Source organism: Mesoplodon densirostris, chromosome 12 (genome assembly GCF_025265405.1).
Source record: "Mesoplodon densirostris isolate mMesDen1 chromosome 12, mMesDen1 primary haplotype, whole genome shotgun sequence".
NCBI lineage: Eukaryota > Metazoa > Chordata > Mammalia > Artiodactyla > Ziphiidae > Mesoplodon > Mesoplodon densirostris.
The window spans coordinates 44144338-44288516 of NC_082672.1; the positions used below are offsets into that span (position 1 = coordinate 44144338).

The 144179-nt window shown below is 37.3% G+C and overlaps 2 protein-coding genes across 2 annotated transcripts; one reads left to right on the forward strand and one right to left on the reverse strand.

Moving 5' to 3' along the window:
* Nucleotides 1-7420: 7420 nt before the first annotated feature.
* Nucleotides 7421-64150, reverse strand: RFX6 (regulatory factor X6). The gene is given in 20 exon segments (XM_060115256.1): nucleotides 7421-7596; nucleotides 10179-10391; nucleotides 11255-11767; nucleotides 12876-13082; nucleotides 13743-13865; nucleotides 15330-15447; nucleotides 16403-16512; nucleotides 17821-17965; nucleotides 18872-19031; nucleotides 21384-21433; nucleotides 23565-23678; nucleotides 23801-23878; nucleotides 27376-27483; nucleotides 44967-44994; nucleotides 46109-46186; nucleotides 58762-58823; nucleotides 60525-60648; nucleotides 63501-63657; nucleotides 63927-64029; nucleotides 64031-64150. Coding segments are annotated over 20 exon segments (2787 nt in total).
* A 34354-nt stretch (nucleotides 64151-98504) lies between these two features.
* GPRC6A (G protein-coupled receptor class C group 6 member A) lies at nucleotides 98505-119377 on the forward strand. The gene is given in 12 exon segments (XM_060115274.1): nucleotides 98505-98581; nucleotides 98583-98696; nucleotides 101369-101672; nucleotides 104080-104383; nucleotides 104386-104657; nucleotides 104660-104888; nucleotides 104891-104916; nucleotides 111365-111574; nucleotides 115657-115780; nucleotides 118266-118344; nucleotides 118346-118821; nucleotides 118824-119377. Coding segments are annotated over 12 exon segments (2769 nt in total).
* Nucleotides 119378-144179: the final 24802 nt, after the last annotated feature.

The window sequence follows — 144179 nt, forward strand, 5'->3', positions numbered from 1 at the left end:
TACTCAAGCAATAAGTAAATTTTAAGTCTTGAGAGTAAATGAAATATTTGTAAATAATGAGATAAAGTTTTTAATAGGAACAGGAATCTATGTTTTTAGTTGTGCTATTTAGAAATATAACAGTATTATGCTCTTCATGCTTCAATTTTCTTTGATTATTGAGTTTCTTTGTTATTATTTTACAGAGTAATAAATAATACAGTATCCACACACACACACACAAAAAGCTTCCCATGCTACTGAATGGGCAAAGAGGCTTTTACTAGAACCCCTGATGTTGATAAGTAAAAAGGTCAAACTACTGTTAATGAGTGGTGAATTTTATCTTCCTAAACATCTGCATGAATATCATTGAAATTATAGACATTAGAAGAGAAATTTGGGAAAAAATCAGAGATCTCTCCAACTGGATTAGATCCTACAAAAAAACTAAATTATTTTGCTCATTCTGGAAATAGACTGTTTTTAAAATGGGAAACATTTCTACCATAGTATTATGTAGCCAATATCAACAAAAATTAAACACTATTTATAAGATTTTGATATTAGAAAACTAATCAAAGACCTTTTTACCAATCAGAACAGAGATAAGACCTTATTTTGTAATCAGATATGTCAAAATTAGCGAATAGATTGTTCACTGGAGTCTACTTAAAACTATCAGTCTTTCCCAGCCATTGCTAATGCCTATAATCAAGGAGTAACTGAAATTTATTTTCTTTTCATTTAATCAGTGTGCTTTTGGAACAGACAGGTTGTGTTCTCTGCCATTTACAAACTCAAGGATTTAATTTAGAATTCAATAATTGAGTGAGATAGTATAATGACCTTTTATATAAATTCATCATTTCTTATCATTCCCAAAGCACAAAATGTCCCGTATGCCATAATCATTATTGTTTACTTTTCTGGAAGGTTTTTGTTTAAATTTCTATAACTCACCTAGGATTGTAAATCTGCCTTCAAAATACCGTATGAACAGTTTATTACTGCAGGCCTTATAAGAGCTCATAGCTGTTATTGTGAGACTTGTATGACAATTAATTTCACTCCCTTTTACTCAGGCTTATAAAGAAATCTGAGTACCTGTAATATCCTTTTCCAGGAAGTTTGAACATGCTCTCATTTGCCTCCTGCTTTTTTGAAAAGATGAATCTTTGGATTTGGGTTTCAGAATTCATTTATCTCAAAGTCTCTTTCTTTCTTTCTTTCTTTTTCTTTCTTCTCTCTTTTTTTAAGATTTTTTGATGTGGACCATTTTTAAAGTCTTTATTGAATTTGTTACAATATTCCTTCTGTTTTATGTTTTGTTTTTTTGGCTGAGAGGCATGTGGGATCTTAACTCCCCCACCAGGGATTGAACCCACACCCCATTTGAAGGTGAAGTCTTAACCACTGCACCGCCAAAGAATTCTTCCTTCCTTCCCTCCCTCCCTTCCTTCCTTCTTTCCTTCCTTCCTTTCCTCCCTCCCTCCCTCCTTCCTTCTTTTCTTTTCACCTTCCCTCCTTCCTTCCTTCCTTCTCTTTTTTCTTGGGGGTGAGAGGTGAGGGGAGAGATAATGCACCATGTGAGCTGATTTTCGAGGATTGGCAGTATTCTTTGTCCTATTTTTGTGGACTGCATTTGTATAAGCATAAATCAGTGATCCAAAAACATAATCAGTGAGCCTCTAATTTATTGCTTATCATGTTTTTCTGAAGAAGAGGAAACACATACTGTTGTGGACTTGGGGGTGTAGTCAGAGCAGCTATACTCTGGATGGCTAAATGGAGCCCATGTCCTTTAAGGGCTCCCAGGGCAAATCTGAATGGAAAGAGGAGCATTTGGCATTGTTCCTCACTGGTCAGGATGGCACAGGCACAGCTCTGGGGCTGTCTCAGCACCCCGTTAGAGGGGCCCACCCATTGCTGCCTGCTGGACCCCTCTCCCAACTCAGCTTCTTTCTAGCTCTCCTTTTCTTTCTCTCTGCTTCTGGCCCTACTCCTCTGCCTGTTTGTTTCTCTAGGTTGTGTGTGTGAGTTTCTCAGTCACAGTTCCTGAAGAGATGATCTGATTAGTTAAATAACATTTAATACAGATTGCCATTATTGGGCAAAGTTTTGAGGCAATCCCCTCACAGCCTAGTGGTCCACCTCTATTTCTCCATAGAGTGTTACTGGCTTTTGAAGTGGGACAGTTCTTCAGATCTCTCCCACACACTGCAGGATATTCACATCCCTGGTCCTGACACTAAATACCAGTGCACCTGCCCTCTTTAGGAACCATGTCAATGAAAAATATCCCCCTCCCCATTTCCAAAATAAGCTTTTTTTTTCTTTTTTCCAAAATAAGCTTTTGACCTGGGCAACCTTGAGAGTCCCATGGGCTCTTCTCTCTCAAAGCAGAAACAAAGAGAAAGATTTTACCTCACAACTGTAATTGAAATTTAGCTTAAATTATTTTTTTTAAAAAAAACCTTTCTTGGAAGAAAGGTAGGAAAAGCCCCCTCTTTTTAAACATACTGTAACATTTTGCTCACCAAGCTGAGCTATAAGAGGGTCAGGGTTTTTCTTTGTATTCTTTGCATTTCATGTTTCCCTCCAGTATTGGTTCATTCTCATTAATCATGGTTTTTGAAGATAGCTAGTTCATTTGTCTCCAGCAAATAATCATCAGTAGTTTGTATTGCTTTACCTGTACTGGCTTCTAGAGACGGAAACAAACTGAGGTGTCTCTCAGCAGGCTTCTTTTTTATTGGGGGTGGGGAAATCTACGCAAGGACTAAAATAAAACCATCCAAAATCAAAGCAGCAACAACACAGTTCAAATTAAAAAATCAAGGAAGGGCTTCCGTGGTGGCGCAGTGGTTGAGAGTCCACCTGCCGATCCAGGGGACACGGGTTCGTACACCCGTCTGGGAAGATCCCACGTGCCGCAGAGCGGCTGGGCCTGTGAGCCATGGCTGCTGAGCCTGCGCGTCCGGAGCCTGTGCTCCGCAACAGGAGAGGCCACAACAGTAAGAGGCCCGCGTACCGCAAAAAAAAAAAAAAAAAAAAATTAAAGAACATTTATTTTTTATCATTGCTCGTGGACATCTGTCCTTCCCATCAGTCATCGCGTTTCCCCTCCTTGTATCCACACCCCTTTTCCTTCATACATGTTTCCAGTCACTTCCTTTCTGTGAAAGGTTGCTTAGCTTTTTTTAAAAAAGTTTTAATTTTTGCTTTTGCTGTTCTTCGTATAAAAGTAGCAGATTGGATGGATGTGTACACTAGGTGTTTGAAATTCTCTGAAAATCCAGAGTGAAGAAACCAGGTGTGGAGGAGGCTCTCCAGCCTCTCTTGAGTACAGCTTTGAGCTGGCTGGAAGTGCTTAATCTGGATCACCATTTTCACAGTATTTTCAAAGGAGAGTTAAACACTGTGCTTATTGGGAAATCTCTGTCAGTTGGTGGTTGCTCCGATAGGTAGCCAAACAAGTTGATGACCTTTTGGATTTTAGCATAGAAATCAAAGTAGAACACATCAGCAAGAGCCTCCTCCATTCCGTCTTTAGAACCAAAACTTTCAGTAGTTGAAGCAAGAGCTCTCTCCCTGACTCAGTGGCAAAATGTCTATATTTTTAGATGCCACTGCTTTTTCCTCAGATGCTCATTTTGTGAATTTCATTTCCTATTTCATATCAGACCAGTGGTTGAGATTGGTAGGTGGGTCACTAGACATGTTTTTGTTTTGCAGACATTATTTCCATTTCGTTTCTCTCTGTACTGTACACTGCAGTAGTATGCAAACTGTGTGATACAAGAGGTTTCTGCCTTATTTCCACATGAAGAGTAGCTGGGTGTCCTCAGCCTGAGCATTTGGTTGTTCAAGCTCTGTCCACCTTCTAAACTGGCTACTGAGAAAATCAACTTCAGCCCTGTCAGAGAGTCTCTGGCAGCAGTTCCTAATAATTATTTATGCTTTTGGAATGTTTTTCAGCTCCTAAAACCTGTCTATTTCAGTTTGATTTTCTCAATTTGTACAATATATGCATATTTTTCCCTTTTGTCATCTCCCCACTCCCCAGTGTTTTGCTTTTTAATGTTCTGTAGTTTTGTATGAGATGAGACTTGGGTACTTCTTGCTCAAGCTTTAATGCTTTGTAAATAAAATTGGATATTTATTAAAAAACAAACAAACAAAAAATGCTTTCTGACCTGAAAGTGTACTTGGGAACATATAACTGAGGATAGCTCTAATTTTTCTTAGTGCAATTCTACCTGGAGAAAAGAAAATAAACTAGATCCATTCTGATCTGTGATTCTAGGTTAATGACGTAGCTGGGTTTTAGTTTTTCTTCAAGTTGTTACAAAATAGGCTCTTGGTCTCTGAATTGTATTAAGAATCCACCAAATTAATTGAAACATTCATTTTTCATGTCTTTTATATTTAGTAACCACCATATCATAAGATTTGAAAGATAGTACCCCAAGAATTGAGTTATAATAAACCTAGCATTTAAAAAATTTTAACCTTAATTTTGCAATTCACATAAGCATTAGCTTGAACAGGTCACTTCTTTATAACTGATACTCCACAACTTCTAACAGTTACTTGAAGAATGACTTATTTACTTTTAAAAACATAAAAACCTAGGCAAGATCCTCTTAACTATATCAAAGTTAACCTAAAGAATAACAGAAAATGCCTTAAGCAGCCAAGTTTTAGATTCATGAAGGAACCAATTCTTAAACAATGAGTGTAGCTGGTGGGCAGAAAGGTATTAAATGTCTCAAGCTCCTTTTGATAAAATTAAAGAGGCTGTCACTGTCAATTCGTGCTGGAATAGCACTGCCTCTCCAGGGGCATTTGGCTGCTGTGTCGGGAGTACATTGGCATCTAGTGTTGAGGCCAGGAATACTAAATCTTGTTCAATATGCAGAATAGTTCTGCAAAGCAAAGAACTGTCCTGCCTGAAAGCCAATGGTGCCTGCACTGAGAAATACTGTGCTACATCTGATAGCAATAAACTCAAGTTCACTACCTGGGGAAAAGAGCAAGTTAGTCTTTTTGTCGTCAAAATTTAGCACCTTGTTACAATGCACATGAAACCCAGACACTGCTCACTTGTCTTCTGAGCTTCTCCTTGCTCCAATCATTTTCCCTCACCCTAAAAGGGCTGGAGGGAGTACCAATATAGGGTCAGCTATTTACACTGAAATACTTTGCAAATAGTGTTAAGGAAAACTTTAGAGCCGCTAGTGACATATTCCTTTTTTTCCCCTTCTATCTAGTCAGTCGCCAATCCTTCAATGTAGTCTTTGAAATGATCCTCATGTTTCTTTAAAATGATGCTTGTGCTTCTTTCTCTCTCCCCTCCTCATTCTCTCTTCTTCCCCATAAGTCTCTGCACTTATCCGCTGAGCATCTGGATGAAAGAAACAGCCTTCAGAGTGGCCCATTCTTAGGCTAATTCCTTTCCTAACAAGCCCACCTCCTTCCTCCAACTGCTGCCTGATGTTCCCTAAACATCTTTTCCTCACCTTGTTTTTTACTCAAAAATCTTCAGTTGAGCTTCTACATCCTATCACCCCTTCATCATTACATCAAAACTTATTAAAGGTATTGGCACTTTTTCATCTTTGTGTTTTTTTCATCTTTTTCATCTTTGTATTTTCCATTGTGTCAGACATGAAACAGATGCTGAATATATACTTAATTACCATAAAATGGAGATTTGGTTCTCAATTTTTAAGATTTATGTGCAATCACTTTTTTTTTTTTTTTTGCGGCACACGAGCCTCTCAGTGTTGTGGCCTCTCCCGTTGCGGAGCACAGGCTCCAGACGCGCAGGCTCAGCGGCCATGGCTCATGGGCCCAGCCGCTCCACGGCATGTGGGATCTTCCCAGACTGGGGCACGAACCCGTGTCCCCCGCATCAGCAGGCGGACTCTCAACCACTGTGCCACCAGGGAAGCCCCCCAATCACTTCTTAAAGCTGTTTTGTTTTCTTCTTCAGTCCAAGCCCTTATTAATTTCTTTTCCTTTGCACTCTTTTGATATTACCATAGCAAAGAATAGAACACTTAGTTTTCTACTACTCATGATTTGTTATTGTTGCAAAATATTTCTGCTAATTAATTAGCTCATAAACTACATATTACTGAGCAAATGGCAGCAACACTCCAACAAGTCCACAGATAATTGTTTATTGCTTGCTGAATAACAATTCCACAGTTTGTCTCTACCAAATTACATCATGATGTAAAATGGGTGTTTGGGGCTTACAGATCCTTTTATAATGTACCCGGGGCTTACACTATAACCTAATCCTTAATACAAATAATAGAAGACCTGTCATAGACTAAAGGAGAAGCCTGTAAAGTTAATGGAAGTTTATAGGCCATGAGTCTTAACAACAGACCTTTCAGTTAAGACATATGAAAAAGAAAAAGAAACAGAGCTAGATAAATGGTGTATCAAATTGTATTAGTTCATATGTAATGAATCTTTCACTTCTGAGTTTGTTTTTGCATCCAGATGACCCTTGAACACTCATTCACTCTCAGTTTCTAAGCAAAGTTCTCGATTAAAGACTGCTTCCACATCTGCAGAAGTTCAAACAGTCTACAAATCACAATTTCTTTATATTTATATGCATGGATCTGTTATGCAGATGTTCTAGAATTATTGTTTTGACCAACCAACTTTACTCTTTAATTTGATATACAAAGGAGCTTTGCCTGCAAATCCCCAGGATTCTTTAGAAACAGAACCAGCCCTGAGAACAACCAAGCCTTTAAAAATATTTCCATACTTTATTTCTTCCTATCTTTTTTAAATAAAGAAGGAAAGCATTTTTAATCTCCATTCAGTTACATAGAATTGGAATACTGCTATGTAGCAGAAATCATCACACTAATGCACAGAAACTGAAAGTCAAGCAACTTTGGTCGAGGCTGAATTGAATTAAGTGTTGATCTTGTAAACATTTCCATAGGAGGTAGCCATACACATTTGACTTTTTGTCAAATAAGGGATAGTAAACAATGATTCTGAGATCCTAATAAATTAAAGGTATTTTAAAAGCATTAAATAAATGTTTCTCTTTTTTAAAAACCAAAAGTGAAACAGCACACAGATTTTCAATAAATTAAGAAGTGAAATATTAAATCTTCAGAGTTGAAATGTCTGCATCTTCAAAGCTCCACTGGTTCCATTTGATAATGTTTGAAACTATGATTAATAATGGAACCACATTCTAAACAACTTGTGTGCAAGGCAAACTCTGTGAATATTTCCATTCACTATGGTGTTGTCCATAGTTTTACACCAGTGGCCTGAAAAACAATACCGTGCCACTGGATATTCCATTTTCTTTCTCTGACAGCAGTCTGAGTAGATAGCATGTGAGTGCTAGAGACTTTTCCAGTTTCAACCCCTACCCAACAGTGCTGGTTTAAGTGCCTCCAGCTGCTGTTCCCATGAACACAGTGTTGATTGGTGGTAGAGAGGATGCCATTTCTCTACCATTTGCTCCATGGGAATCCAGGGTTTCTTGAGCTGGATATTGATTGGAAGTTCCATACATACACTGGGATGAGGAGGACGGAATTGGGGTTTGCAGGCTGGATGCTGTAAGGGAAAATATAATCAGCAATTGAAAATTGACTGACATTTTCTTTTTTCTGTGCCACTCACTTTACGACTTGTGCATTGAGCACATATATCTGTACTAAATTTGAGTGTGTATGGTTTCTCAGAGCAATGCTCATCTTCTCTTCCATTTCCCCCCCTGCTATTCTCCCACAAATTTTCCTTCAACACATTTCACAAAGAAAATTCAATTTCAAACATAAATTCAGACAACTGTATCACCAAAATATATCCCCAGTCTATGTCCTTTTTCCAGCTGCACCTCCACAACTGTAGTTCAAACCACCATCTTCTCTTACCTGGACCAACACAGCAGCCTCCTAACTAGTCTCATGACCCTCACCCTGCAGAGAGCAGCCAGGATAATCTTGCTGATGTGTATATTAAATTGTCCCTCTTCTCAGTTGCTACAATGACTTCCCATTACCCTTAGAACATAATCCTAGGTCCTTGCCGTGGTTCATAACACCCTAGATGAATTGGTCTCTGCCTTCTGATTTATTTTACTCCCCTCTTCATTCACCGTACTCAAAACACATGAGCCTTCTTTCTGCCCATTGAATTTTCCCAAAATGTTCCCATTTCAGAAACTATGCAACTTGCCCTTTCTTCTGCCTGGAACTCCATCATCAAATCTTCACATCATTGCCTCCTTCTTATCACTCAACTTGCAACTCAAATATTTCTGCCTCAGGAATCCTTTCCGAGCTACCTTACCTAAAGCAGCTCCTCCATTACTATTTGTCATTTTACCCTATTTAATTGACCTGAGAGTAACTGAAATTATCTTTTTTTTTTTTTTTTGCGGTACGCGGGCCTCTCACTGTTGTGGCCTCTCCCATTGCGGAGCACAGGCTCCGGATGCGCAGGCTCAGCGGCCATGGCTCACGGGCCCAGCCGCTCCGCGGCATGTGGGATCCTCCCGGACTGGGGCACGAACCCATGTCCCCTGCATCGGCAGGCGGACTCTCAACCACTGCGCCACCAGGGAAGCCCTGAACTTATCTTTTTAATGCATTTGTTTATATTTTCATTGCCTTATCTCTTCCTACTGGAATGTAAACTTCTTACAAGCAGGAACTCTGACCTGATTACCACCATAACCTCACACCTAAAACGAGGTTCAGCACATAATAGTAGGTCCTCAGAATGTTTTACTAACTGGCTCACTAGCACTACCTTTCCTGCATTTTTGGTTCCTGCCTTCTCAGTGCTGTTTTTCTTCTTTTTCTAAGTACCATCATCTCTGTCACTAAAAACCAGGCTTTATAATTAAGGAAATATAATTATAGGTCCTAACTCCCCTTGTGCCACTCATTCACTTACTCTATTCCCTCTTTTCTCCCTGAAGCCCTCTTTGCAAGTTACTTGTAAGCCAGCTCTGACAACTGAAGCTTAGAATCTGTCCTACACCCAAACTATGTTTCATCAAAGCATCCACTATCACTACAAGTAAACAGAACTAATAGTAACAATAGCAACTCCGTACATTTCAGTCTCACAGTGAGGAAACTTCCTGAAGTGGAATTTTCTGCTTCATTAGAGTAACCCAGAAGCAATGACCATCTACAGATAGCATAAGATGATAGCAGACTCTGCTCAGGGAGCGTCTGTGATGGTCATAGGAAGGGAAGAAGTGCTTCCTATTGAATTATTGGAAAAACACACTGAGTGAGGAGAGATGCAATTTATTTCATTTTCCCTTATGCTCTGTTTGGGTGTCAATGCCCTCTACTTTGCTAATCTGAAATCAGTTCCATTGGAAGATTTCAATCATCTCATATAAACATTAACACTCCACCTTGATACTTATGTGGATATAATACTTGCCCTCTGATACCTTATTAGCAGGTTTAGAAACGAAATCTATGCACTTGTTTCTGCCCCTTTTTTCAACTCAGTGATGTAATGAGTTCCTACTATGTGGCAGACTTTTTGCTGGGTGTCGGTGATGCATCTAGTACAAGTTGCTGTATTTTCTTAGGGACAGGAACCTGGCTGGAATAAGAAGCTAGGGGACTTCATGGCAAACATACAGTTTTGTTCATTTTTACTTAAAATGTATGTTATAGAATAAGAAAGCAACATTTTCTACAGAGGTATCTAATCACAACTGAGAAAGTTATAGTAACCGTCATCACAAGTCACCATTTTTTAAAACTTGGAGTGGTTTTAGGATACTGATGGAGATTATGGGGTCCAAAGACAGCTCTTGGCACTGGCCCTGCTTCCAACAGTGAACAAGAGAAAGTGAGAAAAAGATATCATTACTGCCCTTGTAAAACTTAACAGATTTTTGGACTGCATTTGACAGGTTACATGAATTTTTTGCATACATAATAGATTCCAGAGATTTGTTTTGGAAAGAATACCAGATCTAGCAGGTTGCATGGTGACATGTATATAGAAAAATGGCAAGGCTTTTACTAACAGATTCAGAAACATAACTTCAGATCCAAAGTGATAAACCAACTGTGGGAACGTGAGTGCCCAGTTAACACTGCATAGCTGAGGTTAACAACTTTTAAAGAACGTTTTCAAGAAATGTTAATATAATTTACCTACTACAGGAGTTCGACATGCAACTGCAGGTGGTGTGTCTGCATAAAACGAGCTGGTCTGCTTTCTACTACCATCATCTAAAATGTTGAGCGGGTCATGGATGTCACCATAGGGAGGCAGGGAGCGAACACTGCTGATGACAGAAACATGTTGATTCACCATCGATCCAAGTCTGTGAGACTCTGGGTAATTTATATTGCTTCCATAGTACCCTACAACAGAAAATGTTGAGAATGTAGAGTTAACTTATTACAAGTAATGTTCCAGGAAGATAATAAAAAAGAACAAGGTAATAGGATAGAGCCCTAGAGATATCATACTGTAAATATTACATTTACATCTACATTTACAATATGGTTGGATTTGTGCTTATGTATGGATATGGTTCATTATGTTGTTTTTTGTTTTAAAAAATACATAGGCATTATTGTATTATCAATTTTGAGATGTAAGACAACACCTCTCTCATATTTCCCTTATTTAAATTAACAAGATCTTACAATGCTTATGAAGAAAAAAAAAGACACTATCAGTCTCTCACAAAGATTACTTGTCAAATACCAATTTTATTTATAGATTCATGTTTCTGGGAGAAGGACTGGCCTACACTGAGGAGAGGAGCATCAGAGCAGCCTCTACACAAAGCTTACTTTGGTGGCTGACTAAGTCCACAGATTTTTCCAACTCAGTAACCTCAAGGTACTTCAACAGGAGGCACTGTTTGGGTCCTAATCTTTAAGATCTGCTGCTAGTTCTCCGGAAGAAACATTATTCACTAAATTTTCAAAGGACAGAACATTCTTCTTTTGGGCTATTAAGGTTGGTCTCAAACATATGGTTTGACATAATATTTTTGCATCATGCAGGATATTTAGAAGGGCAACTTTAATAAAGTCACAAGAATTAGGGATATGTTTGTATGTGGCAGAAATTGGCTCCAAATATCTAAGATTCCATGATTTTGAGAAAGCTCTACATGGGATGACATGCTGTTCACCAGAGGTAGAACTCAATGTCTGATTTTGCCTTACTGCCAACTCAAAAGCCAGGAAAAATTCTTTAAAAATTTCAATACCATTAGGTGAATTAGGAGGCAATGTTGCTCCTTGGCAGCTGGCAGCTCCTGCGTTGCTCAGGAAATTGAAGCTTCCTGTATTTAAAAACTGCATACTGTGTGAATCTTGGCCATGTGGGGATGGTCCATAGCCGGAAGATGGCCGAGAATTATATGGGGACCCAGCACAGCTGCCACTGAAGAAGTCTCTAGAAAGCTGCTGTTCACTCCAGACCATGCATCGACTGTGCTCGGGCCGATGAGGATAGAGTCCTGATGGGGTGTGAGGCTGTGCCCTAAACATAGTCTGATAGTTAGAGTTGGTCCCATAAAAGTCATGGTTGGCTTGAGGGAGAGTAGGATAAACAGGCTCTGAGTATGCTGAGCAGTGTGACGGGGCTGACAGTACTGGGCCCACACTCGGTGGTCTCCCTGCCATTGGCCCCTGATTAATGACGCTTCCTCGGCTCGCCATGGCTGGAGAAATGGGTGGTGTCATCAGATGACCAGAGCTCTGGGAAAGCTCCATTTGACCTGGAAAAAAGTTACCAGAGCATTCACTAGTGGCAAGTTAAAAATAGATGGCTTCACATCTTTTAAAATTATGCATGATTTATTACTATACCTTTTTTCCAACTTAGTTCATTTCTAACCTCCAAAAATAATGGAACTAGGGACCTATAAAACTCTAGGTTTAAAAAACAGCATCATAACAGTGTATTTCACAACAGTGGCAACTTTTGTAGTTAGTGACTATGGAGGAAAGCTTGGGATGGTTTCATCCTTCCGTGGGTATAAAGATGATTAGAGATCAAGCTTGGGAAGGGCAAGGGGTCTGCTGTTCACATTTCTCTGTAATTAAAAAACAAGCTGAAGGCTAAATGGTTTCAAGTTTAGGGTAAAAGAAAAGGGCAATAATGTCAAAATGACCATGGCTTCAAAGTGGCCCATTCAAAACTTCATACAAACCCCACTGATGAGCAATGAGTTATGAAAGCCACCAAATCCCTGGGTCTCCAATTTTCTGTTGGTGGAATTACACCCCTAAACTACCCATTCCAGGTTTAAAATTTTGTGTGTCCAATGAAGTAAAGTATATAGAAGGATTTCAAAGAAGACATAAGGCAATAAGCAGACAGAGTATTATCTAGTAGCTAGTTTAAGCCATAAACATTCAGCTTGACAGAAACGGGACCCTAAACCAAAGAGGAAAATTATTGTAATGGTTATCCTAAAATAGCTGAATCTACTTTTTAATGGAGGAGAAATAAAGTCTCCTCAAAATCCAAAAATAAATAAGAAGCTCATATTTTTTGACTTTCAAAGTATTTTAATGATTTTGTGAACACCTAATCTACTTTTTTCTTCCACTAAATGAAAATAACCAATTATTGGGACCTCTGATATAACTAAGAGAGTATGTTAAAATGTGATACCTATCTTAAAAATGGCATTGATAAAAATGTGAATGACAAATGTTGAAAATCACAAAAATATTATAAAGCTTTGTTATAAGTCAGTGAAGATAAGCCTTTTTATTCTTGAAATGCCTGGAGTTTACCAGCTTTAAGAAAACAAAGGAATAGTTTCCTGTGAGACATATTGAAGCCTATGTGGTTTTCTTGGTTGTTTCACAGCCTACCAGTGAGCGGCATGTTGTCTGTATTCCCAGCAGGGAATGGGTGCAGAGCAGAGGTTAAGCCTCCAGGTTGACTGGATGATAGAGGAAGATAGGTTGTTTCCACATGGCTTTCATTCTTCACGGTATCGCTGGGAACAGTGCTCCCTTTATTACGGTTGGCCAGAAAGCATGAACTCGGAGAAGCAGTGAAGGCAGCTTTACTTGCATCTGGAAAGATTTTTTTAAATAGGAAAGCTAATATCATTGCCACATTCCTAGTGGATAAGCCCAAGTTAAAAAAAAAAACTGAAAATGTTCTAGGGTTGTGTCATAAATCTGGAAATTCCTGAGAAGTGTTTAATGGAAATAAGACTGGCAGATCTTTGGTGTTGGCAGTGGTGCTGGTTTTTGTTAACTGTATATTTGTGGATGTAGGTGTGTTCTTCAGGGCACTAAATAATCCACTCTGTAGTGAACAGCCTTCAAAATGCAAGTCATCACATCCCAAATATATTGTGTCTCTCCTTATTTAAATTCCTATAGAACTCATCTCTACACCATTTATAAGGTGGTATACCACATGTGCTGTCTTAAATTCTAGTTATTTTTGTATTATCGTCACTTCTCCAATTTTATCTGAGTTCTCAGAAGTTAAGAATATTGATTTGTATTCTTCAGAGTTTCCAGTAAAGTACCTTGACTACTCTGCATACCAATGGAGGAAAGAAAAAATGGGGCTCTCTTAGTGTTAGTATCCTGTGTTAGTAGTGACATTTTGGGGGTAAAATCTGAGACTGTTATAAATCCATTTAACATGTGTGCTTACAAATTCTTGAACTTAGGTTTCAACAAAGAAATATGCAAAACAAGATACACATTTTAAATCACCTGAATTCTTCATATACTTGTCCAGTAAATTCTGTAACTCCTGCTCTTTGTCATTATTAAACTGGGTCTCCATGGCCAGCAGAATGTATTCATCAAGAAGCATTCGGATCAAATGGAAAGAACCTTGTTTATGGATAGGGAATGGGGAGAGGGCATTGTGAGATGAAATGAGGGAGAGAAAGAGAAGGAAAGAGAAAGAAAGAAGTCAAGTTATCTTTGTGACCATCTCGCAACACTTTACAAGGAGCAACTGAAATAAACAAATACTTGTTGGACTTTAAATGACCTGCTAAGACCAACATGCTTAACTTGGGTCTCTAATCTTTTTGTGTACCGCCTGCCCAGCTCACTGTGTGTACTGTCCTGCCAGCTCTTTGGCCACTAATTACATCAAAGGAAAATTCGGATGAAAGTGAGACATGCTTTATGCTTTAAGAGGGCACACATTGGAGTGTGATAAGCTTTAACCTGGGGAGAATGAGCTCTACTCTGCTCTATTTCTGTTTACTTTGTACTAAATAATTAGACAATAGCCAACATGGTCTGAGAAAAGTATCAAGTAAGAAGATGTCTTTCTAGCCTGAAACAAAATGCTCTTTCATTTGAAAAAAAAAGGAGAAAAGTAATTTTCATGTAGAAGATGTCCTGGAAAACCTTAAACTTCTTTGAACTATTCAACAGATTTTCCAACAAAAGTCTTTTTTCATAATAAGATCAGGTTTAAATATTGTATAATTCAAGAAACCTTAAATATAAGCAACATATTTCAAATAATAGACAATATATTTTGTTCATCCCTCAATACAAGTTCACTGATTTTATCTAATTCTGTTAAAAATTAAATGAACCAATTTAGTTAATTGTAACCTATTTTATAATGCGAGGATTTCTCAAAATGCAACTACTAAATGTGGAGGTACTGTCCAGGAGATAGCATTATAACTACAAACTAAGAATCTCAGAAATTTTAGGAAAAAGAAGGTATTCAATTTTTGACAAAGCTAACTTGACTCAATTTTTTCATAAGTTGTATAGATCAGGATAGATGGTTCAAAAACATATGACAGCATGTCTGCTAAGCTGGTCTTTGATTCTTGGAATACAACTATGAGGGCAGGTTCCTGGAAAAGATGCAAACATTTGCCATATTTCAATGAATAGTGGCTTTGGAAAATAATGTATTAATTATTGTTTATTTGCTTGTTTAACAAAGAAAATTTATCTAGGCACTGATGGAGTGTAATGGTTATAGCTGCTATTTATTGTGTTTACCAGGTTCTGGCAATGTATTTTTATACATATCACGTCACTCAAGTGCCTATATAACCCAATGAAAGAAATATTCTCCCATTTCTACAATGAGCAGCCTAACTTGGGTTAAGCCAAGCCAAAGAGAAGCAGTGTTAGGATTTAACTCTGCAAGTGGTCTGACTACAAAACCCAGGCTAAAACCGAACATTCTCTACTGGCTCAAGAGTCCAATTTGACAAATGACAGTGCCACATGCTTAAAAATTGATAGGAAATGTGACTGAGGAATGAATGATGTAATTCACCTACGAAGAGTTTTATAAAGCACATAAGATACCAAAGCTAGATGCATTGTTCAAGGTGAGATTATGCATTACTCGAGCACCAAAAAAGCTCCACTTTAGCAGAAAGTCTTGAGCCCTCTTCTTTAATGATCTTCCATTTTGTTTGCTGGTCTAAAAGTAAAGGAACAAAATGAAACTATAAAATCTGTCATTTCATTATTACATGCTTCCTACGTAAGATCAAGAGGTAGAAAAACTGACAAATGGACAGATTGACAGGGCATGCCATTTATTTTATCATATAAAATGATGTGTCTAGGGATTTTAATTTTCATCTGGCTTTGCCATCATTTTTCAGGTTAATAGATCTTTATTCTATATGGTTTTGTTACCTAATAAATTGGACAACGAAATGAAATAATTTACAAAATATTTTCTCTCTTAATTTTCCTTTGACAGAGCTTTAAAAAAAGCAGAAGGCGAAGTGTGAAGGAAGGGTTATATATTTCTGTGAATGATTAACTCTGACTTCTCTGGTCCTGAATGATAATCTGTTTTCCTTCCAGAAAAAAAGTCCCTACACTATAACTAGTTTCCTTGATATGGAATGGCTAACACCAACTGGTGATGGATATATTTGTTCTTATGGCCTTGTTTCATGATGGATGACTTGAAGGTTAACTGAAAGAGCTGAAGAAACCACATGAAAACACAAAATACTGAGCTCCTGGAATTAAAAAATGTAAATACTTAAAACCATATCTTCTGTCAGCTTTTATGAAAACGTGCTTTTTAAGAAAAGGGCCAGCTCTTTCCAGTTTCTAAGTTTATCTTTCACTACTGATGTTACACAGCTGAAACCTGATTGACTGATAGGGAAGGAATAGTGTCTTGTAGTCTGTCAAAAAACGATAAATAGAATTGCAACTGTGCCCAGTGCTCTCAAATCTGCCATATTTCTAATCTTGATATTTGACTTCCCTTATTGCTAGGGTTTCAAAAGCTTTTCAAATTGAGCATTATTACACACAGCCTATCACCATCCCCCACCATTCAAGAAATTACAGCCAGTTTAGCATTTATTATTAACAAAATTTTATTTTCTGAATATGTCATTGAAAAATACCTTAATAACCCTCTGCTCTACCACAGTATCCAACCATTCAATAAAAGCCTCCACAGTGGCATTCTTCTTAAGGAGATCTTTCAGTTCTTGGAACACTGTGATAGAGTCATCTACCATGTAAAAAGAAAAAAAAAAGCAGAATATTGCACACTACTTTGAACCCAAGAGGAAACCTAAAAGTAGAAATCATTAATAATTTTATAGAATAAAAGGGCAAGACAGGTAGATTAAATTAAATGTGTTAAAGAAATTATTTTCATATCCTGGAAACTAACAAAAAATCCTTAGTTCTTTACTCTTCAAAATTTTAATCATAAGTGTATATGTTTTGGTATATATTGAAATGCAGGTTTATATACTATATACTAGGGAAGAATTGTTATCAGTAGAGATGATTATTCATTTTGAATGCAATGCTTTCATTAAATGCAACAGATTAGTTGAAACCTAATGACTGAACTAAGCTAGACTTGTTGATTTCCTGCTTTCTGAAATATCCTTTATCTTTAGCAAAAATTAAATTCTGCCCTGCAGAATTGAGCCACTTAAATAAATAATCTTTTATCATGTAAAAGTTAAAGGGGCAGTTAAGGACTATCATTTTATTAAAGAGTTTGAGGTTTACTGAATCCCAAAGGGTAATATAATTTTATGTTAAGAAACAGAAAGCAGGACTGAGGTTGGACTGTCCCCAGAGAGCAGTGTGCTGTAGCCTATAGGAGGCTGCATTTTTTGGTGTTTTCAGAGAGGAATGATGGGAGAAATAGTGGGTTGTTATCCCTGGGAAATGGAACCTGGTTGTCCGGTCACACGTACTGGCTTGGTAAATTCTGTCAGATTGTCCAAACCTAAGCAGGGCGTTTTGGTTTTGAAAAACAGTATTGCATTGAGATATCATTTTGGTATGCATTATACACCATATGATGCCAAGAGTGCAAAACGCATGGAAATGCGTATGCAAGTAATATAAAACTGGAAGAAAACTCTCAAAACTGTTTTGATTATTCCCAGGTTTTTTCTATTTGGATTATTTCTAGGCAATGAGATTATAGATGACTTTTATTTTCCTCTTAATATTTTCTATATTTTCTAGGTTTTTCACAGTCAATAAGTACAACTGTTTTAAAAGAGAGACCAATTTCTAAACTTAAAAGTATTTCTCTAAACCAGAGTTTCTCAAACAGATATGATTTTGTAGTCCAAGGGGACATTTGGGAATGTCTGGAAACATATTTGGTTGTCACAACTCGGAGGAGACTGCTACTGGCATGTAGGGGATAGTGGCCAGGGATGCTGCTAAACATCCTTCAATACACAGGACAGCCCCACTGCCCTATCAAAGAGGTAGATATCCGGCCCAAGACATCGATAGTGCTGAGGTTGGGAGACCCTGCCCTAAACAAAAAGAGAAGACTTACATTCAGTGTAGATATCAGATTCAGTGTCTGTGCTGCCCGAAATGGTGAGAAGGGCCTGAGATCCAATACTATTCAAGTCAACCTTTTCAATGTCAGATACCATAGAATTCACGACATGCTGGTCAAAAAGAGCTGGTCTGGCAATCTCCATAAAGAAAGTAAAAAAGACACTAAATTATATCACTGATCCTCCATCGAAAGAAAATTTTAGCTTCTAGAGAAATAGTTCCTTGAGAGAAAAGTATCATAAATAACTCTTTTTATTTTAAAACTAAAAGCAGTAGCTGAGATTCATGATCATCTCTGTTAAAGGTTTGAAAACTATTTTCGGAACAAGAAAATAATTTTTTTTACCCGTGGTCATAAAATAAGAATTTCACCGTGTTAAGTTTCTTATCTGGAACTATCCCAAGCTAGTCTTTCAAAATTTAGGGGGCTAGAAACCTTCATAAAGCAAAGGATCATTTGAGGAGAGGGCAAATATATTTTAACAATATACAAACATGTAACTCTAATTTAAGAATTACTTTTTTCTCCCTATTTAAGAGAACTAAATTAGAGGTAGTTCTCTACCACGGGCTCATTCCCCATAACCTATTAATTTTATTAATTGGATTCATTTATTAATTGAATTCATCTGGCAAATAAGAGTTTTACATTTTACATTTCATTCAAAAGGTTTTTTTTCTTTTTTTTACTTTGTTTTGAAATAGTTTAAAATTTACAAAAAGGTTGCAAAAGTAGTGCAGAGTATTTTCACATACTCTCTATCCAGCTTCTCCTAATGTCATCATCTTACATAACCATTGTATATTATCAAAATCAGGTACAATAGTAGTAACGCTGGTACAATATTAGTAACTAAACTAACTAAACTACCGAATTTCATCAGTTTTCCCACTAATGTCCTTTTTCTGTTCCAGCATTCACTCTAGGATCTCATGTTGCATTTAATTGCTGTCTACTTAGTCTCCAATGTCTGAAAGTTCCCCAATCTTTGCTATCAGATTTTTTATTTGGTGACTCAAATACCCTCGGCTTACCAACATACCTGTGCAAGATGTAAGAAAGATGTTTGTCGTTTCAGAGATGATACAAATCTTCGCACAATAGGTATTTTCTTGTCAGTTAGAGCTTCTGGCAAATTTTCCAAGGATGAAACAACCCATTGTTCCCAATTTTTAGCAAAATTTCTTATGTCTGCTAATAAGCTACAAGAAAACCCCAAAGAACAAAAAACTCTGTATTAAATGCTAAGTTGTTCAAAATGCATTAAATAAATGCAGTTTAATGGAAGTATATTATTACTCTTTGATTCCAAGAACATGACTGAAGTCAGCCTAGGTCTGCCATTTATCATCTTGGTCAAAATACTCAGTCTCCTGAAGGTCCAATTTCCTCATCTGTTAATAGGAATAAGAATAGTATCCAGGGAATTCCCTGGCAGTCCAGGGGTTAAGACTTCACCTTCCAGTGCAGGGGGTGCGGGTTCAATCCCTGGTCGGGGAGCTAAGATCCCACATGCCTCGTGACCAAAAAACCAAAACATAAAACAGAAGCAATATTGTAACAAGTTCAATAAAGAATTTAAAAATGGTCCACATCAAAAAAAAATTTAAAAAAAGAAAGAATAGTATCCATGTCACAGGATTATTATGAGGATTACATGAAATAATTCATGGAAAGTGTTCAGGCTAAAACTTGGCAGGCAGAAAGTGATCAATAAGACATACTTTATTATTAATATTAATTCATAATTCAATCATTTTCTATAAAATATTTCTGGGAAAAGGTAAGTGTGCACTTGGTTTTGCATATTTTGGCTTACTGAGAGACACGCATAGGGATCATAATGCCATTTCAGGTATTTAATATTTGTTTCTAGTAACATATTCTTATAATCCAAATATAACTGTAGAACAAATTACCACAAACATACTAATTAGAGGACCCCATTTAGAAAATTGCAAACGTTGGTTGTGTATATATTATGAAAAGATACAAATATTTATAAATCTATCAACAATCTACATATTATATCTCAACAAAACAGATCTAAATATATTTAGGATGTTGGGGAGCAGTGACATAGTACAGGAAAAAATAGGCAGAATTTGGAGTTAAACAGACGTCAATTAAAATCTAGGTTCTGCTTCTTAAAAATAGCTGACTCTGGGCAAATAAATTAATTTCTTTGTACTCCCAGGTTCCTCTTTGTGAATTTGGATCATAACAGTTACTTTAGAATAGTCTGACAAGTTGTATTAAAAAATATCCAATTGTTCAATGATAAGGAATTGGTTAAATAAAGTATAGTATTTTTCAGATGCTGGATTTCTATGCAATCAATCATTTAAAAAATGCTAATCTATATTTGTTGATGTGGAAAGATTTTCATATTATACTGCAGTAGTATGTGTACTATAATTCCATTTTTAACATTCCTAGAAAAAATTCTGTGAGATACAATAATAAACTAAGACATTAAAAATGTGGTAAGACAATGAGTGATTTTTTTTAGTTTTATTTTATATGAGTGATTTTTTAAATGCATTTATGCATGTTTTTCATTTTCTAAATGGATATGAACTACTTGCATACTTAAGAGAGAAATACATAAGTAGTACTTCTCAGGCTAAGTGAAATAATTTATGTAAGTCTCAAATCCCACACTGTGTTTAATAAAAGTCAGCTATTATTACTAGTAGTTACCTGGCTGAATGCCTGTCACTATGTAAGCATAGCCATTTTGCTGTGACGCAGAAGTGTTAAGTGTACCTAATTCAGAGCTCAGGCTAGATGTTTAAAGACAACATATTAATAATTAAAAGAAACTATTGACCAGGCCAATATCAATTATTATTTAAATAAATAAACCAGTCTAGAGGAAAAGGTAAATCAAAAATAAAGATTGTTTTATCAATCATCATGTATTTATTGAGAACCAACTATGCTCACCCTGTATGTATTTGTGCCCCAAATACTAAAATAAATTTCATTACTTTACTAGAATTCGTTTTTTAAAAATTGGCTTTTTTTTCAAGTTCCTATTGTTCTCACATCAGAACAATAGGAAAAGACTTTGTGAAAAATCTTCAGGCATCATTTCAATTTGAGATCTTATTCCTTTGTTAAAAGAAGGTGATAATTCCATTATGCTACTTTCTAATTTTGGCAATTAAGACCAAAGTTATAATAAATATAAAATAATTTTCCTTATAGTTTTATTATTGTGATTATTTTCCATCAGTTATCCCCATTCATCTCCCTCTAGCCAGTTTCCATTGAAGAGTTTCCTCAGTAACCTAAAGGTCAACTACACTTAAATATTTATTTTTCACGTGGGCAGCTCTCAAAGGGATTTCAGGATTGTTCCATCGATTTTGTTCATTGAGGTTTGAATATAAAAATTGAGGCACATCTCTTATAGCTCATACAAAGGGACAGGAATAGGAAAATAATATTGGTAAATGAATGAATTTCTACTTAATGTTTTGCTTTACTATAATGTATAAGGTTAAACCCTATACAAGCAACTATCATATTTTATTGACTGAACCTACCTTTCAGGCATTTCTTGCATTGTTGCAGGAATGAGTACATCTGTTAGAACCTTAATCACAGCAAAAGAGAGTTAACATAAATCCTTAATATTTCTATAGAAACACACTTACTCTTTGTCAATTACTTTTTATTCCTAGCTTTCTAGAGAATAGTATGTTAACTCATTTCTGAAAGTTATACTTTTATCTCTAAAATGAATGTATATATGTAAGTTGTGTGTGTGTGTGTGTGTGTGTGTGTAAAAGGCAAGGGGAGCGGGGGTATATAGAAGCACTGCAGTGCTAGTTAAGCAGGTGACACGAATGTACCGGGTACAGAGAGCTAATTATTGGAACATAAAGAACACTGAAAATAAAGGGCTAGACTGAACCTTAAATGTGGGGGATATGGTGAGTAGGACCTTGATGAGAACTAGTAAAAAGAAAAAAAGAAAAAATTAGTGCTGACCGATCCCAGCTCAGGAAAAACTATGATAAATAAAGGAGATGGGGAACCAGATAGGATATGAACAGTACAGATCCCCTAGGCTGGCTCATAAACTGAGTGCGCCAGCCTGGAGAAGAGGACCAAGAGGTCCTCTTGGATATTTCAAAGATATTTCAAAACATGAGTAGATACTCATCTACAAAGGCCTGTGCAGCTTACCAGCAAAATGCACATGTAGTCCGTGTATATGAAACACTAAAACAAGAGACAGTATTGTATATGCCCAGTATGCTAGTTACCAATGAACTGGCCATGGCAATCATGTACAGTTTTATGGACTAAAAGCTGACCACTTTCTAGGGATGGGATGAAGCTCTTACAGAAGCTCATATTACACTGCTCTATTTACAGTGCTCACTGTGCCTCCCCGAGTCCACCAGGAGGAGGAAAATCTTTGTGCATGTAACGGTACTTAAACTCTGGACTCAAAGAAATAGACCATTTGTGGGGTGGGGGGGGGAGTTATGCTTTAAGAATATTTCTTGGAGGTGTTGAATGACAGTCCAAAACAGCTTTACCTTGATACTGGTAAATGTGTGTGCACGAGTCCAGGTCTTTTCTTATACCTACTCTTAGAACCACCTTCTTTCCCCTTTCTGGTTACTTCCTCATGTCTTAAACACTTCAGACAATCTGTTAGTGCAAACTAAACCCTTCTCTCTAAATGATGATACTCTTATTTGACCCAGAAAAATGAGACAACCCTTGCTGTCCTTTGTCCTTCTTCAGCTTTAGCTTGAACTAAAGGTAGAGACTCTATTTTCTTATACTGTGATGAGGAAGAATGGAAAAGAGGATGAAAATATGGGCTCCCTCATCCTGGTTCAAACCCACCTACAGTTCTTGATGTGCAAAGTTGCTTCTGGTGTGAGTTTATCTAGCTTCTGCTTCACTTCTCTGCAAAGTTGAGAACGAAACAGCAGCAACTAACTTAGAAGGATTTTACTTCCTAAATACTTAACAGGACTCCAGCTTGGGTTTTCTTGCTCATTCAAATTATGTTCTAAAAGGAAAGCTTTTCTTTTTCCTTCTGACAATTTAGGATGTTAATGTAGACAAACTCACTTTAAAATACCCAGATTGCAATAGAGTTTTCTTCCTCAGCTTGGGCCTGTGTCTGCTCTAAGTAGGGAACAGACTGTTGGGGGAATTAGCTTCACCTTTTTCCCAGCTGAATGGCTGGCTAGATGGCCAACCAGCTCCTATTTGTTTACGATATCCTTGTGATCCTTCTCTAGACACTTAGGGACTCTTATTTGGCTTAAGAACAGAATTGGTCATTAATGCATTAACACTAGAGATTTCCAAATTTTTCAAGTTATTAGTCCCATAAGAGTGCTTAATTCTGCTTTCCCCAAAACACTGATACTGTGAAAAAGCCACTAAGTTATTTACTCTAAAAACACCTTAAACAGTTAATAAAAATTAACTAAGTTCTTATGGAAGTATGTCACATTTAGAATCATTCTTAGCTGTAAACAGAAACTGATTTTGTTTTACTTAATGAAAATTTATATTAAAATACATTCACTATTAAATATACACTATTAAACTGCTTGCTTTCTCATCAGAAAAAAAATTAATAGTGTATCTCCAGCCAGGAATACAAATTTATTGAAAATATATTGCAAAATTTAGATGGAATGTTTTTTAAAGAAATATATGGTTCATGTTTGACATCCTAAGGAGCTTACCTTATAAAGAATTGAGTCACAAACACAGAAAATGTCAATGATAACAGGGTTTTCAAGCAGGGGAAGAAGATGATCAGGCATTCCTTGCCAAAAGTGTAATAAGAAATGCTGGATCTAGTTGAGAGCAAAGCGTATGTACATTAATATTAACATTTTCCTTAACATGAACTCATATGAAGAACAGGACAAGAACATTTACATAATATAGTCAGCAAAGCATTCTTTGTCACTCTTACCTCCTCAAAGTTTCCATTTATTGCATTGTCCAGGATGCACTGGCAGTGAGTTTTGTACATCATTATTAGGGTATCAACCTATTTTAAGGAAGAAAAATCTTAACAAAAGCACCCTTTCAGTGCTGCCTTCATTTTGTTCATGCATTCATTTGTTCATATATTCAAACACATTTTTAAAGTTCATGTTATGTACCAAGCATTGTGCTCAATCTGAGGAATCAAAAATAAAGGCACAATTCTTATTTTAAGGAGCACACTGCCTTGTGAAGGGAGAAAGGCAAGCAAATGGACAATTGCAGGACAGTGTGATAAGAATGATGAAAAAGCTGATTGTTCAGGAAACTATGGGCCAAAGCAACATTGTAGTTTTCTGCTTAATAAAAAAATTACCTCTGATTGGAGAAATAAATGTAAAATGGTAAAATACATCAAATCTTCACACAGTTTTATTAAGTAGGTGCTTGGGCAGTGTGGTGCAGTGGTTTCGTTTCGGTTGTGGAGTCAGCTAACACTGAGCATCAGCTCCACTGTGCTGTTTTGCACGGGTTACCTTGTCTCTGACCCCAAGCTTTATATCTTCAAGTAAGGTAGTAATAACATATCATTCATAAGGTATTAAAGAAGATAAAATGAGACATGATGCACATGGAACAGTTTTCCTGGTATGAAGTATAAGACTTTACTACATTACCTAAAATTAGTAATAATATCAAATGACTTGTTGACCAAAAAAAGATTTGAACATTAAATGTCTGTTATGAAAATTCTTTATTTCCATGTTACACTGATATTTGTATTGCAGAGATAGAAAGTCTTAAACATATTTTAAAATATGCGATGGATTAGAACTTGATAATATTCTGGCAAACTAACAGTATTCATATTCAAAACATCTTTATTTCATAAGCTAGAAATATTCCTACCTGTTACAGGTTGTGTGTTCTATGTGAACAGGAACGAGTTAGAGGTGTGAGCTTTGCCTGCAGGATACCTGGATTTGAATGCTAGCTCTAATCTGCTACGTGATACTGGGCAAACTACTTTACATTTATGTGTTTTAATTTCCTCATCTATAAAATGGAGATCATAATAACAGTAAATATCTAGTCAGGTTGTTATGAGGACTAAATAAATTAACACATGAAAGTGGTTGGAGTAATCCATAATTTATGTTAAGAAACTTATAGTTGTTAGCTATTTTTACCTTCATAGTATCTAGGGTGGTCACGATGATGGGGGTGTCCTGCCCCTACTCTTTGCTCTCCAACTTGTCCCTGCAGCCCAGTGACAGCACATATCTTTGTGGTTTAGCGCAAAGCTGTATAACGATGACATGCAGATTACCAATCTATTTCCAAGGAGGTATGCTGACTACACACCTCTGGCAGGACATGTCACCATTGATGCAAATGAGACATGCTCTTTACTTTAAGCAACGATTTTATATTTTTAGATAGGTTGCCAAGACATATTTCTAAAATGAGGATAAGGACAGAATGAAAGATAGAAAGGAATTCATAATTGTTGTCCAAAATTAACCCTTTGATCCCTGAAACCTACTAAAGTACAAGTAAACTTTTATCTTCACAAGTATTTCCATTTATTTGTGTCAGAATTTTTTCTCCTATACACAAATCATCAAAAAATTTAAATCTTATAACTGATATTTTATTTAATATTTACATAGTCTTAAGACAATAAATTTTCACTGTAGCATACTTTGCAGTCTTTATAAACATACTTTTGCTCAATTTTCTGAGAATAGACACCACATTACAGAGGGTAGGAGCAGAGGCAAGGCTTAGCTCTAGTAAGGTCAGTGAGCAAGTGGGGGAAGGGTGGCAACTGCCCTGAGTGACACTGTGATGGGGGCAGAAAACAGGCCTCTCAGCTTCAGCCAGCACCCCTCACTGGGGTCAGCTTCTCCCTAGGAAGGCTCCATCCTTCCTGCCTCGAGAAAGTAGCTGCTTAAAGTGCTTAGCTTCAGCCCCACCCGTCTTTCTAGGAACTGACAACTTACCTGGGGAGCCTGGCTACTGGCTAAGAAGGTAAAAGGCAGGGCCCAGATGTCCTCAAGGGACAAAGAGTATTAGTACCTAGAGCTCATGATGGGGATGACTGGGAATGAATTTAGAAACGAGGGGTTATTTAAGCATCTTGAATACTGAATGAGAAATGACCTATAGACCAGTTTTTCAAGTTGGCAGGTAAGGAAGTCCTTGGAAACTAGCAGAGAAGCTGAAATAAACTGTTGGGATGTATTCTTCACTTCTCTTTTTTTTCTTTGTTACTGTCTCCATCTACCCTCCTCACCTGGTATATTTACACAGTAAACATCTTCTTGATATGTTTGTACGTAAGCTATCCTCTCCACAAAGGTGAGCCAACACCCTCCCCCAAAGAACTATGTTGCCCGAGGTCCCGCAGACTTCCACAAGTTCCCCCACAAATTGCCACATGTTAACATCTACTGGAGGTGTCTCAAATCTGAAGTCATAATATCACACATTATTTCTATATGGTTAAAATATGATGTGATAACCTTGAGGAATGTGATGGGAGAGGAGAATAGTAGGAAGTGGACATACTCCAGGAGACTTGAATCAGCATCTGAGAATTATCTTCAATATTTTGCCTGTTCTTAACTGGGAGAGTAAGTCTGTCATTAGAATGAACACCGGAAGTTGCTGTGCATCTCTACTTATCTATCAATAGACCTTTTTATCAATGTGTCATTTTTATTTCTAGTTTCTACAAAAGCCCATTACTAAAGTAATACAGGTAGACATTGTTAATCATATTCCTCTATCTTTGCACCTCAAAATATGAACTGACTTAAACTTACTATGAAAGATGTTTTCCTCAAATGCTAATAAAAAATGAACGTTAATTGAAAGAAGAATGTAGAAATCTTTATGCCCTGATTTAATAATGGATCCTACTATTAGTCAGCAGATAGCCAGCAAATGACTCTAGAAGTTCAGAAATAGAGGAGGATTTAGCTTTAGACGTTACTACATAAGCACTGAAAGTTTATTTATAAACTGAATTTTATGAAACTGTTTCTACCTTAATTTTCAACAAATTTTGCAACAGAGCACAGAGTTTTACAATGGAGAGGAATCTTTGGAATCTTCGAGTGGGGTCCTTGCATTCATCTTGGCATTTCCCCCTCAGTGCTAGGAACAAATTCTGTCCTAGAGAAGTGCTTGATGACCAGTTACTGAAATTAAATGAAACTAATAGAAAATATAACGCTTATAATTAAAGAAATTGCATGTGATAGACACATTCTAGTATTTTCTTCCTTGATACTGAGTTTTAAATAAAAATAATCTTTAGTCTTTAGAGGTTTATTTTACCACCTTCTGATTATGTACTATCATGGAGATGGTAAATAATTAATTGGAAAGTCATTAATCGATGTTAGTAAATGTTTGTCCCTCCTATAAATCAGTCAATTATGTTTGATTATGTAGATTTCTATTTCCTGCGAGTGCCATGAGATTCCCAGCAAATTGAGATATGGAACCAACATATCAGAAAATCAATAGAGAAGTATCTTTAATTGATACCTTGTCCTTAGAAATGCATCCTTGGTACACAAGGTGTTGAGCATTTGGGAATTCTGGAAGAAGTGTTCCAGTTTTTGAGCTAAGCGAATATTTACGAGTGAAGCCACCCTATAATTTAGAAAAATGAAAAGAAATAAATCATTATCAATTGTTTGGCTCCAAAATACAATTCTAACAAAATAGAAACTTACAAAATTTCATTCTTTTTCATCCTGCAAACCATGACAAGTTAGGAGATTTGGGTAACTGTTTATTAGATCAAATAACTGAATAAACTAGACACTTCAACAGAATTACTGTTGCGAAATCATAAATAGTTTCAGAGTCTGGATATTTTTCTTATACTTTGGATTTTAGTTTTAGACACTTGCCATTTTTCTCAACTTTTAGAAATTTAATTTTAGTTCACAAGTTTACATTTGTTAGTGACATAAGTTTTGAAAGATCTATTTTTAGACTACTGAACTTATTTTAATATGAAAGGATCAGAAATTGCCAAATTTACTTATGGATTACCAAATCATTTATGGATTAAATAAATGAGATGATAATAAGTTAATTAATTTATCCAACCTCAGAGATAATTAATGGTAAGATTGTGATTGCAGTCCCAAACTAGTACTCTGGATTTTCCCACCTCAATCTTCTTCCCCCTGCCAAATTCAGATATTTGTTCTTCTTTTGAATCCTTTGGGGAAAGCATACCTCTAGTAGTTTTCAGAAAATTAGAAAAAATGACAAATAAGTAACATATAATACTGCAGTGCTAATGTACCTACAAGAAACATACACAGAAAGAGAGAACGCATATTCATGACAGAACCAGAGCCTTAGTGAATCAGTCTCCCAGGTCACAACTGATTGTTCTTTCTCCACAAACAAAACTTTAACAAATTGGATTCTAGTAAAAAAGTTTGGCAAAGAATAAAATTGTGAATACGGTAAAGGAAGTAAAGTATTCCTGGCAAGGACCAAATTTCATTCTTTCTCATAGTTTTCCTACATTTGCTTCTTGAGTTTTTGTGTTTCTTTGTGTGTCTTTGTCATATTGAAGATGTTTACCAGACAAAAGCTTCATTACTTACATAGGTAGATTGGGTCCCTACCCTATCTTATCATTCCCAACATTTGTAGACTCTTACAGAATTATCATGATAAATCAGAAAGAAGTTGGGGGGACTTTTGAGTCCTTAAACACCAATTTTTCATTGACTGATTTGATATATGCTTTCACACAAATTTTATACTAAAAGTGCAGTAGAATTTCATTACTTTCAGGTTAGGTTTTAGTTTTTAGCCTTGTTAAATCTTTATTTTCAAGTATGGGTAGAAAAGGATTATTCTGATTAAATAATTTTTAAGAAATTAATAAAGAACTACATAAATATCATAAACTGAGATAATAGCATGGTTGATACAAATTAAATCAGTATTAATTCAAGATATGCTTCAAAGATTTTTAATTGCTTTGGGTTGTCATTTATGAACACCAATTATCATTGTGCTGACAAAGAATGGTATTGTCAATGAATAGGGAAAAATAATAAAATGCAAGAAAATAAAGAGTTTAATCTGGAAGGAAATGATATGACAAAATATGAAACTAACATTTGATAAACATAACAAAATACACCTAAATTCTAACTTTAGGAAAGCTTACACCTTTTTCTTATACATTTTCTCTTGGGTGGAATATCATGTTTAATTTAGCATAATTTGGTGAGAATGGAAAAGAGAGACAAAGAAATAGAAACCAAAAATGACAATACATAATGTACATGGTGTATTAAAGTTAGGAATATGAGAATAGTCTCATTTCCATGAAACATATATAATTAGTAATAAAAAAATCTTTCTACAAAGGAAAAAAAAAACTGGTCCAGGAGATTTAACAGATGAATTTTCTCAAGCATTCAGGAAACAAATCATTTCAAACTGAAAAGATTTTTTCCATACAGTGAAAAAGAAGAACCACTTCCCAATTCATTTAAAAACTTTTATGCCAGAATTGGACAAGGACAGAAAAGGAAAGAAAAATTATAGGCCAATCTTGCTTAGTATCATATTTGAAACAGTACCAGACAAAATATTAGCAAACCAAATCCAGCAATCTATAAGAGTGATCATAGCCACCTTAGGTTTAAATTGATCACATTAACAGAAAAAAAAATGAGAATTATATATATTACATAACCATCTCAATGGATGCAGAAAAAGCATTTGTTTAAAATCCATCTACCATTCACTACTTTCTCACCCTCTCTCTCTTTCTGTGTCCCCTCCTCCATGCTAGAAACAGGAAAACTCCTTAATCATTCAATAAATATTTATCAAAAACCCACAGCAAATATCATCCTCAATGGTAAAATACTATAAACATTCTCTTAAAAAACATGAATAAGATAAAGTTCCCTACTCTCCTATCTTTTATTCAACATTGTATGAGTTATAGCCTGAGCAGTAAGACCAGAGAAAGTGATGAAAGATTAAATATTGAAAAGGAAGAAACAAAACTAGCATTATTTGCAACTGAGTTGGTTGATTACATTGAAAACTAAAGCAAACTGCACAAAAATTGTTACAGTTAACAAGAGAGATTTTCAGCAACGTTGCTGAATACAAAATCAATGAAAAAGTCAACTGAATTTCTAAAATCAAGAAACAAATATTAACATACAATAAAAAGATACTGTATAAAATAACAACAAATATTAAAATAAAGTTGAAATATCAATAAAGGGATAGAAAATCTAAAAAGAAACCAAAAAGAAATTCTGGAGCCGAAAAGTACAATAACTTAAATTAAAAATTTATCAGAGGGATTCAAAGGTATATTTGAGTAGGCAGAAGAAAGAATCAGAGAACTTGAAAAAAGGATAATGGAAATTATTGAATCTGAGAAACAGAAAGAAAAAAATGTAAGAAAAGTAAACCGAATCTAAGGGACCCATGGGAGATTATCAAGCAGACCAACATACACATTGTGGGAATCCCAAAGGAAAAGGAGGGGGAGCAGAGAGATTATTTGAAAAAATAATGGCTCAAAACATCCCAAGTTTGATGAAAAACATGAATATAAACATCCAAGAAGCTTAACAAGGTCCAGATAGGATGAACTCAAAAGGATGTACAGCAAGACACATTATAATCAAATTTTCAAAAGACAAAGACAAAGAGAGAATCTTGAAAGAAGCAAAAGAGAAGTAACTCATCACCTACAAGGGATACTCAATAAGATTATCAGCAGATTTCTCAGCAGAAACTTTGAATTCCAGAATGACATATTCCAACTGCTACGAGAAATAAATTGTCAACCAAAAATCCTATACTTGACAAAACTGTTTTTCAGAAGTGAAGGAGGAATTAAGACATTTGCAGATAAATAAAAGCTGAGTGAGTTTGTTACTACTAGACTTGTTCTACAGGAAATGCTGAAGGGAGTCCTATGGGTTAAAATGAAAGGACACTAGACAGTAGCTTGAAGTCGTACAAAAAAAATAAAGATCTCAGTAAAGGAAAACACATGGGCAACTATAAAACTAGTATTATTGTAACAACAGTTGTAAGTCTACTTTCTGTTTTCTACATAATTTAAGAGACATTTTTAAAAAACAATTATTAGTATAAAAGCTAATATTATTGTAACTTTGGTTTGTAACATTTTGTTTTCTACAAAATTTAAAGACTAATGCATTATTTTAAAAAACTATTATTGTATATTTTTGGACACACAATTTGTAAAGGTCTAATTTTGTGACATCAATAACTGAAAGAGAGACAGAGCTGTAAAGGAGCAGAGTTTTGTATATTATTGAAGTTAAGCTGGTATAAATTCAAATTAGAGTGTTATAATTTAGGATGTTAAATGTAATCTCCATGGTAACCAAAAAGAAAATAGTTATATAAGGTACAGCAAAGCAAATGAGAAGGGAATTAAAATGGCTCACTACAAAAAATCAACTAAACAAAAAAGAGCAATAATGCAGGAAATGAGGAGTAAAAGTGCTCTAAGGCATATAGAAAACAAATAGCAAAATGACAGAAGGAAGTCACTCCTTATCAGTAACTACTTTAAATGTAAATGGATTAAATTATCCAATCAATCAAAAAAAGTCATTGGCAGATAGATTAAAAAAAAATTATCCAGTTTTGTGCTGTCTACAAGAGACTCACTTTAGATCCAAAGACACAAATAGGTTGAAAGTGAAACGTTGGCAAAAGCTATTCCATGCAAATGAAACAAAAAAAATGGGGTGGTGGGGGGCTACTCTAATATCATATAAAATAGACTTTAAGTCACAAAATATTATAGAAGATAAAGAAGGACATTATATACTAACAAAAGGTTCAATAAATCAAGAAGACATAATAATTATAAATATTTACATACCTATAACAGACCATCAAAATATATGAAGGAAAAAAATGACAGTATTAAAGGGAGAAATAGTTCTACAATAACAGTTGCAGATGTTGATACCCCACCCTCAGTTATGCACAGAACAACAAGACTGAAGATAAGTAAGGAAATAGAGGACTTGAGCAGCACAATAAACCAACTAGATCTACAGACATAAGCAGAACACTCTACTGAACAACAGAATACACATTTTTCACAAGTGAACATATAACATCTTCCAGGAGACACCATGTATATTGGCCATAAATTAAATATCAATAAATTTTAAAAGATAGAGATCATACAAAGTACCTTCTCTGATCACAGTGGGATGACAGAAGGAAAACTGGAAAAATTAACAAATTTGACAAAATTAAACATACTCTTAAACAGCCAATAGATCAAAGGAAAAATCATAAAGGCAATTAAAAAATATTTAGAGGTGAATGAAAATGGAAACATGACACAAGAAAACTTACAGGATGCAGCAAAAGTAGTACTAAGGGAAAAAATAAGAAAGATGTCAAATCAACAACCTACATTTACAACTTAAGTAATTTGAAAAAGAACACACTAAACCCAAATGGGTAGAGAGAAGGAAATAATAAAATTTGAGCAGAGATAGATGAAATAGAGAGTAGAAAAACAATAAAGAATATCAATGAAACCAAAAGTTTGTTCTTCAAAGAGATTGAAATTGACAAACCCATAGGCAGACTGACTTTAAAAAAGGAGAAAAGACTAAAATGGCTAAGGCAAAAAATAGAAGATAACTGTGTCTACTGAAATAAAAGGATTTTTAAAAGAGTACTATGAAGAACTGTACACCAACAAATTGGATAACTTAGATGAAGTTGATAAATTCATAGATACACAAATCCTACCAAGACTGAATCACAAAGAAACAGAATATCTGAACCAGTCTACAACTAGTAAGGAAATTGAATGAGTAATCAAAAATCTCCTGAAGAAAGAATGGATCTGGACCTGATGGCCTCACTGGTGAATTGTACTGAACATATAAAGAAGAAATAACACCAATATTTCTTACAGTTTTCCAAAAAATTGAAGAGGAAGGAACACTTCTTAATTCATTCTATGAGGGCAGAATTACCGTGATACCAAAGTCAGACAAAGACACTTCAAGAAAAGGAAACTACAGACCAAAATATCTTACGAACATTGACACAAAAATCCTCAGGAAAATACTAGCAAACTGAATTCAGCAGGATATTAAAAGGATTATACAACATGACCAAGTGAGATTTACTCCTGTAATGTAGAGATGGTTCGAAACACAAAATCAATCAATGTAATACACCACATCAACAGAATGAAGAAAAATTAAACACATGATTATCTCAATTGATGCATTTGACAAAGTTTGACACCCTTAAAAAAAAGTTTGACACCCTTTCATAATAAAAACACTCAACAAACTAAGAATAGAAGGAAACTACCTCAACATATTAAAAGTCATATGAAAAACCCACAGCAAACATCCTACTCAATGGTGAAAGATTGAAAGCATTTTCTTTAAGACAAGGATAAGGCACGGCTGCTCATTTTCACCAATTCTATTCAACTAGAAGATCTAGCCAGAAAAATTAGGTAAGAAAAAAAAACATCCAAATTGGAAAGGAAGAAGTAAAATGATCTCTGTTTGTAGATGATATGATCTTATATGTAGGAAACTTTAAAGATTCCACACAAAAAAAAACAAAAAACTGTGAGAACTGATAAATGAATTCAGCAAAGTAGCAGGATACAAAGTCAACACACAAAAATCATTTGCATTTCTATAATATAGCAATGAACAATCTTAAAAAGGAATTAAGAAAACAATTCCACTTACAATAGCATCAAAAATAGATAAAAATTAACTTAACCAAGGAGGTGAAAGACTTGTACAATGAAAACTACAAAACATTGCTCAAAGAAATTAAAGAAAACATAAATGAAAAGACATCCTTTGTTCACAAATTGAAAAACTTATTGTTAAGATGCCAATACTACCCAAAGCAATCTATATAGATTCAATGCGAAATCCCAATGATGCTTTTCGCACAAATAGAAAAATCCATCCTAAAATTCATATGGAATCTCAAGATACACCAAGGAGTAAAAACAATCTTGAAAAAGGACAAAGTTGGAGGATTCACACTTCCTGATTTCAAAACTTACTATTGATATAAAGCTACAACAATCAAAACTGTGGTGTTGACACAAAGACAGGCATATAGATCAATGGACTAGGATAGAGAGCTCAGAAATAAACCCTTGCAAAAAATGCTCAAAAGATTTTAACAAGGATGCCAAGAATATTCAACAGGGAAAGCGCAGTCTTTTCAACAAATGGTGCTGGTAAAACTCAACATCCATGTATAAAAGACTAAAGACAGACCTTTACCTAATACCACATACAAAAATTAACTCAAAATAGATCAACGACCCAGATACTTAATATGTGAAACTCAGAAACAAACAGGGCAAAATCTTCACAACATTGGACTTGGCAAAGATTTCTTGGATATGATACCAAAGGCACAGGCAACAAAAACAAAATGAGACAAATTGGACTTCATAAAAATTACAAATGTTTGTGCATCAAAGGACACTATCAACAGAGTAAAAAGGCAATTTATGAAATGAGAAAAAATATTCACAAATTCATATCTCAAAAGGGATTAATATTCAGAATATATAGAGAACTTGTAAACCAACAAAAAACCAACCAGCCTGATTCAAAAATGAACAAAGGACTTGAATAGACATTTGTCCAAAGAAGATATACCAATAGTCAATAAGCACATGAAAGATGTTCAACATTACCAATCATTAGGGAAAATCAAATCAAAATCAAAATGAGATACCACTTCATCCCCATTAGGATGGCTAGTATTAAAAAAAAAAAAGAAAAACAGAACATAACAAGTATTAGCAAGTAGGTAGAGAAACTGGAACACTTGTACACTGTTGGTGGGAATGTAAAATGGTATAGTGCTGTGTAAAACAGTATGATGGTTCCTCAAAAAATAAAATTACTATATGATGCAGTAAGTCCTCTTCTGGGTGTATCTCCCAAAGAATTGAAAGCAGGGTCTCAAAGAAATATTTGTACACCCATGTTCATAGCAGCATTATTCACAACAGCTAAACCATGGAAACAATCCAAATATCCACTGAGAGATGAATGGATAATCAAAATGTTGTATATACATACAATGGAATATCATTCAGCCTTAAAAAAGAAGGAAATTCTGAAATATGCTACAACATGGATGAACCTTGAGGACATTATGCTAAGTGAAATACAAATACTGTATGATTACACATATATGATGTACCTAGAGTAGTCATAATCATAGAGACAAAAAATAGAATGTTAGTTTCCAAGGGCCAGGGGGAAAGGGAGATGGGGAGTTATTTTTCAATATGTATAGCCTTTCAGTTTTGCAAGAGTAAAAGTTCTGGAGATAGGTGGTGGTGATGGTTGCACAACAATATGAATGTACTTAATACCACTGAACTATATGTGTACTTAAAATGATTAAGATAGTAAATTTTATGTTAATTATATTTTGCCACAATAAAAACAATCAAAAAATCAATTACAGGTGAAATAAACACTTGTGTTTGAAGAATAAATAGAAAAATATTTTTATGATTTAGATTATACACAGATTTTTTAAAAAGATACAAAAATGCTAATCATAAGGTTTAAAATGATCTTCATCAAAAGATGCTATAGGGCTTCCCTGGTGGCGCAGTGGTTGGGAGTCCACCTGCCGATGCAGGGGACAGCGGGTTTGTGCCCCGGTCCGGGAGAGTCCCATGTGCCACGGAGCGGCTGGGCCCGTGAGCCGTGGCTGCTGAGCCTGCGCGTCCGGAGCCTGTGCTCCGCAACGGGAGAGGCCACAACTGTGAGAGGCCCGCATACCACAAAAAAAAAAAAAAAAAAAGATACTATAGAATGTTGAGCCATGCCACCAACAGAGATAAGTAATTTACAGCACATAACCTACAGGATATTAGTATCCAGAATATATAAAGTCTTTGAACCAAAGTGTTTTTTTTGTTTTTTGGTGTTTTTTTTTTTTGCAGTAGGCGAGCCTCTCACTGTTGTGGCCTCTCCCGTTGCGGAGCACAGGCTCCAGACGCGCAGGCTCAGCGGCCATGGCTCACGGGCCCAGCCGCTCCGCGGCATGTGGGATCTTCCCGGACCAGGGCACGAACCCGTGTCCCCTGCATCAGCAGGCGGACTCTCAACCACTGCGCCACCAGGGAAGCCCTGAACCAAAGTTTTAAATAGAAAAATTATGTGATCTGAACAAACGTTTCATAGAATAGAATTGACTGATAAAAATCCCAAAAGATATTCAAGCTCATGATTTTGATGTAGTTATCAAAAACAATTTTCAAGTGAAAACCACAGATACCATTTTACACCTATTGGACTGGCAAAAACTCAAATGTCATTCAATGCCAAGTGTTCCTGAGAATGCCGGAGCAAAAGGAATGCTCACACACAGCTGGAGAGACATAAACTGATACAACCATTTTGGAAAACAACTTGATATTAACTAGTAAAGTTAAACATGAGTACATATATCCTAAGACCCGAAATTCCACTCCTGCACATGTGCACCTGGACAACATTCAGAGTAACAATGTTTTTCAGGCAAAAAGGAAAAAATTCTCCCAAACTGGAATGAATAAATGTGCTGTGATATTTCCATACCATGGAATATTAGCAGTACAAAAAAGGTACTAGAACTACATATATTAACATTGATAAATTACAAAACCTAATGTTGAATGAAACCAGAAAGTCATAGGGAAAAATGAATCCATTTTTATGTAGGGCAAATAATAAATAATATATTGGTGATAACAAACTGGGCAATAATAAATGATACATAATATTTACTATTTTAATCATTTTAAAATATATAGTTCAGTGGTACTAAGTACATTCATATTGTTGTGTAATCATCACAACAGTGTTTAATATTCATGGTATACATTCATAAGTGATAAACTTTAAGGAAAGACAAAGGAGTAATTAACACCAAACTCTGGAGTGCAGTAATTTCTGGTAGGGAGGGGGAAGTGATGGGGTGAGGGCACACAGAGAACTTATCTCTTTTCAGCTATGAGGTAGGTCGTGAGTTTTTATCTTATGCTTATTTTTAAAACTGTGTGTGTGTGTGTGTGTGTGTGTGTGTATGCATGTGTTACAAATAATGCATTACCCAATAAAAATGTTAGAGTGCTATGGAAACACACTTAAGGAACAGAGTATACGTCTTTAATTCTTATTTAAAACTCTCATGTTGATAAATTACAGTTTTGTGCAACAGAAGCTAGCAACACGTGTGGAACATCAACAGGGGGCAAGAGTGCCTAAAGAAAAAGTTCAAAAATTAAATTTGTTTGGATATGTTAACAAATGCCTACATGGTATAAATCAAATAATAATATTCTGTCTAGAACATGTAACACAAAAAGAAAGGAGAGATTGATAAGCTGGGAAAAATTAGAATATGATCATTTTAATTCCACTAGTAGATTTTCTATTTTAATTACACTAAAAGAGGTGCCAGATCTTAGAGCACTATGGAGGTCTGGGTTTTTTTTTTTTTTTCTCTCAACTGATGACTTCACTACTCTTGGTTGAACTATTAAGAATCTTATTTCCAAAAGAAAACAAGAAGGAACCTACAGAAAAGAAACAATATGATTAGAAGACAAGAGGGTCTGATTTATGAGGAAAGATTAAAGGATTTAAGCTGCACAGTTTGGCTAAGTGATGACTAAAAGAGAGCATGATAACAGTCTACAAATATTTGAAAAGCATATACCAAGGAGGGAGGATTTGCTGTTTATCTTGGTACAAAGTTGTTAAACTGGCCATGAATGGTTGATGTTAAGGAGAAGGAAACTCAAGCTATCAGGGAAACTTCCTGGTTGAAATGTATGAAATCAAGGGACTTATTCCCTAGGAAATAATGGCAACTTCATTACTAGAGCTACTTAAAACAAAATTGACCCACACTAAAAGATTCACAGGAAAAGAAAGGCTTCCTTTGACCAGGACAAAGTATTAAAACTAGGTTTCATTTATTTTTTTTATTGCTGGGAATTAAAGTATTCTGAGACTTTCTCTAAGACATTTTTGAAATCTGAACCACTACATTTATGAATAAAAAATTTAAAACAATCAAAATCCATACCACTGACTGATAATTACTCTTAATTTCCTCCACATGTTTTGTTTTGTTTTGCTTTCGTTGCTGTTGATTTTGTTTGCTTTCATATTATGAGCTATTTAAAACTTAAAAAAAGGTATAGGTAAAAAGTAATAAATACTCATGTACTTACCATCCCAATTAATATATTAGACATTTGAAATATTAAAGCAGCCTCTGTAGCCCTCCCTAATCTCATTCCCTTCCCTCCCCATAAGGAATAATTAATGTTCAGGATTTGGTTTATACCATTATTATTCAAACCTTTAAAAATTTACCGCATATGTAAATATTCTTAAATAACATATACTATTGCTTTAAAACTGGTACCATGCAGTATGTATCTTTCTACATTCAATGAGCTTTTTTCATACAACTTTAGGTATCTGAGATGAACCTAATTTGATTCTTATAGCTACAGTTCACTCATTTCCAAAGCAGTATAGTATTTTCCTGTATTGAATATATAAAAATTTATTTTCCCACTGTGTCATAATACACTTTCATTTTTTGGTATTCTGAAATTATAAACAGTACTGCAATGAACATCCTCATACATGCCTCCTTGTGCACAGTGTAAAGTTTTCTCTAGGAATGCAGTCATAACGTGCGTGAACTTTCAACTTTTCTAGATGTTGCCCCTCCTACCATTCATGACAGTCCCTCTGCTCCAAATTCTTAACAATATTCAAAACACATATTTTGATACTTTTTAATTGCTATTATTCCAGTAGTGGTGAAATAATTACTTTTAGGTTCTAATTTGCATTTCCCTGATTAAAAATTAGATATGTTTATTGGCAGAGATAGTATTCAAAATATTTATTGAATATATGTTATAGAACCTGGTCAGTCAGAATGGGCACCACGAGCACCAACGTTATTTATCAATCATTCTTTTTCATCTTGTGTGAATTGCCTGTTCATATACTTTGCTACATTTCTATTGGGTTATCTTTTTATTATTAAGTTGAACACATATTCTAAAACGGTGCCATCTGATAGAAATTTCTGTAATGATGAAAATGTTCTATTTTTTAAAATGTTCTATTATCTGCACTGTTCAAATACAGTATTCACTAGCCAGCACTTGAAATGTAAATAATGTGCAGAGAAACTGAATATTTTATTTTACGTAATTAACAGCCAAGTGTGGCTAGTGGCTACCATACTGCATAGCATAGTATTTATAGATATTAATCCTCTATCATCCAGTTTTATTTTACACATTTTACATATTTGAAGCCATATAAACATATATTTCTTTTTGCATCCGGTTTTTCTTCCTAATTAACATTTCTCCATGTCATTAAAAGAGCCCTTTAATAAATGATATAATATTCAGTCCCATAAAAGCCTTATAAATTATGTAATCTTTTTTTTCGTAAAAAAAGACTTTATTTCTTTTTATTGCTGAATAATATTTCATTGTATGGATATACCAGCTTTTGGTGGGTTTTTTTGTTTTTTTTTTAACATCTTTATTGGAGTATAATTGCTTTACAGTGGTGTGTTAGTTTCTGCTTTATAGCAAAGTGAATCAGTTATACATATACATATATTCCCATATCTCTTCCCTCTTGCATCTCCCTCCCTCCCAACCTCCCCATCCCACCCCCCAGGTGGTCACAAAACACCAAGCTGATCTCCCTGTGCTATGCAGCTGCTTCCCACTAGCTATCAGTTTTTATGTAATAATTTTAATTTTAGTCATTTAGATTGAATACAGTTTTTCACTGTAGTCAATAACAATTTTGTCCATAATATTTTGTCTGCATTTTCTATTATTTCTTTATGTGTCACCCATACAAAAGTGAAATTAGTGGGAGAAAGAGGATAAACACTTTAAAGACTTGAACACAAATCTTGCAATTATTTTCCAGAAAGTTTGTTCTGTCTTCACCAGCAGGGTATGAAAGAACTTATCTCACCATACTTTCACCAGCTTCATAGTAATTTCTTAATATTTGATAATTTTATTATTTAAAATGTTAATTTTAATTTATTTGGTAGTTCATTTTTCATGCATTTATTGGCCTTTTCTTCCTTATGCATATTGTCTATTCATATCTTTTTTTTACTATTTATTGAGGTCTTCATATTTTTTTAAATTGATAGGATTTCTTCATATAGTAAAGATATTATCCCATTGTCATATTTGCATGTGACAATGGAATATCTTCCTACTGTTTTTCTTCTGACTTCAGATTTTGTATATGATGCTTTGATTTAAAGGAGTTTTCAATTTCCATTTTGATTTTTTCCTTTGAAATTTCTTAAATTGTTTTCATGGTAGAAAGTCATTCTCTGTGCCCCCCCCCCAGAAATGAGGTAGATACATGTTTCCTTCTAATTATTATTTTTGTATTTAATAATTTATATGAACTTGATAAAGGTATGAGGTATAGAAATTTTTTTCCAAAAAATTTTTTTCTAACATTATGCCCTGAAGAATTTTATTTATTTATTTGGTACTCTATCTTCCTTCATGAAGGACTTATGACAATTCACCGAAAAATATTTCTTCCTTCATTGGTTGTACTGTCTCCTTGATCACACACTAAATTATTACACACACTATGGCCCTTTTTCAGGTAACTAATTTCTGCTGTAGATTTGTTTTACCTACATTTGAGTCAGTATCATAGTGTCATAATATTTTGATATCTGCCAGACAAGTCCCCTTTGACTATTCTTGTTTATACTTCTCTCAACTATTACTTCCTATATATCCTTCTAGATCAAGTTAATCATTTCCAAAAAAAAAAAAACTGCCCACTCAAAATTTTAATAGACTATTAAATGTCTAAATCAATTTAAGGAAGAATTGACATATTTATAGTATCTGGCATTCCTATCCAGACATGTGGTATGTCCTTTCATTTAAAATTTTCTTTTATACCTGTATTTTTTTTCAGATAGGTAGTATGCTTCTCTTGTTATGATTACTCGCAAATATTTTGCATTTCTGCTGGTTCCTGCAATTTACATTTTATAATATTCTACCTTTCTTGTCTTCCACAGAGACTATTCCCACCTCTCTCAATAGGGAATCTGTGAGAAAAGTCAGTCCTGTAGAAAAGTATTTGAGTGACCATTTTCTCAGTTCTCCCAAGGATGGCACTTAGCTAGTACCATTCCAGATGCATAAAAGAGCCCATTTCCTACATACAATGGATGCCTTGGGGCGTTAGGGCTACATTCTCTCTGGGAATCCTGACTGAGAAGAGCTGGGACTTTTTTTAACTTCTACAAACTCCTAATACTCCTTACCAAGATTTCGTTCACAGAAAATGACCTAACTGACTGCTGATACCTCAGAGAGAAATCCCAAACCACCAAACTATCTCAATTTCCTGCCACAAAATCCACAAATCCACTTGCATCTGAACTAACCCATTTCTTTTTCCAGTTTTAATGGAGTAAGTGTTCCTTCTCTCCAGGGCTACTTTCTCCACTCAGAAGCTCTTCCCTGCACTCTCAACTTTCCCCTCTCTTTCACATCTTTGGTCTCTACTCTTTACTGAATCTGTTTTATCAACATTAGAACCATAGTCTAATCTTCCTTCAAAACTAGATGTCAGGCTTCCCTGGTGGCACAGTGGTTAAGAATCTGCCTGCCAATGTAGGGGACACGGGTTCGAGCCCGGGTAGGGGAAAATCCCACATGCTGGGGGGCAACTAAGCCCGTGAGCCACAACTACTGAGGCTGCGCTCTACAACCCACAAGCCGCAACCACTGAGCCTGCATGCTGCAACTACTGAAGCCTGCGTGCCGCAACAAGAAAAGCCACCGCAATGAGAAGCCCGCGCACCGCGAAGCGTAGACCCCGCTCGCCGCAATTAGAGAAAGCCCGCGCACAGCAACAAAGACCCAATGCAGCCAAAAATAAATAAATTTATAAAAACAAAAACTAAAAAACGAAATGTCAAGCCCTCCTCCAACTGTCACCCTTGACTTGACTAAATTTTCTATGTTCAATGCCACTGCCCATTCGTTTCACAAACCAAAACCCGGCTCTCCCCTGATAATGCTCTTGCTGCAGTCATTAATTATCTCCACTTAACTAATTTAATAGATCTTTTCCAGTTCTTATCTTGATGACCTTTTAGCACCATTTCATAGTAGCAACCATTCCCTCCTGTTGGAAGCACTCTTTTCTCTTGGCTTTTTTTTTTTTTTTTTTTTATTGCGGTACGTGAGCCTCTCACTGTTGTGGCCTCTCCCGTTGCAGAGCACAGGCTCCGCACGCGCAGGCGCAGCGGCCATGGCTCACAGGCCCAGCCGCTCCGCGGCATGTAGGATCTTCCCAGAGCGGGGCACGAACCCGTGTCCCCTGCATCAGCAGGCGGACTCTCAACCACTGTGCCACCAGGGAAGCCCTCTCTTGGCTTCCTGTGCCACTGTATTCTCCTTCCTCTTACCTCTCTGGATTCTCTTCAGTTATCTTGCTGACCCTATTTTTCTTTCCCACTTTTCACAACTCTTTTCTCGTAATGTCTTCTCTTCTTATTTATTTATTTTTTCCTAGAAATTTTTATTCATTACCCTGACTTCAATCACCATCAAACCAAATACCTAAATCCTCTTGTCCAGTCACATATATCCAACTGCTCACTTCAAGTCTACACTGGATGTTTTACAAGCACATCAAATATGGCAAGTTCCAAATTGAACCCCTTATCTTTCTATTCTTTCTACCTGCTTCTCTTCCAGTGTTTCCTAGCTAAAAGCAGTCACTTCTCTCCATCCCTAGGGCTATTATCCTCATTCAGATATTTTCTTATCCAGACTATCCATACATCTATAACATGATGCTCCTCTTGTTTGCCTTCCCGTATGCCAGTGTTTGATATCTGGCAATGTCAGAGACATTTTTGGTTTTCACAACGAGGAGGAGGGAAGGCTATTGGATTCTAGTGGATAGAAACCAGAGACACTGTGATGTTGCTAAATATCCTACAATGCACAGTACATCTCCCACTACACAGAATTATCTGGCCTAAAATGTCAGTGGTACCAAGGCTGAGAAACCCTAATCTATGCTGTTCCATCTGTCTGGACCACTCTTCTTCCCTCGGCCCCTACTCCTCCTCCAAACTCCTTCTTATTCTCAGTTCTTTCTTTAAATGTCACTTCCTGTAGGAAATGTGCTTAACCACTTAAACCAGGTTAACTCTCAAGACACCCTTTATAATTAGTTATGATTATGTGCTCAAGATAGGTTTTTCTGCTACACAGTAAAGGATCAAATCTATCCATTCACTATTTTGCCCCCTCATACCTGTATCACCACATATCTATTGATTAACATTTCAACCATGGGTTTAAAAAATAGAACTTTATTGTGAATTTTTAAGAAAAGAAATATATCTCAGCCTCAGTTTCCTTAGCTGTAAATTGGCAATATTATCACCTATTTTCCCTACCTCACCGTTCTTAATGTTCAAATGGCCTGAAGTATATGAAAGTTTGCACTGACAGTCTCACACCCTGAGCAAACTGTGATGGCTGGTCACTCTAAGTACAAAATAGTTTTTTAAAATTTCAACTTTGTTAAACAAATATTTTATCATAATTTTTAAAAAGTATTTAGTGTATTTTTGAGCCTTTAGAAAGCCCTTAACTGTGCTCATTTATATAATCATCACAATAATGATACTCTATTATTGCTTCCGGTAGCTTTAGAAAAATAGGTTTTATAGCCTAACCAAAATATTTTAGTTTTACTTTATTAACAAAACCTACACCTGAGTTTTGATTGTGCTCTTCTAAGGAGGAAGCAGTAGACTTGAGAGAGATTTTTCTTTTATTCGATAAAGTGAGGCTTGCCATCTGCATGCTGTACCAGCTAATGGACCGCTGGTACCACCAGTCTCTTCAAAGTGGTAGAAAGAACACCTGAGAGAAAATGACTTAAATTCCCTATTGACATAAACTTCAGTCAACTGAAGTGTATTTCTAAGTCAATATTTTTGCACTTTCACAACCGTTTATCTAATAAAGAGCTATTATTTCATTGATAAAAAGAGCAATCTGGAGGATTTTATTATGTAATTAGCCATTAACTGTATTAAAAGCACTGGTGGAAAGAAATTGGTCATTTCAGAGGGTTGGGGGCTTTATATTATTTCTTAATATGCCTGCATCATTTCACCAAACTAATGGAGTTACAATTTATGTCAGGTCCAAATTTACCACACAACACATTATCATGTGCCCTCAGTTCTGTGGCACCTCCTTTAATGATTAGTGAACTTGAGGATAATGAAGGCCTTATCATGTGCCTAATTAGCCATTCAGTCCCTAATGGTAGTTTAACTCATTTAGATAAAGTCAGTTTGCTGATCTGTTCTTTGGCTGGGAGTGAGAAGGAGGAGGATAGTCTAGGGAGAAAGTGTGTGCTGTGCACGTGGTGGACCCTTTCTCCTTAGTTCCCAGCCCTGCCATCCCCATCTCCACCCCCAGTGCAGAAGAGATCAGCAAACTGACTGACACACACACACACACACACACACACACACACACACACAGTGAAACAATCAGGCATAACATTTGGGTTTCTTGATAACTAGCAAACGTTTTGTCTAGATAGGTATATGCCAAATACTAATTCTTTCCATATCCTCAGCTGTAGGCTTTCTGTTTATATTTAAATAAAAATTTCTTGGATCAATAGTGGTCTTTTTTTAAATAATCTTTTCAGTATCTGATATTAGGTAAGGGTATTTGAAAAATTACCCCTCCTAGGGTAATTGCAGGTGGTTCAGTAGGTCCATGTAAAGAATCATTAGTTGCCACCAAATCTAACTTAGCTCTGTCTAAAGTCCTCAGCCATTCAAGGGACTCAATAAAGGACATTTATGTCTATATTTGCCAATAAGGATGAATAACTCCTATTGTTAAACAGATGTAAAATAGAAATGAAACTAGTTCTTACCTCATTCTTCAGCTTGCTTCCAGAAAACCTTAAAAATCAGAACATTTTTCATTAGTTAAAAATATACAGTTATATCTATCAAGGAAATGCAAAGGACCTACAAAAGTAGTAACCTTATATCACGATCAGTGAAATAAATCTGGAGAAATTTGTTTGATTTTCAAAGGGACCCAAGCATCTTTCTCAACTTACTAATAAAATAAGTCTATTACGGGAAAGTTAAATAAAGGATATTTAGGGAAGTCAGGTAAGATCTGAGGCAATCAAAGCACACTTGATATTAAATATGTGTGCGTTCTGGCCTGTATTTTCACTTCACAGTGAGTAGTGGTTAGTAAGCTGCCGTTATGTTCTTTGTAATATCTGAGTTCATCTTAGTATGACTAGGGTGACTAAAATTATTTTTTTTTCACAAGATACCTTACTTTTAAAACTAATTCATTCTTTTGAGAGCAGTTCTTGGGAAATCGTGCCATAAAGCAATCTCAGATGCAGATTTAATCATTTGGAGCTCCAGTATTTTTAAAAATAATAATTGCATATTATCACTGGTTTCATTAGGTGTCCCCTTACTTGTCAATAACCTCCGCCTGATAGTTGATGACAGATTAGAGCAATATGTTCTTTATATTCATTTGTGTTTTTTTCTTTCACAGAGACTCAGTAGCTTAGGTCAGTAGCTTTATCTTACTAAGGTAAGCTGGTATATCAAAATATATGTGATTAGAGATGATTATAATAAACCTTTCATCTTTGTAAGATACTGGTCAAGTACATAGATCCTTAAAACAAGTTACCTCTTAGGAAAAAAAATTACATTTTCTGCCTTTATTTTGTTGAATCTAGCTTGAAAACAGATTCAGCCTTATAAGTAAATATTAATTTGAAAGCAATTCTGCTTCCCTGATTTCTCTTTTACATCTCTTTGGGATCCCTGGTTCACCATTAGTTTCTTATTAATGATTGCAAAGTATATTAATTGCCCAGTCATTGTAAATAAATGCCCATACAAAGTTAAAATTAAGGTTTGATGCTTAAAAGAAAATATCTCAATAAGCAAAATTAGTAAGTCATTTTATTCAATAAATATTATACATATTTAAAGACATACAGAACTTATCTTGAAGATAGTGGAACTCTACCTTGTCAGGCCTTTTCCAGAATAAACGGAGTGGTAATATGCACTGCTCTCTTTTATGCCAATCCCATAATAATGATACCTAGAGCAAGAATAGGAACCAGCTCTGCATTAATGTAGTTTTTTGAAGGGGAAAAAAGAGACTAAAGTAGAATTGAAGTAAACCGCAAGTAAGAACTGCGACCTCTTGGTTTCATCTTCCTTTCCTGATTTTTTCCTGATTAAGTAACATCTTAATGTGTTTAATCCTTCTTTAATGGTAACTAATTCTACTTATGGTCATATTTCTGGCTCCAAGCTTGAAAAAGACAGGAGAATTGCCTACTGCTAATCCCCCTCAAACCTCTAAAAAATTAGGTTTCAAAAACCAAAACAAAAAAAAATTATAATTGCAGGCATTTAACTTCAGGCACTTAAATTTGTAAATGTAGACATTGGCTCTAAGTATATCAAGCATATCTATCTGCAGACTGTTTGGTTCAATTTGCATGTGGTCAACTGAATAAGAAAATGGTGGGTTTTCTTTGTAGTACATCTATTGAATGGAGAAAAGAGTATAACATTATGTGTGGGAAAGACGTTGATGTCATGCATCGGAATATGTACGAAGCATCTGACCCTTTGAAAGTTATTTTCCTCATGAGGAATGAGAAGCCCAAGTCACTGTCATTTTCACTTCAAACTTTTGTGCAACAATGGGGAAAAAAACATCTCTGTGATGAATCAATGGAAATATGAAACATGGACTGTAATAGTTATGAATAATTTGTTATAAACGTATCTATGGATCCTGAGCCACAGGCAAATGTAGCATCTCTCAAGTTGTACCTCATTCTCCAAAACTGCAGACCCCAGACTTACTCCACGGCCAAGTACAAATGCTACACATGTGACACAACCGCTAGTCAGACTGGGTATTTAGTGAGGGTGACCAAAGCCTGCTAATTTCTGCCTTTACGCTTCTTTCCCCTCTCTGTGCACCACGCAGCACCATTACCTATCTGGTTATTTACCATTTCAATCTGCATTCATCTAAGATCAGGGAAGGAATGAAATAAAAGAATAAGGGGGTTTCCAGTAGACTTCAGTGTAACCATAGTTAAAACTTTATTTCTTAGCATCACCATCTGAGTTTAAAGTGGACAGGACAATGAAGGATCTATGCTTCAAGGTCCCTTTGCTGACCTCAGTAATAAAGAAGGGACTTGGGGGCTTCCCTGGTGGCGCAGTGGTTGAGAGTCTGCCTGCCGATGCAGGGAACACATGTTCGTGCTCGGTTCGGGAAGATCCCACATGCCGCGGAGTGGCTGGGCCCGTGAGCCATGGCTGCTGAGCCTGCGCGTCCGGAGCCTGTACTCCGCAACGGGAGAGGCCATAACAGTGAGAGGCCCGCATACTGTACCGCAAAAAAAAAAAAAAAAAAAAAGAAGGGACTTCTCTACCCCTAAATGTTTTCAAGGCTCAGGACGAGAGTACACAAATGGAGGCCCACGTACCTTACGCCTAATTACTTAAAATATATAAATCAAGCGAACACATTGTGAAATAAAATGTCCCTGTCCTCCTATCTCGACAATGTACCTCCATAATGATCTAGTAGGTAATTCTGAGCTTAGAATGCCTAGACTCCTGGAGTTCCGTGAGGAAACATGGTGGTGGGAGGAGGGCCGCCCCCCAGCTCCCTTATCTCCCCAGCCTCTGCTGCTTTGTTCACTGTGAGGGGCCTCTTGAGAACACTCCAGCCTCCATGTCCAAGATCCACTCTCACACACACCCCAGACAGCTGCCCCCTGGGGGAGGCACCCATCTGGTCTATGTCTCCTGAGGATGGATGAGGGAAGAGGCCCACTTCGGCCCAGGAGGCAGGCCTGAGACTGTTCGAAATTCTTGGGCCCCACAGACCTGAAATGTGAGCTTGAAGGGGGATGCAGTCTCGGGGGACACATTCACTCAGGCAATGGACTCCTTGTCTCCTGGGAAGGAGATCAGCTGGAGGAGGGGAGGAACAGAGCCCTCTATAAGTATGAGTCCCAGAGATGGCTCCTCTCCCATTAGGTTCTAAGGGCAGACAAGTTGCCTCTAATGACCCTGGGCCATTTGAGATGGAGAAGAAAGAGTTTTTAAATATGAAAAAATTACACATATTATAATAAGAAATGTTTCAGAAAGGGCTGTTATGTTTGAGAAACAGTAATGGAGGGTGATCACGGTAGTGAAGGTATTTTATGAGTGTGGCAGACTGGGAACAAGTTTTCAAATCCTCAGTTTTGGTAGAAGGACAATAGCAGTCTGTTAACCTGAACAGAAGAAACTCCATTTTTACAGTAAGAAAATACTCCTCCAGTAGATAAGGGAAAAGAACCTCTACAGTATATTGGAACAAAGGGAGAAATGAAGGAAATATGAAACTTAAGCAAAGGACATTACAAAAAGCAGCTATATTAATAGAAATTGATAAGGTAAATACCTAAAACCATAACAAATGAACAGATTTAGATGATATTCAGCCAAGCCTATTAGGATTAGTGAGTGAACATGAGTCTGAAATAAGTATAACTATTTTTCTTTATTAGATTTTAGAACTAATATACCAAAGAAAATGTCTTTGTATTAGAAGAAATAAAGCAAGAGATGCTTGAGAACAAGAGAATCTATTACAATGGAAATATATTGCAATTTCATGGTCTTTTGCAAAGCTTGCTGTTTGTTCTATGGATGCTACAGTTTAAATAACTTCATTCTAGCCACTTGCTAAAGCAATACATGTTAAGCATTGCTTTAAAAGTTGATAAATCTTCTTTTACTATAACTTTGATCTTCTTGTTTCTCATCTATAATCCTTGTCTCAACATGTAAATAATATTATACCATGGTAAAGTGGTTTGCCATGCAGATTGAGAAGAAACTACATTGCCTTCACGGTGGTAGACAAAAATCACAAGATAAATCAAAAGGATAACCATGAGTTCAACAAATATTAGATGGCACACTAATCCTGACCACTGTGAGAGCTGTCAATACAATGATTAAAAACTGACATGGATAATCGAGCCAGGAACATATATGCTTCTGAATTCCACCCTAGTCCATGGTTTCCTGAGCCAGACTGCCTGCCAGTCACAGAACAGTGACCACACTGAGCAGCCCTGAGGCAAATTTTACTTCCATTTTAAAAAAATCACTTGATGAACACTTTTTGTAAAAACGGCAACATCCTTTAGGACCCAATAAATGCTGAGTAACATGGATCTGTACTACTTACTTAGGATATTTAAGGAAAGGATATTTTTATTACAATTCATTTGTTCCTTATTTTTGTAAAACAACTGTATTATTTTGCTTCCTCCTTTCTAATCATTAGGGCAGAATATCTTTAAAAATAGAAGTACTCGGGCCTCCCTGGTGGCGCAAGTGGTTGGGAGTCCGCCTGCCGATGCAGGGGATACGGGTTCGTGCCCCGGTCTGGGAGGATCCCATGTGCCGCGGAGCGGCTGGGCCCGTGGGCCGTGGCCGCTGGGCCTGCGCGTCCGGAGCCTGCGCGTCCGGAGCCTGTGCTCCGCAACGGGGGAGGCCACAGCAGTGAGAGGCCCGCATACCGCAAAAAAAAAAAAAAAAAATAGAAGTACTTAATACCTCCACTAACATTTAGAGTCAAGATTTTACATCTAAAAAAAAAATCTTTTAAGTAATGTATTTTATTCGTAGGTCAAATGTAAATGACACCATCAACCAGACACACATTGACACCCAAGGAAGGTAACTTGGTCAGCTACATTCCACTCTACAAATGAGAAGCAGCATGTCCTTTTCTCATTAGCAATGCCTCATAATTTAGACATGTTGATGTAGCTGAGCATGTTATATCAATACAATCTTATAATTACACTGGCCCACAGGGAACGAGTGAAAAAGTGAACTCTTTCCTTCAAACATGTACTTAATGCTTATTGTGTGCTACGTGCTGAGGATTCAAAAAGAGACAGATGAGGGTTTCTGCCCTGGAGGAGTTGATAGTCTTGTGGGGGAAAAAAGCATGCAAAGAAAGAACTGCAATACAAAATTAATATGTGCTAAAATTGAAGCAGGTGATAGTAGGTCCTAATATAAATAGTTACCATTTATTGAGCAACTATTACATCTAAAAAACTTTATGTATACTTCATCTCAAATTTCCACAGCAGACTGCAAGTGAAGTAATATCTCCATTTCAAAGCAAAGTTCAAAAAAGTTTATGTGATTTGTTTGGAAAAAATATGTGAAAAGTTATGGGTTTGAAGACAAAATTCAAACCCAAAGCTCCACAGAGCACTCTTTGTTTCAACAGACGATACTCAAGATGCAAAATATGTATGTATATGTAATTTTGTATCTCAGTTTTATTTATAATTAGAAGTTCTTAAATGAAATATAGTTTGAATATGATTGCACTCAGCATATACACTCTCTCTTCAACTTCAGCATGAATCTTTAAGAATTGATAACTAACTTGAATCATTAAGAACTATACCATTGATCTGAATGTTTCATATTTGAAATTCCATATATAAACAGACTCCCTCTAGAATATAAGCTCCCTATAATAGGAACTCAATAAACATTTGTTGACTAAATAAATTTATAATATGAAAAAAGTTAAAAATAACAATGTGTCATAAAGAAAATTTTATAAGCAGGAATTTTTAATAAAGGGCATGCATATAGTATCATATACTTAAACATAGCACAATTTAAAATCTGGTAGAGATTAAAAAGCCTCTTGTCTAATGTGATGTAAGGAAATCTACTAATTCCTTTAACTCTACCACTAGTACTGTATAAACTTATCTATTTCTATCAGAGTTACTTGCCCTCCACAAATAACGCGTGCTTTCCTCACTTTGTGCCTTTCCTTTTTGAGCTCTTCATTGGGAATGCCCTTCTTCCTGCATGTCCCCATTTCTTATCCGTGCCTCAAGGCACAGCTTCAACACATGAAGCTTTACCTGGTCTCTTAGGCAAAATTAATTTCTCTGTCCTTTGAACTCCTCTCTTGGTCAGTTATCCCATGGAGCTTTGCATCTTCTGCTAATGGTATATGTATACATGGCTTACCTCCCCTACTAACCTATAAGATTTGGAGGAAGGGAATTTCATCTTCCCCTTCATTGTGTTCCCCCTTAGAAATTACTGTAAAGAAAAATCCTTATTTATTGGACCAGTCAATGTGTTCTGCTAGAAATCTGGAAACTGATAAAACACAAATTCTCTTAAAGCCCAGTTGTTTTCAATAACTGCTTCCTAGGACTGTGCCTTTCCAGGTTACTGGTAAAATATTGGCATTGAACAAAAGTTGTATCCCTAAACAATGCATATAAAGGACATGCAGGGCTTCCCTGGTGGCGCAGTGGTTGAGAGTCCGCCTGCCGATGCAGGGGACACGGGTTCGTGCCCCGATCCCGGAGGATCCCACATGCCGCGGAGCGGCTGGGCCCGCGAGCCATGGCCGCGGAGCCTGTGTGTCTGGAGCCTGTGCTCCGCAACGGGAGAGGCCACAGCAGTGAGAGGCCCGCGTACAGCAAAAAAAAAAAAAAAAAAAAAAAAGGACATGCAATCATCGTATTTAGGTGGAAAGAATAGAAATTGCTAGAAATACAAATCTCAATATTTTGCAATGACCATTGTATAATGCTTTAGCACATTTCATATCCAGTTTCTTCTGGAGCCAATATAATAATCTTCCCCTTTAATCTTCCTTTTAGTCTAACTAGGAACATGTTATCGTCTGAGTGATGATTTAGTGTCTTTGAGAAGAGATAATAAATGAGCAGCTCTCTGTCTTCCTAACAGCTGAAGATAAACCTCATAAAACCGGGGAGAGTAATTTCATACACAGTTTACATGGATTTTTCATCTCACTTGCAACATTTTATATCACTATTTTGTTGTTAATATATTACCCTAAAATAAATCTTGCTAGGAAATATTTGCCAGAAATATTCTAGCATAACAAGAATATATACAGGTAAATGTTGAATAAAAAGTGACATTTGCCTCACTGTGGGCTAACTAGGTTTTAAAATTTATATACCAATAGCTAATGCCTATCCTGTAGGTTACTCTGAATAAAGATTCCCAAATATTTCACAGTTCTTTCTCCCTATATGATTTTTATTTTAAAAGATATATGATAACTGCTTAAAAATCCTAGATATGATTAGCTGATTTCTCTAAGAAAATGTTTGCATAATACAAGTAGTCTTTGTGATTATCTAACAAAATTGTCTTCATTCATTAGCATCAACAGTCCTTAGCCTTGTATCAAGTGACAGATATCATTTACATTTTAGGAATAAAGAAGAATAATTAATTAATTTTTATGCCCACATTTTACAGTGAATGTGTTATATTTTAATAGGACAAATGAAATTATTACTCCTCTTTTTAGTACTAAAGTATTTACCTTGTGTCTAATACTTTTCTTCATTTGCTGATCAATTTATACCTGCACCTATATTTCTTCTTTTCCATTTTGTCATTATATAGAATTCCTGAAACATATGTTCCCACTGAGCTAGTAGCCCTGATGTTAGTTTACATTATACAAATGATAACTGATAAGGAAATGATGGGATTAAGTTGTTCAGGGAGTTGCAATAACTTACTATGATAAGAGCAGCTGCCATATCAGTTTTATTAACCCACTAAATCACTACTAATAAATAAGATAATAGCTTTTATCCGTCATGTCTGAAAACCAAGATGTGACTGATCAAAGTCTACAAGAAATTAAAATGTAACTTCAAATCAAACAGTTTACTGTGTGCATGAAATCTCATGAAATCTAATCGGTGGGCTCAACTGTGTTCTCCCTTACCCTGCTGAGCCATTTTGAGCAAGGGTGGGACATGGCCTCTTTTGCTAATCATTATATCTTTAGGGCCTAGTCAGCACCAGGACAGACGTAAAATGTTTACTAAATAAATGAATATTAATAGTGAAAATTTTTTGAAAGCATGTACCCTATCTTACTATTGTTTGCACCTCAAAAACTCTTTGGCACCATGCTTTGTCATCAGTATAAATATGAATGGATTGATTATCCTTGCTATAATACATTCATAACATAAAATAGGCAAGAATTACCTTTCATTAGATACTCTTTGTACCTATAGAATTTTGATTCATTTATATTTATTCAAAATCTAAATTTAAAAAATTTGGGACTTCCCTGGTGGCGCAGTGGTTAAGAATCTGCCTGCCAATGCAGGGGACACGGGTTCGAGCCCTGATCTGGAAAGATCCCATGTGCCGCAGAGCAACTAAGCCCATGCACCACAACTACAGAGCCTGTGCTCTACAGCCCGTGAGCCACAACTACTGAGCCCAGGTGCCACAACTACTGAAGCCCTAGAGCCTAGAGCCCTTGCTCCACAACAAAGAAAAGCCACAACAATGAGAAGCCCAAGCACTGCAATGGCCCCCGCGATGCAACTAGAGAAAGCCTGCACAGAGCAACGAAGACCCAACACAGCCAAAAATTTAAAAATAAATAAATAAAATTATTATTTTTTTAAATTTTGCACAGGAAGAAAATCAGGATATATTATTAGTATTGGTGGTAAGTCAAAGAGAAGAAAAGAAAAACACAAAAGCAAAGTCAGTTTTTATCTTGGTTTTCAGAACGTGCAGAATCTGCCATTGGGATTGTTGGTTTTCTTGGCAGGGAGGGGATGGTAAGAGAAAATGAAGGGATGGAGCGCAGAGCTTATTATTTATTTATAAATTAATTAATACCAAATTTATTCATATATTAGAAATAATTCAATAGATATTTAGTGATAGTATGTTTGGGGAACTATGACAATACAAGGTTTTACAAAACTACTAGTAAAATTGGGAGAAATTATAAATTCCTGTTTCTCCAAAATATGCTTACTTCTTCATTTATATTTCTACATCATCAATTGTTCATATTTCCATATACATAAAAATGTTTTTCATCAAATGTAAATTTTTTAAATATTAAACATCCAATAGAAATGATGATTGTGAAGATAATATACCAACACAGAGAACATTTTGGACAAAAATTAAAAGCAGAAAGCAAAACTGTGTTTGTGCTACAAATTTGCTTTTATAGAAAACATAAATATCTCTACACAAATATAAAATAATTTAAAATGCCTTATGATTGATGCTTGAGAAATGTGGTTAGCTCTCTGAAGAAGAATCTAATATATTAATTAACATTTAAAACTGTTAGATCAGAAAAAATAAATAAAGAACCTCCATACTGTTCTCCATAGTGGCTGTATCAATTTACATTCCCACCAACAGTGCAAGAGGGTTCCCTTTTCTCCACACTCTCTCCAGCATTTATTGTTTGTAGATTTTTTGATGATGGCCATTCTGACCGGTGTGAGATGATATCTCATTGTAGTTTTGATTTGCATTTCTCTAATGATTAGTGATGCTGAGCATTCTTTCATGTGTTTGCTGGCAACCTGTATATCTTTTTTGGAGAAATGTCTATTTAGGTCTTCTGCCCATTTTTGGATTGGGTTGTTTGTTTTTTTGATATTGAGCTGCATGAGTTGCTTGTATGTTTTGGAGATTAATGGAATGAAACGGAGTTATTTGTAGTGAGGTGGATGGACCTAGAGTCTGTCATACAGAGTGAAGTAAGTCAGAAAGAGAAAAACAAATACCGTATGCTAACACATATATATGGGATCTAAAAAAAAAAAAGAAGAAAAAGAAAATGGTCAGAAGAACCTAGGGGCAAGACGGGAATAAAGATGCAGATCTACTAGAGAATGGACTTGAGGATACAGGGAGGGGGAAGGGTAAGCTGGGACAAAGTGAGAGAGTGGCATGGACATATATACACTACCAAACGTAAAACAGATAGCTAGTGGGAAGCAGCCCCATAGCACTGGGAGATCAGCTCGGTGCTTTGTGACCACCTGGAGGGGTGGGATAGGGAGGGTAGGAGGGAGGGAGACGCAAGAGGGAGGAGATATGGGGACATATGTATATGTATAACTGATTCACTTTGTTATAAAGCAGAAACTGACACACCATTGTAAAGCAATTATACTCTAATAAAGATGTTTAAAAAAAAGAAAAAATAAATAAAATTTATACCTCAAAAACTCAAAAGTTCAATTAAACAGTATTTTGTTGGGCTTCCCTGGTGGCACAGTGGTTGAGAGTCTGCCTGCCGTTGCAGGGGGAGATGGGTTCGTGCCCCGGTCCGGGAAGATCCCACATGCCGCGGAGCGGCTGGGCCCATGAGCCATGACCACTGAGCCTGCGCGTCCGGAGCCTGTGCTTCGGAGCGGGAGAGGCCACAACATTGAGAGGCCCGCGTACCGCAAAAAACCCCCCAAAAACCAATATTTTGTTGATATGACTGATATAGGAAAGAAGAAGCTTTATCAGTTGACAAAGCACAAACTTTAGAGCCAGATAAACCTTGATCTAAATGCCAACATTGTTATTTTATAGTATCTTTGTGGCCTTGAGCAAGTCAGTGATCTTTGAACTGCAGTTTCCTCCTTTGTAAAACACAGTAATTCCAATCTTGTATTGTCATTGTGAGGATTAGAGAGTGTGTGTGTCTGTGTGTGTGTGTGTGCTGCTCAGTAAATAATAACTTTTAATGCATTGCTGATTTTTGGATACATTGTGAGTATCATATTATTAATTTTATATTATTATAATTATTAATAATTTCATTACTGTTAAGGATAGTGAGGTTGAAAGCATACTAATGTCTCCATTCATTCCTATACTTTTTCATTTAATTCTCACACCAAACCTGTAGATAATGGCATATCCATCTTATTGATGAAAAGCTGAACAGCTCATCTAGTTGTATATGGGAATATGGGATTAAAGCTCAGATTTGTCCAATTTTAAACCTCATGCTCCTAACCACTAGGCAACTCTGCCTTTTGATATATTATCTTCCAAGATAAAAAAATCTAAGGGTATTTCTTGGAAATAAATAAAATCAGGAAAAGTATCTCACTAAGAATAATTACATCAGAATATTAACAATGACAAAATACACAAACTCTACATCTTGCCAAATCTTTCAAAATACGTAGTTTACATATAGAAAAAAATTTTCCCCATGATATGAAAATACCAAAAATATAATATGCAAGTTATAAAAAGCAAATGGCACATCAGTTAAGTAGGAAAAAATTCAAATTGTTAATGCTATGCTCTTGGGCATCTGTTCTCAGATACCAAACAAATTGCCTGAAGTCACTACATATTGTTACAACATAAACCTACACACTGGAGCCTCATTGTGTCACAGTGGACAAGGTTAATGATTCATCCCTAATCCTAAAGGCTCCTTCTAGGATTAATTGACTTTCTCTGCAGCCTGCCTGCCTGTCCTCTTGTAGATCCTGTGAAGAGGATTTCTCTGCATTGCTTTGCCTCTTTTTCCACTATCTATCTATCTCAAACACTATCTAATCTTTTCTCTACCTACACAAGTCAGTAGGAATCTATTCAGTAGAAATTAGGCAGTTAAACTGATTCGACTTTGAAAAAAAGCTGACTTGGTTAGAAGGAATGAGCCAATTTTGTCTTTTTTCAATCTGGCATTTCATTTCTCAGGCCACAATACTATTAACATTAATAGGAATCAATTAAATAGATATAAATTGATAATCTATTATGTAGCAGACCACAGAAATAGTATGAAAATGGGTGAGACAAAGTCTCTGTCCTCAAAATACCACCTTTTGAGGGGAGGAGATAAGTTAATTTCGCATTAGGGTAGGTATCAAAAACTGCTATGAGAGTGCAAAGAAAAGCCTACAAAACATCAAGAGGCTAAGAAAAGATTCAAAAGACGAGGAAGTTCAGGAGACATTCTTTTAAATGGATAGGATTTCAACACACTTCTAGGGGAAAGGGCATTTTTCATGGAGGAAGACAGCATGAACAAAACAGTGGTGGTTGAGAGGGAAGCAAAGGGGACTGGGCAATAAATTGGTGAGAGCATAGGCTGCATGCTGAAAAGTGAGAAGTAGATAATAAGGTAAGAAAATGGTTTGGGACTAAATCATAATGGACCTTGAATGTCAAGGTGAGAAAAGTTTGTCATGAGCAGGTGAAAATGTCTGAGGATGACTGAGAAATGATTGAATCTGAACTTCAGAAGGTCAGTTTGGAAGAATGGTATTGAACGGACTAAAAAGACAGAGTCAAGGCCAGTTTTTGAAAGTGAGAATGGAGAGAGAGATTCAAGAGAATTCATAATAAAGTAGGATCTATTCTTTTGGCAAGTGACTGAGCCAAAAGACTGAGCTAGCCAATAGAATAGCCACAAGTTACATGTGGGTATTAAGCATCTGAAATGTGATTAGTCTGAATTGTGATGTGCTGTAGGTATAAAATACACACAGGATCTCAAACACTTGGTAGCAAAGAAAGAATGTAAAATATCTCATTAATAATTTAATTTTTATTATATGGTTAAACGATCATGTTTTGGATATGTTGGATTAAATAAAACATAGTAAAATCAGTTTCATCTGTTCCATCTTACTTTTTTAATGTGGCTACTAGAAATTTTTGATTTAAATATGTGGTCACATTATATTTCTTTGGACAATGCTGAACTGGATGTTAGAGCTGAAGGAGACACTGGACAAACTAGAAAATAAGTGGCAGAAGAGGGAAGAGGACTTGGTAGTGTTGCAACAGAGAAGCTGTAGGGGAAGTTTTATGCATTTATTTGTTTTAAGAAGACATTATCAGCAGGTTCAAATGCTAGACAGGTGCCTAGGAAGATCAGTAACAGTAAAAACGAGCCATTGAGTTTTTGCCCAGGTAAAGAAATGGACAGGACAGAGGCATGTGATCAGTGCTAAGGCAAGTGAGCAGATAGCTACTCTCAAGAAATAGCAGAGAGAAGAAAAATAACAGAGCAATAACAAAGAGTATAGCAGGTTTGAGACAATTTTATTTTATCAACACAGAAGAGATCTAGATATGTTTGTAGACAGAAGGAAAGGAACAACTAAAAACACGGTGGACAGAAGAAATAATGGGTGAACATGAACCTGTAACTGGAGGTTCTACAGAGGTTGCCACAAGAGATAAGTAAAGCTAAAGTTATCAAGAGAGAGAATTCATGACTGCTTATTTTATATTTATATTTCCATTGAGTCATATGGGCATGGCATTTGTCTTGAAGAGAAAAGAGGGGAATATAAAGAAATTATCATCTGGGAAAGAAAACCAGAGGAAGAACCTGGACCATGTTCAACCCCTGGCTTTGGCCTTGCTCTTTGGAAGGGTTGTGGATTCCATTTGGTCACTTATGTGGCCATATGTAATTCCCTTTCATGACACTGGTACCTTCAGTCGTGTCTTTAAGATTACAAAAATGATTCATTTAGATTATTTCATCAGAAAAAATAATATATTATGATTTTTCTGTGTAAGTTTTGCTTTTTAAACATTATTCTAAAATCCACTTATTTTTCTTTTTAGGTCTTAGAGTTGGTAAAAGTCTGCTTTATTAAAAAGAGAATACCTAGTTCTATTCACTGATAAAGACAATACTTGTTTCACATTGCATTAGTCCTCATATACAATGCATCATATGTACAGATCTGAAATGTGCTCATCCATATGCCTTACTTTGAATGGCCTCTTGTTCCAAGCCGCCGAGTCGTCAAGAGGGGAAATTTTTGACGAATTGTCTAAAAAGAAAGTCAATTACTTTAGTTTAGAGAAAGTGCGTGGTTCTGTTGCAAGCCTCTCATATTCATTTAATTCTAGAAAGCAAATGTTGAACTTTGAGTAAATATTTAGTCTGGAAAAGATAATATCATACACATATTGATACATAATGACACATCAGCAAAGGGAGGGAGGTGCTTTTTTGATGACATTGTTCTACTGCCCTTTTCTCAATGTCCAAAGCAGATCATACCAATATCTGCTCTTGCTTGATGTTACTGCCAAAGCAATTATTACTTCATGTATGTGCTTTGTGGGAAGATTTAGGTTTCTTCATAGTAATTCTTTGCAGAGATTTACCCACAATTAAGTATCTATCTCCAACCCTGAAAGGACATGGAAATTTTCTTTGCCTTACCAGATCTTCAAAGCAGTGTTTGAAACTTTTTCTTTTCTACGTTCCTTTCTCTAAATTGGCTAAAAGTTAGCATTTGATTAAAGAACAAAAATCTCTTCTACATAAAACAGGGTTTTTAACCTGAATCTTCGGAGATCCATACATGATCTTCTAAAGGCTCCATGGCACACTCTGTGTATTAATATGTGTTAATTTCTTGGGGACTGGTTCTGTAGTTTTTATCAGATTCTCAAGGTGTTTTATGGCTCCCCAAACAGTTAAGAATGACTGCCATAAGGGGCACTAATAAAATATTAAAGCTAAAATGGATATTAGAAGTTGTCTTATGCAGCCTCCTCATTTTACAGAATGAGTGAACTGAGTTTTGAGGAAGTTTAGTGCTTTTCAGTTCTCGCAACAAATTAGAGTCTAGGCTAGCACTTAAATCACTGGATTACCATGCCTTTATCACACTGTCTTCTGTAAACAATAGGTTTTCAAAATAAATTAATAAATTATTTTAGTTAAAAAAAAACTGGGAAGCCAGACCATAGTAATCATTATTTTCTAGACAACGAGTCCCTCTACAGGTTAGAATTTGGATTTCAGTTTATAAGAGATGCAGTATTTGAGATCTAAGCTTCTTACAATTTTTCTGGGATATCCTTGGTTTTAGATAATAGAGCAAGACAAGAATCTCAAAGAACAAGTCTTTCCCAAGAGACTGATATTGTTTCCTGATTCTTAAAATGAGATCAACATATGTAAGTACAGTAATGTCAGCTATATAGATTCCCATCCTAACCACACAGATTGGGTAAAAAGGAATGTTTTTAAATGAGAGAAATTTAACCAATCCCATCACAACATCTTGGAGTTTGGAGTGTAAATATACTTAGAGCAAATGGAGAATTAGGAGAACTATTTATGAAATAGAATAAACACAGTCACCAATTACATTAACAAGATACCTGTCACCTCCACTTAATTCTGCTTCTCAATACAGGCCATACCATACTCTTTAATGTATCCATCTTTGAAAGGAAATATTATTGCTCAAATAGAGCTTCCTTTAAGGTCACATTAAATTCTTCTAATAGCCAGGGTTCTAATATTCAAAGCATATAGTAATTCAAGGTAAAACAAATAGTAGGTAAAATCTAGGTTAAACATATAATAGTTCCAAATGCAGCCAAGAGATTTCATTTACAAAACAGATTTCTTAATATTCTATAAGAAAATTTGAACAGATAAGTTTGTTTCCATACTGTCTTCCTGACATGACTTCAGTTGTAAGGTAGTATAGCCAATAGGTGTTATTTACCTTTCCAAAGGTGGCTGCGCAGGCTGGCTCCAGTTTCTCTTTCCGGCAGAAATCTAAATAGTGAGCATAAAGGATGCACCGTGGTAAGCAAACTCCTTCACATACAATGTAATTCTCTTCAAGCCTAAGAAAAAGGGCAAAGAATTAGGTCAAACCTTTTCTTTATTTCTTCTTTCCTTTCCCCTCTCACGTTGATTTAATGCTCCTTTTGAATACAGATTCTATACAAATGAGTTCTTGAGCAGACATGAGTAGACTTCTTTTTTTCTGGATAATATTAAAAATATGATCACAAGGATTAAAGTTAGAAGAGCAATAACCCCAATGAACACCTGCTAGTGCAGTTAAAATACCATGGCTAACACAAAACCACTCCTGCCTGGTCCACATCCCAAAGAATAGGTCTTACTTCCGTATAAGTCTTCCCTGTTCAACACGCTTTGCTCTGTGATAATCAAATATGAATAGTGAAATTGAAGGTGATGGTTTTTAAAAATAACATTCTCAACACTAAACATTCTCTTACTTCTGTGTAAGCCTTCCCTGTTCATCACGCTTTGCTCTGTGATAATCAAATACGAATAGTGAAATTGAAGGTGATGGTTTTTAAACATAACATTCTCAACACTAAAGGGTTGCCACGCTTCAGGTTAGCAAATGTCTATAATCTCTTACTTTCATTCACAAACTAGTTCCAAACACTGAATAGTTAGGGAAGCATGGTGATACATTTATTTGCAAAATACATAAGAGTAAATTAACTTCACTTAAGTTCGAAATGGTACCGATCTATTTCTATCTCTACACTTTATACTGTAATCAGTACTTACAATTACCTAAAAGATCCTGTACGCTAGAAACATACTGTTATTCTCTATAGATGCCTCCAAACATGACATGTAAATTCAGCTCCATATTATAAACATAATTATATAAACTTTGAAAATTTAGAAGTAATTCCACTTAATTTGGATGCCTGCAATTGCAATTACACACAATTTATATAAATGTAATAACATATATTTAAGTGTTATAAATATCTGAACAGCAGTCAGGAAATCAGAACTTGTAGATTCTACTCTCAATTTTTCTAACCTTTCAGTAGATGATATTGGCTAAAATTTACTTATACTCTTTTTATGTATAGTAAAATCATAATTACTACTATACAAGAGCAATGCAATATAGAATATGCATTCAGATTAAAACTGAGTGAAACTCTTCTAAACTCTTTAGATCTGATTTAACACATTCCCAAGGTGCATGAGATAAAAGCTACAGACGTGTTTCCTAAGCAGGTAAAGCATCAGACATCCATTTTTCTATGACAAAGGAAAAAAATGAATCAAAACCCAATAAAATTTGCATACATAAAACCAAACACCTAGTTGACAGTGAAAATTGAAGTTAGGCAGATTTTTCACTTTAATTTTCAATTCTACTGTTTAACATCCCCGCTATAATCTATTACCTTAAGGAAAAAATTATCAGAAAGTAAATAACTCACCTAGGCTATTTTTTTAAATTATGTAACACTTTTTTAAGAGAGAGTATGGAGAATTCAAACAAAATGACAACATTTTATAGTTTCAAAAAATATGAAAATTACTGAGAAATATTCAACTATTTAAAACTATATTTTAATGACATGCATATAATGCCCACTTTTTCACCTGGCTATTTTGATGGTGTAGGCATTATTTTTGTCTTCAAAATACTGAAAAATCCTAGACATAAGTATAATGTTAATTTGGGGTATGACTTTTTTCTTTAATTGTAATGCATTTATATTTATAAAATAAAAACCCAGGTTTGTTTCCATTCATTCAAGTTGAACTGAATAATGCAAGTGATCATTCAAAAGACCTTTATAATATATCTGAAGCCAAAACCTTTTAGCTCCAATTATCCTAAAAAAAATAGTTGTGTCCTAAATATTTCAGATAATTAGCTCAACTATTTACTGCTCTAGTATATTCTTAACCAGTAAATGTGATATCAACTTCAATAGTTAAACCATAATTTTAGAAAGATATTTAGTTTATATTTCAAATATTTGAAAGAGTTAAGGATATAATTACAAAATTTACTACATGCAAATTGTAATTCAGTGTTTAAATAAAATAAGATGTGCTAGTTTTTTTTAAGATACTGTTTTTTCTATTGTATTTTTCTAAGATTTAGATCACACTTTACATATAAACAGATCATGTAACTTATCAGCAAGTAGACATTTTTACTTATTTGTGTCTTATTTGGAATTTGGGAGGAAATTTATAGTTCTATTTCTTCACACTACATAGGGAAGTTTAATATTATGTTTTTACTTTAAATTTCTCTTCCTTTTTGAATATTATAAAATGTTCTGTATATGTAGAGAGCCTACTGATAAACTCTTGGTTTTAAAAGATTTTCCACAAAATCCAATTAGTGATATTTCACTGTAATAAATCATATGTGAAAGGTAGTTGAACATTTATTTAAGTTAATAGCGTCATCTTAACTGATTTTTCTATGTCTTCTAGTTCAAACACATTTCATCTTATGGCCAATACACAATTTTGAATTTGCCCTCTACGGATAAAGGCACCGTTAAGATCCTTCCTCCTTTTAAGTTGTTTTTAAGAATCATGTTTTATAAACATAAAAATAACAAATATATAAGGACTGAATTGATTGCATGTTAAGCAAATAAGTAATAAAAAATTCATTATTGCTTACATTCAAAGAAATTATAGTTTTAGTCAATAATGAACAGAGTGATGGTTTTTTATTGCAGATCATTTTTCACCTGTACCAGAGTATGTCTCTATACCAAATATTCCGTGAAAAATTTTTTGGATGAATTTCTAAGCGGTTTTTTAAACTTCTCCAAGAAAGTCTGAAGGAGAAGCAAATTGAGAAAAGCAAAAAATATGAATATTCTGACTTTAAAAATTCAACAGGTGCTTAAGGGTATCCTTGGGCGAGTCTTACCACTGCAGGGTGAGCTGAGTCTGCTTCTTTTTATCCTTCATAATCTGCGTGATGGTTTTCTTCTGAGAGAGGTGTGGATCGGTTGCTTTGGTTTTGCTGTCTTGATTGTCCGCAACCTCTTCTTCAGAGGAAAAATTACCATTGCTTAAATGCATTTCTGATTGCAAGTTGAAAAGATGATAAAGAAAATCAGAATATACAATCAATTAATTAGCCTCTAAATGTATCTTGGCGTCAAACAGGGTGGCCTATGGGGGCGTTCAGAGGAGAGCTATGCAAAATCCTTTCGACTTAATTTCTAGTTAACAATCATTTTCCTAGGGGAAATATATGCGCGTCTGCGGTTTGTTTCTCTTTATTCTCAGATGCCCTGTAAAAACTACATCCGCGTCCCAATCACGTCCCGGGACGGGGCAGAGCACTCACCGGCTTTCACTCCCACCGGCGGCTCCGGGTCGTCCCCTTTCTCCCCGCTGCCCAGCGCGCCCCCGGGCTGCGCTTCAGCCGCCAGGTACACCCTTTCTTCGGGGGAAAACGAGCAAACCCTTGCTCAGGAGCTGCACACAACACTCCTCCCGGACTTCGGGGGAAACCTGGGGAGAAGCTTGCACCTGCAGGAAGGCGTCTTCCAGCTCCGGGACCTTGGCCATCCTCCTGGCCACGGAGACTCGGGCACCCGCCGCACGACCGGCTCCCAGCGGAGCCCCGAAGCCGGGGCGGGGCGGGGCGGGGCGGGGCTGGGGACCCGGGGCCGCTGGGGCGGGGACGGAGACTGCGGCTCGGGCGAGGGGGAGAAGGAAGGCCGCGCACAGGTACAGCTCGGACCGCCCTGGGAACTGGGTGGGCCGAGGCGGGACTGCCTCTCTCCACCTGTCTGCCATCCTGGCAGATGCTCAGCTTGGAACCCACGTCCTCACCTGCGCTCGTCGAGCCGGAGCAATGGAGTCCCATTCCCCACATCTCCTTTCCCCTCTTCCCTCCTTTTCTCTCATCTTGCCCTGGGACCGAGCACTCTTTCCACACCCAAAGCTCCCAGAAAGAACCAAGAAAGCTCCACTGCCATCTTCGGGGGAAAAGCGACTGTCCGCATCTCTAAGGAGACAACAAGGATGCTTCCGCGGACAGCGTTGACTCTGCAGGCCCAGGCCAGGAGAGGAGGACCCCAGAGCACCGCTCAGTCTTTGCACAACATGTCCTCGGTTGATTTATTCCTGGAGTAATCCTAGGGGATGGTGAGGGCCCTTCTCAGTGACTTGGGACAGACGCCAGCGCATGCCACGAGTGTCCAGAGGGCCCTGGTCCCGGGCACAGAATGCCGGGCCTCTCTGCCCTCCAGGATCTGGCCCTGAGCTTGGAGGAAAAGATGCATTCACTCCCTACACGTTTGTAATTTAAATGCATCCCTGACGATTCCTCACCTCTTATACCTAGTAGTAGTGCAATGGACGTTTGTTGAAATGAAAAATGAAAGAAACCGCCATATTTCATTTCCAATCCAAAATGGCAAGAAAGTCATGTGGTGGAAAATACCTTGTTCTCTCTTTAAGAAGGAGAAGTCAATAGACTTGGGGTCTCTGTTGCCTGACTGCCATATACTCCTTCATTCCTTTCACCTTCTGTTCTTTTGACAGATAATGCCCTGTGCTTGCTATCTATATGCTTAGTGCTCTCCAGAAAGGGCAAGAATCCTGCTTCGGTTCACATCGCCTCACCACAACCTGCAACCTGTCACCCTCATTTGGAGCGTTAGAAAGATAAATCACCCTTGAAGTTTAATTTAATATTAAACTATATTACATCAAAATATAACATAGAAAAAACAAAATGGGACCCAAGGTGACAGATGGCTGAAGGGTGGATTTCGGGGAGGAGTAATACAATCTAAGAGCATTAACTTGCCTAGGTGGCCAAGATTATGAGTGTATTTGACCCTTACCCATTTTTTAGCACCAATTATGAGAAAGGTACCACCTCTCTGTCAAAGGTTTTCTCCTTCGCTGTACCTCCAGAAGCTGGGTCCAGGCTGGGGCCATCCACCCATCCAGGCACCCAAAGTTCTGAGGCTATACCACCACCTCTCCCCACAACCTTGCAAATCTTGCAATCTCCTCTACCCAGTCCCCCCACCCCCAAAGCCTCAGAGTTTTCTCAGTCCGTGGGGCTTAGCTCTACAATACTAAACTTTAGAATCTTCCTTCTTTACAGAGACACCCTCAGACTCATTTTGTAAAGGAAGTCATAGTGGTTAACTGTACACAACAAGACTCTGCCCACTTATATCACATAATCAGAAGAAAAACATTCAGGAAAATTACTGGGATTTAACAAAAATTTTTTAATAGCACTTGATATCCAGGTTGATTGTGTGTGTGTGTGTGTTTGTGTGTAAGTCATACAGACACTAAGTGAATATCTGGCACTTATCCAGAATTGATCAGTGAAAACACAAACCATTTAAGGCTCTAAATGAACTTTTTGCCTTAATTTTAAGTAAACTCTCTGCCTAACAAAATAACATGTAAGTTCTTTGTACTACTGGTCAGAAATAGAAATCTGAAAGACTCACAATAAATAAAGAAATTGAACTAGTAATAAAAACACTTCCAACATATAAAAGCCTAGGACAAGATGGCTGCAATGCAGAGTTATACCAAATGTTTAAAAAAGAGTTAATGCCAATCCCTCTCAAACTTATGTGATGCAGTAAAAGTGGTGTTGTGAGCAGGGGAAAAAAACCTTCTATCATCCTAAATTGCCATCTGTGATAATTATAATTTGACCTCATGAGAACAATGTTTTAGAGACGTAATAGTGATAAGCAAGTCATAAAAACCTAGGCAGGAAAATAGGTAAATATAGAGAATGATCTTTTAAAATAGTGATTCTAAACATTTTGGTTTTTATATTCCCATTAAGAAATTTGTGTAAGCCATAGATTCTCTCCCCAGAAGAAAAAAAGCATACACATACACTCACATACAAAATTCTGCATGCAATTTGACAGATCCCAAAAAAAGAATATCTAAAAAAAGTTTATTCTGTTTGAAGAAAATAACACAATGATATACAAAAAGGAGATTCTTGGAATTTCCCAAATGACATTATCTTCCTGACTGGAGGCACCACATTAAAGGGGAAAGGAATTTGGAGTCCGATACATTAGCATTCATTCTCTTTGTGACTCTGCGCACTTATCCTTTCTGTTTCTTTCTCTCTAAATTGGAAAAAATAGTACATTATCTGTAGCAGACTCATGGGTGCTTGCCCAGATCCTCTTGGATCCCCCTCACATTTTCAAACCACCCTTTCTCCAACTTCAACTTCCTTTTGTTTCCAGTAACCAGCTCCACCACGAACACCACCTGAAAGCACCTGAGACTCTTCTTTGGAGGAGCTGCCCTTGGCTCCTGGACCACCATTGCCCATAAGCAGAGCGAGCAAGCACCTCAGTGTATATACATCCCCTGGGTAGCCCTTAGCCAATGACTGATGATTAAGGAGAATAAAAGTCCAGCTCATTAACCTCATGGTAGATAAATCTGAGTTGCAGTTTACAATCCAGAGCTCCTCTGTGGGGTCAGGCTGAAGCATTCTCTGCTGGATAATTCCTGGAATCCCATCCTTGTTTGGCTACTTCCCCTTCTCTGTCCTGCTATCCCTACTCCTTTACCTGTTTCTCCTAGAAACACTTTCTTAAAGATCACATTTGTAGATGACTGCTTGACTCATGTTCTGCTGACATAAGACACCATATTATAGTGCTGATGTAAGAATTAAATAAAACATTATAAAAAGAACCCTAATACAGTGCCTGGAACAGTAAGCATTCAATAAAAGGTACCTAATATTTTTATTCTGAAACTTTAGATCGCTTTCAGTGCTCATAGGCAAAAAAAAGAAAATTTTTTCTTTCATTGCAGAATGATTCTGAGAAACATCTTCCTCCTTGTCTAGACTCTGAGTGTAGTATGATCTGCAGTGACTATATATTATGAAACTTTCTTCTGTGAAAGTTCATACCTCACCTAATTTTTTTTATGTTCACCAAGATTACTTTTTAAATATAGAAGCTACTTATTTTACCTTCAGGTAAAAAATTTCATGTTGTTGCTACATTCAAATAAAAGTAAGATCAGTTGTGAACCTAACGACAGATCCCCCAAATATATGAAGCAAATACTGATTTTGCAAAGATGCTAAGACCAATCAATGAAAAAAGAATAGCCTTTTCAACAAATGCTGCTGAAACAACTGGATATCCACATGCAAAGGAAATCCTTTCCACATGAATCTGAAACTTTTCTTCACACTATGTACAAAAATTAACTCAAAATGGATGAAATCTAAATATAAGAGCTGAAACTGTACAACTCTTATTTATTTTATTTTAAAATATTTATTTATTTATTTATTTTTGGCTGTGCTGGATCTTAGTTGTGGCACGCGGGATCTTTTAGTTGCAGCATACCAGCTCTTAGTTGTGGTATACATGTGGGACCTACTTCCCCGACCAGGGATCGAACCCAGGCCCCCTGCATTGGGAGTGCGGAGTCATACTCACTCAACCACCAGGGAAGTCCCTAAAACTGTACAACTCTTGAAAGGAAACCTGTGGAGTTGTACTCACTTGACCACCAGGGAAGTTCCTAAAACTGTACAACTCTTAAAAGGAAACCTAAGTGTAAACCTTCATGACCTGAGACTAAGCAAATATTTCTTAAATATGACACAAAAAGCACAGCAACAAGCAAAAAAGATAAATTGAACTCCACTAAAATGTGTGCATCAAAGAACACTAACAAGAAAGTGAAAAGGAAACACCCAGAATGGCAGAACATTTAAAAATCATTTGCCTGGGGCCTCCCTGGTGGCGCAGTGGTTAAGAGTCCGCCTGCCGATGCAGGGGATACGGGTTCGTGCCCCGGTCTGGGAGGATCCCATATGCCACGGAGCGGCTGGGCCCGTGAGCCATGGCCGCTGGGCCTGCGCATCCGGAGCCTGTGCTCCGCAACGGGAGAGGCCACAACAGTGAGAGGCCCGCATACCGCAAAAAGAAAAAAAATAATAAAAAAAAAAATAAAAATAAAAAAAATCATTTGCCTGATAAGGGTCTAGAATCCAAAATATATAAAGAGTTGTTATAATTCATCAAAAGATAGCAGCCCAATTTATAAATGGACCAAAGATTTGGATAGACATTCCTCCAAAGAAGATAAACAAATGTTCCATAAGCACATGAAAAGATGCTCAATATCATTTTTCTTAGGGAAATGCAAATCAAAACCACAATGAAATAGCACTTTACTCCCACTAGGATTTTTATAATTTTTTAAAAGTAAAAAGAAAATAAGATGTGGAGAAATTGGAAGTCTCATACATTGCTGATGAGCATGTAGAATGCAGCCAGTTTGGCAGTTCCTCAAATAATTAAACATGGAGCTACTATATGACCCAGTAATTCCATCCCAAGATATTTACCCAGGAGAATTGAAAACATATGTTCCCATCAAAACTTGAATACAACTGTTTATAGCATAATTATGCATAATAGTCAAAGCAGATACAACCCAATGTCCATCACTATTGAGTAGATTAAAAAAACTGTGGTATATTCATAAAAAGGAATATTATTCAGCTATAAAAAATAAAGAACTGATATATGCTACAATATGGGTGAAACTTGAAAATATAATGGTAAGTGAATGAAGTCAAATATAAAGGCCACATATTGTATGAGTCCATCCATATGAAATGTGCAGAATAAGCAAATCCATAAAGACAGAAAGTAGATTAGTGATTGTGAGAGGCTGGAGGTGGGAGTAACAGGAAGTGACTGCTTAATGAATATGGGGTTTCTTTTTTGGGTAATGAAAACGTTCTGGAATTAGTGGTGATGGTTGCACAACATTGTGAATATGCTAAAAGCCACTGAATCGTACACTTCAAAATGGTTAAAATGGTGGATTTTATCTGAATAAAGAAAAAATATTTAAATAGGCAAGTTCAGGTTATAGGATATCTTACCAGATAAGAATGACTACTTAGTCCAAGACTTTGCTATGAAGAAAATTTACAAAGTTTGAACAAACTTCCCAGGCTTATTCTCAAAATATGAGCTATTAGTTTTGCAATTTTCCTATAAATTTCAGCTAATTATGTCTACATTCCTTCTTCAAGTCTAATTTCTTCCTCCTTCAGTCTTGAGTGTGCCATGTTATTTTTTCCTTCCTTCCCTCCTTTCTCCCTCCCCCACTTCCACCCCTTTCTTCCTTGTTCTTACTGCATGTAGGATGAGAAAGAAGTACTAGAAAACAAAGAACAAAGAGGAGATAAAGAAAGAAAAAGGATCAAGAAATGGTTGAGAGGATTGAGGGAGTCAATAAAAATAAAGATGAAATATGTCCAGTTGGTTAGAATTTAGTTGATGGCTGCAGTTTAGATGCAGGCAGAACCGTGTTTTTTTTTTTCCATAACTGCAAATCAATGTAAAACGTCAATTAATTTGGGGAAAAGCCAGGAAAACAGGTTTCAAGGAAGCTATAGCTGGATTCCATCCGGGCAGTGATCAGGACCAGGAAAGGGAACGTGCCCTTGGAAATGGGATAAATGGCAGGTATTAATGTTATTTAAAGGGAGGATCAACATTGCCTGGTGACAAATGGACAAGTCTTGCATGAAAAAGAAAAGTTATTTCCCAGGTTGCAGTTTTTAGGAACTATGAAATAAAACAAAATAAAATAAAATAATTGCTATGTAAAATAATCACTCAGCTCCTTGCTTGACACTGAGCCAGAATTCACTGTAGCCATTGCCAAACACAGTTACCAGACAATTTCATGAATAATGGTTACCTCTTTTACCACCATCATTCCAAAGATAGACGAGACTTAAGCCTGAACTGAAGTCAAGAGCTAATAACTCAGTCCTGAACCAGAAGTGACTCTACTGAGAGAGTGCTGCTCAACCCCATTCAGGTGTCTAGACATTTCATCAAATTTTCCTAAGGGCCGTGATAAGATACTCTTCTTGCCTTGTAACTCTCCATACTATAAACCCTGCTGAGTGACTGATGCTAATATGTTTATTTCTTATTTGATATGTTGTTTAGAAAAGTAAAAATGCCAGGATAGAGAGTACATATGTGCGTGCTAGGTTACTCACTTTATTTTTCTCTAGATCAAAACTGTTTCAAAACAAAATTTAAAAAGCAGGGTAAATCTTATCTTTAGTAAAATTTTGACCTCTGGTTGCTTATAAATAAAAGATATTTATATAATTCTAGGGGTGCATATATACATGTAAAATATATTAAAGCTTGAGAAATATATATATATTTATTACAAAGCTCCTGTTAAAAATGGAGAGAGAGTGTATTTCAGATATTTGAATATTCACTTATTTAGTTAAAATAAAATCACTCTACTCTTATTGAAAGTTACTTTGTTCAACCTTAACATCCAGTGTCTCTGGTAACCTTTATCCTTCACATGTAAATAACCACTTACTTCTCTCTCCATTTCAAATACAAGATAGTCTAACAGTCTTTTTTTTAATATAAGACCAATTGTATGTTTGCAACAGTGAAGAAAATAGATTATATTAGTCCATATATAATAGTAAATTATGTACTACTTTATGTGTATTTGAGAACTACTTCTTACATAGTGTTGTAATAAATACATATAGTAAAAAGGAAAAATATAACATGCAAATCAAATATTAGATGTATATGTTAAACCATAGCTGGTACATAGTAGATACCTATAAATATTTATTACAAAAATGAATGGAAAGTGGTAGTAGTTCTCCAACTTCTCTTCATTCACAAATAAATAAGACATGATTTCTCTCTTTCAATATTCTCAATGAATTGGAGGAGGCAGACAAATTAGAATATAACAAGATAAATACTATAATGGTTACATGCACAAAGTGCTCCAAGAGCACAAAGGCAAGAGTGACCATCTCAGGCAAGGGCAGCCTCAGTCCAAGGAGGACAGTCAGAAAGCTTCACAGAGAACATCTGAACTAATTTTGAAGGATTGGTATGCATTCACAGGTGGAAGACAGAATAGAGTGTACAGAGGCACAAAGGCAAGAAAGGGCTAGTTGGTGGAGTCAGTAGTTGGGTGTAGCTGGAGAATAAGGAGCATCATGGGACACGGAGGATCATGAATTGAGGTCAGATGTTGAAGGGTCTTGTTCAAGCTACGAAATGTATAGTTTATTATAACTAAAAACAACAAGTCACATTGAGAGATTTTAGGGAGAAAAGTATAAAGCATGAGTGAATTGTGGATGAGGAAGGCTAGGAAGACCAAGTGATAAAACAAAGGCTTAGACTAGAGCAACGGCAGTGAAAATGGAAAAGAAAGGAGTGATTCAAGAACATATTGAGGATGCATACATGGTGATGGTGATAGATTTTTACAGTATTGGCTCCTAATGCATTCTCCATTCATACTTTTGGGTAATTCCTTCCTATGCTGACTCTGAACTTGTCTATTAGCAAACATGCAAGCAGAGGCTTGAAAAGACTTATGCACTGGGCTCCACTTCTGTTGCTGATGCTGGAAACCCTGAGATACCACCATGTGGCCAAGGCCAGGCTAGCTTGCTGGAGACATGTCAGACCCATCACTCCAGCTGCCACCCAGAATTAATTAATAGCAAGAACCAACTGCCAGACACATGAGTGATTTAAATGAAGCCATTGTAAAGTAACCAGCTGACTTGCCAGTGAGTGCAGCTTCATGAGTGAGTCTCAGTGAAGCCCAGTCCAGCTGAGCTCAACCCAAATTGCTGACCCATAAAATTATGCACTAATAAATGATTGTGGCTTTAAGCCAGTAAAGTTTGGGGTGGTTTATTACACATCAAAAACTCACTGATTGAGTGATGGATTGGTTATAGCCTTACATATCACAAAAAGTTGGTTGAACTTTGAGACACTGAAGTAGCAGTAGCTCGTGGGAAAAGCAATTTGGCAAGTATGTGTAGAGCAATTTTTTATTTTTGGCTTTTCATGGGGTTTTTGGTTTGTGTTTTTTTTTTTTTTTTTTTTTTTTAGATGAGGAAGAATAGAACTCAAAGGTTAGGGAGATTTTTGAATAATAAAACCTACTTCAAAGTGTTCAAATAAAGATCAAATGCAAATAAAGATCAAATGCAATAATATACACAAAAACACCAAATGAAAAATAACTGTTACCTTATACGTCTGTATATATGCAGACTATATGAACTTTATTTTTTACTTGACTTTTTAAGAAATTCACACTAGTGGGTATACACACACACACAGATCTGCATCTGCATCCCATTTTTGGGAGAAACAACATGGAGTGCCCAGTACACTCTAGAACAGCTCTCTCTCTAAAGTTTCTGGCTACAGGTGGAATGTAATTTTTGTAGGCACATCTCTTTTTCTATCCCCAAACCCAGCAAATTATGCACTTGCTTCTTCAAAATAAAGAGTCCACACAGAGTCACACTCTGTGGGTATAAACAGAACAAGATCTTCCAAGTGTGAACACTAAACCCTCTGAATAAATTAGGCATGTTTGAGGGCTAAGCAAACTCTATTCATTTTCAAACTTTTTAGTTACAGTATTATATTTACCACACAGTGGCCTTGGTGCTGAAGTTACTATTATTTCAGATAAATAATTTATGTAAAAAGGTATGCTATTTTATCAACATTTAATTTCAAAACATAATGTGTAGTGTATAAGATGGAAGACAGTATAGTGTCCCAAGGCAAAAGAAATAAAAGCAAAAATAAACAAATGGGACCTAATCAAACTTAAAAGCTTTTGCACAGCCAAGGAAACCATAAATAAAAAGAAAAGACAACCTACAGAATGGGAGAAAATATTTACAAATGACGTGATCATCAAGGGCTTAATTTCCAAAATATACCAACATCTCATACAGCTCAATAACAAAATACAAACAACCCAATCAAAAAAAATGGGCAGAAAACCTAAACAGACATTTCATTTCTTCAAGGAAGATACACAGATGGCCAACAGGCACATGAAAAGATGCTCAACATTGCTAATTACTGGAGAAATGCAAATCAAAACTACAAGGGGGTATCACCTCACACCAGTCAGAATAGCCATTATCAAAACGTCTACAAATAATAAGGGTGGAGTCAAGATGGCGGTGTGGGAAGACATCGAGTTAGTGTCTCCCTGCAACAAAGGTGCCTGCTGGCTGCTGGTGTGGGACCCTGACACCCAAGGAGATGGGAGGAACCCCCAAGTGAACCAGTAGGATGTGCGGGGACAGAGTGGGGAGGAGAAGTGGAGGCCAGACAGGATTAGCATCCCTGAGGCCAGGGAGATCAGGAGAGGTAGGTGGGAGGGGCCCTCCAGAAGGAGTGGGAGAGGAGCAGAGGGAAATCTCCTGGCCCACTCAGCCCGGGGAGCCTGCATAGCTCCCAGGCCAGCCCCCTGCCCTCCAAGTTCCTCTCCTCCCCCTGGGTGCATTGGTCCTGGGGTCATAGGAAGAAGGACAAGGGGAAAACCGGAGAGGCAGGTGGGAGGGGCCCTCTGGGACAGGAGAAGCAGGAGGAGCAGGAGAGGAGAGGATGGCGTTTGCCCTGCCCACTGAAGCCCAGGAAGACTGCTGGACTCCCAGGTGAGGTCCCCCGCCCTCTGAGACCTGGGGTGGGGGGTACATCTGGGCGCCTTCTGTTCCTTGAGCCTAAGCGCCACCCCCCACAGCCCCCAAGGCCTTTTCCAGTCCTGTGGTCCTGAGCATTGGCCCCGCCCACTGCCCAAAACTTTCCCTTGCTTAGGCCCTGCCCTCCACAGCTTTTTCCCTGTTTTTCTTTTTTTCCCTCTTTTCCCTCCTCCTTTTTTTTTTTTTACTACTGTAGTACTATTGTACCTTCCAGTTGTTGATTCATCTATATTTTTATATTCTTTACAACAAATCTGTTAGTTTCCAAGTCTAATTTTATTTTTTACTTTGTTATTGTTCTCTCTCTCTTTTTTTTTTTTTTTGCCACCACACATGGCTTGCAGGATCTTGGTTCATGAGCTGGGGGTCGGGCCAAAGCTCCTGTGATGGGAGCTCTGTGTCAGAACCACTGGACTAACAGAGAACCTCAGATTCCAGGGAATATTCATCGGAGTGAGGTCTCACGGAGGTCCTCATCTCAGCACCAAGACCCAGCTCTACCAAACAGCCTACAAACTCCAGCGTTGAAAGCCTCAGGACAAACAACCAGTAAGACAGGAACACAATCCTACTCCAAAAAAAAAAGAAAAAAATGAGATGGCAAAAAAATATGTCACCGATGAAGGAGCAACGGAAAAACCTACAAGACCAAATAAATGAAGGGGAAATAGGCAATCTACCTAAAAAAGAATTCAGAGTAATGACAGTAAAGATGACCCAGAATCTCAGAAATAGAATGGAGGCATGGGTTGAGAAAATACAAGAAATGTTTAACAAAGATCTAAAAGAACTAATGAACAAACAGAGATGAACTACACAATAACTGAAATGAAAAATACACTAGAAGGAATCAATAATAGAATAACTGAGGCAGAAGTATGGATAAGTGAGCCGGAAGACAAAATGGTGGAAATAAGTGCCGAGAAGCAGAATAAAGATAAAAGAATGAAAAGAATTGAAGACAATCTCAGAGACCTCTGGGACTACACTAAACACACTAACATTTGAATTATAGGGGTCCCAGAAGAAGAAGAGAAAAAGAAAGGGTCTGAGAAAATATTTGAAGAGATTATAGTCAAAAATTTCCCTAACATGGGAAAGGAAATAGTCACCCAAGTCCAGGAAGCAGAGAGAGTCCCATACAGGATAAATCCTAGGAAAAACACACCAAGACACATATTAATCAAACAAAAATTAAATTCAAAGAAAAAATATTAAAAGCAACAGGGAAAAACAAAAAATAACATAACATATAAAGGAATCCCCATAAGGTTATCAGCTGATTTTTCAGCAGAAACTCTTCAGGCCAGAAGGGAGTGGCAGGATATACTTAAAGTGATGAAAGAGGAAAACCTACAACCAAGATGACTCTACCCAGCAAGGATCTCATTCAGATTCGATGGAGAAATCAAAAGCTTTTCAGACAAGCAAAAGCTAAGAGAATTCAGCACCACCAAATCAGCTTTACAACAAATGCTAAAGAAACTTCTCTAGGTGGGAAAAACAAGAGAAGAAAAAGACCCACAAATAAAACCCCAAAACAATTAATAAAATGGTAATAGGAACATACATATCGATAATAACCTTGAATGTAAATGGATAAAATGCCCCAACCAAAAGACACAGACTGGCTGAATGGATACAAAAACAAGACCCATATATATGCTACCTACAAGAGACCCAATTCAGACTTAGGGACACATACAGACTGTAGGTGGAGGGATGGAAAAAGATATTTCATGCAAATGGAAATCAAAAGAAAGCTGGAGTAGCAATACTGGTATCAGATAAAATAGACTTTAAAATAAAGACTATTACAAGAGACAAAGAAGGACACTACATAATGATCAAGGGATCAATCCAAGAAGAAGATATAACAATTATAAATGTTTATGCATTTATATTATGCATATTATTATAATATTATTATTATATATATTATATTATTATATGCATAATGTATATGCATATACATTATGCACCTCAATACATAAAGCAAACACTAACAACCATGAAAGGAGAAATCGACAGTAACACAATAATAGTAGGGGACTTTAACACCCCACTTACACCAATGGACAGATCATCCAAACAGAAAAAAAATAAGGAAACAGAAGCTCTAAATGACACAATAGACCAGATAGATTTAATTGATATTTATAGACCATTCCACCCAAAAGCGGCAGAATACACTTTCTCCTCAAGTGCACACGGATCATGCTCCAGGATAGATCACATCTTGGGTCACAAATCAAGCGTTGGTAAATTTAAGAAAATTGAAATCGTATCAAGTATCTTTTCTGACAGTAATGCTATGAGATTGGAAATCAATTACAGGAAAAAAACTGTAAAAAAGACAAGTAGGGCTTCCCTGGTGGCACAGTGGTTGAGAGTCCACCTGCCGATGCAGGGAACACAGGTTCATGCCCCGGTCCGGGAAGATCCCACATGCCACAGAGTTGCTGGGCCCGTGAGCCATGGCCGCTGAGCCTGCGCATCCGGAGCCTGTGCTCCACAACGGGAGAGGCCACAACAGTGAGAGGCCCGCATACCACACACACACAAAAAATATATATATATATAGAAACAATAAATTCTGGAAAGGGTGTGGTGAAAAGGGGTGTGGTGAAAAGGGGACCCTCCTGCACTGTTGGTGGTAATGTAAATTGATACAACCACTATGGAAAACAGTATGGAGGTTCCTTAAAAAACTAAAAATAGAACTACCATATGACCCAGCAATCCCACTATTGGGCATATACCCTGAGAAAACAATAATTTAAAAAGAGTCATGTACCACAATGTTCACTGCAGCACTATTTATAATAGCCAGGACATGGAAGCAACCTAAGTGTTCATCGACAAATTAATGGATAAAGAAGATGTGGCACATATATACAATGGAATATTACTCAGCCATAAAAAGAAACGAAATTGAGTTATTTGTAGTGAGGTGGATGGATCTAGAGTCTATCATACAGAGTGAAATAAATCAGAAAGAGAAAAACAAATACTGTATTCTAACACATATATATGAAATCTTAAAAAAAATATGGTACTGATGAACCTAGTTGCAGGGCAGGAATAAACATGTAGACATATAGAAAATGGACTTGAGGACACAGGGTGGGAGAGGGAAGCTGGGGCAAAGTGAGAGTAGCATTGACACATATACACTACCAAATATAAAATAGTTAGCTAGTGGGAAGCAGCAGCATAGCACAGGGAGATCAGTTCGGTGCTTTGCAATGACCTAGAGGGCTGGGATAGGGAGGATGGGAGGGAGGCTCAAGAGGGAGGGGATATGGGGACATGTGTATGCATATGGCTGATTCACTTTGGTGTACAACAGAAACTAACACGGTATTGTGAAGTAATTATACTCCAATAAAGATCTATTTTAAAAAAGTCTACAAATAATAAATACCAAAAAGGGTCTGGAGAAAATGTAAACCTCTTACACTGTTGGTGGGAATGTAGACTGGTGAAGCCACTGTGGAGAACAGTATGGAGGTTCCTTAAAAAAACTAAAAACTAAAAACAGAGTTACCTTATGAACCAGTAACCCCACTCCTGGGTATATATCCAGAAAAGATGAAAATTCTAATTTGAAAAGATACATGCACCCCAATGTTCATAGCAGCACTATTACTAATAGCCAAGACATAGAAGCAACCTAAGCATCCATCAACAGATGAATGGATAAAGAACATGTGGGGTGTGTGTGTATATATATATATATATATATATATATTTCTGGTGGAATATTACTCAGCCATAAAAAAAGAATGAAATAATGCCATTTGCAGCAATATGGATGGACATAGATATGATCATGCTAAGTGAAATAAGTCAAGCAGAGAAAGACAAATATCACATGATATCACTTATATGTAGAATCTTAAAAAAATGATTCAGATGAGCTTATTTGCAAAACAGAAAAAGACTCACAGATACAGAATACAAACTTATGGCTATCAAAGGGGAAAAAGGGGGAAGAGATAAATTAGGATTTGTGGTTAACAGATAGACACTACTATATATAAAATAAATAAACAAGGACCTACTGTATAGCATAGGGAGCTATATTCAATATCTTGTAGTAACCTATATGGAAAATAATCTGAAAAAGAATATATATATATATATATATATATATATATATATATGAATCACTTTGCTGTACACCTGAAACTAACACAATATTGTGAATCAACTATAGTTTAATTTTTTAAAAAAACAACAAAAATGATGGACAGTAAACCACTTCATGTAATACCAGTGTTTACTTGGGAGAAATGGGCAAAACCAGAGATGCTTTTTAGTCCTAATATCCCCATCATAACAAGGCCAATAATTAAAATTAAAAGATGTACATTGTAGGTATGAATTTTCAGTCATGTTGTATCTACTGTCATGGACAATTTAGAAGAAATTAGATGATCTAATTTAAGGCAGCACACATTATTTATCATAATTTTGTTCTTACCTTTTTTTTAAGTCAATAGCTGGCTCCAAACCTGTTTTTCTTCTAAGTATACTTCTGTACATCATTGCCCAGTTGTGACATACACTCTATATGATTCCTTTACTTAGAATCCCTCTTCCATGAATATTGAAGATTGTAGCTTTTATTTTTTCTCAGCCTTTGAATTTTTGTATTTTACAAAATTGACATGTGAATATACTGTTTGTAATCACTTTACTGTATATCATAGTTTGACTAATAATCACTAGTAATTTTGATGAAATATATTGCTTTTTAAATGTAATACTGAAATCAATAACTCTTTTAAGAACTCATGTAATTTCCTCAAGCTAAACAAGATTAGTTTTGCTTAGATCACTAATTTTGTAACTTGTCACTGAGTGGAATGGATACTATGCCTACTAACTGCAGGTTGTGGTTCTAAGGCTGTGTGTACAATGTATTTATTCCTCATCCCTCACTCTGCTTGAAAGCTTTTGAGCCCAATATATCATCTTTACCGAACAATTTATCAATTGGAGGAGCTGAGTAAATGTTACTCTTTCCATAACATATTGCTTTTGGGTGCCAGTAAAGGATAAAGAATGATAGAATAACATAATAAGTAAGTAAACATTAGGTCAAGAGAAGAGGTAGGTGGTCAGATCTAATGCAAGGTTTAAAATGGTACTTCTTGAAGTTGGACCATCTGCACCAGAATTACACAGGAAATATTCAGATACCTAACTCAGAACCAGGGAATCACTGCATGAAATGGATTTTATCAATATAGTGTCATAAATTTCTCACATCAAGACAAGAAAAATTGGCTTTTTGAAGATACGAGGGAGGAAAATATGTCTCAGCCTAAGCCACAGTCTAAAACCTTAGAGACATAATAAAGGATCCGTCAACGAGATTATGATTTAGCATTGGCTCATTGAGAACAGAGTGTGGAGGAGAGAGTTGGAGGAAGGAGGAGGGGACCAATATGGAGGGGAGGCTGAGGAATGAGAAGGTGATCATAACCTCTCAGTAGTCTCAGCTGTGCTTTCCTGGTTTTTCACATCATGGCATATGTAGAAAATGATAATGTATCCAACACACTGGGGTAAACAGATGAATCTTCTGATAGACAGGGGTAAGCAGACCAGAGACTCTGAATGCCCCAAAAGAGACTGAGGGGGAATCAATGCTATCCCCTTGGGGACACTCTGTTGGGAAACTCCTCCAGGGAGCAGCCATCACTCTCTAGGTTGGCGTGTACATCACTACATGGTGTAGCAATGCCTGGGCACTGCCTGCACCTTCTCTGCTTTGAAGAATAGGAAAACTAATACCAAGAAGTTGCCAGGTCTTTCTCCAGCTCCTTATAAAGAAAGTCATGGGATAATTTCTCCATTTCCACAGTCAACTTGTGAATACTACTAAATGGATAGAACACTACATGTGGAATATTCTTCTTGATTACTACAAGAAATAATTTACATTTGAATGAAATAATTTAATAATTACTGTATCAGAAAGCATGTTACATATGTTATCTTTTTGATTAGCCATATATGTATGATGTGAAGTGAAATTTCAAGAGAATTTTTACTATTCTACATAAAATAAGGAAATATAAAGTTAAAAAATGCAGAATATATAGAAAGGTGATAGAACCCATATTTATCCTGAGATGAAAACTGTTTGCTAATCATGTTGGCAAACAAACAAAAAACATCATGCATTTCAGCTTTAAAAAAAAAAAAACAAAGGTGGGGAGAGGGAGTCAATAAAAGACAGAGAAGTAAAAAATTGGCTTTGATATTAACTATATACAATCAAAAATAGCTAAAACCATTAAGTGATTAATATTTCAAATACAAATCCTTATTGATCATTTTCCTAAATTCTGTAGTACTAAAAATGTGTTTCCATATATACATTAAGTCGACTGTGTTGAATTTTAGCAATGTATCTTTCAACATCAATTGTATGCATCAAAATAAATTAGAAGATATATAACTTTGAAAATAATATATCAATTTAAAAAATTAAATGGCACAGAGTACCGAAAGTAAACTATAGCAACATTTACACTAACATGGAAAACAAATAATTACATATGATTACAGGTTTTAGGTTGATCTATTTGTAATTTCTGTTTGCTCACATCTCTAGGAACTTAATTCATTGACAAGGCAACATAAAATCAGATGTAAAACCAAAGTGTATATTAAGCCTATTCACAAACTTAGAGTAAATGTGAAGTAAGCTTCAATTTTATGAACTGAATAAATAGCCACTTCATCCTCACAACATAGCTATAATAGCTACTAATTTATAACTTAAGTCACATCAAAAAGCTGCTTGATTATCTATTTCTAACCATGAGTTAATTTTGAAGGGAGACATAGGAGACATAAAAGTCAATTGGTCCCTCCAGAGATTGTAGGCAAATTGTCAAGGTCATTATATGATTTGGTGGTGGATCACGTAAGGAAAATTAAACTAATGGAAAATTCTCCTACAACGAGTTTCCATTAAATAATCTATTAATTGCCAGCTGCCTTCATCATTCACTTAGAGTTAGAAATAAGAGGATTAAAGAAGACCATAAAAAAAGGAAATTGCAATAGTTGAGACAGGAAGTGATTAAGGTAAAAAGATGGACTTGAGTAGAGTCAGGGTCATGGTAAGGATGATTTCTGTTTTGACTCTGTTCCGGTATGTTGATAATTACAAGCCTATAGAGAGAAAAAGTAATTCCATGGTGCCAACAGCAGTCATATGTTAGACTTCCAATTATTTCATCATCCACTTTGATGTGAATGAATCCAAATTTTTAACCTAGAAAAACTGGTACTCATGAAAATTTGTGAGACTGTGAATACATGTCATGGATAATGAAATTCTGAGTTTAACTTAAAAGTTAAGATTGTAAAGTGATTTTTTTCAAATTCATGACTTTCTGATGTTTTAAGATTCATTGCGCCAGAGAATGGAAGGATATGATGTCTTCACTGCTTCATTCCATAAGCAGCAGGCATGATGCACTCTCTGTATGGGTAGCTTTGTGAAAAACCCTACCCTTGTGTAGGAAGTGAGGCTCCCTCCCTCTCAGGGACGCTTTTTAATTCCTGCATTAAGGGGACACTCCCAGGCTTGCTGAGGAAGCAGGCTGCCTAGCCTCACCCAACAAAATGATCTCCTCTGTACACAGATTGATGACATCCAAAGAAAGCTGAACCTCACATTCACCTGTGTGCAGTCCTGAGGTCCAGCAGGGAAATAAGAAATGCTAATGAGCATATGGAAAGTGAGAGAAAAGGAAATTTTAAAAAAACCCAAAACTAAGTGTTTGATATATTTGAATGCAAATTCAAGACCCAGAATAAATAACCAAGACAAACTGAAAGGAGTAGAATTTGGCATACTTGGAAAAAACATATGGTAGAAGGATAGCACATTGAATCTTATGAGCCAAAATGGAGATAAAAGTTCCTCAGGAATGAAAGAATAAATGTAAAGCATTTATCAATATCTATATCATTAATAGTATATAACACTTTGCTTATAATTGGTACTCAATACTCATTATAGGAATTAATATACTTACTGGGGTTTAATAATAATACATTGTATACCAAACACAAATATGCTCAGCACCATGTTAAGTACTTTATATGTTATATCATTTTATCCTCAGTGATTCTATGACATAGGTAAAAATGTGACTTTTTTACAGATGATAATACTGAGACTCAAAAAATTTCAGTTACTTACCCAAGGTCTCATGGTTAGTAAATGAGGAATCAAGCCCTGCTTGATTTAAAGGTTCATAGTCTTACCAGTATAATACCAAGCTTGTTAGACCTCCTACCAGCAAAGGGTCTGTATCATACATACTTGGACCAGTGGTTCTCAGCCCTATGAATTCACATCCCCACATCCTGTTTTTATAAGAAATATTCTGTAATATTGTCTTTACTATGCCAGAGAAAGTCATAGATAACTACACAAATATATTTAATCAATATAATGCACTGGCTCTAATATAAAGAGTAAACTAAAGAAAGAAAATAATAAGTAGCATGCATATCAAAATAGATATTCAGGGCTTCCCTGGTGGCGCAGTGGTTGAGAATCTGCCTGCTAATGCAGGGGACACGGGTTCGAGCCCTAGGCTGGGAAGATCCCACATGCCACGGCGCAACTAGGCCATTGAGCCACAACTACTGAGCCTGCGCATCTGGAGCCTGTGCTCCGCAACAAGAGAGGCCGCGATAGTGAGAGGCCCACGCACCGCGATGAAGAGTGGCCCCCGCTTGCCACAACTAGAGAAAGCCCTCGCACAGAAACAAAGACCCAACACAGCCAAAAATAAAAATAAATTAATTAATTTAAAAAAAAATAGATATTCAATAGATACACCAAAACACTTTATTAAGAAATCTGGTGCTTGTATCTAAATATAGAATCACGGTGAACAGAACAGTTATACATGTAGGATAATATTGGTGTGGGATTTTTTTGCAACTAACATACATGAGAGATATTGCTGTTGGTGATGTGATTTTCTGAATGGTAAGCAACATTTATTGAAGTTCTATACAAAATATTGCGGTTATATTAGCATAAGACAAAGTAGAATTCAGAAGAAACAATATTATCAGAGATAAAGAAAGGCATTTCATATGGATAAAAGAGTCAATTCTTTATGACCTTAATATGTATGCTTCAAGGACAAAGTTCATTGCAGCCCTATTTGCAACAGCCAAGACATGGAAGCAACCTAAGTGCCCATCAAGAGATGGATGGATAAGTAAGATGTGGTACATATATATAATGGAATATTACTACTCAGCCATAAAAAAGAATGAAATAATGCCATTTGCAGCAACATGGATGGACCTGGAGATGATCATACTAAGTGATGTAAATCAGACAGAGAGAGACAAATATCATATGATACTGCTTATATATGGAATCTAAAAAAAATGATACAAAAGAACTGATTTACAAAACAGAAACAGACTCACAGACTTTGAAAATAAATTTATGGTTACCAAAGGGGAAAGGTGGGCAGGAGGGATAAATTAGAGGTTGAGATTAACATATAGACACTACTATATATAAAATAATCAACAAGGAGCTGGTATATAGCACAGGAACTCTACTCAATACTCTGTAATAACCTATATGGGGAAAGAATCTGAAAAGGAATAGATATATGTATATATATAACTAAATCACTTTGCTGTACACCTGCAACTAACACAACGTTGTGGATCAACTATACTTTAATATAAAACAAACAAACAAAAACCCCCAAAAAACAAAGCTTCAAAATTCATAAAGCAAAAACTGGAAGAACTAAAAGAAGTAACAGAAAGTCCACAATCATAGGTTGAGATTTTGACATTCATCTCTTAATACTTGGTAGAACAAGTAGACAAAAAATTAGTACCTAGAAGATATGAACAAAACAAAAAAGTATTTTCTGTGAATGGAATTAAATTAGGAATTGACAACAGTAAGACATCTAGAAAATCCCCAGATATTTGGAAATTAAATAGCACACTTCTTAGTAAACATGGGTCAAAGGAAAAAAATCATAAGAGAAGAAAATGAACTGAATAATAATAAAAAACAATCTATCAAAATTTGATTTTGATCAAAATTCATGAGATTCAGCTAATGCAATATTTGAAGGAAAACATATAGCTTTAAGTTACTACACTAGTAAAGAAAAATAGGTTTAAAATCAGTGATGTAAGTTTCCATCTTAAGAAGTTATCAAAAGAAAAGCAAATTAAAACCAAGTAAGTAGAAGGAAAAGCATAATAAACGTGAGAAAAAAATCATTTTAATAAAAGATAAACATTAAAGAATATTCAAAAAGTTGATTATCTGAAAAGATTAATAAAAGTTATAAACCCCTAGCAAGAATAATAATAAAAAGAATGAGATAAAATGCAAATGACCAACATCAAGTATAAAACAGGCAATATCACTACAGATCTTAGATATAGATAGCAAAAGGATAATAAGGCAGTATTTAGGAACAACCTTTGGCCACTAAATTTAAAAATCTAGGTGAAATGGACAAATTTCTTCTAAAAAACAACTCATCAACACTAATACAAGAAATAGAAAATCAGAATAACCCTCTTCTATTTTAAAAAATTGAAATCACAATCAAAAACTTTTCCTTAAAGACAACTTGAGGTCTGAATGGTTTCTTTAGTGACTTCTATATTAAAAGGATGACATATCATGACAAAGGGGTTTCATCCCAGGAATGCAAGAATACTCTGACATGCTAAAATTAATCAGTATAATTCACTACATTAACAGAATTCTTTTAAAAAAAAACTCAATACACATAGAAAAGGCATTTGATGTAAGTCAGCAGCCATTCATACCAAAGCACTCAGCAAACTAGGAAAAGATGAAAATTTAATTTGGGCTCAAAAAGGAAAACTATTGAGAATAACGAATGAAAATAGTTGAGATGATGCTTTACTCCTGTCTCACAAAAGGAATTGCACTGGTAAAATTATTTTTCAATTTGGGTTTTCAAGCAGTGACAAAGATGATGATGATGATGATGATGATGATGATGATGATGATGATGATGATGATAATGACTGTGATGATGATTATGTTCTACTTGGAAAATTGTTTCTTCCAAGGATGAAAAGGCTTGCCTAGGGTCTTCTGGCTCAAATGCATACAGCAGGGAAAATAGCTTCACATTCAGAGAATTCAAGTTAGCTAAAGTTTAACATATTTTTCTCTTTAAAACTAAATTAAACTTACTTTTTGAAGACCGATGTATGTTCAGCAGAAGACATTGTAACAGTATTAATTCGAGGTAAACTCATTCATTCAAGTATTCAACGGTACTTACTGAGTACTTCAGTAATTGCCAGGCACTTGGGATTCATCCATGAACAAAACAGAAAAAGATCTTGCCCTTGGGGAGCTCATATTCTACCCAAGCAGATGAACAATTTAATAAAATTATGAATAAATAAATTATGTCGTAGGTTAAAAGGGCATAAGTATGGGAAAAAAGTCAAAATAGTACAGGATAAGGATCAAGAGTGCTGGGAGGGTGGGAGTGCCAGGGGTGGGGACAATTAATAGTGTTAAATAAGGTCATCAGGATAGGTCTCATTGAAAGGCCTATTGAGAAGTTGACATTTGAGAAAATACTTAAGACAGGTGAGGGAGTTAGCAAAGTAGCTCTGTGGAAGAAGAGTGTTCCAGGCAGAGAAACTGCTAGAGCCATTAGCAGGAACCTGCTGAGTTTCTTCCTGGAGAGCAGAAGGTCAGAGTGGCAGGTGGTGACTGGGCAAGGCAGACAGTAGCGGGGAATGAAGTTAGAGGAGTAACAGGGACTGTATCATGTAAGGCCTTGAAGGCGACTATAAGAACTTCGGGGTTTACAGTGTTAACAAAGTTTACAAAAACTTGACAGAACTTTGCAGAGTTTTGAGCAGAGGAGGGACATGGTCTGACTTACATTTCAATGTTCCCTCTGGCTGCTGTGTTGAGACTGGGCTGCATGGGGATGTTCTGATTGTAGCTGGCTACCAATTTACCCCAGAATGTAGTGTTGTAAAACAACCATTATCTTATTGTATCTCTTGATTTCATGAGTCAAAAAATGCAGGCAAGGCTCAGCTGCGCAATTCTTCTGTTCTATGTGGCATCACCTAAGGTCACTTAGTGGCATTTTGCTGGTGGAAGGGCTGCTCTGGTGAGTCCAAGGTGGCTTCGCTCACATCTTTAGTGTTTTGGAAGTTTGGGCTGAGATTGTCAATGGAGTACCTACACATGGCCTGTCCTGTCAATGGAGTACTTACACGTGGCCTGTCCACCATGGAGGTCTCAGTGTAGTTGGATTTTACATGGAGCCTCAGGGCTCCTAGACTATTCCAAGAATCAGGAAGTGGAAAAGGCCCATTTCTTAAGACTTGGGCCTGGAAACTGGCATAGTGTCACTTCTGCGATATTGTGTGGGTCAAAGAAATTATAGAACCAGCCAAAATTCAAGGAGAGGGGCCATAGATCTCATCTTTCCTCTCTCAGTGACAGGAGTGTCAAAGAATATATGGCAAGCTCTCCAGTCCATTCTGTGACCACAGATTACTTGTATTCCTTCCACTTCTAAAATACACTCCCTCTCTCCCCAAATCCCTAAATGTGTCATTCCCTTCTGGCACCAGGCTCCGGCTCATTATCTAGATCACGTCTTTTCCCAATTTCCCATTTCCCCTGGCCTATGAGATCTTACTCTAATCAGGGTGGGGAAATCTGCTTTGATATCATCATATATTTTTTCACATCAACTTTATAAGGCAAATGCTTCATGTTCTCTTGCCTTTTGCCCTTCATCTTTACATTTTTTCTTCTCCCACAGGTTCAACCCTATCAACTGAAAATCTTAGCTTTAAGACTGTTGTCTCTGATATAAAAATTTTTTAATCTTATTTACTTATTTATTTATTTTTTGCGGTACACAGGCGTCTCACCGCTGTGGCCTCTCCCGTTGCGGAGCACAGGCTCCGAACGCGCAGGCCCAGCGGCCATGGCTCACGGGCCCAGCCGCTCCGCGGCATGTGGGATCTTCCCAGACCGGGGCACAAACCCGTGTCCCCTGCATCGGCAGGCAGACTCTCAACCACTGCGCCACCAAGGAAGCCCTAAATCTTTTTTTAAAGTCTATTCAGAAACTTATTTCCTTTCTTTGTTTTTAATCATCATGAGAAAATTAATGTCACAGTACAAAATGGATAGGCTTGGGGAAAAACGGGAGGCAGAGTGGCCATTTAGAAGGCTGTTGCAATCTTGTACACCTAAGATGACATGGACCCAAGATCCTGCTTTGGATTGAGTCAGTGATTCGTTCTCTTGCCCAGTGGTAACACTGAAAATTATTATTGCTTCCTTAGGTTATATTGACTCAATCCAAAACAGTTTCTTATTCTGTGATTTACCATCTCATAAAACTCTTGAGAAAGTCTCCAAGACCTTGTAAGTGCTCAGTACACATTAATCATTATCATTATTAGTAGTACTTCATATCTTTAAAACTAGGAATTTTCAGTTCTTTCACCAGTTGAATAATATTATTTAGAGTTACCAGTAGGTGGGGATGTTGAACAATATTTTTCTAGGTTGTCACAAGCCTTGTTCCTGACTTAAAAAAAAAAAAAAGGCCTATGAATAAAGAACTTCCCTATTATATTACAAAATCTCTTCTTAATGGAAATTTTTTCTCAAAATTTACAAATAACTTCTTAAAGTTTTCAATATAACCATAAAAAAGATTGGATTCAGCCTAGAATATGAACTCTGGAGCTTCTGGAGAAAGGCCCTCTCACTGCAGGGGTCAGTCTGTTGCCTCGAGGCTGCTTAGTGACTCTAAATCAATGTCTCACCTCAATTTTGGACCCAGTGCTTTGGGAGTGGATTACAAAATAGAAATGAAGAATTAGTGCTTGCATCTAATCCACATGCCGAAAATACTAGAGTCTGACTCCTTCTCCTTTCACTAATAATACCTATTTAGCAACTACTGGTGCCAGGTGCTAAATTAGGTACTTTTCATACTTGGTATTATTTAATCTTCATAGCAACCCTAGGAGGTTAGTATTATTAGCCCTGTTTACAGATAAGGGATCTGAGAAATTAAGTTACTTAGCTAGGTTCATTCAACTATTTGATGGTGGAGACAGAATTTCAGCTCTGCCTTAGTCGACTCATGTTTTGCTTATTTTCTGCCTAATAAGATATTAAAAGAGAAACTAACTTAAACGTGTGCACTGTTGGTCGTACCTCAGCTTAAGGTATTTATTGATGGCCTGTCTATGTTTTATCCTAGGAGTCAATTCTGACTAAATATCCTAAAGATGAAGTGAAACTAGCAAATATTATTTCCCTCAGGGCCCAAAATACAGCATTCAAATGAAACCTCAGCTTCAGTTTCATTGTGGGGTTTTGTTGGCATCTATGGAAACTTCCAGTTTAGCAACAAAAGAACAATCCCTTCCTGATTTACCCATGAAGTTCTTTCCTTGGACTTATCATTCTAACCTAAATGGGACATTATTTTTCTCTGATACCTCAGAGAATAACAATGGAGAGAGGTTTGAGAAGACAAGATATACAGTGTTAGAAAATTATTTTAATTCATATGTCTAGCAGAATTTATAAAGAACCCCTTCAAATCAGTAAGAAAAAGGGACAAATTCCATTTTCAAATGGACAAAGCACTTAGCACATGCGTTTTGTAAAAGATACCTCCATGTGGCTGTTTCTCTCTAAGGTAAATAAAGGCTGAGAAATCAGAGACCTGGGCTGCGGTGGTGGGCTAGGGGGTATATGACTACTTAGTTTAACCCAATGTTTCCTATTTTATTTAAATAAAAAATCCTTTTATCAAAGGACAACTATTAACATCTTAAGGAGGTTTGGGAAACCTTGACCTAGAGATTTAATTTTTTCTTTTCCTCTAATAGCTCACATAAAATTCTCTCAGATTTTCCTAGCACCCAAACTAGGAAGTCATCAGACACCTCTCTTGCTAGCATTCTATCATTCACTGAAATTGTAACTCATCAGTGTTTTGTTTTTCTTATCTCTCCTGGAAGATATTTTCTTAAGTGGAGTTTAAATTTTTTGTTTACTTCATAATCACAAGAAAATGCTTTTATCATCTCTTGTTTACTAAAGCAAGTTATAGTGGTTTTAAACTAAGCATGAAAGCAAAGTGTGAAAACACACTAAGTAAGAGATAGTGACAGATTTCAAAAGTTGAAAAATTCAACTATTATTCTTTTCCTGTTTTCCCTTTACTGTCTTTGAAGCCAAATGTTTGATCTTTTGCATTTTCCGAGATGGACATATTCTGTTATTGTTAGGTAAACACAAAGACAGAACCATGAAGTTCAAAATAAATGTTCGGCCACAGCTCATTAAAAATAATATTTACTATATACTTAGTAAGAGAAAATACAAACTTTGCATTTTATCTTTTATACCATTTTATTGAATATCTTAGGATAAATATAATAATGGTACAAAATATTGAGAAATATTATGTAGCTTTTCTTGAACATTTATCTACTTCAAAATATAGTCTCTATAGCCAAGTAATTTGACTGCCTGAATCTATACCAGCGTCCTTAGCATAGCTATATAATGGAAACTGAGAAATGAAAAAAATATTTTAGAGCTGGCCATTTTCTAAGTAATGATGTCAGCAAATTCTGCTGGCTCTACTTTTTAAATACGTCCAGAATTTGACTACTTATCACTTTCTCTGCTGCTACCAGACTCATCAGAGCCAGCCTCATCTTGCCTAAATTATTGCAACGGCTACCAACCTGCTTCCAATCTACTCTCAACACAGAGACAAACTGACCCTTTAAAAATGTAAACCAGGTAACACAACATTGTCAATCAACTATACTCCAAAAAAAATTAAAAAAAAAAAAGAAAATGAAAAAGCAATGAAGTGATCTAACAAAAATGTAAATCAAGATATATCACTCTAGGGGCTTCCCTGGTGGCGCAGTGGTTGAGAGTCCGCCTGCCGATGCAGGGGACGCGGGTTCATGCCCTGGCCCGGGAAGATCCCACATGCTGTGGAGCGGCTGGGCCCGTGGGCCATGGCCGCTGAGCCTGCGCGTCCAGAGCCTGTGCTCCGCAACCGGAGAGGCCACAACAGTGAGAGGTCCGCGTACTGCACAAAAAAAAAAAAAAAAAAAAGATATATCACTCTACTACTCAAAACCTTCCAATAACTTCTCATTTAAAACCAAAGTCCTTGCAATGATTTGCAAGGCCCTCATATATGGTCCCTGTCATTTCTCTGATTTATCTCTTACTACCCTCCTCCTTGCTCCCTTTACTCCAAATGCACTGGCCTCCTTGCTATTCTGGGTGCTCCCTCTTCAGGCCTTTGTACTCCTCTACCTGTATCACTCTTCCCTCTCATATCCATAGGCTTCTCTCCCTCACCTTCTTTAAATCTTCTCTCAAATGTTATCTTCTCAGCAAGCCCTTGAATAACCAACTTGCCTGACCAAAATTCCAGACCGACTCTGGAACTTCCTATGTCTCTTCACTGCTTCATTATTCTTATAACCTTCTTAATACCTTCCAACATATTATAAAACATACATTTTGTATAATTATTTGCCTCCTTATTAGAATGTAAGCCTCATGAGGGATGGATTTTTTTTTCTGTTTTGTTCACTTCTGTTTTTCCAGCACCTATGCCAGAGACAGCAAACACTCAGTAAGTATTTACTGAATATGAATACACTATAGGCACAGTTTAATATGACTCTTTACCAAGAAAGGAAAGAATCTACAGACAAATGAAAAGTAACTTTGATCAACTGCCAGGCACTGAGACTAATTTAGATAAAGCATGCCTTAGAACAGAATTGCAAGTATAAATGATCCAAGTTCTCTCTACATTTCCTCAAAAGCACTGAACTGATACATAATCAGTTTACCTTTGATTGTACCTCAGGAAATGGATAATAGTCTATCCGCACACATATGTTTATGATTCAACTTTATTTCTTGTTTCCAACTCTCATTCTCTACTTTACAGATTTAAAGAATTATATACATTTATTTCTACAGTATTTGAGGACAAATTGATGGATTCAAAGAGCTAAATGATGCTGGTCAATTGAGTCTAACCAACTAGGATTCTATACAGCAGTCATAAGTATAATTGTTATCTTTCTAAATAAGTTATCTGTTACAATGTCTTTTTGTAATCATAACAGAGAAGATTTTACCTGTTTGTTTTCAATAGCTCTGTTATCTCTTTTTATAAGTAAACTTTGAAAAAACCCTTCAGTGATTGCTTGACAGCTGGAGCAGCCAGATCTACAATAATTCACCAACCTGGTTTAAGCAAATTTGTCTGCCTTTGTTTGAGGGATTAAATCTGTTGATTATCTGGACTCTCAAGGGAGAAGAGCTGAGCTTGTCTCTTAGATAATGTGTTATTTCCCACTCAAACTCACCAACCTCTTTATTTCTGCCTATATTGATGTGAAACCTATAAAGGGAAATACTCCCATTCCTGAGCAATCTTGCAGTTTTTCCACTAATAACCTGTTCATATGACAGAGTTTCTGAGTTTGTTCTCTAATTACTTATCATTTACTTTGGCCTGTTCCTGCTACTGAACTGAAACAAACCGCTGCATGTGAAGCACATATAAAAAGTTATTTATCCTTAAAACACAGACATGTGACATTCACAACGTGAACTGTGAACCTAATGGAGTATGTTGAAAACAAATAACAGGTCATGAACAGTCTGTTGGATCTATAATCAGCCAGGGGCTTACTACTCCACCTCATTAGGAGTGGAGGGTGGAGAATGAATAAATAGGGGAGCAGGTGTCACTGATTCCCCAAACAAATCTTCGTTCTGAGATCACAAACCAGAGAAGACCAATGTGAACTTGGAGTTTCTGCTTTTAGCTTGTGAGTGGGATTTACCAATATTCCGCTTTCAGAGTTCCTCTGGGTGCTGCAGGTTCCTAAAGTTACACGCACCCAGCCAAGAAGGGCAGTCTAAACTGTAGCCACCCATTTTTGTGCTGTTCTGATGTACTCATTCATTTGTCCAAAAGCTTGTTATTGAGTGTCTACCATGTGCTAGGCCCTGTAAAAGATACTGGATATAGCCAAGGAACCCTGTGGACATAATCTCTATCTTTATAGAGTTTTAAAATATAATGGAGCAGATGGACAGTAAACAAATAACTAACTGTGAGAGATATTAATAAATGCTGTGAAGAAAATAAGTTCTCTAAGGAAGTGACAGTTAAAGCCAAAACCCAAATACAAACAGGTTGAAAATACTGTAGTATCAACATCTCTAGGGTAAAAAAAAGATTATCTTTAGACCTTTTCAACTTTGAGCTCAACACAGTAACCTGAGTAAGAAGGAGTAGGTTTCTCACCAACATAAGCATCTGTTGTATACAGAATACTTATTAAGGAATGTGGGGGTACAGGAGCACAGTTTTCAAATTCCTGAAGAAAATTTATTTTATAAATTATGCATTATTTATTTACCATAGAGAAAAGAGAGCTAAGCACTTGTCTTGGACTATGTATGTACACATCAAAAAACTGAAAAGTAGGGCTTCCCTGGTGGCGCAGTGGTTGAGAGTCCGCCTGCCAATGCAGGGGACACGGGTTCGTGCCCCGGTCCGAGAAGATCCCACATGATCCCACATGCCACGGAGCGGCTGGGCCCGTGAGCCATGGCCGCTGAGTCTGTGCATCCAGAGCCTGTGCTCTGCAACGGGAGAAGCCACAACGGTGAGAGGCCCGTGTACCACAAAAACTGAAAAGTGAGATGTTCACTCAATCAACTAATTGTATCAACAGCATGAAAGTAGTGATTCAGCAGATTTGTTTTTCCAATGTAGCTTGATATTGAAAATGGCTTTAAAGCATGTGTAATTTAAACAAAAGATGAAAGCCTTTTAACTTTTTTATAACTCCACTGAAGATAAAATATAATTTGAAATTTGAGAGATTCAATCAATACATAAAAAGTTGAGGCAATGATTGGATACTGAGGCAAATCCTTTGGGATTTTGATTTCCTTGCCTATTTTACAATTAGGGATGAGCTGGGTGAAAGAAGTACTTTTATAACTGGAACAGTAATATCAGAGCTAAAAGAGAAGATGATGAAATGCTACATTACCATTCCATGTGAGATTATGAAAGGTAGATCTAAATGGTAACCTAAATTATTAAAGTTCTCCTCTTAAGAGGGAAACACACACACACCCTCAAATTACAACAAAATAATTATTTTAATAACAGCATTTTTTGCATGATTGGTAGAAAAAAATAAAATGAAAATAGCTTTGAAAAATGAACATTTGGCCTGTTCTGTTCTGAACTAGTGAAACAGTATAGACTGTTTCTGCTGCTTAACTTCACTGGAAAACAACAGTCCTTCCCTTCATTTTGTGGCAAGTAAGGTAAGTAGGCCTGGTCTTCTTAGGGTGGTGAGCTAGTTGTCCTCTGCTTTGTGATGGATAAGTACTTTGTGGGTCTTTTGACTGGTGGTGTTAAATGATGAATGGGTATCAAACAAATGATGAAGTTGTGGGTGGAAGATTAGTGAGGATGATTTGAGTTACAAATAGGTAACAACAAAGGCAGGATCCTTATCTCAGGAAACATTCCTGTGTTTCCTGGGAAGCAGGGTTCAAGTTAGTCATAATAGACAGTAGTGCTTAACTCTTTGGGGGAAACAGACTCTGATAATCTGATAAAAACACTGAATGCTCTCCCCAGAAAAACCCACATATGCATGTTCACTCAAACTTTTTATGCAATTTGAAGGGATTCACAGACTTTTATGAAGTCCATCCATAGACATCCTAGGATGACCTGAGTAGGATAATATCCTCTATGTTGAACATTAAAGAAAATTAATTTCCTAATGCTAAAACTATATATTACATTAAAAAGTGCTAGGAGAGAAATTTCAGTTACAGACAGGAGTGCAGCAGACGGGGTATGATGGAGCAGAAGTGTTGCAGTGATAACTGACAATTCAATGTGGAGTACACAGTGATGGAATACTGAGACAAGCTGAGTAAGTACAGGGGAACAGGGGACCCAACAGAGGAAAGATTGCAAGATGACCAAAATTTGACTCAATTGTTTTATAACCTTCTTAAGAACCAACTCTAAAATTATTGATATATTTGAAATCCAACTAAACAAAATCAATTACTTAGCTATGCAGCCAACTGGGTCCACTGGGGATTTAGGCCTGTGCCATCTAATTTTACCTCTAGCTGAAGTTTGCTGAACTTTGTGACTTACAGTACAATGGTATCCCTCTAGCATTCAATGCTGCTTAAGCATCATATTAATTGATAATTTGATTTTTGCAAGTGAATGATAATAGTAATAGGCCATCTAAGATGCTGATCATATCTAGTGACTACTGTAGCTCAGATTAGCTTACTGGGGCTGTAGTAAGTCATCCCATCGAAGTGCTACAAACTAATGATAGAGCAAAGCACCCTTACTCATTGATTTTACATCCCTTACTATACTTGTCCCAATGGGGCGATGGTGTCTTTATAAGAATTACTTGGGTAGTGCTATCACTTCAGTACTATTCCCTTTAAATAATATTAGGCAGATATCTCTTCATATAAAGATAGTTACAAAGAAATATAGAACCTTGAGATCAAAAGGAGGAGTAAGCTACTGCCATCAGTAATTCATCTCTCAAAACTTCTTCCAGTTTTTGTCTTTCAGAAACAGTTAAGGCTAAAAAAAATATCTTTTGAAATAGTAAGACTTATTGTTGTCATTTTTAAGTCTTTGTAAATTGCAGAAAATGTACAGTAACCGTAGATTCAAAATGATGGCTAAAAGTTTTGTCCCTGGTCCAAAATCAAATCTTGATAATAATAGAAACTACAACAATGAGGATAATATGTCCAGTAAAATTCTGAAGTAATCAGTATACTGTGTATCTTCCTTCACCCTGAACTCAGTAATGGATTTATATTTTAGGGAGACAATAACCAGCTAATGGTACAATTATAAACATCATCATTTCTACCAGGCATGCATTTAAGATGTTTGAGAAAGAGCTCTGAACAATGATTTAACCGATTGTGGAAAGCATTCCAAATTTAGGAATTAATAACTTTCAGTTTGATTTTGGGAAGGGGAAGGAGGGAACTGCTATGTTCTGAATGTTTATGCCCTCCCAAAATTCAGATGTTGAAACCTAAGCCCAAAGGTGATTGTATTAGGAGGTGGGGCCTTTGGGAAGTGATTAGGTCAGGAGGGCAGAGCCCTCCCAAATGGATTTGTGCCTTTATAAAAGCAACCTTGAGAAAGCTCCCTTGTCGTTTCCGCCCTGTGAGGTTAATAGCAGGCTCTCGGCAGACCCTGAATCTGCCAGCGCCATGATCTTGGACTTCCCAGGCTCCAGTACTGTGAGAAATAAATGTTTGTTGATTACAGGCCACCAAGTATATGGTATTTTTGTGATAGTAGCCCTGATGGATTAAGACAGGAGCTAATTATTGAGTGCCAACTAGAATATAGGAGCTTTACAAATCGATTCAGCTCAACTTCCAAAACATATCCATGAGATAGAGTATCTTACCTATTTTATATATGAGAAAATTATTGCTCAGAAAAGTTCTGTAACTCATTCATGGTCACATTCATGGTCACCCAGTCTGTCAGCTTCTGAAGCTTGAGCACTTTCTGCCACTGAATTTTACAGGACAAAGGCTTTTGAAAACTTTTGTTTTCCTACTTTCAGAAGGCTCCTTTATAGAAATAGATTTTACAACTTAGATTGTATTTATTAAAATAAGAAAGTCAGATAACAAAGACCCTAAATATTGTTAAAATTACAGCCTAAGAGATCATGGGCATAACTTTTGTCACTGATTTTTCAAATAAATGTCAGGTCTGAGCAATATGGTCACATGAGGGTCATATCTTCCGAATCATTCTGAGTTGCCTAATACCTATTATATACTTTTGATAGACAATTATCTGAATTTCTTATTTTTTAGTATATCTTTACCAGAATCATCTTTGAACTTATAATCATAGCAGATCTTGGAGATATCTGAGCAAAATAACTAAATTCATGAAAACATAAATTTATCCAATTGCACATATGCACATACACAAATGAATAATAAAGATTAATTAGGTAAAATGCAATTGCTAAACATCTGAAGAGTCTTCAGACTCCTGTATATTAAACTTTCTGGACAACTGAAGTTCACTGGATTGGATCCTAAGAGGAAATCCTGCTGCTAGTAAAAATGGTAAGACTTAAGGAAACATGTGATGCCATGTGAAGGGCTGTGACTTCTCCACCCTTCAGCTGGCACAGCTCCACATGTCAATGGAACCTAAGGATAATTTCAATGATGAAAAATATCGTAATTGCCATTGAACTCTTTTATTTTCTGAAATTCTTTTAAATGTATCTGCTACCCATCAAATAAACTGGATGTATTAGATTTGGAATTGCTTGCCCATGATATATTCCTCCTTAAACCAATGTTTGAAAAAGACTGATTTTAAAGAGTAAATTAGGGCCTCCCTGGTGGCGCAGTGGTTGAGAGTCCGCCTGCCGATGCAGGGGATACGGGTTCGTGCCCCGGTCTGGGAGGATCCCATATGCCGCGGAGCGGCTGGGCCCGTGAGCCATGGCCGCTGGGCCTGCGCATCCGGAGCCTGTGCTCCGCAACGGGAGAGGCCACAACAGTGAGAGGCCCACATACCGCAAAAAAAAAAAAAAAAAAAAAAAAAAAAGTAAATTAAAATTTTTTTAACTTCTTGATAGTGCCAATTACTGAGGTTTATCTATCTTCTGTTAAATTCTATAAGATATCCACAAAGTCATGTTAGTTAGTTCAGATTCTGAAGCACTGAGAACATGTAGCCTGAAGAGTTCCAAATGTATAAAAATAGAATCCACAAACAGCGGTGGAAATGTCAATGATCTATGACAGAACTTTCTTGTTCAAAGCAAAATACTACTACATCAGACAAGTTTCATCTCATTTTTAGTTTTGCCCATCACCACAGAAACTACTTATTTCTAACACATGTAAAATCACAGTGATAAATACCTAAATATAACTGAATTTCATTTTTTACATAGAGCTTTTCTGGGGAAATAAATTTGGGATGCTATTTTTCTAAACAGTTTATAAACTACTTTTCAGCTTTTGTGCCTTGAATGTGATACCTTGGAAAATGCAAAACTGTCCATTTCTTCTTTTTTTTTAATTTTTCAGAATATTTTATTTATTTATTTTTATTTTTTGGCTCGTTGGGTCTTCGTTGCTGCACATGGGCTTTCTCTAGGTGCAGTGAGCAGGGGCTACTCTTCATTGCAGTGCGTGAGCTTCTCACTGTGGTGGCTTCTCTTGTTGCAGAGCACGGGCTCTAGGCACGCAGACTTCAGCAGCTGTGGCACGTGGGCTCAGTAGCTGTGGCTCGCGGGCTCTAGAGAGCAGGCTCAGTAGTTGTAGCGCACGGGCTTAGTTGCTCCACGGCATGTGGGAACTTGCCGGACCAGAGCTCGAACCTGTGTCTTCTGCCTTGGCAGGTGGGTTCTTAACCACTGTGCCACCAGGGAAGTCCCCAAACTGTCCATTTCTGAAGAGGGAAAACTTTCCCAAACTGCTCCCTCTTGAAGATTCTATATCTTACCTCAGAAGAAATGCCAGCATGACTCAAAGCCCTTGACATGTCAGTTGAGTAAAAGATGCTATCACAGTGAGGAGCTGTGTTTCTAATTCTATCAGCTTTACCTGGCATTACTGCCATCACACATCAACAACAGAGTGTGAGAAAGTCTGCTATGTTCTTATTGGTGAAGATCTGTTTTGACTGTCATCCCCGAGTGTTTCTGGCCCTTGACACTATCCAATACGTTATATGGTGTTTACAGGTTAAATAAGAATGATGGGGCTTCCCTGGTGGCACAGTGGTTGAGAGTCCGCCTGCCGATGCAGGGGATGCAGGTTCGTGCCCAGGTCCGGGAAGATCCCACATGCCGCGGAGCGGCTGGGCCCGTGAGCCATGGCCGCTGAGCCTGCGCGTCCGGAGCCTGTGCTCTGCAACGGGAGAGGCCACAACAGTGAGGGGCCTGCACCGCAAAAAAAAAAAAAAAAAAAAAAAAAAAAAAAAAGAATGATGTTGCTGGCACTCTGTGAGCTCAGTGATTCCTCAGAACTCGCAAGAAGTGAGCAAATGAGAGAGGAACATGGCACTACTGACAGTACTGATGACCTGTTTCGTGATTATTTTCGCTACTTCCTAGCCTTGCCAGACCCCTGATGACTGTGGCTGCCACTTCTCCAGGGCATTTCATGATTGGAGGTTTGTTCGCCATTCATGAAAAAATGCTGTCCTCAGAAGACTACCCCAGATGGCCAGAAATCCAGAAGTGTGTTGGGTGAGTAAAGCTTCAGAGAACACAGTTAGATTTCAAGATTATGCAGTGAGACCAGGGCATGTAAATGTTTACTTGTAGTAACGTCTAAATTATTTTAACAAAATATAAACTCATATATATATATATATATATATATATATATTTTTTTTTTTTTTTTCTTTTTGCGGTACGCGGGCCTCTCACTGTTGTGGCCTCCCCCGTTGCGGAGCACAGGCTCCGGACGCGCAGGCTCCGGACGCGCAGGCTCAGCGGCCATGGCTCACGGGCCCAGCCGCTCCGGGATATGCCAGACCGGGGCACGAACCCGTATCCCCTGCATCGGCAGGCGGACTCTCAACCACTTGCGCCACCAGGGAGGCCCTAAACTCATATATTTTTAAGTTGCATAAAGTTAAGTCTTGCTATTCTTCCTTACAAGAAAGATATATTAGCACTATATGTATAATCAACCTCCAAGTACAGAGGCAATGAATGCTTCCCATTAATATATTTATTCGGATTTTGCCTATAAAGAATAACCCCTGAAGTCACAGGAGAAAACCAATAAGACACAGTAGCCTGTCCACTACAAGCATACATAGCACAATTATATTCCTATCACCCACAAATGTGGGTTGTTTCAAACATGGATCTTTATTTAATTCTTTGTTTAAAATAGACTGCACTTAAAATTTTTCTCCATACTAACATTTTTGTCAACACTGTATTTATTTCATTCTTGAAATCATCTAATTCTTTCATAATGAATTAAGAACCTACTTCAACTCAGAGTGTTCCTTCTTCCTTCACGAACACTTTATATTGTGAAAGCTTGGCTACAGAAAAGACATTTGTCACAGTGTATTATAGAAAAATAAAGCTGAATGGAGGATACTACAGATGGTTTTCTTTAAGGAGAACAGGCTATTTGAATTCTAATTTCAGTTTGGTGACAAAGTAATTTTGTAGATTTAGGCAAATCATTTAAACTCTCTGAGTTTCAGCTTCTGATTTTTCTCTTCTGTAAAATAAGGGCCTGGATAACTTTTAAAGACAGGCAGCATCAGCCTCTGTTGCTATAGCAATGTGATCCCAGTGCTTCCTTCTAACTCTCAAATCCTGATTTCTATCTTGATACTTTTGTATATAAATTTAATCTCCTCTTTTCTCCTCCTTTTTTTTCTTTTTTTAATCAAAAAGTGTTTAGCATTCCCTCTATGAATGCTTTCAGGTGAAATGTGATCCCACATCACTCTAAGATTCCTTTCTGGCATTAAGTTGGGTATTTTGAGCTACTGGCATCTTAATCATTGATTATCAGGAATACCAGCGAATACCCCAAAATAGTTAATGAGGATTTTTCAGAGCACTAAATAGGCACTGCAGATTTAAGGCCCACAATCATAGGCCAACAAATAAGGATGGAAAATGATAAAAAAAAATCATTTGGTCTAATAAGCAAATTTATTCTGGAAAAAAAAGTCACTGAACATCATTTTGCTTTATTGTCACTCCTTGAGAGAAACAGTATTCATTCAACATTGAACAACTATTTATTAAATGCCTACATTACCTAGGTCGCATTCTAGGCATGGGGGATCCTGAGGTAAACACCAAAAGGGTTCAGTCTCTCATGAAGCTAACACGTGGGGGGACTCTGAAAATATTACACATTTTATTTACCAGCCAATTCATTACTTTAACCTTTCTTCTTTGTTTCTTTCTTTAAATTAAACACTTAATGTTCATTGCCAAACTTCACATTTAGATAGTCTGTAATGACAAACAGCATTATCCAAATATTATTTAATTTATCATAACTAAATGAATTAAAAGAAACTTGAAAATATCAAAACCCTGAACAATATCCCCTTTTATTCATTCAAAAAGTATTTATTGAATTCTTACTCTGTATTAGGCACTGTTTGTAACCTTCTGTATACAGTGGTGGGTGAAATAAACTTAACAGTAAATCAGTAATTAAACAACTCAGTGCTCTGGAATAATCGCAAGTCCAGAAGCCAACTGGAAAAACCCACTAAAAGGGGAAATATCTATGCCTCGGAACTGAAATAGTACATGTTATCTAGGAGAAAGCTATTGTGCGTTTACCCAGAGCCTGTTTTATAAGTCATTCTTAAGAGTCTTATTCGTCTAGTTTCCAACCACAATAGATTAGCATCACAAAAGTAAAAAATGGGAGAGTCTATAAAAGCAGATTCTTGGACAGCAATAAAATGCTGACATCTAACTACAAAAACATCTTCATACTGTAGAATACTAAACTGAATATTCAAAATGATCCTGAAATTAACCAAGAAAAGGTTAAATCCTGTTCTGTAGACTCCATTTGAGAATCTGTGGGTTCCTATATACTCTTTTTTTTTAAATATTTTTTTTGGCCACGCAGCATGTGGGATCTTAGTTGCCCAAACAGGGATCGAACCCATGCCCCGTGCATTGGAAGCACGGAGTCTTAACCACTGGACTGCCGGGGAGGTCCCCTTATATACTCTTGAGAAAGGTTTCCATCAAAAACTATTTTTAAATAAATAAAGTTTAGATCCTTCAAGAGATAAGTGTCACCGATTCAGAAACTGTCTATTATACAGCAGAAATGAGAATAAAATAGGATATCATCATGTCTGTAGAAGAGTTATGTTCTAATTTCAAAAAAACTTGTTTCTCAACAGCTTTGAAATATCAAATTTTCTTCAAACTCTTGCCATGATACACAACATTGAGATGATCAATAAGTCAACACTATTATCTGGAGTCAAACTAGGGTATGAAATCTATGACACTTGCATAGGTGTCACAGAGGCAATGGCAGCTGTTCTGAGGTTTCTCTCTAAGTTCAGCTGCTCCAGAGAAAGCGTGGCATTTAAGTGTGACTATTCCAGATACATGCCAAGGGTTTAGGCTGTCATAGGTGCTGGCTACACAGAAATAACCACGGCTGTCTCCCGGTTGTTGAATTTACCGCTCATGCCACAGGTGGGTTTTGTTCTACCTCCATACATTGGGCTTGATCATATTCTTTATCATGAAAGGATCAGGGTGATCTGGGAAATTAGTGGGGGAGATGCTTTTACTTTAACCTTTCTTTCTCTTCAGTAAAAAAAAAGGATGTGCCCTATTATGGATAGCATAGTGATCAAAGCACTAAGGGAGTAGTCATCCCTCAATCTGTCAGGTCTAGTTTCTGACAGTTTTCAGTGTGATTTGGATAAGACAGAAACTTCTGAGCACCTCAACTGCCTTGTTTCTAAAATAACATCAGTCAGGTACCATGAAGAAAACTGCAGGGGAAGTGAGGGGTAAAGGGGCGTGGAAGTCAAAGAAGACTCTCAAGGAGGTGACGTTTACCCTGAAACTTGAATGAAAAGGGACAGTCAAGAGAAGATGGGGAGAAGAGGAGAGTACCTAGGCTGAGAAAGCAGTAAGTACAAAGTTGAAATGTCCAAAGAATAACAAAAGGTCAATATGGTTAGGTCAGTTTGAGCAGAAAGGAGCCGAGTAAGAGATGCATTTGTAGAGGTGGGTAAGGGCCGGGTCATATACACCTTGTAAGCTGTGGTATGGTTTGCACTTGGTTCTGAGTATGATGGAAAGGCTTTGAGCAGAGACTGTGAACTACTGAGCTTCCTATAATGCAAACCATTAACCAGGAAGTAAGCAAAATGGTCTCTGAAAGACCAAAGTGTATATTAGACAGCCCTGCACTAAGTTCTTGCACATTACTCAGAGTCAAGCAAGCTCTCTTGGTTTTGATTTTGAACCAATTAGCCTTCATATCACATCACTCTGTAACTCACTAGGTCATTACTTTCTAAAATCAAGGAAGATTAGAAGCAAAAAGTTAGAAAAGGCTTAGGGTCAGATTATCAAGAAATGACCATCTGATAGAAGTGAACAGATAGAAATATATACATGTATAATATAAGTACATAAGAATTCAAAATATTTAACTTTCTGGAGCTAGACTAAATAAGTGCATATACCCATATAAGACTCTGAGAGTTCCATTATATTATAGCCTAGAGAAGTTGATAATGAAAAGTTTAAGTCCAAAACAAAGCAAAACAAAAAGAACTATTCCCCCAAATATCTCAGAGATAAGGCTTTGGCCCCAAATTTCTAGACTACGTATAAGGTTACTTAAGTGACAAGTAAGAAAAGTAGACTATTTTTAACAATGGCTGTTTAATGTGAAAATGTAATTTCCATGATAGACCACACAATAGGAGAGGGGACTGTCCGTGGTAACAAGGATTTTGCAGAAGCCCAGGTGGCACAGTGAAGGTGAGCATAGTAATGTCAGGTACTGGGAAGGGAGTTAAGGTTTAGTGAATGTCTACTGTGTGCCACTATCCATTTAAAATTTCTCCTTCAGTCTTCACAAGAATCCTGTTGTTTCACAGGGAAAGAAATGTTAACTAACTTTGCCAAATTTATTGGAGTTAGGATTCTAACAGTTTGTTTGACTCCAAAGCCTATTGTCTTTCCCCCATACCATGTAGCTGCTGTAAATAGTAAAAAAAAAAAAAAAAAAAAAAAAAATCACTGAGGAAGTGGCACAGTGCAATTGCAGCTGTGGAAAGTAATAACTCTCCCTAGAATAAAATCACCAAAGCTGTAAATTAGGCAAAACTTTGCACACATTAGGGAGGTCTCCTAAAATGCTGCTGCTCTTTTGAGTAGATTAGGAGTCCGAAAACTACTGAATGTATAGCCTGTGGGTCAAATGTGGCTCTCAAGCTCTTGAGATGTCAAGCTAAGAATGATTTTTACATTTTTTTAAAGGTTGTAACAAAAAATACAAAAATAATGTATGACAGAGAGCACATGTGCCCAACAAAGCTTAAAATATTTTACATCTGGTCCTTTACAGAAGAAAGTTTGCTGACCCCTGTACAGATGATTATTTGTCTGGATGATTTATTTTACCTAGAATAAAAATCATCAAAGTTGTCATTTATACAAATTTTGAACAAACTAGGTGTCCAAAAATTCATTTTGCTTATTTGACTGGCTGCATTTTCCCATATTTATCTCTTAAGTATTTAAAAAATATCCACTATTGGCCCTGGCCTGAGATATAAGATAGATATAAGTGGATATAGGAGTGTAGATGGAGATTTTAGAGCCTAAACCCTTGAAGGGCTTATACTATACACAGTACCAAATGATTGAAAAGCAATGACTCTCAACAGTCACCAGGTACCAAATATCATGATTTAAGCTATTTATAAAGTAGTTCATTGAAGGGGAAGGATGGAAAGGATCAAAGAATTTAGAAAATGTTATGGAAACTCACAGAAATCAAAGAGAAGAATATCTACTATGAATCACCACCTGGAACTCATCAACACCATAACTAAAAGTTTCTGTCCATTTCCAGGTGAGTTATGAATCAACTGCAGAAACCCTAAGTGACAAAATTCGCTTTCCTTCATTTTTACAGACTGTGCCCAGTGACTTCTACTAAACTAAAGCAATGGCCCACCTGATTCAGAAATCTGGATGGAACTGGATTGGCATCCTAACCACAGGTGATGACTATGGACGACTGGCTCTCAACACTTTTGCAATTCAGACCTCAACAAATAATGTGTGCATAGCCTTCAGAGAAGTTCTCCCAGCCTTCCTCTCAGATAATACCATTGAAGTCAGGATCAGTCAGACGCTTGAGAGAATCATAGCAGAAGCCAGGTTAGTGTCGCTGTGGTATTTCTGAGTCAGTTCCATGTTTTCAATCTCTTCAGTAAAGCCATTGAAAGCAATATAAATAAGATCTGGATTGCTAGCGATAACTGGTCAACGGCCACCAAGATCACCACCATTCCTAATGTTAAAAGGATTGGCAAAGTTGTGGGGTGTACCTTTAGAAGAAGGAATATGTCCTCTTTCCATTCCTTTCTTCAAAATCTGCATATGTTTCCCAGTGATAATAACAAGCCCTTAAATGAATATGCCATGCTCAAGGCTCTGCCTGTGCATATACTAAGGACAGTGATCTGAGTCAATGCATTTCCAACTATTCTCAGGGGACTTTGGCCTACAAGGCTAATGAGGATATGGAAAGGAACTTCTCGCTGAGAAATGACTTCCTGTGGGATTACACTGAGCCGGGACTTGTTCACAGTATTCAGCTAGCAGTGTTTGCCCTTGGTTATGCCATTTGGGATCTGTGCCAAGCTTGAGACAGTCAGACCCCAATGCCTTTCAACCATGGGAAGTACTAACTCACATATCTGAGAAAATTCCCCTACCATCATTTCTCTCCTTCCTTTAATCTGCAATATTTATATAAACTGCTCTTAACTGTATTCCTTTTATAAGTAGATACTTTCAGTGTTTGAATAACCTGAATTTCTACCACTAGTTCTTTGTTCTTAAGGATAATAGAGTTTTTATTTTACCTTCACCTCCTACTCTGACCCACCAAAGTTGTGTTCTTTTAATTTCCAAGAAGATTCTGTTGATAGTGCTATTTTCCTTTGGTTTATGTATTTGTATCTGATCTTGCAGTTTTTCAAAGCTTCAAATGATTATTTCTTTTGATGCTCTTAACAAACACAAGACCAGGCATGTTTAATGATCCCTTTTATTATTGCTAAATATTATGCATAAAGAAACTAAAGCTGAAAGTACCAGAAATATGACTCTAGTCTGGGTCTTCTGACTCCATACCCTTTGGTTTTCGTGGTGTCTCTGGTGGTTATAGTTCTAACGCCTTCAGTTATGACTCTTACTTAGGGCAGTCTCCCTAGGACTCCAGTCTTCTTCAAATGAATGTTGTTAGGTCAGTCATAACAAGTCCTATGATATCTCAGGTTTAAATGAACCACTAATTGTGTAAAAGAAGTCTTTCCCTTTTTTCTCTTTGATTAGTTTGTAGAAACTCTACAAACTAATTTTGTAGTTTTGTAGTGAATATTTTCCATTGTGTTTTTTAAATGTTCATAAACAAGGCATTTAAAGCAAACTGCTGCTTTATATGATAAATTTTACTCATTAGAAACACATTTCTCACTAACGTATATTCAAAGCCAAACCTGTCTGTCTTAAGGCAGAATCATGTTCCAAAAAAGATATTTATTTTACATTTGTTAGGGAAGAAAGGTAAAAGGGAATAAGATCCAATTCTTCTGATCACATAAGTGAATGTCCATGGCAGGCTGTTTCTACTTTTGTCATTCTTACTTTAAACACCCACAAACACAAGCTCCAAGGTCTGAAGTGATCAGCTTACATTTGGGTGAATCATGTGATGGTCATAGGGTGCTCATTTTAAAACTAGTTTTCACCTTGTAATGCAAGGCAAAAGTAAATGCAAGGCAAAAAAAACCTAATGAAGAGGTAAGACTAGAGATTAGAATTTTTATTTTTAATTAAAACTCTCTTTAAAATATGTGTGTATACACACACACACACATATTTATATGTCTAGCGATTTTAAGATACCTGTTTGAAAGCATACTCTTTGTAATGTAAAACTTTAATGAAGGATTAATTAAAAAAAAAAAAAACTCTAAGTGGACCAACATAATGAAACCACTACATGAAATTTTAAGAATGAGAGGTTGAGAAAGAGTAATGGAGAGAAAATAGACAATCAGAGACAGATGGGATAAAGGGGAGGAGCTATAAAGAGACTCATAAGAGAAGAGAAGTACAAATAGCAATAGCTATTTATCCTCTGGAAAAGTATTTTAAGTCAGGAATAAGTCTCAAACATTCTGAGGAAAAATCTTGAGAAAGTATAATTGAAGCAGATCTTCTAAAATGTTTTATTTAAACACTAGGAGCCTGGGGTCATTGTTTATTCCCCCCCACCCCGGGAGCATGGTAATCCAGAACAAACAGAAACAGACTGGAAAGGAGGAATAGGAGAGTGCCTTGCTCCTTTGATCACGAGTGAGCCATGTCTATGCCAGAATTAATTGGACAAATAATGCAAACAATTGTCTTTTTAGGAAGAAATCTCCATAGACATTAAATTTAAAAGATCAGCAACATTTAGGGTCACTAATCAAAGATATACTCCTAAAAATTATTTTTTCCCCTGGCAAAATTCGCTAATATTTAAATAATACTTTCTGAATGACTTTAGATTCAAATAACTTTAAAGGAGTTAGTTTTTTCCAATATTTGAGGATAATCCTTACTTTGGCTCCACATTTGGTGATGTGTGTGAGCAGTATTCAGGGATAGCACAGTCATACTTGTTTTATCTCAACAGATTTTTTTTATGTTCCTCAGATGTGTGTGAGAATACCACCTCCTTGTTGTGAATAGTGATTTTGGTTTTCTTTTTTGTTTTCCTCTACTGTGGATGATATACAAGGTAGTGAGTGGTGTATGTGGGATGAGAGAATGTATAATAGTCAAACTACTCTTTACGCAATTATTTGGCAAATATTTGTTGGGTGTCTCAATGTTCCAGCCATTGTGTTGAGTGCTGAAAATATTATGGAGAACAAGACAATTTTCTCCCTAAAGGAGTCATGTGTCTAGAGGAGTAAACAATCGAACAATTAAGGAGCTGATCACAGTGCAGAATAATGCATTACAATGTTTCATATAAATACAAGATGGTAGAGAAGCATATAATTGAGGCAACTAATCCAGTATTAGCAATTCAGAGAACATTCTCCAAAGATCATGACATCTCTGGTGAATATGATAGATGGGTAGGAGTTAAGCAGGACAGAAATACTCCAGCAAAGTCACAGAGAGAGAAAGCATGGCATCTTCGGGGATCAGAAAGTAGTGCCATAGAACTGGAGTCTTTTGTGGAAATTACAGGCAAATGAGAGTGGAGGGTTAGTGAAGCATCCATCATTAGGGCCTTATCAATCAGAGCATCTCAAACTTGATTACCTGGTAATATGATTATCATGCTGATGCTAATTCAGTAGTCCCAGTGTGGGGGACCTGAAAGTCTGCACTTCTAACAATCTCTCAGGTGATGCTGATATTGCTGGTACAAAGACCATCCTTTCAATAGAAAGTCTGCAAGCTATGTTTAAGGGTTTGGACTTGAGAGAGCAAAGGGGAGCCAATTAAAGCTATTGTTAGACAGAAGAGTGATGTGACCTGCTTTCCATTGTAGAAATAGTATTCCTACTGCAATGTACATTGACTAGAGGAACACAAGACTAGACAGAGAAAGACCAGTTTGGTAATCCAGGCATCCAATAAGGATGCCTTATACTTCAGGTATAAGTACTACAAGTACTAAGGGTGTGACAATGAGGATGGAGAGGCATATACTTAAGAGGAAAGACGAAGAGTATTTGGAGATAGATTGGATGTAAAGAATGACAGAGAAAAGCAAAGATGTCACAAATGATTCTAAATTTGGGCAACTGGTGCCATTTATTGAGATGGAAACACAGAGAAAAGTGAAGGTCTGGAAACGAGAAGAAATATTAAGCATTCCATTTTGGACAGGCTGAATGTGAAGAACTTATGATACATTCAAGTGTAGTGGTCCAGAAGTCAGAAGAGACATTAGGACAAAAAGGGAAAGATTGTGGAGCAATGAGGAAAATAATAACTAATAATGTTTAAGGCCTACTATACTAAGCATTGACACACATCATCTCTAATCTTTAAATATTATGGAAGATCCACAGATTCTTGTTCATTACACTTCATCCTAAAGAACTGGCAAGAAGAAGTGTTACTGGTGACTGAGACTTGCAGCAGTTTAGAGATGGAGGGGACCTCAGCCATAAGGGTCTGGCCCGTGGGCACTCATAGAGTTAGCAGTGAAACTGTCCCAGCCTTAGTCATGTGCGTTTTTGCTACACCATGGAAAAGTTTACAAAAGAAAAAGACATAGGTTGGGTACCAGACAGAGATGCAAGGCTGCTTCCTTGCTAGTCTCTAATTCGCTCACATAGATACCTCTTTTCACAAGCACAGCTCACTTACGGAGACGTAGTGGACAGTAGAGAGGCTGAGGACATGGAAAACAACATCAACCACAGCAGCTTAATTGGAGTGGTCTCCTGACCTCGCGTTCTCAGAAATAGGTCATTACCATACAGAGGTGAATTATATAATCATGGAGACACAAATCCTACTCTCTAAATATTTTAGAGTCAACTTATCATGAGTTTCAGAGTCTTCATAAAAAATAAACAAATAATGGTCGGAAAAAGCCTTAAATAGTTTAATAACTGTAAGCATTAATGTTCAAAATTACCTTAATCCAGAGCAAATGTTCGACAGAATATTTAACAAGTGATGAATGTACTGTTTTGTTTGCCTCCACCCTCTTTCTTGCAAGAACAAACATGGAATTGTGCTAGTTTATTTACATCATACAATGTTATCATTATTTACAGAACGTATATGTGTCAGAAATTTACCCTGTAAAACCTGATTAAATGGAGGAAAAAACTGGTGGAAATTATAGTTCAAACAAAAGAATGGAAGAGGATATGCTCTCTAAATAACTAAGTTCCTGGGGCTTAGGTGTGGATATTGCTTAAGGAAGGAACAGAAGAAAAATCAATACACAGGTAGAGATGGGAACATTGAAGGTAGGGCTTTACTTGTTCTAGTTTTGTTCCCTCCATATTTTTTGTTCCAGGCAATTGCTGGAATAAGATTTTGTCAGTTACTTCTACCACCTTAGATCTGACATCCTGCTTCTTTAAAGCAATACTAATTAATTTGAATTGATTAAAAGAACTAAGAAACCTGTGAGGACACATAATAAAATCAATATACATGCTTAGAGAATTTGCTAAAGTGATATTTGGTTATTGATATGACTACTGTAGCTAATATATTTACTTAAAATACAGTTTGGTTTTCTTATATTCTATTTGCCAAAGGGGAAAAAAAGCTGAAGGAAAGAAATATTCATAAAAGATTAACTAAGGGACTTCCCTGGTGGTCCAGTAGTTAAGACTCCGCGCTCCCAATGCAGGGGGCCCGGGTTTGATACCTGGCCAGGGAACTAGATCCCACACACCGCAACTAAGAGTCCACATGCCGCAATGAAGATCCCGCACGTGGCAGCAAAGATCCCACATGCCACAACTAAGACTTGGCACAGCCAGACAAACAAATAAATAAATTTTTTTTAAAAAAGATTAACTAGGAAAAATAGAATAAGAATAACTCTATTCAAATAGAATAATTTCAGCCTTGTTCCATAGATTTTGCACCCAACAAAAGCCACATAAGCATCACAGATATAGATGCACGGGCCTGTGGAGCCAGAACTCAAATGTTTTCCTCCCTCCCAGTCCAGTATTCTTCTCCTGCAGTGCAAGCTCAATACGGCTGCCTCGTTTGTCAGTAAAACATTTTCTGTTCTAGCTCTATTGCATACAAGTTCTCACTGAACAAACCGGGTAACAAGAAAAGTACTTTTTCATTATGTTTCTTCTCAAGCTAAAAAAAATCATTTCTGAACTAAATTGGAAATAGAATTTCGAGATCACTTTACTATACTCTCAATTACTGAAACAGACTTGAAAACCATTGGAGATGATGAGAAGATCTACTTGTCCCACCAAACGAGTATGGACTTGGGAGGCAGACACTAGCAGTTACCATAGGCTCACCAATTAAACTTCTCGGGTAGGGACGCCCCTCAGCATACACCCCAAGAGCAGGGTGCTGTCGTTACCAGACTGTTGCCCAGGTCTGTATTTCTGTCCCCTCAGCCTTCATTTTGGGGTTGGTGAGCATGACAGCTACTGGCTTGGATTACCTACTAAGACTTGGCCAAAGGCCCAGGCTGATTGTGACTCTAGAAGGAAAGGATGAATTTCCTGCCTTCCATAACTCCAAATGGCACAGGGATGATTGCCTTGAGTCAGAAGGAAAAAGATAATGAGGAGAATTTAAATGGATATATTGTTAGGTGCAATGGAAAGACCTCATAATGAAAGTCAAGATGTGTATCCTCAGATAAGGTCCTTCACCCCTTGGCTGGGGTCCTCCTCTGAGAAAAGAGGAAGACGATCCCTGCTCAGCGTGCTTTGCTGAGTTGTTATGGAGTAAAAGGGCATCACAGATTTGAGTATTAGCATGTAATGTATGAATGTCAGGTGACTTTATTAGTTGATAGACGCAAAGTATTTTTATTTATTTGCACAACATCCCTATTAGCTAATAACAGGTACTTAAAGGTATTAAGCTAATCTCTATTAACCCTTAATCTGTGCCATATACAGGGCTAAAGTGCTTACATCCATAATTACATTTAATTCTTACAATAATCATATTAAGTAGGTTTCATTTACCTCAACTGTGGCCTAGAAAGAAATTGTAGCTGCCAAGATCACACCACTAATGAAATATGGAACCAGAATTAGAGCCCAGGCATCTGCCCCAGAGGGCCCATTAACTCTGCAACATGGAGAAAGTAAAGATGGTCAGATTTCAATTTTGTAGGCTAGAGAAGCTACCTCCATAAACATTAACTTGCTTTCTCAAATTCACAGAGCAAGACTTTGGCAGAAATTCTCAACATTTCTCAAATTGTTGCCTAGTAGTTAAAACCCTTCTCAACTAATTACCACACTCACTGATCCAGAATGTCCTTTTTCTAATTTTTAAGTGATATTCCTGTAAGGCAGTGTTACAATTGGGATAACGGATACACTTACAATATTTCTATCAGTCTTTGCTTCTGTTTTTATTGTTCATAGTTACTTGATGTACTGAAAAATGTGACGTTCACAGATGCAGGGAGTTCATTTCATTTTGATGCCCATGGAGATATGAATACTGGATATGATGTTGTGTTCTGGAAGATCAACAGCCACATGACTATTGCCAAGATGGCACCATACGACCTGAAGAATGATGTCTTCATTGTCACAGACCAAGAAACAAAAATTGAGTTCAGGAATCTTAAGGTAATTTTGCTGTTGGCTGCTTTGTAGCATTCAAATCAATTGGTACTTCAACTGCCAAAGTCCTTGACCCTGCCAGGACCTCCAGCGGTCCAACTTCCCCCCTTAAATTCCATAGTCAACTTGTATATCACTCCCTTGTACACACCCTCAATTTCCTTGCCCATCTCTCTCTTCATCTTATTAATTGGACCGAAGTATAATCTTGGTTATATTAAACTAATCAGTATAGCCCCCATGTAGCTGAACTTGGCAAAAACAAACAAGCAAAAAAGAAAAAGAAAAAAACCCCACCTACCTTGCTGACTGTTCTCATTTAAAATTCATCTCTAACTTCCAGTGGGTCCTAAATGCTATTGGGCAATCAGACTATTACCCTAGCCCATAATCTGTCCACCTTCCTAGATGGCTTTTTATACTTTCTTTTCTCTTCTTGACTCCAACACATCTTCCCCATCTTCACTTTCAGTGGACCCTGCTTCCTATTTGACTAACAAAACTGAGACAATCAAAAGAGAACTCCAGTGTTCTGCTGCCACCACATCTGTGCCTGTATCCCTGCTTTCCATCTGGCACTGTGGATGGACTGTCTATGCTCCTAGCCAAGGTCAGCTCCTCCAGTTGACTTCTGAATCCCAACCCCTTTTACTTACTCAAGGACATTGCTCTGGCAATTCTCCACTCTCTTCTGCACCCTCAAGTATTTTCTGTGTTATTTAAACAGTGATACAAACATGCTGTTTTTCCTCCCATCTTAAGAAAAAAACCGAAGAACTCCATTGATCCCCCACTTTCCCCTCCATATACTACCCATTCCTCTATTTCTCTTTACTGCAAAACTCCTTGGAAAAGTTGAATATATTCACTGGCCTCAATATCTCTCCTCCCATAATTCTTTTGAACTCTTTTCAGTCCATCAAAATTCTTTCTCTCTAGTTAATAAATACAAACATCATCTTACTTCACTTACTGGCTAATTATTCTCCCTTTTCTGCGGTACGCAGGCCCCTCACTGCTGTAGCCTCTCCCGTTGTGGAGCACAGGCTCCAGACACACAGGCTCAGTGGCCATGGCTCACGGGCCCAGCCGCTCCATGGCATGTGGGATCTTCCCGGACCAGGGCACGAACCCGTGTCCCCTGCATCGGCAGGCAGACTCTCAACCCCTGCGCCACCAGGGAAGCCCTATTCTCCCTTCTTTATTTGCTTCCACAACAGCACACTCCCTTGGTTTTCTTCCTCTGTTTCTGGCCACTACTTCTCAGTCTCCTTTGCTGTTTCCTTACCATTCTTATTGCCTATAACTATTGGTGGGCCCAGAGCTCAGAACCGCTCCTCTTTTTGGTCTGCACTTTTCCTTAGTGATCTCATCCAGGCATTTAAATAATGTCACTATATAGAAGGCAGATGACTCCCAGATTTTTATCTTCTGAATTTCAACTCAAGTAAATATACAACTGCCTGACTGACATCTCTACCTGGGTGTCTGGTAGTCATCTTAACTAATTATCTCCAAGACTGAGCTCCAAAAGCTACCCCCATTGCAATAAATGGCAACTCCCTTCTCCTAGCTGCTCATGGAATAATCTGGTGGGATCCTTGTCACTTCTCTTTCTGTCACACTTCATATCCATCCTAAGTTATACTTTCAAAATGAGTCCAGAATCTGACACTTTTGTCCTCTATTCTGTTGCTACCACCCCACTCCAAGCTAGGATCACCTCTCACCCAGATTCAGATAGTAGGTTTCTAACTGCTCCTTGCTTCAACTCTTAGCCCCTTCAGTCTGTTCTTAAGGCAGAAGCCAGAGTAATCCTGTAAAATATCATGCTCTGCTCAGAACCCTCCCTATACATCCTATTTCTCTCAGGGGAAAAGCCAGTGTCTTTAAATACCATACATTACCTGCCACCAGCACCTCCCTGACCTCATCTCCCACTACCTTCCTACAACCCCATGGGCTTTCTCAATCTTCCATACATGTCTTCCCTTCTCCTAGCTCAAGGCCTTTTACCTGCTGTTTCCTTTGCCTGTAATAATCTTCTCTGATGTCCACATGGTACACTTTCTAACTTCCTTTCTGTCTTTCCTAAAATGTCACCATCTCAGGGAGCCCTTTCCTGGTCACCTTATTTAAAATTGCATTGTCAAGCTAATATTTCTTCTATACCCTGCTGTCTTTAGTTTTTCTCCTTAGCCCTTATCACTATCTAGCATTCTGTACATTTTGCTTATTTTTATTTTGTTTATTATCAATCTTGTCAACTAGAACAGAAGGCCTCTGAGAGCATGGAATTTTGTATTTCATTCCTTACTGTGGCTCCAGTAATTGCAACAGTGCCTGGCATATAATAGGCCCTCAAAATGTATGTGTTCAACGAAAGAATGAACATAGAAATGCTTTAAGCCACTATCTTATTCTAATTTTCCCTGTCATAAATTTCAGTTAAGTAAGGTACTTTCTCCTTGAAACACAGAAACGTAGCCATCCTTCTGCATTCTCAAACTTTCATCATTGTCTTCGTTATCATCACTATCATCCTCACAACTACATTGTGAACCCAACACTCTTCTAAACACCGTAACTCATGCTGGATTTTTTAAACCATGCTGTGACTCATTTTATTATTGAATATAGAGAGGATTCCCTATTATAACTTCTGCAAGAAGTGCTATTTTTAACTGTTACCAAGACATCTCCAGACTTTGTAGGGGAGACACTAAATGTGGGGGAGATGATAGGATGACAGATAACTGAGTGGGGCTTTTAGGGACTAAACGGAAGGGACTGACAACCATGAAAAGAGGGACAAGGCTTTCTTTCTGATGGAAACACCCATACATATTTCAAGGAAGTAGTAGAAACCAACAAGATCTGAGATCAGTTAGGTCAGACTTCAAGATTCACTTGTCAATCTGCAGGCTAGTTGGGGTATCAGCATTTTGGTAAGTCGTCAAAAACCACAGTCCAAAATATCAAATAATCTTAAATTTATTGATGTCCCCCAGTTACCAATACTAGACTTTAGAATGTCTTCGCTGTCTCTTATGTGGGGAGAGAGAAGGAACTGTCCTGCTGGGAAGAAAGATTTCACTTTTCTCCTCCTAATGATGTCCAGCTTTATTTTGTAGTTAAATCCTTTTGTGTCTTTGGAGCACCCTCCAGGAGTGTGGATACTTCAGATTAAGAGTTTTGCCTGGGGAATCCACAAGGCAGATATCCTGCCTGCTGAAAACCCAGATCAGCAATAGCTGTGGTGAGAAGAAGAAAGCCAGCACTTGTGAACCAACGGCTACTAATCTTGGCTACTTTTCTCTCTCGGTCAGATCATTTTCATGTCCCAAAGAAAAGACTAGTTAGTTAAGGACTTTGTGTTCCAGGCTAGGAATAGCTGTTAAGAGAATCTAGAGAAAGCCTCATTTACCCATTCTGCTTTGGCTTTCCAAGGGTAAAAGTGAGACGGTAATTTTTATCTCACGAGATGTGCCATGAGAAAGGGATTAGGAATGGAAAAAAAAAAAAACACAGCTGAAATGGAAAGAGTTATTAGCTATATTGGGAACAGAGGGTTGCATAAAAGTAGAATGCTACGTGTGATTCACATTGTGACATGCAGCATTGTAACCTAAATTCTCAGGGTGATTTAAATATTATTTATATAACTAGGGTTATCTTTTTAACTAATACTTTAATGGCTTTAAATTCAAAATTTTCCATTGTTTTCTTTTTTAAGATTAGACTGGGCATGCTCCTTAAATAGCATGATTAACAACCTTCTTCTAAAGAATATAAAGTCCAATAATTCTGAGTCAAGGGACTTTTTGAAAGAGTTAATTTCCCTTATTTGCTTACAAAAGTTATTAATGTGACAAAAACTGTGTTCTTCCTAAACTGTTTCACTATCTGAAATATTTTCTATTTTTTAAACTTGTTGAAATTCCTCCAGATAACAAAACAATTCCATTACACTATGAAGAAAAAAAAAGACCAAAATACTATTTTGTAAATAAATCTTTAAATTAAGTGAAGGATAATTAAGATAAATCTTTTAAAAAACCTATTCAGGATTTCTTTTCACTTTGCAGCAAATTCAATCTAAATGCTCCAAGGAATGCAGTCCTGGGCAAATGAAGAAAACCATAAAAAGTCAACATATCTGCTGCTATGAATGTGTGAACTCTCCTGAAAATCACTATAATAATCAGACAGGTAATTAATTACACTCATTACAACATGTACAGTGACACATCTGAACAATTTCTCTTAGGCTGATTTTTTTTTAACATGAATTCTGTTTGGTTAATTTTTTCATCTGAAAGGTAAAAAGTGCCATATGCTTCTGCTAGATTAAATTCCAGTGAGATTTCATTTTCTCTTGGAATATGCTCTATTTTAGCAGCAGACACACAACCAATAGCTAATAGAGATGTAAAAGAGACTTCACTTCCAAGGGAAGATGTCATCCCCTCCACTGGACTTCCTCTCCAGCACCTCTTAAAATAATGCGAGTTCTCTGTCTATTTTTGTCCATATATCCCCCACACAGACGTGCCTGACTTGTAATCGGGGCATAATAACTATAAATAAATAAATGCTGAATTAACTAAACTGAGCATGATGAAAACCCAGAGGTGTGCATACCCTGGAGATCTCGTTATTCCTACCAAGAGGCAACAGTGAAGCCTAAAAAGAAAGAACCTTCTGTGAGAGGAGGAGCTGAACTACTGATAGAGATGAGATGATACTGATTGTTTGCCAAATCTGTTTTTAACAATTTGACAAGGTCAGAGGAAAATACACAAAGTAAAGAGCAAGAGTGAGGTCGGCAGCCTTTGGAGCCCTGAAAGGAGCCATCAGTACTTTTCCTGGAGCTAAGCCTATTTTAAAAGCATTATATTCCCTGGTTTATTGTAGCATTCCTACTCAGCTTCTATAAAAGCTGAGAACTCCAGAGCCAGAATAGTTCCCAAATGCTTATTGGCTCCAAAGAGAGAAGTATCCCAATGTAAACATTCCAATATTCATGTTCTATCACTGTCTCACAACAACGCCATGTATCTCTCCCTGAGATGGATTGTGCTGTGTAACAAAGTAAATGGGGAGGAAATCTTCCAGGTAACATGGTATCTAGTGACTGTCTGCCAAGTGAAATAAATAAAAACACCAAGAAAATATGCAGCATTTATGTCTCATAAAGGTGTACAAGAGTTTTTCAAGATACAATCTGGGCTGTCTTTGACAACCAGGGCAAGTTGCTTCCAAGAACAAGTGTAGAAGACTGAGCACGACTTTGAAGGGAAAGTGCTCAGTGATTTGAAAGGACACCATCTATTCTTCTCTGTGTGTCTCTAGCACACAGCTCTTGTACATAGACAGGGCCAAAAATGAATGATAATGAATGAAGGAATGAATGAAATGGCAGACACTAGCAGCGGTGGTTAAGGGGAGGACAGAGAAGAATGCATATTTGTAGGGAAACAGGGTTTGGAAAGAGGAGGAGGCTGGAAATGTGAAGAAGTTTATAAATAGAAACACAACCTGACTTTGAGATTAAGGAAGAAAACACAGGCACTGTGGAGTGTAATCAGATGGATGCCCGAAGAGAGGCTTTTTGGAAGTAGGTGGGACCCCATCTATAGGGGATGGGAATAGGAAACCAAAAGCAACCAAATTCCTAGAAATTCCACTCTGATATAAACTATTCATGCCACCCTGCAGCCAGAATCAGCATAAATCATTTTCAAGCTTATCACTGCCTGTGTGAGATGCTCAATTTTACTAACCTCCTGGGGAAAAAATAAACTAATTCTTCACCAACTGACACTGATTACAATCCTGTGTTATCCCACTTTTAGAGAGCTTTTAGGGTGACCCAACCATATTGTCTCTGATTTTAAAAGAACTGCAGCCTTACTTATAATAGCAGCTCCCACCATATTAAGTTTATACTGTGTGCAGTGCTCCATTGAAAACATTTTATATTTATTATGTCACTGAATGCAGCACCCCAGTGAGGCAGAGTCCTTTTTTTTTTTTTTTTTTTTTTTTTTTTTTTGTGGTACGCGGGCCTCTCACTGCTGTGGCCTCTCCCGTGGCGGAGCACAGGCTCCGGACGCGCAGGCTCAGCGGCCATGGCTCACGGGCCCAGCCGCTCCGCGGCATGTGGGATCTTCCCGGATCGGGGCACGAACTTGTGTCCCCTGCATCGGCAGGCGGACTCTCAACCACTGCGCCACCAGGGAAACCCAGGCAGAGTCTTTTTTTAAGGGATTTGGAAATAGGTTCAGAAAGTTCAATTAGCTTGTTCAAGATAACAGGAATAGTAAATGATTGAGAAAGGGCTTGAGGTATGTCTGGTTCCAAAGCCCTTATTCTTGACAGTCCCTGAACCACCACCTATAATAGCAAGTTCATAGGAGGCCAGCCTCTATCTCAAGTGTATTAATTTCCTAAAGACTCACAGCCCAGATGACTTTTTTTTTTTCTCTTCCCCTCTTCCTCTTTCCTCACTGTCACCCTTTCTCTCTCACCTTCCATGGGTTGTGTGCATGCTTTATTTTAATAAGTAACCAATGTGACAATTATCTATATCTGTTTTCCAGTCAGAACTTTTACCTAGGAGTCTCATTTATAGCATTGCGGACAATCACCTGGTTTAAATGTTTGCAATGTAACTGAATCTCCTGTCTTTTAGATATGGATCACTGCCTTTTATGCAGTAGCAAAACTCACTGGGCCCCTGTAAGGAGCACAGTGTGCTTTGAAAAGGAAGTGGTATCTCAACTGTAATGACTCCTTGGCTATCCTGCTCCTGGCCCTCTCTCTGCTGGGAATCATATTTGTTCTGGCCATTGGCATAATATTTACAAGAAATCTGAACACACCCGTTGTGAAATCATCCGGGGGATTGATGGTCTGCTACGTAATCCTCTTCTGTCATTTCCTCAACTTTGCCAGCACAGGCTTTTTCATTGGAGAACCACAAAACTTCACGTGTAAAACCAGGCAGACACTATTTGGCGTGAGCTTTACTCTCTGCATCTCCTGCATTTTGATGAAGTCCCTGAAAATTCTGCTAGCCTTCAGCTTTGATCCCAAGTTGCAGAACTTCCTGAAGTGCCTCTATAAACCGAGCCCCATCATCTTCACTTGCACGGGTATCCAGGTTGTCATTTGCACACTCTGGCTCATCTTTGCAGCACCTGCTGTGGAAGAGAATGTCTCCTTGCCCAGAGTCATTATTCTGGAATGTGAGAGGGATCTATCCTTGCATTTAGCACCATGTTGGGCTATATTGCCATCCTGGCCTTCATTCGCTTCATATTTGCCTTCAAAGACAGATAGTTACCTGAGAATTACAATGAAGCCAAATTCATAACATTGGGCATGCTCATTTACTTCATAGCTTGGATCACATTCATCCCCATCTACGCTACCACATTTGGCAAATATTTGCCAGCTGTGGAGATCATCATTGGTTTCATTTCTAACTATGGGATCCTATGTTGCACATTCTTCCCCAAATGCTATGTTATTCTTTGTAGGCAAGAGACTAACACTAAATGTGCCTTTCTCAAGATGATTTGCAGCTACTCTTCCCACAGTGCAGGCAGCCTTGCCATGAGCCATGTTTCACTGGGTGTCACTAACAGCAATGTCATAACAACCAATACCAGCTCTGCGGGCAGGTCTGCAGCCTGGCAGAAAAGCGAAGATCTTCAGGCACAAGCATCTGCACACATATGCAGAGAAAATGTTACATGTGTATCTAAAGCTTTGCATCGAAAAAGAATCTCAAGTGTATGAATGAATCCTTACGACATGGTGCATTTCAGAATGAAATATTTCTAGGGTCTTTGCATTTAAGATGTGCATTTACTTCCAGAGCAAATATATCCTATGTTTCTTCAGGACTACTACCTTCACTAAATTTTAGTTGAACACTCCCTCTGTTCAACCACCTGTTTGACAAAGAAGATAGAGCCCTGCACCTGAAACTCCCTTCCTTCCTCACCACCTGCATTGCCTCCACCTTTACCTCCTTCCTCCTAGATCCCCCTTCATAGTTAAAGGGGGATTTCTTCTATCAGAATTAGCTCATAATACAGCATCCTTATTCCACCCTCTATAACCTCTTCTTAAACCTCTTTGTGTGGGTACTCCTTCTCTCTTGAGCATCTTTACCTTCCCACCTTGTCCGCTTAGGTCAGTTAAACAAGCAGTTGAGCAGTCACCATGTGCAGGTGATATGGTAAATACAAAGGTACAAAAAGGATCAAGTCACATTTATGGCTTTAAGGAGCTTAAAATCCAGGGAAAGACAGTCACACAGAGACATCTTCAATTCATCTACAACTCTATGGCTGTAATGTATGTAGGGCACTATAATTGTAGAGTGAAGTGCACTTAGCCACCGTGGGGGATGATGGGAGGGTTTCAAAGAAGATTAAATACAGAATGTGATGTTTAGTTGAAGTCCTGAAAGATGAGTAGAGTTACAGCTAATCAAAGAAAGTATAGAAAGCTGTTCCAGACAAAGGGGGAAAGCAGGAGCAGAAGCAGAAAGTGTATCCAGAACACGTGATCAGGCAAGGGCAGTCATTTTGGCGTCACTAGAGAGCAGTCCTCTCTCATATGTAAAGATCAGATTATGACCAGAGTTCTTTCATGAAAAGCTTAGGTCTTTATCTTGTGGGTAGAAGGTGACCATCAAAGCATCTGGCAGAAAGATGACAGGTTCAAAGTCCTGTCTTAGGAAGATCACTGTGATACAGGGTGGAGGATGGAGTCTAGATAAGAGAGGATTAAGATCTATACCAGGGAACAGAAAGAAGGATGTGTGTGTGTGTGTGTGTGTGTATTCAAACCATATAGGAGGTAGGAATTTATTTTGAAGTAGTTGGTGAAGGATAAGGTACAGATTTCTAGTTTGGTTCACTGAAGGGTGGCATGGAATACAAGAGAAAGACTAGTTTAGAGAAAAGGAGGAATATTGGACTTGAGGTGCCTGGAGTGATTTCAAGATGTATCAAGCATTCACATGGATATAAGACTCTGAGCTCAGAGAATAGGTCAGGGCTGGTGATAAGGATTTGGATGCATGTTCACATCACTTTCATCCTTATAAAACAGATAAACATACAAAATAACATTGTCTCCAGTAACCTTGACATTCTCTTTGGGTACCACTCTCTCTCTCCCTCCTTCTCCTAATTGAACGCTTGAAGGAATAGTGTCATGATTGACTTGTGACCCATTAGTTCTGAGACCACTGAAATCTGGCTTCTAGTTGCACCACTCTGCAAAAAATAGACCACAGAAAAAATACCTGAAGCTTTTTAGCTGTCAAATTCAATGGTCATTTTTAAGTATTCATCTCCTTTGAATCTTAATGGCATTTGTGGTATAATTCCTCCTACTTGAAATTCTCCTTCTTCATTCCCTCCATGATTTTTCTAAAGCTTTCAATTATTCTTCAATGTGATGCAAAGGCTGTTTTGGTTCTATTCTGACATACCTGACCATTCAGTTTTGATCTCTGTTGCTGCTATGTCTTTCTCCACTTGACTCTTAAACGTGGGTATTCCCCAGAGTTTCTCTTGTGGTCTAAATCTCTTTTCTCTCAACCTTCTCTCTCGCTACAATATTATACATCTTCATGTTTATTGTTTTTTGGGTTTTTTTTGCAGTACGCGGGCCTCTCACTGTTGTGGCCTCTCCCACTGCGGAGCACAGGCTCCGGATGCGCAGGCCCAGCGGCCATGGCTCACGGGGCTAGCCGCTCCGCGGCGTGTGGGATCTTCCCGGACCGGGGCACAAACCCGTGTCCCCTGCATTGGCAGGCGGACTCTCAACCACTGTGCCACCAGGAAAGCCCTCAATTTTTAATTTTTTAAGGAACCTCCATACTGTTCTCCATGGTGGCTGTATCAATTTACATTCCCACCAACAGTGCAAGAGGGTTCCCTTTTCTCCACACCCTCTCCAGCATTTATTGTTTCTAGATTTTTTGATGATGGCCTTTCTGACTGGTGTGAGATGTTACCTCATTGTAGTTTTGATTTGCATTTCTCTAATGATTAATGATGTTGAGCATCCTTTCATGTGTTTGTTGGCAGTCTGTATATCTTCTTTGGAGGAATGTCTATTTAGGTCTTCTGCCCACTTTTGTATTGGTTTTTTTGTTTTTTTGATATTGAGCTGCATGAGCTGCTTGTATATTTTGGAGATTAATCCTTTGTCAGTTGCTTCATTTGCAAATATTTTCTCCCATTCTTAGGGTTGTCTTTTCGTCTTGTTTATGGTTTCCTTTGCTGTGCAAAGGCTTTTAAATTTCATTACATCCTATCCATTTTAACTCCACTATCTTCTTCCCCCTTCTCCACCTTTAATTCCTCATCTGTCTTATTTTCTAATTCCTGCATTTTCTCAAAATCTTGCCAAGATCTCTATCCCTGTTATTACTTCCTAATCTAGGACTTCATCACTTCTTTCACAGATTATTGCAATAGCCTTCAAATTTGACTCTGGTCTCTCATTGTTTTATTGTAAACATAGAGAAGGTCTCATTAAACCTTCCATTCATTTCCGGTAGATGTCTTTCTATAAAAAAAAACCTCTTTGTGTTACTCAGTTGTTTTAATACCTGCAATTAGTCAAAACTCCTTATCCTAGGGCCTCCCTGGTGGCGCAGTGGTTGAGAGTCCGCCTGCCGATGCAGGGGATACGGGTTCGTGCCCCGATCTGGGAGGATCCCATATGCCACGGAGCGGCTGGGCCCGTGAGCCATGGCCGCTGGGCCTGTGCATCCGGAGCCTGTGCTCCGCAACGGGAGAGGCTACAACAGTGAGAGGCCCGCATACCGCAAAAAGGAAAAACAAAAACAAAAACAAACCTCCTTATCCTGATGTTCAGGTTCTTTAAGTCCAGTTCCAACATCTACCCCTTCCTGCCTGGTGCACTACCCTTGGGAAACGGCCAACTGCTGGAGATTGTTCCCACACCTCAAAGCCCACCTCTTCTTGCTGCCTTGATGTCCTCTCCACCCCTTCGTCCTCCTTGCTGGTCCATCAGACACAATTCAAGCATCTCCCCTTCAGTATTTCCTTGGCAGTCCAGTGGTTAAGACTCCATGCTTCCATTGCAGGGGGCGTGGGTTCGATCCTGGGTGGGGAACAAAGATCCCACATACTGTGCAGTGCAGCCAACAAAAAAAGCATCTCCCCTTCTACCAAGCCTTCCTTTCTGCCTCTGTCACAGCACCTATTACACTTTATTGTATTTACTTGTTTTTATTCTAATTTATTCTACTAACATTTATCAAGTGTCTACTATGTACCAGGCATAATTCTATGCATGGGGAATATAAAAATGATAAAAGACCAACAATTCTGTCCTCTCGAGGAGTTTACATTCTAGTGTTTTAACCATTCTGCAGTGAACAGTCAATTCTTCTTTAGTAACAGCTCTCTCAACTGCTCTTTCCTCTCTACTGTTAATACTGTCATCATCATAATTTAGGCTCTTATGACTTCACCCTTCTGTTGTTGGAAGATTCCATACTATTACCTACCCCAAGATTCCCCTTCTAATACATCATCACAGATAATTGTTCTCAAGTTAGTTCCAATACTATCATTTTCCTATTCAGAAAACTTTAATAACCTCCTACTGCCTTCAGAATTAAATTAAATTCCCCCACCTTGCTAAGCAAGAGCTTCCACAGTCCTACCTCAACATGGACTGAATGTTAAAACAACAACAAATAAAAAAAACCTAAAGATATTAATCCTAGTTGACTGCTTAGCCTAAATGTATTTATATACAATATAGTGATAATTTCTCATAAAATTGTTAAGGGTATAAAATATTCTGATGTACATGAAAGTGTTAAGAAAAGAGTATTCTGTTTGTGATTTCACTGACTCATTGTCCTGTTGATATGAAAACAGTTTCTCCTATTGACATGAGAGCAAAGCTGTGGGAGAGCTTCCAGATTCTTGAGTATAATCTTGAGTATAATCACACAAAACAGAAATCCCAGCACTGTCATGCCAATAGAACAATAAAAGAAATATTGTTTCATAAGAGTTGTGAGTTTTACTACAGTTACAAAGCTTTCAACCATTATTCCAGAAGAAGAAAATGCTACTCCACCTATGAAATTAAGTTCTGAATCCTTTAAACCCATAGCTACCTCCTTGAACCATGTAAAACAAATATCTAAGTGAATGACTGTTGTCCTTTTCATTTTTCTGTTAACTTTTGAGGCTTTTGAATTCAATTGGGTATAAATGCAATGATTTTCTTCCTTTTTTTTGGCATAAAGGGCTTCTTTTTTATTATAGAGGCAAATATACATATTATGAAGAAATAAAAAAATAAGCAAATGAACACACAAAAAGGACCCATGTAGTCATCCCCTTACCCTGCTGACAGAGACATCCTAAAATCTTTAATTGTGAAAATGCAGGGGTGCTTTTACTGGTAAGATGAAACCAGAAGCCAATCAGCACAGGTTGTGAGGTTCTCAAGAGCAAGGTCCAAGTGCAACTGTGCATTCTGGGTTTGGCACAAGGCCACTCCCAAAACTGGCATTCAATAAATGTTAAGTGAGCGATTTTAATGTTCTCACAAATTTTCCTTATGTCTTGGTCAGCACAATAACTCAATGATTGTATTTCCAACTTTCCCCTCTGATACTAGATTCTCCACAGCTCTTGAGCCGTCTTTAAACCAAACCTTCAGGTAGGCCCTTACTGCCACTGTCAGCAAAATTAGACTTTCAGAAAGTTAGAGTAGAAAATAATTAATTGCATATCCAAAGTTGGGTTAAAATAAGATGGAGAATAAGCATGTGAACAATTAAGCATGGAAGTGATGTGACACTTCCATTGTGACATTAAAAGGAAAGGAGTATGCACTCCCCTGACTGCTTTTCCCTTCTTGCTGGTTTCTATGCAACAATGGAGCTGCCATCTCAGACCACGAGATGGAATCTGCAAGTTGAAGATGGCAGAGCAACAAGCCTGAGGAAGCCTTGGCCCACAGCACTCTGGAGCTGCTTCTTCCACCCTGGATCGCTTATGCTTAGAGAATATGTAAGGAAAACAAACAGCTGATAAATTCATATATGCACTGCTTGTCTACTTTGATGAGTGGCCAAGCACAAAATCAATGTGAAGAGTTGGAAGATTCAACACAGCAAATAGATGTAGTCACATCAAGAACCCTTTGTAGGAAAACCTCAGGTAATTGAAGTTTCTTATATTTCACAACTCTGCTCCTACTTAATTTTTTCTGGTACCTTATTACATTTCCAGCCAAAATCAGATTACAGGAAAATAGAAGTTTGAGAATTCTAGACCTAAAAACAAATTAATCAAATATCTTCTTGTTTTTGCAGATAGCCATTCCTTCACATCCATAAATATGTCAACTTGATCTATATCTTGCTCGTTAGAAATGGAAGGCACGACTAGAAAATGTACAAACTGAAAATGTGAGACCCAGTCTTCAATTAACCAGTGTGTCTATGTTAGATTATTTCCCATCTAAAGAGCTATCCATTGTAAATACTCAGATAAACAGAAAACCTGGAAGCCAAATTCTGGGAGTTACCAATATAAAACTAATGGAATCCAGCATATTAGAAAAATTGCTATGTCCTTACATGGCACTGAATAGACATGAGAACTGACAGTAAGAGACCCCTGGGTCGGTAAAAAGCTCAAGAAAAATGAAGTGTTGAAGGGTACAAGTTACTTATTATATTTGCAACCACTTATTTCCAAAAAGAGATCTGAAGTGAATTTTAAAAAAGGAAAATATATTTAATGGAATTCTTAAAATAAACATTTAAAAAGGAAAATGTAGTGGAACAAGGCAAATAATAACTGAAATTGAAGCTAGGAATAGTGATTGCTTTTGTACTAAATTTAGCTCTAGGCATCATGGCAGACAAGAGAAGTGGGCACCAGGGCCCTCAGCAGGCATAACCTGCAGTACCGTTGGAAAGTTCATAGCCTACGAGGCTTGTTTTCTGGTCTTGGCTCCTTCTGTATTTGCTGTATAACCTTACATGCCTCCATCCCTCTTCACAATTCTTTGAGGAATTGTCTACTCTATATGACACTGAAAGGACTGTCATTCCTGGAGCACTACAGTGGTGGAAAAGTGTCTCTGATTGAGCCATAAGAGTCCTTCTGGGTCCTCTCTGCCCTTGGTTGTGGGGGACAGAAAGACCCTCCCTGATTTTGGTTTGTGAATAATAGGGCTACCAACGATCATCTTTCCTGTCACATGAAGGAAACCTGTTTGAGATAGGAGATAATGAGGTCAAAATGAAAACAGAAGCAGAGCCAAGTGATAGAGAAGAGGGAAGGAGGGAGAAGGGAAGGGGAAAGGGAAGGAAGACAATCATTTGAGCACCTTGATCCAGCTGTGCCTAAAGCTAAACTATTCTTAGACCATCGACTATGAAAGCCAATAAATTTTCCTTTCTTTTCTTCACCTTATTTTCTTGGATTTCTACTATTTGAAACTAAAGAATCATGACTAAAACACTTGTGTCTCACATCATTTGTTACATGTTCCCATCTGTAAAATGAAAGGCATGGGATAAATTTACCTCAAACTTCCCTTTCAAATCTAAAATTCTATAGTTCTAACTAGATTAATATGTGAATTCCTTCAGGACAAGGGTATTAACTCACCTATTTTGGTATCCAGAATTTCTGCTACTTAGAAGGCTCTCAATAGCTATGTCTTATAATCAGTTGAAAAAAACATTCTGGCCACTCTCTAAACCTATCCTATAATAAAGCATTTACCTCTGTTATCTTTGCTTACTTATTTCCCATCTGTATCCCCAAAAAAGCAGTGTCAGGTACATGCTCACAGGTTTCTCTTTCCTGGCAAAGGAGCTAAATCATGCAGTTAAATTACTGAATGGGTTTAAAACCCAAGTGAGAAACACACATTGCACTGTAAATCTGATTCCATGGGAAATATAATACTCCAAGAGAGTTATTTATTAGTGACATAGTCCAAGCTACAGAGAAAAATTGTTAATCATTCCACTTATAATGAACTTTAAGATTTGACATTTCTTGCTTTCTGTTTGTGGAAACCAGGAGAAGTGTAAAAGCATTTACTGGATCAATAGATTTAAAAAGTATAAGCCAAATTTTGGAACTTTAGCTCATGAATCTTTTAATGTCAGGACTTTCTTTTCTTTTAAGTATCTGCTCCTACTCCTCAAAAAGAAATAAAAATACACATTTACATATACCACTTCACCCTCCAGGATGAGGGAGAAAATGACAAATAACTCTTCTAAGACACATGAGAGAGGGTCCTTTTCCCGTTCTCCTTTAAGAGCCAGTGTGTACTGAGTTCTGGGGCTATCCATAATAACCTAGTGTGCAAGGCCCCAAATCAGTGCTTGTAATGAAGCTGTAGTGGAAGCTGAGAAAACAGAAGTACAAGTTAGATGCATAACCAAGGCTTCCAGTGGTGACCGAGGCAAGAGGAAACTTGCCTATTTTATTTCCACTGGGCATGGGTGAGGCGAATTGCTATACAAAAGCAATGGCTGTCTAATAAGTCACAGTACTTTTATCATGTACACATTTATAAATCACACACATATTTCTATTTCCTAGTAATTAAACTTTTCTCCATAACTGTATACAAAGAGTTTTGGTGGGAAAAGCGGAGGGAAAACAGTTGGTCACAGACTGGTCTTTTCCTCATTGTAAACATCCTCAGGAACGTTGAAGAAATGCCATACATACACAGCAGTGCCTGAAACTATTTGCCAGGAACTCTTATGTAAGTGTTTCCTTGTCCTTGGTAGTAACGTTAACTTGTCAAAGAAACATTCCTTGATATTGTTACCACATCTTAACTGTGCCTTAGTTTTCTTATGTGAAAAAATGATGAAAAAATGCTTGTTCTGTCTACCATATAAGGTTACTATAAAGATCTACAGAGATAATGCACATTAATGTGTTTTGAAAGCTATAAATCACTATTTGAAAATATTATTACTATCCTCATCACAGTTATTATTTGTTTTCACAACAATTTTGTGAGGTCAGCAACTACTACCAAGGAGGAATTTAAGGAACAGTAAGATTAAGTGTCTTGCCTAAAGTCCACAGCTATTTGGTGGCCAAGTTGATGTGAATTCAGACACTCCAACTAGCTGCTATACCATACAAATCCATATACGCTGCAAATTAGGGAGAGAAAAGGTTTCCAGAGTTGTATATCAACACTTATTTTCATGCCTTTGACCTAAAATGTTTAAATTTTTAAGGAGATACATTAAATAATCTTATAGCCATCCAAGTATCAGGTTAGAATCATAAACCTGTTTCTCCAGTGAGTCAGTCAAAAACACATACAGAACAAGAGAAAAGGGTGTGTTCCACACAGTGTTTACCCAACTAGAAAAAGATATTCTTGGACCTTCAAAATTTGTTAAATTTACTAGTTTGGAAGTAGGAATTATTATATTCTGTAGATGAAACAGTAATTTAGAACACCTGGTTTGTCAATATCTATCACAACTGAAGACAGTCTCTGACTTAGCAATTCTGATAGAACATTTAGACCTCAGAAATAAATTCTCAACTACATAGAAATACATGATATGCCTTGTAAAAATCCTATAAGAATAAAAATTTTTTTAACTTCAAACAAGTTAATGTCTATAAACTAAATAAATTATGGTACATTTGTTCAAGAAAAGACTGTTCAGCCACTTGAAAAAGTGAAGTAAGTTTATACGAACAGCTACTAAAAGGCCCTGCCATCTATTGTGAATGATGGAAACCAGTTGCAGAATAGTATAATTTTTGTATACATACTATATTAAAGATTGGGAAGACAAGTATCTAACTGGTAATACTAGTTTCCTCTAAAGGGTACATGATTGAGCAGACTTTCACTTTCTATGTTTTATTACTGTTTGAATTTTAATTACAATGAGCATGTTTTACTTCAGAATAAAAATTTTAAGAAAAATAATTCCTTAACCAGCCCATTTGCTGATTTGGCATTATCGCAATGAAAATCATGAAAAGCTGTTTTATATAATAAAAATAGAAAGTAAGCGGTAAAGAACATTCTAAAAGAGAATAATAATGATAAAAGTGGGAGAATGTCAGGAGTCAGTAGTTCTTCCAGATAAAGTAACAATAATTAAATGATGCAATATTGAAACAAAAACAAACATAAAATGGAATCTTAAAATCCAAATAAGCCCATTTATATATTATATTTAAGCATTCAGTAAAATAAGAATCACATAATTCCAGGAAAGTGAATACTATTTAATAAACAGGGAGGGATAATTGTAGTGCTGTATAGGGAAAATTGATTTAGATCAAAAACTTATACCCCAAATGAACTCTATGTCAGCTATTTGGTTACAGAAATGCAAAAAGAAAAAAAAAGTAAAGCATTAGTTACAAAAAATAAAGTTATGCTAACATATGAAGAAACATCATAACATTGGATTACTTGGACATTTTTTGTGTGTTTGAACTATTTCCCTAGGTCAACTTACCAGAGTAAACTGTTGGTGTGTGCACACACACACACACACACACAACACACATTTACATGGTTCTTGACCATGTTGGGAGTTGGGAATCAAATTCAGAACACATGTTTTGACAAATATGAGAGTACATATTTAGAGATAGAAGTAAACAAAATATCTGAACTAAAGCCCATCCAGAACATCATATATTCTGTAATTAATTACAACAGGTAAAGTTAGAAACAACCTACGTCCACCATAAAAATAAAATAAATTATAACATTTCTTTATAACTAAATATTAGGATGCCACATAAAAAGATAAATATAAAGATTAGGCTGCAAAATGGAAATGGTTTATGATCTATAAGTGAAAAATTTTAGATGTTATGGGTACTCTACTTAATAAAGATTCTAAGGAAGCATAGAGAAATAGAAAATATTAGTGTTCAGGATGTGAGAATATGGGATAATTCTATGTTCCCTTTAATGTTATTTTAATAATGTGTTATATATTTAAATATCATAATGGAGTATACTGAAATGTACAGATGCTAAGAGTAAGATTGTTCCCATCAACTTGCAATTCTATTGCCACTAGTTAGGGCGAAAGTAGACTATGAAGTAAATGTAATAAATGTGAACTGGATGCCCTAAAGCACAGCTGCTATCTAATCCAGTTTTAATTGTCTGGAGGCTGAGAATTAATTTAATTGTCTGGAGGCTGAGAAAAATCATGAAAAAAAGCAATGCCTGAAACCACATATGTTTTTAGCAGAAAAACTATCATAGAACGTCTATTAGATTTACCTTTGCGGGCTGGGAATTGTGACACTAAGCTCATAATTTGCTTCCAGGCACAGCACATGACACTTGGTAGCTCAGACTCCACACTGGCAAAATGGCTATATTAAACTCACTTTTTCTTCTGATACTTGAGAATAGTCTATACTTAGAATTTTTAACGACCAAAAAGAAAGGAAAAAAAACAGAAAGTACATATATTTGAGCTGCAGAATACAAACTGTGAGCTAGTTGAGCGCAGGGACAGAACTCATCCTCTTCAAATGTATCATGAGAATTTAGGAAAACTCCCCTATTCTGTAGGTGTGTATTTGTAGAACAATTTGGAATACTGTTGCCACCTAGTGGGCAATTATATTTTTACTTTTTATTTATGGTCAATAGTATAACAGGAACTAGGACCCTCATGGAACACTTTTAGAACAGCTTCATGATAAACACTTATATAGATGTTCCTGTTTAATTCAATACTAATGAATACAAGCATTAAACTAAAATATATATTTTATTAGTTTACCGAATAAAGTAATTAAGAAATGGTAATGTAAAAATATATTCTTAGGAGCAAAGAAGTTACTTTTAAGTTGACTCCAAAAAAATTACAACTTTTAATTTTGGCAGGGCAATAATCCCTCATGTTCAACTTATATACATTTTTTTCCTTGGGGAAAAGTATAGAAATTGCTCTTATAGAAATTGCTCTTTCTTCCTAAATATTCAAACTATAATACATATGAACAAAATCTTCACAAAAAATTTTAAAACTTTTTCACCATTTATTCATTCATTTAATATTTCTTGTCGTAGCCTTTCCCTTTTCACTTAAGGAAGATCCTTTACACTTCAGTAAGGTCAGTTTAGTATTGATGAACACTTTTAGTTTTTTCCCGCCCTAGAAGCTTGTTCTCTCCCCTTCAATTATGAATGATAACCTTGCTGGGTAGAGAATCCTAGGTTATAGGGTTTTTTTTTTCTTTAAGCACTTTAAATATGTCATGCCACTCCCTTCTGGCCTTATAACTCAATTTTTAAATAAAACACTTACACAACTAGCAAGTGCTTTAATGGACTCTTAGAGCAGTCCAGCTTTTTATGAACTAGGTTTCAAGATTTTAGATGACTACTAGAGGAAGCTAGGAAACACTTCAAACTCAGAACATGATGTTTGTAACAGAAGTAAAGACTATTTAACATTTAGGTACCTATGCCTCCATTCCTATTTAACCTTTTTTGCATCATCTAAACAGAACTTTGTTATTGAATCAATGTTTCACCCTGTCAGTGTCATAAATTCTTTTGTTTTAGAGTTAGCATTTAGTCAAAGTACACATAGACCTTCCAATAACAAGTATATATTCAAGGAGACAGCTGTTTTGATATTTTTAATGCTTTATTTTTGGACAGCCTAGCAGGGATGACTCTTGGATGTTTTGTAGTACTAAGCTTTTGAGAAAAGGTGTTTAATCTACACTTTCTGGTTGAATGAAAGAATGAAGGAATAATGAACAAATAATAGCTGATTTTTAACCTCTATAACATTCTCTCTCCTAGGCTATACAGTTTTAATCTTAAAAAATTTCCCTAGATTTTGGGTTTTTTACCCAACCCAGACCTCTTATTGGAGAGTGCTGATAATTTAAATGATTTGTGGTATTAGTGCCCTGCCAATTATCCTTAACAAATTCTGTTGTTAATCTTCATTATCATGATCATAAATAGTAAATAATAATTGTGTCCATTTGTAGATAGTGGTGAAAGGAGAAATATGAAAAAAAACACCTGAGACTCTGTCCTCTTAATTAGTTATGCCTAGATATTATTAGACTTCACATTGGAAATTAGAGATCGGTATGAGTAGCCCCAAGTAAAAAGGTTCAGAAGAGAAAAAAGAAAATTATTTTAATAAGTTGATTTTTTAAATCCCTGAATAGGGAAAACATTCAAATAGGCCAGTTCCCTGTCTCCAAGAAAACATGACCATATAAACCAAGAGAGAGACAAGCAGCTGAAAGAAGCTGAAGAACTGTATGAAGGTATGTAGGACAAGAGGTAATTGTCTTAAGGGAATCTGGGGTGGCATCATTCACATCATGATTATGAAATAACAACCCTTCTTCAATTGTAACTATATAAGTAAGGTATTATATTGTACCCTTATAATGGGTAGGATTAATTTTGCAAGACCACTTCCCTATAGGTGTATGAGGAGGGTGGCGTGGGACACGGAGCTGGAGAAGCACTGGCAAGTCATCATAAAAGGCTATTGCAGGATACAGATTGGAAGCACATAAAGTCATAATTGTGCCTCAAGGGTGAAAAGTCTGTAGCAAATTCAGTGTTAGGGACCATAAAATCCTCACTTTGTCATACAAGATTGTTACTAGGAATTTTCGAGTTTGAAATTGATCACGGGAGCCAGAGGATGCTCCACCAAAAATGATTAGCAATTGCACACAATCTGACATATATGAGTCTTAATAGACATTCAAGTAGGCTACAAAAATAACCTTTCAGCCAAAGAATATGAGAGATATGACCATTGCAGATGCCTCTTCACTGTCCTGGGGGCAGTTTGCATAAATAGTACTTCATAAATATGCATATATTTCAGATTTGCTATTTCTAGAACAAATACAAGCTATGTATTATTGAAAATATGAAAGGTTTTGATCAGTGCAGGGGCAGTTAATCCAACCTGGTTTCTTCTGAATGTATTTTTCGGACTAATGTTTAGAACAATGGGACAATAAGCAGCTCAACCAGTCAGAACTCAGCCATGACCTGATGAGCGCTGGTCACACACACAGTGCCTACCCAGCTATACAAGTCAGAACTAATCTGTGATGTTAGTTGATAGTTGTGCATCACTATTAGCACAGAGTAATTCAATGTAACCTACCTATCTGTGCTTAGTGACATTTTAAATGTCTAGGGATATGACAAGGGCATAGATTTGAATCAGACTATGCAAAATATCAAAGCAGAAGACTTTGAAAGAGTCCTCCCTGCCTCATTATAATATTTTTTCAGGGTCGTTTTTTGTAGTCTGTGGATAGGGATGTGGGGTGCAGGGTTAGAAAAAAAAAATAGGAAAGAGATTGGCGCCATGAGAGTTTTATACGATAACATCCATGTTTTAGAAAACTATTTCTGGAAGTTAGGCAGAGAAAGGATTGGAGAAAGAACTGACCAGAGATGAGGAAAATACTTTGGAGGTCATTACAACAGATGGTTGAGAGAGAATAAAAGACTGGACTACAGCAATTAAAATGGGATTTAAAAAGAATAACATGAAGAGCTGTATATAAATCTTTTTTTTGGTTTTTGAGATCTCATTTTGAGCTTTTGCTGGTGTCCTCAGCACATACTTAGTACCTAGCAGGTAATCAGGCGCTTGCCTGGACCACCCACTTGATAAGGTTGCCGGAACCACTGGAGGCCACTGTAAGCTGGGTCTGCAGGGAAACTGTCACTTTAGCACTTTCCCTACAGAGACACTAGTAGGGGATGGGAAAGCAAGTTAGTTAAGGTCTCTCCCAGCTCCTCCTTTGGGAGCAAGGCATTTCCTGATGAGGGAATATAGTGCCAGCCAGACTGGGAACTTCTTGGGGACAGCAGCAATCTTTGCATTTCCTGCCTTAGCCCAGTGCAGAGCACACACTAGCTTTCAACAATAAAAAATAATAATAATTTTTAAATTACCACACTTTCCACTTAATCTATGCAATCACTTTATTTAAAAATTATTCCTATCTATAGCAATATATCTTAAGAAGTAAGTAAATTAACTGTAGGAAATGGGAACATAAACCATACTAATCAAAACAAGCCTTGAAGGAACAAAACTGAAAATAGTATATGCAAATTAGATGAACCATTGGACTGAGAAATAACATAGTATGGAACGTGTAAACTGAAACCTCCGTGGATTAATAAAAAACTCTGTGAGGAGCAAAGATTTTTGTATGCTTACCTGTTATGCTGTGACCTCAGAGCCCAGAACAGTACCCAGCACATAGGAGACATTTAATGAACATTTGTTCAATGAACAAATGAACGGTCCTGGTTTAAAAAAAAGAAAGAAAGGAATATAATTCGTTTTTCTTCTATGAGAAGTTGATTCGAGTTTTTTTGTTTTGTTTTGTTTTGGTTGTTCCAATTCTAGAGCTAAAGAAAACACCTCTCATGCAACTGTGTTTTTTTTTTTTAATGTAGAACACTGCCGAATAGTGATATTTTAATCGCATCAGGAACAGAGAACAGAATGCAAACTGTTCTTTCTCTCATGACATAAGCCATGATTCTCTTGCCCTGTGGTTCTGCAATGCTAGAGAAGCTTGAGATAGAAAATCATGTGTAGATACCTGACATTTGGTTCTCTCCAGGGAAATAAACTTATTTATTTAGTTTAATATTCCTTGGTGAACTATTACCAATTGGCTGTTTTACACAGATGTTTTTCTCTAGCTCTATGGGTATTTTCAGTGATGTGAAGAAAGATAAAATATTAAAGGAGAAAGCAACACATTTGAATAATGGGAGAATTTTCAAGTAGCATATTCCTGCAACCATCAAATATTATCTATGGCAGCATACTTTTTCAGGTAGGAATTCATTCTGTTCATCATGCAGCATGTCCTTAAGTATTCAATCTTTTCTTAAACTAGCCCAGATAGAGTCTATTTCATTATTGAAGATTTTCATTCATTTTTTCATCTATTTAACAGATTAAAATTAAGTATCTACTAAGTGCCAATGTTTCAGCTACACCCTTAGGGAGCTCATTGCCTCCTACAGTTCCCGACAAGAGATTTCATGAATTAAAATGCCCTTGTGTTTGGGGACTAGTTAAAGAATGTGAAGGTAAAGAAACATCTTTGAAGTGTTATGAATGTACCAGGCATATTTAGCGGGGCATCTCTAACCATCCTTTTAAAATAGCGTCCACCCCATGCCTGCTTACTTTTTTTCATCCTGCTTTTTTTTTCTTCATCTACTAATCCCCACTTGACATTGTTCACTGCTCTATGCCCGGCTCTGCGAAGTCGCTGGCATAGAGTAGATGTTTTTGTAGTTGTTGCATGAATGAACTTGAAAGGAAGCAACTCTTATTTTACAAATGAGACCAAGACAAATGACTTAAATGATTTGCTTAAAATTGTGCAGCCCTTAAATCACAAATTAGGGGATTAAACCTTAGTGTGAAGGCAAAGCTCATGGTTCCTTCCATAATTGTGTCTCTAAATGCATATTTCTTTACTGAGATATGAATCTGTCTTCTTTTGTTAAAACGCCATTATGTGAAAAACGCAGAGTTACAGAGATCTTGCCTTCAAGAACCTGACAGTATAGTTAGGAAGGAAAGAAATATGTGGGGATCCAACTAAAAGTAGGGCAGTGTCTGTGTTGGGAAGGGACCTCAGAGACAGTAAGGAGGGTGCGCTAGCCTGGGGCTGGGTCCTGGAGAGCACCTTAACGTGGCTGGGGTCTGTTGTCCCTGGAATGTGAGGAAGTAGACTAGGTAGATTCCTTCAGAGTAGCCAGCTTTCCTACAAGCCCTTTCTCTGAGTCCCTGTTCCCATTTAGATACCAGAGAAAAGTGCATTCTCCCCTCTTTTTGAGAGGGAAGATAGAAAAAAGGCTCATTTTGAAGGGAGTTTGAAGAGTTTGTGGTCTAAGAAACAAAGAGGTGGAGAAAACCAGTGGTAGGAACTGAGGTTGTTTTACCTGGAAAAGAGAAAAGGACGGGAGTGGAGGGTGGGGTGAAGAGCTAACTTCAAAAAACCTCTTCATGGGAAAATCAGAAGTTCGTTGAAAGTCCTGACACTTACTTGGTAAACATCTGAAGCGACCTGAACTCGAAGCCCTGACTGTTGCCTTTCTCTGGAGGAGAGGGTTTAGATTTATTCTCTTGGGCACCAAACAGTGGAACCTAAAAAGCTCTGACGGAAACTCGCTTCTACTCCACACCAAGAAACGCCTTTAACACGAGCGGCACGGAGCTGCCTCAGAAGGAAAGTAGTCCCGTCGTCAGGTCGCTCCCGGGCCCCACCTGGCGACCGACTCAGCCTCCGTCCCGGGTCGCCGGCTGGGGGCGGAGTCCGGGAGCCCAGGGGGCGCACGACAGACTCCGGCTGCGCATCCGGGGCTCCTCTGGGAGCTGCGCGGGGCGGGGCAGGCGTCCCGGGAGCTCGGTCCCTGGCTCCGGCTGGGTTGCGGCCGGGGCACCAGGGCGCAGCTTGCTCGCCGCCGTCGGGCGCCTCCTGCGCCTCCGCCTGGGGGCGCATCTCCCGCTGCGCCCCGGGAGCGCCCCCAGAAGCCGCGCGGCGGCCCGTCACGTCTCTCCGCACCCCCGGTCACCCCCAGTACTCTGGCGGCGGGGCCCCCGGCGGCTCGGAGCCCCCAGGTTCCTGTGAGCAGGGACTGGGAACGGCCTGGGAGGGAGAGGTCCGCGGAGGGGCGGGCGAGGAGCCGGGACTGGGGGCGGAGGCGTGAGCGTGCACTGGTCTCTGTGCCGTCTGTCTCTCGGTGCCTCCGTACCTTCCTGTAGCTGTCGCAGCAGGGAAGGCCCATGGGGTCCCCGCCGAGCACAAGCCGTCGCAATTCGACAGGAAAATCCTGCTGTGGACCGGGCGTTTCACAACGATGGAGGAGATCCCGCCTCGGATTCCGTAAGTGTGGCCTGTGCCCGGCCCGAGTTGCGTGCGCCCGGCAGGGTCGGCGCCGGGCCTGGGGGGCTCGGGGTCCATCCACTTCCCGACCTCTGCGCACCCTGGAGCGGAGGCGGCCGCGGAGCCACACAGGTGTTCACAGTAATACCTACAACCTTAAGGAATTTATCCACGCCCCCCGAGTGCGGTTAAATGCCAGGCTCCGTGATTGGGCCGTGGGAGCTAAGCTAAGCTTACAGAGGGATTCTTGAAGTCCGGTGAAAATCCTGAAGTTCAGTGGGCACTTCCACCGTCGCTCAGATACCCGCCCCCAGCGAGCTCCGGGCCGTGAGACAGTGGAGTATACTTAGGCCAAACAGTAGGCACTTGGGTGGCTGAGAGGGCGAGGGGCTCTGGCCTGGGAGGGGAGGAGCGGGGAGGGCGGCTCCCTGAAGTACCCAAGGGAGCATCATGGCTCGAGGGGTGGCTAGAGAGCCTCTGGGAAGAAGCCACATCCATGTGACCTCCTCTTCTGGGGCGGGAGATGCCTGGTGTACGCGGTCCTGCAGCCCTCTGAGTACCGGTTTACTCGGACTGGGACCCACGGCGCATCAGCGTCGCTGGCCTCTTCATCATCCCAAACCCAGGACAGAGATTCGCTTGATAAAACTTAAGCTGACAACTTCAACTCCAGGGTAAATGTAATATATATATTTTTAAAAGTAAATGTAACCTGTAAAAACCATCTCTCTACAGCTTCAGTTTATGCAAAGCTCAAAAATCTTCCGGGAACTTTACAAGGCAGTGGTTACAAGGGGAAGGAAGGAAACTAAAGATAACATCAATCTACTACTTTTTAAACTGATCTCAAAAAAACCGGGAGACTAGAACTATAAAATCAAAGATTTCAGATGTTCAAATATTATATTTATATGATGTAATCAATGCCTATTAGAATGGATAATGGAAACTGGGCCTACATCTTGTTCTGTGCATATTGCCTACACGTTTGTTGATTGTTAATTTATTAGTTACCAAAAGCATCGCAAATAAATGGAAAACAAAATATGGTGGGAAATGTTCATTCAATAATGAATTCTCAAACATTCTTATTCCTTTCTTGTATCAAATTATTTAATGAGGAATGGACATGGAATTTGAAATAACATGGAATTTGAATTCTGTTTTCAGCATTTATTCAACCACAAAGATGTTTTTTAATATTATAGAACAAATTTTGTTTTCCTTGAGATCTATAACCTCTAAAGACTTAGCCCAAAGAAGAAATTAGCCCCAGAAAAGCTTAAAAAGACCATCCTTAGTGTTTTTGGATTTTGAATTTCTAGTGCTACACAACAGAGTAATCAAAAATGTAAAGAACCTGCATTATTGTAAATGAATGCTCGTCAAGAGAACCTAGATCCATTTTAGCATGGCTGTATATGTGGAGAGACCCATTTTACAGAAATAATTTAATTTCCCCAGGATCACAGTCAAAAGAAATATTATAGGGCTTCCCTGGTGGCACAGTGGTTAAGAATCCGCCTGCCAATGCAGGGGACACGGGTTGGAGCCCTGGTCTGAGAAGGTCCCACATGCCGCGGAGCAACTGGGCCCATGCACCACAACTACTGAGCCTGCGCTCTAGAGCCTGTGAGTCACAACTACTGAGCCTGCGTGCCACAGCTACTGAATCCCGCGTGCCTGGAGCCCATGCTCTGCAACGAGAGAAGCCACCTCAATGAGAAGCCCATGCAACGCAGCAAAGAGTCGCCCTGGATTACCACAACTAGAGAAAGTGTGCACGCAGCAATGAAGACCCAACGCAGCCAAAATAAAATAAAATAAAAAATATTATAAACAGAAGAATTTAACTTTGAGCAAGGTGCCTAGAAAAAGTATTGTAGATTTGGGTTGAAAACATGAAAGTATTTGAATATTTTATTATTTTCTATAATTTTTTAAAAGCATTGCTATTTAGGAGAGCTATGCCTCCTAAGCTAAGTGTTAGATATACAATATAAACAGCTTTCACTTTTATGCTTTTAATGGACATATAATTAAGTGACCTATAATTTTTGGACCATACACTAATGATATTTAATAATGACTGTACTTTTTCTTTTCTTTTCAGTGTTAAACTAATTTGGTATAGCTGTTCAAAGCCAGATGGATGGGAAAAAGATCAGATCTTTCAGGTTCCATCTGGAACAAAAGTCAACAACAAGTATAATCTAATAATGTGCTAAAATTCACCTGTTGGCAACTACCTTAAAACTTACATTAATCTGCCTAAAATCTGAGGAAAGCAGGCTAGACATTGGTTTTCTGTGTTCTTTCAACTAGTGGAAAGTTAAAGAAAAAATTTTTCATTTTTAAGAAGAATTGCAAATTGTCTTCCTGGAATTCTTCTTTTATGTGACTACATTCTATTTAAACTTGACAAAGATAAAAAATACTGCTGAATACATTCTCAAAAGTCATTCTTTAATTATATGTATTTATAAACTGCCACTTCATATTACTTCAAATTGTTAAAATTTATTTTATCATAAAGGCCTACAGGCATGATTACTTTTGTAACACTACTTTGCTAAAATCTGGACAACTTGCATATAACTTTATTAATAAATAAGACTTTGCTGTATTCAAGTAAGCATATAAAATTTCGGAATAATAATAAGAAAATGAAGGTGTGTTTGTCTTTCCTTCAACAAATTACTGTGATTTTGATCACTTCTTTTGAAAACTTCATGCAGAAGCCACAAAGGAAACACCCTCTCCCTAATAGACATTCTCACAAAATATATAATGTATAATAGCAGTATAGTAAGAGTCTTCACAAAATGTGTAATAGTTTCTTTAATGGAGTCAGGATTGGAGGGGGCAAGAAGAGATTTGGAGGCTAGTGAAAAACCAAAATAATGAAAATAAGTTTTCAGAAACAACCTGTTCAAAACTGAAAACAAAGCCCACTTAATAACACAGGGGCCAAATGAACATGAGTCATAGACATACATAGGCATTAATTCTTACTTTTATCCCAGTCAATGAAACAAAAATGATGGAGAGTCAGGCCATAATCTCTAGTAGTTATATTTTGAACAGTTAGAAACTAAATATACTGTATTGTCATTTCATAGTGGCTAACATTATTTAGGACCTGAATAAATACCTGTTAACTTGAAATCGGTAAGATAATGGGCTAGCATTTGGAAATCTTTCACATCTGTCATTTGCATTCGGGGACATTTTTGGAATATTTACACAAAAAATCATTGTTTATTATGCCAGTCGGAAAATCATATTGCTTTAATATAATTAACAGAATACACATCTTGGTTTAGGTCAGAAATGATAGATGCCGCGAGAAACAAAGCGCGAGTGAAAGCTTGTTACATAATGATTGGACTCACAATCATCGCCTGCTTTGCAGTGATAGCATCAGCCAAAAGGGTGAGTACCTCTTTAAAGTAAAGATAGACTTGTGAATTTTAAGAAGGATTATGAGCTTTGTTCTCCTTTGGGGGATTATTGCTGTTTTCTCAATGTAAGAACAATTTCATCTCAGACACCTTGAGCCACCTGCATATATTTGTCATACTGGAAACAGCATTGTTCATGGCAATTTGAGTCAACAAATTAACTATATGACAGGAGGGACAGAAGTTTGTTTCCATTTATAAGATAAGCAAAAACAAAAATAACAGTCTATAACGTTAAAATCTGCACAGGAAGAACTTTGTTGTATGAAAGTTATCCAGACTACATCATTCCTTAAATCATGAACTCAGTTAGCTATTGCATAGAGTCATGAAATAGTTAGAAGTGCAAAAGTTGGAAATGATGACCAAGGTGGGCTAGTTTGCCTGTATCCTGTGTATAAGCCCTTTCCGTGTCATCTCCAATATGTAGTTTCTAGAGGGGAATTAAGAACTAATTACTGTCTAATTTTGCTTCTTGCTTCCCCAAATTCTTTCATCTGCTGATCACTTTTTACCATGAAGAGCAGCCCCACAAATACTGGGAGATATCTGATACATCTCTGTGAGTCATCTTTTCTCCACTCTTAATTTCTCCATCCCTAACAGCTTTCCTCTATTTTGAGCTCTTCTCTGGACACACTCCAGTTTATCAGTGTCCCTCTTCATTGTGATACCTGCAACTGAGTCCCTTAGAGTGCGATTATAACTTCTTTGTCTTTGAACACTGCATTTTAGTAACACAGCCAGAGTTGGAAATAGATTTTGGCAGCCACATCACACAGAATAGTTTGCCTGGATCCATCTTCACTCTCTAGGCACATTTAGCCAATGACCATTCTGCCTAGTCCTATGATCCTGCTCTTCTTTACTTCTCAGGTTTTCAAGAGTATTTGAACCCAGTATTTCACACAGGGACTGGGTCTTCTGAGCTTACATGTCTACTCATTTCTGTTGGCTTGGCAAAGAGCTTATGCTTTGAAATTATTCTCATCAAATGGAAAATTTCTTAAATGTTTGCTGGGCTGAACACTTAAACATAGAAATAAAGAAATTCAGTCATCTCTTGTTTTTAACCTATCCTAGATAAAATGACTGTCTACCCAGTTGGTGATTCTCTAGCTCCTAAATGATAGATTGGATTTTGATACTACCTGGACCCTCCGTGTTTCATACCATCTTCCCTTAGTTCCTTATGCTTCAGCCACACTAGTTCTTTTTTGTTTTTTAATGCGTCAGACCCTTTATTCTCTCTAGGCTTTCCTTCCTTCTCTTGGCCTTACTGTAGCTGACTCATTCTCACTCTTCTCAGTGAGAGCTTCCGTGACCACCCCATCTGAAATGGCCTTGCTCAGGTACTCACTATTTTATTATCTTTCCAACTGCTCATGAGTAAGTCGTTATATACCAGCAATCCTGTTGACTCCACTTAAGACTATATGCACAATTGGACCACTCCTCACCATCTCTCTTGATATCACCCTGGTCTGAAATAACCACCATCTGTTGCCTAGTTTATTGCAGTATCTTTTAAATCGTCTCACTCTGTCTCTCTTGCCTCTCTCCAATTCACCTTTCATTTTGAATAATTAATGCATGTACCCTAAATAAGATGGTGTCATATAGAGATGGAGAAATGGTTAGCAATTTGAGATGTATTTGGGGGTCAAAAGGGTAGAATTTTGGTAAATTCAATGTGGGAAGAGGAGAGAAAAAGGGAGAATGACCTCAAAAAGCCTGGGTTTTTGCTTTGAGCACCTAGATGGATGGTGCTGCCATTTGTTGAGATGTCTAAGGCTGGGGAAAGAACTGATAGGCATGACAGACAAAATATGTCAAGTCCTCTATTTCGGACATACTGAATGTGAGATGCGTATTAGACTTCCATCAGTATCTATTTTTATTTTTTCCGCTAAGGACTAAATATGTTCTTCAGTCTGAGGACCTATAGCTTTCCTCACTTCTGAAAAAGTCTAAGTTGTTATCACTTCAAATATGGCTTCTTTCCCCATTCTGACTCTTATTCCCACCTGTTAAGAATATATGTTGGGGGGGAGACCTTCAGGATGGCGGAGGAGTAAGACGTGGAGATCACCTTCCTCCCCACGAATACATCAAAAATACATCTACAGGGCTTCCCTGGTGGCGCAGTGTGGTTGAGAGTCCGCCTGCCGATGCAGGGGACGCGGATTCGTGCCCCGGTCCAGGAAGATCCCACAGGCTGCGGAGCGGCTGGGCCCATGAGCCATGGCTGCTGAGCCTGCGCGTCCGGAGCCTGTGCTCCGCAACGGGAGATGCCACAACAGTGAGAGGCCCGCGTACCACAAAAAAAAAAAAAAAAAAATTGTGGAATTAAATCACTAAGGGCTCTTTAGAACCTAAACTAATCTTCAACCAAAGTTCTACCGTATTTGGTGATTGGTTAGTCCCTCCGGGTATTCTTTTCATAGTTTGCAACTAGATGAAACAGGTTTAAAAAGTCTTATAAACTGAGAAGTATGAATTTCAAAACCTATTTTAAAATGATAAAAGTACTAAAACAGTCATTGTAAAAGCAATTTAAAAAAGACAAAAACATTAGAGAAATAAAAATGGTATGAGTCAATGGTCTTCAAACTTGAGTAAGCCCTAAAACAGCTTTACAAATTATATATCTCCTCACACATTTTAATTTGGCATCTATAAGTTTAAAATCGTAAATGTAATTAGTTGAAATGATATAATTTCCATTTTATTGTGTATTAAATGTACTTTAAATATATTTTCCATCATAACCCTGAAGCTACATAGTTAGCTCATTCAATTTATGGAGGATGTCCGCTTTGTAATTTTCAGGACAAAGCCAGTCCTCATTGTCAAACTAATAAGTCAAATCAAACCTAGAGTAACTTTCTGTTCGAAAAAGTCTCACTTTGATTTGAAAATGACTGTGATACCCATCCCTCTGACGATAATCTCACCTCTTTTTTTTTTTTTTTTTGTGGGTATGCGGGCCTCTCACTGTTGTGGCCTCTCCCGTTGTGGGGCACAGGCTCCGGACGCGCAGGCTCAGTGGCCATGGCTCACGGGCCCAGCCGCTCCGCGGCATGTGGGATCTTCCCAGACCGGGGCACGAACCTGTGTCCCCTGCATCGGCAGGCAGACTCTCAACCACTGCGCCACCAGGGATGCCCGATAATCTCACTTCTGAGTTCAATTCTAAGGTAGATAGAGAAGGCAGGAAGCATTGTTATGAGTCCGCCCCCTGGATGAACCAAGGCATTGGCTTCTGTAGCATTTTGCACAGGGGCTGTCTTTGCCCTTGTGGGACTCCTCTTCAGGAGCTGTGTGCTCTGAATTACCCATTTGTCATGCAGAAGGCTTTTACACCACGGAGCATGAATAAGAATAAGAATCAAGAATGGAAGAGAAGTATTGATATTTTGGGGGGCATAACAGTACAGAGTTGATTATGAGAAGAGGTAAGAACCAGCAGACCACAATCTATTCTCAGACAGGTCAGTTTTAGGAAAGAGTATATATAAAGTTTAAAGATCTAGAAATCAATTTTCTTAACAATACCTTACTCTCTATACTTCCTTGAAATTCTTTGATACTCTGCTTGAAGATTCCTGGGATATTCTAAATATTATAGAAAACCTCAAAGAAAATGTTTATAAGGATGTGATGATTTCCCTTTCTGGTTAGATGGAAGACTAGCTTTCCAGAGAAGTCATCCAGCACTGAACTAAAAATTCTGGTTAAAATATTTTTTAAAACATCTTTTAAAATACTTGACTGAACTGTTGGGAAAAGAAGGAAGATCCTTGCTATAGACAATAAGAAAGTAAAAATCCAGAGTTAAGCCTGTCTTATGCTGCTGCTTGCCATGGGAGCATCTAGATATCCTAGGTGATCATATGCTAGGGAGAATAAACAAAACATGAGGCTTGGTAAAGCTGAGAGGATGGACATCCACATGAAGCCAGAATCCCAGAAAGTTTATATTGTCAGAGGATTGAACTGGGATTTGGTGGTAATGGTGGGGTGCCTGTATCAGTCAGAGTTCTGACTGATTATATCTATATCTATATATCTATATCTATAATCCAGTACAAGAGTTTATCTATGTCTATATAA